The sequence below is a fragment of the Coffea eugenioides genome, chromosome 3, assembly GCF_003713205.1.
Source record: "Coffea eugenioides isolate CCC68of chromosome 3, Ceug_1.0, whole genome shotgun sequence".
In the NCBI taxonomy this organism is placed as follows: Eukaryota; Viridiplantae; Streptophyta; class Magnoliopsida; order Gentianales; family Rubiaceae; genus Coffea; species Coffea eugenioides.
The window spans coordinates 9895437-10039615 of NC_040037.1; the positions used below are offsets into that span (position 1 = coordinate 9895437).

Here is a 144179-nt window from a genome sequence, read left to right on the forward strand (position 1 = left end):
CGCTAGGCACTTCAATCCACTTAATTTCTTGGTATTTTTGTTTCAACGTTGCCCTTAATGATTTTCCCCGAGAGGCCTTTAGCAGCCGCTCTCCAAACAAGGCTCATGTTTAGGCAGATCCAAAGCCCCACATGTTAATTGCAGACTTGATTGTTAGAGAAATGATCAAAAGCCCCCAAAAAACCTCCCATAAAATCCAGACAAGGGAGAACGAGAAATATTGTCAAAAAAAAAAATGAATTGCGACTATAAATGACGAGATCCTTGGCACACCAGTTTGACTCTTATGAATTTTCTAATTTAATGAACCGAGCCTGCAAATATAAAATGCCTATGAACTCAATATTACTATTACAGTCTGGTTAGGCTGTACCCTAATAAGTTCAATTTTAAAGTCATATTTGATGCTAAATAGTTCCTAATATACTACATCACTTACTAGTTACACATGGAAAATGAAAAAAAGAATAAAGGATCAAGTTTTGGCATTTGAACATTAATAATTTTAACGTTGTAGACCCTCCAAAAGTTTCGTGCAAATTGAATGGTATAACATTATTGAATTGATTTGATTTTTAAATATATTAATCTATTGATCAAGATACAGAGTAATGATATAATTGGACAACTATTAGAAATTTTAGTTCTTTCAATATAATCTGATGAATAATTGACAAACAAAAATGAATAAATTATTGCAATAAAAATTAGGTGAGGTTTAAAAAAGGTAGTCAAGAGGGACTAAATCCACAACTCTCCATCCTAAATCTACTCCTTATACCATTTTATTGTGAATTTAGAATAGAAAGGTATGAATTTACTACCTTTCTATTAAATAAGGATCAAGTAAAAATGATTTTTGGATACGACAATTGTGATTGTTTTCAAATAAATTTGTTGATGGACCTTGTTGGCAAGAATAGGGGCGCAAATGGTTGCAACTGAATAATTGTTGTACAGTTTTGTCCATTTCAAACCAATTGCGAGTCTTTTATTTGAAAACGATCTAAAGTTAACATACATAAAAAATGACCGAGTCTTACATTTTTTTTTTAGACTAAGCCGGCCCCTCAACCTTCAAGAATGGTATCATTCCTTCCCTTAATTCTTCTTGACAAAGGTCTAAAGGACTTCCAAGTCAAGATGAGGATATACTGCCTACCCTGTTTTTTAAGGAAAATGATGTTGTTCCCTACCCTACTCTTTTAGGAATAAGGATGTGTTGCTTGTCTTTCTTTCTTTCTTTTTTTTCTTATCAACATATCCTCAACGTGGGAAATTGGAGGTGGGGGGGGGGGGGGTGACCAATCACCAAGATCTTGAAGACGTTAAAACATTATTGTTTTTCAAGTGGATCCTTAGCAAATTAGTGTTTGCCACCTAACAACATGTTTGAAATTAAATTTAGCCCTCTCTAGTCTTGTACATAGCTAAGTATTGTCAATTCTCCACCCTCTTGTTCCCAGTCTTGTACATATTTAAGATTGCTAATGCTTCCCCTTCTCTATTCTCTCCTTTTTGTCCTCCATCAATAATTTTCAAATAGTCTGGCATTGACTCTATTATGATGACTTTAATCAATGGTGACCACTTTTATAAGCCTTCCAAAATTAAAAAAAAAATGTGATAACTATAAGAGGGGTAAGATGGTCAAGTGATTTTGACTTTGGAATTTTTCTCACTAATGCTTTAGGATACTCATTAAAACACACAGTAAGATAACTACACATATACTTGATATTTACATTCTTACTTTCACAATTTAATTTTATTTTTTGGTAGACAGTTAATGCTTCGGGTCTTGATTAATGAATCGCGAAACAAATCCTCTATGTACAATTTCTACTCATCGGAGGTAATTTTACCTATTGCGATATATTTTAGGAGGTTTTTACTAGTTCGATTTTCTTATCTTTAAGATACTAATGTGTACATTTGTTTGAGGTTAATTGATATATTTTCTTATCTTTAAGATACTATTTATCAGGAGACAAATAGTTGTTGCTTGTAAAGCATTTTTGTTTTGTTTTGTTTTCCTACTTGGAATACTAATTGCCTTGATTATTTTGTATTAGCGCTGATTGCGTGTATATTTGAGTGCAACTTGTGAGAAAATCTAAAATCCTAAAATACCATATCATTGATTTAACATAACGATAACGTTGGTTTGATATTTACAAAATCATTAGTACTCTAACAACTTGTACCCAACTAGCTATAGAGTCTCACCTAACTTGTATACATAAAAGGTCATTGTTTTTTTTTTTTTTTTGATAAAAAGCAAACCACAAAAAAAAAAGAAGGTCATTCGTTTAACATAACTAAGCTTTCACAAAACTGCATTTTGTCAAAATCTTGAACCTCTAAATCCAAATTCATTGGTTTAACATAACTAAACTTTTGCAAGGTGGTCTAAAGGACTTTTAAGTCAATATGTATTTTCAAACAAATTTAGTGCTGGGATCTTGCACGTAAAGGTCCAACCGTCAAGATCAAATTAGTTGTGGTTGGTTTCAAACATGTTGAATTATGGGCCCTTGTGCCCAAAGTAGGAGTGCAATCAAGTCAAGCCGCTCGCGAGTAGCTTGCGAGCGGCTTGGTAAAAAGCTTGGGACCGAGCTCGAGCTACTCGTTACATTCAACGAGTCGAGTTCGAGTTCCAAAAATAAATACTCGAGTACTCGACGAGCTTAATCGAGTTTTCATATTATATTTATATTATATATTTTGAGAAAAAAATTATATGTTTATTTCAAAACTTGAGCTCGAGCTCGAGTAGATCGGGCTTGATATTTACTTGAACTTAATCGAGCTCAAATGAGTCGAGCTCGAGTTTTATTTTATTTTATCGAGTCGAGCTCGATTCCAAATTTATTAACTCGTTCGAGCTCGAGCTCGAACTCGAGTAGCACTGATTCTGATCGAGTTCGAGCTCGAGTATGGTGCTACTCGAGCTCGACTCGGCTCGATAGTACCTCTAACCCGAAGGTCCAACATTTAGGGTTAATCACATTTTATCCCCTTAAAGAATACCCTATTTCTCAGTTTACCCCTAACCTTTAATTTTGCTCACTTAACCCCCTTTAGGGCAAAATTGCCCTTGCATTATTTTGACTTTTATTTACCTTATTTTTCTTTCTTTTATTTCTTTCTCTGTTTCTTTTTTATTTAATTCTTCCTCTTTCTCACAAAAATCTTCACCTTTATGATTAAAATTAAAAAAGAGGAATTGCAGAGATCTATCTTCTCCTTAAATGATTAAAAAAATATTCAAATCATTTTCCTAAAATACAATTTTTTTAGCCTTTCAATTCTTTTAATTTTGGATTTTCCTCTTTCCTTTCTAGTTTCTCATTTTATTCTCAAAAAAATATCATAAGATGAAATTGTTTTCCTTTCTTTTATTTCTTTTTCTCTTTCTCCTCTCTTTCATCCTTCCCAATAGAAATTCCATTTCAACGACATTTTTTGTTTTGAGTTTGTAATTGCGTATTTCCAGGTGAAGCTTTAAAAGGCATAAAAAACTAATTTTGATTTTTTGTATGATGCCACGTGTCACAAATTTCAATTGATGATTATTAATCAGGTCACAATTTCATCTTAACATATTTTCTTGGGAATAAAATGAGAAACTAGAAAGCAAAGAGGAAAACCTAAAATTAAAAGAATTGAAAGGCTAAAAAAATTGTATTTTAGGGAAATGATTTGAATATTTTTTTAATCATTTCTTTTTTAGTTTCAATCATTAAGGTGAAGATTTTTGTGGGAAAGAGGAAGATTTAAATAAAGAAGAAAGAGAAAAAGAAATAAAAGAAAGGAAAACATGTTAAATGAAAAGTCAAAATAATGCAAGGGCAATTTTGTCCTAAAAGGGATTAAGTGAGCAAAATTAAAGGTTAGGGGATAAACTGAAAAATGAGATATTTTTTAAGGAGATAAAATGTGATTAACCCCAACATTTATGATCAGCTTGACGTAATATTGGACGTAATATTGGGGGTACAGTTGTATATCAAGGTATCCGCTGGGAAACCAAAGAGACAGGGAGGTATACTCTTAACACGGATGGATGTGCTAAGGGTAATCCAGGAATAGGTGGAGGTGGGGGCATACTCCGGGATTCCACTGGATTACCAATGATTGGTTTTTCGGCATATCTGGGAGAAACTACATGTCTCCGTGTAGAGGCTTGTGCCCTTCTTATTGGTCTTCAGATCTGTATACATAACGGTTTTGGAAACATATGTGTACAATCAGATTCATTGGTTTTAATTGGGATCATTCAACGTCGTACTCAATGTTCGTGGAAAATTCGAAGATACGTCAACCAGATTTGGCAGTTATTAGATGATCCACCTAGATTCACGCACTGCTATCGGGAGGCTAACACAATTGCTGATGCTTTATCTAATGTGGGTATATCTCATCCAGATAAACAAATTGAGATTTATGACACCTTCAGTACATTCCCAAGGTTGGCTCGTGGGGCAATCCGTTTGGACAGAATAGGGATACCTTCAATTAGAAAAATGAGGATTATGTAAGAGGAATATTTTGTTATATTTTCCATGAATAAAAAAAAACAATAAAAAAAAAATTTTAATGGCAAGCAATTGTTGGTAAAGGTCAGATACTCGAGGTTGATTTTTATAATTTAAAATGTTAGGCCTTGTATTGGCAAAGGTCTAAAAGACTTGGTCCTGATGATGATGTGTAGCTACCCAAGTCTTTAAGTTACAAGGACGTATTGCCACAAGTCACAATATATTTTCGAGATCATAAGTCGTTGTTTACAGAGGTTCGTATACGTTGCTTACTAATATAGTTTTCAAATCTATAACAAGATTCAAATGCACAATTTTTTGTGAGAAAATGATCCGTTCTTAACAATTGAACCAATTTAAATTATATATACTTAGATGTAAGAACTAAAACAATAATTGCAGGCATTAAGACAGTAACAAACAAAAATATAATAAATTTTTAGGGCCATCATTTGCATAATGCCATTGCTCTCATAATTGCCAAGAATTTTAGCCCATGGGAAATGGGTGTGGTAGCCCCAAGATTTTGAAATTCCTATTTCCTTGATGTCGAAGTATTATTTCTTTTTAAATAAATCCATTTAGCACTAGTTTTCGCCACCTTAAAATATGTTATAAATTGAACTAACCCTCCCTAGTCTTTGTTGATATTTACCCTTCCCCAACATTTCCATCCGCATTGCCAATTCTTCATCTCCTTATCTCCTTTCCACATTTTGTCCTCTATCAACATCAAACAGTCTTTAATCAGATACAAACATGACATTTCTAAAATCAAGAACGTGGGGTTGTCTTTGAATTTATTTTTGTCGCTAAGTCATATTGTCGCTTTCCCTTTAGAATAATATCATTGGTTTAACATAACCATACTGTTGGTTGATATTTATAAATATACTCCCCTGAGAGCTTATATCTAACGAAGGATATGGTACCAGGACCAGAATATCTCTCCGAACTTGTATACACGATCAAAATGTTTAAAGTAATTAGCTAAATAGTACAAAATGCATCTTAGTCACAGATTTTGTTCAAACATGAACTTAAATAGTACAAAAGCGCATATAGGAAATGGGAAGCTGTGGCTTTGCCCATGTTTAAGATATGGTGATAAATGGTGACGAAATTTTGGTGATATATATCAGCCCCCTTAAATAAATTCTTTTTGTCAATAGCTGCTATAAAAAAGTAGTAATCAATTAGCGGACAAAAATAGGAGATTACTTGGAGGAAAAGTCTTCGTTATTGACTAGTTGAACTATGAAGTTTGGTTTTGAATGGGATAATGAAAGAAGATCACGCACTAGCAAAACTGAAGAGTTTTAGAAGTTTAAATTACAAATGAGTTCAAGATATTGTATCCTACACATTCCCAAAGTTTCTACTTGTTCATCATACTGTTTTTATATTTTTTTCGTATCAATTCACCCACTGAATTACTAGCTATGAATAGAGTATTTTTACAATAACTACAAACTCTGAACATTTCAAGACTTCTATACTGGCAGTAGCCCATTGTACTACACCTCTATATAAATACATAGCCAGCAGCCACAACTTTTTTTTTTTTTCGCAGAATCTCGTGCCGCTAAAAACTCTGCCATATTCATCATCATGTCATCTTGTGCTGTTGCTTGATAGTGCTATGTAAGAAAACGAAAAATTGTGAGACACAGCAGCTGACAGGAGGCAATGTAGGCACCAAACCAAAAAAAAAAAAAAAAGTTATCAGATTCTGCATATCTGTTATATCTATTTACTTAACAAAACAAAACAAAAAAAGGGGAAAAATGATTTATATGGCCACGATTACTCACAGAGTGTTACACAGACGATGGACCTGTTGATAACAACCTGGAAATAAAGAGCATCGTTGGCCTAGATTGTGGATCAACATGCAGACATGCTCTGGCTAGTTTAAGAACGGATGCCAGAATGTTTTCAATTTCTTCATTGGGATACCGAAGTCTTTGATCGAGCAAGTCTTTCAGTTCTATCTCTTCATGGCTTGAAGACATTAGATAAGCAATCAAGTCACCGGGATGCTTTCCTTTCATCACTTCCATTGTCAGGACCCCAAAGCTATAAACGTCACACTTTTCAGTTACTTTCACTGTGTAGGCATATTCTGCAAGGAATTTTGGAAAATAATGTTGTGATAACATGTGATCATACTTGAATTTAGTAGTTAGCAAATCGATGAAAAAAAAAAACCTTTATTACCTGGTGCAACATATCCATATGTGCCTGCAAGAGAACTCCAATTAGATGAATCATTTTTCAGAAACTTAGAAGTGCCAAAATCTGAAATGTGAGCCTCATATTCTGGATCAAGCAAAATGTTGTTGCTTGATATGTCCCGATGTACAATGGCTGGCGAACAATCATGATGCATGTAAGATAAAGCATGAGCAATGCCTTTGATGATTTTTAATCTCTTTCGCCAGTCTAGTTCCTTAGCTTCTTCTTCTATGCTAAAGATTTTGGCCAAGCTCCCTCTTTCAAGGTACTCATATACCAAAAATGAATGCTGAGAATTTGAGCAGAACGCAAAGAGTTTCACAATGTTTCGATGCTTGATTTCTGTCAAGGCCCTTATCTCATTCAAAAAATTTTTATGACTTGCCATCTCAGGCATGTTGTGAAGTCTCTTTACAGCCACTACATCACCTGATGGAAGCTGTGCTTTGTAAGCACTTCCATAACCTCCATTACCAATGCACAATATGTCACTGAACTCTTCTGTAGCCATTACTATTTCCTTATACAATGCTTTGCCATCAAAAGTACATATGGAAAATAAGTTTACTTTGTTCATATCAATATCTTCCGTTCCTGAACTTTTTTTCCATTGCTTATGCAATCTGAGACCACCAAAGAATGCACAAAGAAGTACGAAAGATCCCAGAAGAGGACTTAAAATTGTGAGAACAAGTTTTTTCTTCCCCTTATTCTTGACATGCTTTTTAATCAACGGGGAACTTTCACAAGCCGGTAACCCTGAAATATTCCCGCACAAACCTTTATTTCCTTGTACTTCCTCTATGGTTAAATTCATAAAGGCTCTACCACTCGGAATTGGACCCTCTAAATTATTGAATGAAATATTAATGTGCAATGGACCAGGCAATTTTGCTAAAGCCTCTGGGATTAAACCAGAGAGGTTATTGTGTGAGAGATCCAATGTTCCCAGGCTCTGCAAACTTTGGAACTCAGATGGTATTTCTCCTGTGAAGAAATTTCGACTCAAATCCAGTTCAGAAAGTTGAGTTAACTTCCCAACCTGGATTTGAATCTTTTGGCTGAAAAAGTTGTTGCTCAAGTTCATGTGATACAAGTGCTTCAAATCTTCCCAATGTTCTGGAATAGATCCATTCAACTTATTTGTGGACAGGTCTAGATAAAGAAGTTCTGTTAGCATTCCCAACTCCTGAGGTATACCGCCAGTGAGTTGGTTGTCATGCAAATATAGGTTAAGCATAGAAGCCACCTTCCCAACTACTCTTGGTATCTGCCCAGATAAATAATTTGAAGAAAGATCAAGTGCATGTAATTGAGTTAAAGTTCCAATTTCTGGAGGTATACCACCTGTGATGTTGTTCTTTCCAACCTTCAGGGTTGTCAAGCTTTTGCATTTTCTCCAGCTGCTGGAGAGTTCACCATGGAATTCGTTGTTGCTGAGATCTATGAAATCCAGGAAGGGATAGATGCCAAACATTTCTGACAAGTTACCGTGGAAATGGTTCCCGTTGAAGCGGGCCCTAATTAAGCTTGAGCAATATTTCAAGCTTCGAGGGATTGGACCTGTAAGCTTGTTCTCAGATACAGTTATGCTTTGGAGGGTTCCATTTTGGCATAGCAGTTCCGGCAATGGACCAGATAACTGATTTTGATCCAATTCCAAAACTACTAACTTTTGCAGTTTTCCAAGCTCTTCTGGAATGGTACCAGAAAATTGGCTCGCTCGGAGATACAGTTTGTTTAAGTTACTCAAATTACCAATTGAAACAGGAATAGAACCATTAAATTGATTCTCACTTATTGCCATTTCAATAAGGAATTTGAGATCACCCAAATCTTGTGGAATTGGACCTGAAAGTTGATTCTCATAGAGATACAGATGAATTAAATTAGTCAAATTGCCTAGTGACTTTGGGATTGCACCAACAAGATTATTTTGAGACAAGATAAGAAGTTGGAGTGAGATCAGATTTCCTATCGTGTGGGGGATAGGACCATATAGGTGATTTCGGAAAAGGTGTAACTTTACTGGCCTGTTGAGGTTGCCAAAAGTGGATGGAATTGAACCTGTTAAATTGTTGTCCTCCAGACCAAGTGCAACAAGATTATGCAGAGTTCCTATTCCAGATGGAATTGGACCTGAAAGTTGATTACTACCAAGAGCTAAACGAGTCAAGTTTCTCAAGTTGCAAATTTCAGGTGGGATTTCTTTTGACAACTCATTAACTGAGAAATCAAGATAAATGAGCTTCGACAAGTTACCTATGACTCAGGCCATCCTACCTTCAACGCCGAGAAAGATCATGGAGACAAGTAAGTGATTCCTCTTCATAGTTCTAAGATTTCATATTTGTGGATTATTGATAATCATGGTTAAAAATAGTAAAAGAAAAAGATTACTGGTTTGCACTCATCATACTGGAGTCTTTGTTTTGTGCTGCATGCTAGCTCTGTCTTGACATATGACTCACGAATGGAAGGATGGATTAGGGCCTCACAAGTTAAAATTTGTCGGAGTTTAAATTGGTTAGTATAATTCTTATAACTTTTGGTGTAAAATCATATAATCTGGATGTAAACTTGCACTTGTAAACTTATATAACTAACTTGACAATTATACTAAAAGTATACAAGTTTACACCAGATGCAATAATAATTACATAAACCGATTTGAGCTGAAACTATTTCAATTTGTAAGGCCATGATCCTGGGTCTTTCAACCAACGTGGATGGCTGGCTTTTTGACCAGATTTTAAATGTTTCTGGTGGCATATGCATATTCCCATACAGAAATATTATTCATATATAGGTACTTAGCATGTAATTCTTTGAGCTATTTAAATTTTAACATATCTAGAAAAGTTTTCCTTGCAACTTTAATTTATTAATTTTTAATAACTCAATAAATTACATGTGACCACCTGTGATTTCGTCTATTGCCTAACGTTTCAAAATATCTACTTCCTTCTATGGTTTTGTATAATGTGGAAACTTAAAGAAAAATAGCCTATATAATATCATTAATTGAAATACTAATAGTACCCTTACTTAAATGCTAAATTAATTGATGGCTCAACTACCTTGTATAAAAGTATAAGGGAATTATATGGATAAAAGCAAAAATCACAAGAGAGTTAAGTGAATATTTATACAAACCCTAAAAGGGTTACATGGAGATTAAAATTTTATCAGACACGCTTTTAGAGCGTGTTTGGTATAAAGGCCATCACTGATTGTGCATTTCATTTATTTTCCACTTTATATAAAATTATAGGGATTATGTAGCGATTTTGAAACCTTAGGGAGTCATCTGACATTATGTAAAATAATAGGACGTTATAAGTAATTTAACCTTAATAATTTCAATTTGCTCATTGAACCTTTTTTTCTTCAACAGTTATCTTAAAATGAAGTGCACTATTTTCCCAAAAAGAATAATAATATAAAATAAAAAGAGAACAAGATTTCACTATTCTGTATAACTGCCTTAGCTACTCTGTTTGGGTTGTCGAGGCAAATTAACAAAATGAATAAAATAGAGCACTTCTACAAATTTAAAAGGTGAATTGGCAGACAAAGAACTCAATAAGCAAATGAAACTTTTGAATAATCAGCTTAATGCTGGTCCATTTTAAATGAAAAACAAAATTAAGCCCACGTAAGTGGATTTTTAATGTCCTTAAATTGTCCTTTTCACTACGAATCCAAAATACCGGTAATTTTCCTTTACGGCTTCCCGTTCAGATATCTCTTTCCATTTCTAGGCACCAAAAAAAGGGTAAATATCGTCGCCGGTCAAAACCCCAACTTTTCGTATATATATATATATATGTATATATATATATATGTGATTTTGAGAAGAGTATGAAAATTTACTGTCAAAATTTCATGTATTATTGCACCAAGCACCGTTGGACCGTTTTCATATATTGCCACCCCAATTTTTAATGTTCATTTCATGTTCTACAAGCAACGCCGCCGCAATTACAAGAAGCCAAAAATCATTGGGTTACCGGTCAGTTAACTGCTAGTATCTATCCCTTTGCTGTATCCACTTACGTGCGGTTTAGATAATATTATTTAGATGCAAAACTTTTTTTTTTTAGCCAATGAGCAATTCTTCACTAGACTACACCTGTTAAAGACTACAATCTGCATCTTATACTATGTCTAGAAACCAACTAGCCCGAAGATGGGCAACAAACAATCACATTCTTTTCTTTAGGCACAAGATAAGCATAACAAAAACAGGATGCACCCACCATAGCATTATCCCCACCCTTTCTATGTCACTACTTTTGCACGATATTTTTAAACTTTTGATAAAAAAAAAAAAAAGTCTACTGGCCCGTTTCATCCTTCCTCAGGGCACATTTTGTACTGTCCGGCGTCCGCTCTTAGTGCAGACTCATCATTAGTTCATCACTATTATTCTTAGCTTTTTTTTGTCGAAAAAAGAAAAAGAATTGGAGTCACTTTCATATTCTTCTACTTTTCTAAATTGCAGATGGATTTAGGAGTAATGACAAAATATATGCGGAAAAAGAAATAGGGACGGACCGCAGAATCTTTTTATAAATTTGGAGTGTGGAATAGGCGGCAGAAGGGTCCTGAAATATGAAATTAAATAGTGAAACCAATTCATAGAAGAGATGTAGCATTTACCGAATGAAATTAAATAACTATTTCAAGGTATCATTTTGATTATAAATTTCTCATTACGTTGACATGTCTCTAATTATGTTCAACATGGTCTGATCGAAGTATGAACTAATCAAGAGCTGGAAATGGTCGAATTAATTAGAGCTGCCAAACCGAACTTAATCAATTGGCAAGCTTGCATAGTTGAACACTACTAAAAAAAGTAATTTTTGTGACGCGTAAATAGTAGTCATAAAAGGGTTTAAATAGTCACAAAAGCTTTTTGTGACCACATTGTGACATGTATGTAAGAGTCCCGGATTTAGTAGTCACAAAATTTAGACAAATTAAAGATAAATTGAAAATTTGTTATTGTGTGAGTGCATCTCTTTGTGGATTGAAATGTTGTAGAGGAGAAGGAAGATAGATTAAGAGTGGTCATAGTTGTCCTCTCAACTGATAAGATAAATGCTTGAAATGTACAAGGTCCTGAAATATGGAGTGTGGACACGAGATAATTTTCAAAATTTAGACAAACTAAAGAACGTATTTTATGAATGTAACTTTTGAGAAGGAAGATAGATTGAGAAGGGGCCATATCTGTGAAATTGAGTTCCATGGGTCCATAAATTGGAAATTTGCTATTCCATAAACGAATCTATTTTTTGATTGAAAGGTTGTATAGAAGAAGAAAGATGGATCAAGACCGGTCGTGTTTGTTCTCACAATTGATAAAACACATGCTCGGAACGTAAGAGTTCAAATATAGAGTGTGGACATGAGAAAATTTTTAAAACTTAGATAAATTACAGAACATATTTTATGAATGTAACTTTTTAGTAGAAAAGATGAATTAAGAAGAGTTGTTCCACAAATTGAAAATTTGCTATTCTGTAAGTGAATCTCTTTATGGATTGAAAGGTTGTATAAAAGAAGGAAGATGGATTAAGCAGTATCATATTTATCCTCTTAATTGATAAGACACGTTCGAAATGTACAGGAAATTTTCCCAAACTTAGACAAAGTAAAGATTAACGTATTTTATGGATGCAACTTTTGGGAAGGAAGATGGATTAAAAAGGATCGTATTTGTGATATTGAGTTTCATGGGTCTACGGATTGAAAATTTGCTACTTAATTTGTTAGTGAATCTCTTCATGGATTGAAATGTTGTACAGGAAAAGGAAGATGGAATAAGAAGGGACATATATTCTTTCAATTGCTAAGACGCATGTTTAGAACGCACGAGGTCAATATATGAAGTGTGGACAAGAGGAAATTTTCAAAACTTAGACAATTTAAAGAACGTATATTATGAATGAAAGTTTTGAAAAACATTTGCATTCAGGGTTTGTTTGATTCAATGTAAAATATTTTCAACGGAAAATGTCTTCCATGGAAAATTTTATTGAGGAAAATAATTACCTTCTCCAAGTTTTTTCTGGTGTTTGGAAGGAGATGGAGACTATAAATCTTTAGTGGGCTATTGCACAAGTGGTGGGTTTTGTTCTGGATCTTAAGGCTGATGGGGGAGCATGAATGGATAGTCTTACGACATACGAGGCGGACATAGAAAATAACTTCAGTTCATTTATATGGGAAGTCATTTTACACCATCTGATTTAATATATTTTCGGCAGGAAAACATTTTCTGAAAAATATTTTCCTTCCAAATAAACAGACCCTCAGTGGATGTATTTTTCACCTTTTGAGAAGAAGTTTTAAAAAACCATCATCATTTTGGAATATTTTATAAACTCTGAGAAATTACTAGTGTGGACACCATACCACTAAGAGGGGTAAGAGGGAGGGTTAGAAAAGAAGGACAGGGAGTGTAAATCCACCTTCACGTTATCAAAAAATTCCAAACAAAAGAACACTAGTTTTTACCCAAAAAGAAGTGGCAAGGCAAACAAATACTAATTGTCTTATGTTTTCATCCATTAATATCCTTGTCCTTCTCTCAACCTCCTTAACAAAAGACACGAGTCTCCAATTCGATGATGCCTTTATTTCTCTGTGCGTGAATCTCGTATAGAATTATTCTAATTATGGGTCTCAAGGTCCTTGTCCAATTAGCGATTGCAATTACTGAGAGTAGTTTACGTTCGAATTCGAGGCTTTTCCAGTTGAGGTACCATCCAATGCCGTCTAATTGAATAAACTGGCACAATTTTGGTGTACACTAATAGATTTTTAGTATAATCGTGAGTTTTGCATCAATTCAATTATAAATTATGTTTATATCAAAATTTTATTAGTTTACACAATTGGAGAGAATTGGAACTAGAAAGGCTCCATATCTTTCGCGTCCCATATTAGATGTCAGCATGACCCAATTCGAGCCACTCAATTTAATTGAAGTTTCAAGTTGACCCCTCTAATAGGACCATGTCAGTTCAGCCCATTTGGACTGCTAACCTAAGACGGCAATTGTCAATGTAATTGTTGAGAAACTTGGTCCGGTCGTAAACGACTATAAAAGTATGATTCATTACATGCAACTATCACTAGTCAAACACGCGTTAGGTTTAGGCGGTAAGAATGGATTATTTCTTTATAAAAAGTCATATATTCAAAGTCAATTGTCGATGTAAAGACTATATTAATGAATAATTTATAAGAATCCCTATACCAATCCATGGTCCCAATAGCATGTTTTGACTTGCGACAATAATCAAAATTGTACCCAACCAATTTTTTTTTTGAAAAAAAATCAAGAAAGGATAATAGAATAGAACCAATATTAAGTTCTTATAACCCTCTCTATAAAAAACAATGGCTACCAACAGCAAGGCTCTCGTCGCTATATTTTTCTTTCTCTTCTTGATCTCAACTCAATCAATCGCACCATCAATCCTTGGAACAAGTCCGTCCCACTTCACAGTTCTAAAAGTCCATCTTTCATTTTTATGGATTATTGATATTCATGATTGAAAAAAAAAAAAGAAAAAAAGATTACTGGCATATATGTACTCATCACCTAAGAGTCTTTATCTTTGTGATGGCATATTATTTCATGTCTACAACTTCCACCCATGAGAATGGAGTAGATATGGTTGTGTTTGTGTAGATGTTGAATATTTATCGTCTTTTTTACATGATTTGATGCATAATTATATTACTTTATTATATATGCGGATTTTGCTCATGTATAAAAAATATTATAAGAAATGCAACCATACGTGCATATATATACCAAATTTTATAAGAATCACAGGAATCGAAAACAATTGAACAAAGTCAAAACCCTAATTGCCTAGATTATTTTGTATTAGCGCTGATTGTGTGTATATTTGAGTGCAACTTGTGAGAAATTCTAAAATCCTAAAATACCATACAATTGGTTTAACATAACGATAACTTTGGTTTGATATTTACAAAATCATTAGTACTCTAACAACTTCTACCCAACTAGCTGTATGGGACGCTAGTCTAACAGCTACATAGTCTCACCTAACTTGTATACATAAAAGGTCATTGCTTTTTCTTTTTTTTTTTTGATAAAAAGCAAACCGTTTTAACCACAAAAAAAGAAAAGAAAAAAGTAGGTCAGTCGTTTAACATAACTAAACTTTCACAAAAATGCATTTTGTCAAAATGTTGAACCTCTAAATACAGGATCATTGACGTAATATTGGCGGGCGGTTGTTAGTAAAGGTCAGATACTCGTAGTTGATTTTAAATGCTCGGCCCTGTATTGGCAAAGGTCCAGACGATGATGTGCAGCTACCCAAGTCTTCAAGTTACAAGGACGTATTGCCTCCGACCGCATCAATTCTTCTTCTTCTTCGTCTTCGTTTTGGGTGAGAGAAACACCGTCGGAGAGTGCTATAAAAGTACGGTTCGGTGTATACAATCATCAGGAAAGGAATATAATTGTAGAACCAATAATCTTAGGTTCTTACAAACCTCTCCATAACAAACAATGGCTAGCAACAGCAAGGCTCTGATGACAATACTTTTCTTTCTCTTCTTGCTTTCAACTCAATCCATCCTACCTTCAACAGCGAGAAGGATTCTGGGGACAAGTAAGTCCCACTTCCTAGTTTTAAAGATCCATCTTTCATATCCATAGATTGGTGTCATTCACGGTTAAACAAATATTACACGTCTGCAATCACCATGCTGGAGTCTTTATTTTTTTGTGCTGCATGCTTGCTAGTTCGGTTTTTTTTTTTTTTTTTAATTTATCCTTCATGTATAAACCTTCCCACGCATATGGACTACCGGTTTTTTTTTTGTGAAACGTCTCTGGTGGCATATGTACTCTTTTTTTTTTTTTATTGAATAGAAGATTATTTGAAATATTATTTAAAATAATTATTATAGTACTTTTTGCGATGTGATATATATGAGATAAAAATATGATTGAAAAGATAAAAATGTGTTTTTGATATAAACAAATAATATTTTGACAATTAATTCCTACCTAAACACACCTCCATGCAGAAATTATTATTTATACAGGTTGTTAGGATGTGATTTCGTAAGCTATTCTGAATATATCCAGGAAAGTTTTCTTGCACATTTAATGGATTGGTGGTGAACAAGTAGCTCAGGTTTTTATGGTTGACAAATTAATTTATCATATGATCGATCAAAGGCTAAAGTATATTAGACTTGACAAAATTATTTGAAGTTTTTGGCTGAATTGACATGATGAAGATGTCAATAAATGTTGGATGGACTTTCCCTCACACTTATAATCTAACACTCTATTCCATCCACAACCGATGAGGGCTGATCCCAATAATCTCTCAAATGATTTAGTTACTCGTGCTACATTTTTTTTTTTGGTTAAAATAGAAAAAGCTAGGAATCTTCCTGAATCTAGCATAGTGTAATAGAAATTGGGATCATTTATCCTTAATATTTTGTTATTGCAGATCAAAATGGGAGTGGTGACACAACATCTGCGGCAGAAAAAGTGCAATCTGCCGATTATGAACCCAGCTATGCGGGCGAGCCCGGTCATGGACCTCAAGGTTGATTTGACCATTCATACTTGCGTCTTCTAAAGCAAGTTGATTTTAATGTATGAATAAATTAAAATCGCTTGTGCTACAACTGTAATATAAGGTTACTTTTAATGTGCTAAAGATCTCTAATTCCATATATGTTCTTCGTCTTTTGATCTTGAGATGTGGCTCTTGAAAAAATATAAAACAACTTTTTTTTTTATATTTGCCCTTCACAATAATTACGCTATGCACTAAAAGAAAATGTTATATCCTAATCTATAAAAACTAGCATTTTGACCTGCTGTGCAAGGGCTCATATTTCAAGTCAAAATATATTAACTAAAAAATTTAGGTGAAAAGAAAAAGCCAAAAAAATTCACAAGTGTATCATTTTAGTGTCAATTTCTATCAAAATGTATTATCTTCATCGGACTAGAGTAGGGTAAAGTACACCAACAGTCACCAAACATTTTCAAAATTTCATGTAATCTGCTATACTATTTTTTGTATCAAATGACTCAATAAATTCTTAGAAGTGTTCAATTGGGCCATAGCATCGATTTTATTAGTTAAAAGTGACAGAAAATTGTGGCAAACAGTGGTTCACTATATTTGCAAGGGATTCGTAGACGAAAAATAGTTTTGTGATTGAATGAAATTTTAGAGAACTTTACTGACCATTGGCATGCTTTTCTAGAAAACTTTTTTGAATCTAAAAAAGAATAAAAGGATTAAAAAAATTTCAAAGGGATCGCGACATTGATCTTAAAGCTTTTGGAAAAATAATAGAAGTATTTTAGCAAGAAAATAACTTAACTACGAAGCCCAAAAAAATTTACAGACCTTTAAGGAAATATTTCCTTTTCTAATCATACATATTTTCTAGTTCTTGTTTATCCATTAAAAAACACAACATTTCCTTAAAAGTTTTGTCATGTTTCTTTCTGAATTTTTTTCTTTTTTTTTTTTAAAACGTAAATCCAATTATTGTGAGGCTAAAATAGTTCTATGACTTTTCCAAAAAGTTTGTGAATGCAATGATGACTTGTGTTGTAAATCTTTTTTCTAAGAAAAATTATTTTTCCATTTATTATCTTTAATTTTAAAAATCCAAAAAAATACTAATAGTCACGAGACATTTCTTTTGTCTCGTTTAACTGAAAAATAGATGGAATAGCCAAATGAACACTTTTAATAATTTAGTAGATCAATTCATGCCAAGAAAAATGGTATAGCTACCTAAATGAGATTTTAAAAAAGTTCAGTAACCAGTGGTGCATTTTACTTAGAGAAAATTTCCTCATTCATCAACTTAAGAAAAGTATGGTAACAAATTTTGTACTTTGCTCTAATGCAGATCAACATAATGTGTTCAACTGTTAGATGTTCTTGCAATTGCCTATCATTTCTTTCCGTTCTAGAAAACTTCCTCTCTTTCAACATAATGATTCAGGGATTTGTACCCCCTAAAAATTCAAAATGTAGTAAGCTACCTCTAAACAACAAATGAAAGTTCAATTATTTTAAACAAAAAAGAAGCGATCAAAGAGACAGAGAAAACAATAACTGATATCTTTGATTTGAAATACGTGGCACAGTAAAACATTTACAATTTGCTTTTAAATGCTCATCCATATTGATAATATTCTTAGGTTTAATTCCACTTTACACCCTTCAACTATATCTAAATTCTCACTTTAGTCCTTAAACTTAAAAATGAGACACTTTAGATCTTAAACAATAAATTTGCCCCACTTAGGTAACATCATTAAGAAAGTGAGAATGATTTAATGTCTAAGTGGGTGTACTTTAAGGACTAAATTGGACAATGTTAGATACTACTTTGTAGCTGTCTTTATGATCTATTATCAAGACCTCTCCAACAAAAAATCCGTTTTAAGGTCAAACTTAGTCCTTCCTATTCTTGCACATCTCTAAGATTTTCCCCTTCACCTAATCCCTTCTCAATTTTTTTTTTATTGCCCATGCTTTAATTCTTTTCTTGTGTCTTTTCCCTTTTCTTCTCTTATTGTCAATCCTTCCTTCTTGTCTCTGTTTTTCTCTCTTCCATCAATATCTTTTGAGTGGTCTTTGATGCCATAATGACAACATTATCCATAGTAACTATTTTTATAAGCTTTACAAAATATAGAAATCTATGGCTTAAGCGACAATAAATAGACTAATAAATAATCCACTTCTTCGATTTTAGGATGCCCATAATCGTGTCTATCATTTAAAAATATCATGGATTTAGAGTGACTTTCTATAAGTGAACTCTATATCTTTACTAAAAAATAGGTGTAAATACTAGGACAAAAATTTAACAAATTTTGACACATATTGAACGTAGTTGATTATAATCAATACCTCCATCCAAATTCGATTTAAACTTATCTGGGCCATCAATTACATTATGCAGTTTCTCTAACAAGTGTAACGAACTCCAAACACATGGGAAAATAGAGATCCAAGGCCTTTTTGCAGTGCCAATTGTTCAATGACATATATACTATACTACCATAAATATCGACACTTACATTTTAAAAAGAAAAGGGCACTAAGACAACAAAGTATCAAAACAGAACTTTTCAAACATATTGTAACACAGTTTTCGCTTGTTGATATTTGAATGTATACATCTTCTACTTATTACCTAGAGTTATTATCATTTTACCCTCTTAACGTCACTATCAATTTTTGCCTTAACATTACTTTTTAGTCACTTTACCTCCAAGATTAATGGTCAAAGTTAACAGAGTTTGTTAACTAAAATGAAAAGACATGTGTAGCCCTTATAATTATTTTACCCCCATAAACTATAGTCTCATTATCAATTTACTTCCTAGAATTATTTTTGTTAGCAATTTATTCTACCCATAAACAAATTTAACAAGTTAAAAAACTTTAAAAGAAAGTACCCTCCTCTTTGTATAATAAAAATAACGAAAAAATTTAGAGTGGCTCTTCTCCTTTTTAGCATCAAGAAAAAAAAGTCAAAATATTAATCTCGTTTTTCTTGGCAATCTTATTAATATTGAAAAAAAATAGAAAGATTGGGAGGGAGAGAGGGAGAGATGGAGAGAGAGAGAGAGAGAGAGAGAGAGAGCTCAATTATTTTTTAAAAATACAAATGAGAAAGAATTAAATATTTTTTGTTATTATAAAATTATTTTATCTTTTTGTTTACCACCAAATTCTAATTATAATCTCGACAACCTTAAAATAATATGATAATGTTAGATTCTTCTTTATTTTCTTTCTTTGTAAAATCTAATTTTCTATCTCCTTCTCTCCTATCTCTTTTTCTTTTTCTAGTATTAATAAGTGTCAAAAAAGAAATTTGAGAAAATTCTTTTATTTTTATGTTTTGGATCTCTTATAGTGAAAACAAAAGGAAGAATAACCATTCTATTTTTTTATTTTTAATTATATATAACAAAGGTAAATACATTTAAAAAAATTTTACCATACTGGTTAGATTAACGATGAAATAAAATGCCAAGAAAATAATGTTAGGAATTAAAACGATTGTATTACTATAATTATAGGGATAGAATGAGAATAACAGTGTAGTAATGCTATATAATAAAAGGGTACTTTTGTCCAAAAATTTTTAACATGTTGAATTGAATTACCTATGGAGGTGAAGTGACTAAAAGATAACGTTAAGGGGTAAACTAATAGTAGTGATATAGTTTAAGGGGGTAAAGTGATAATAACCCTATTATCTATGTCTGTTGCACTAGTTCCTACATTTGTATGGTGCAATTTAAATTGACCATTGTAGAAAATCCCAACTCTGGAAAGTGGGAACAGCGGGTTGGGGCTGTCGACCGCCCAAGATTTTTTTTTTCTTTTGTACATCCGAGTATCATTTGTTTTTAAAGAAATCCATAGTTGAACTAGTTTTTGCCACATTAAAACATGTTTTAAAATTAAACTTAGCCTTCCTACGGTAAATTTTCCCGCTTTCCCTTTATTCACATCCTCATTGCTAATTCTTCCCCTTCTTCTCTCCTTCTTTCCTTCTCCCATTTTGTCCTCCATCAATATCTTTTATGCCCCTTCCCTCTCATTCACATCCTCATTGCCAATTCTTCTGGTTCTTCTCTCTTTTTCCGTTGTCCTCCATCACTATCTTTCAAATAGTTTACAACTGACTCCATTATCATGACTTTAAAATCAGTAATAACAAATTTTATAAGCCTTCTGAAATATAGAAATCTAAAATAAAAAAGACAGAGGGCGAAGTCAAGGGTTTTGTCTATTGCCTTTACTCACAGATGCTCCCACGCACTCAATGATACACACACCCCTTTCTTATAATTTCTAATAACCGGAGGCAATTTAATACTAGCTATTTTAGGGCTACAGATATATAATTTGTAAAGCTTTTACTAGTTTCTTGGTTTTCTTATCATTAACATCCATATTTATGCGTAATTGTAATACAGGTTTACACGAGAAGATGGATAATTGTTTTGAAATGTTTTTCATTTAGTTTTCCTACTTGGAATAGTAATCCCGTGGATAGTTTTTGCTAGAGGTGAAACTGACAGAAAATTTCATTTTAGTTTTGATTGTTCATTATTTAAGTGCCACTCGTAAGGAATTCTAAAGTTCATAATGAATACCATATAATTGGTTTAACATAACCATGACGCGGCTTTGCTCAAGTTTACAGCTGCAATTTGGTGATGAAATTTCGATTATGCATATAAGCTCAAAAGATAGCAATCAATTGGTAGACAAATAAAGGTATTTACTGGGGAAAAAAGCCCAAGCTGTGGATGGTTGAAGTATGAACAAAGATTTTCAAAGAGACAATGAATGAAGATCAAAAACTAATAAAACGGAAGACTCTAAATCGGCAAGCAGTTTGAATTCCAAATGAGTGTACATAAGATTTACTCTAAAATTATCACTTTGGGTAAAGTGTGCTGCTTCTCTCTACACCATGAAAAGCCCCAATAAAATTGCTAATAGTATAACACGCTAATATGACTTAGGTCCTGTTTGATAATTCGATAGTTAAATTTAATGGATTCAATTCATAACATCTTAAGGTGCGTTTGATAACAAAAAAATATAACATTTAAAAAATTAATTTAATTTTTCTAGGCAAAACTTGTTTAAAAAATAAGTGATAAGCAATTCAATTAGCACTTAATGTGATATAAATTCTAATACACAATTCAGTAATTTAATGAAATCAGAATTTAAATTTCAAATTTTAGTTTTTAGATTTTAATTTTATTAAACACGCCGTTTCTCCCTTACTTTGGTCTGCCAATTTTTATTTTTTTTTAAAAAAAGCATACATTGATAATTTTCGCTTTTCATCTTTGCATGCATTGGAGTCCTTTGAGTCCATGTTGAAGAAAGTGGGAAAAGCAATAACCCTTGGAAAAGGGGCGGACATCTTTGAAGAAACATTGCATAAAGGAAAAAAAAGAGTGGAGAATAATTCGCACCAAGCAAAATTTGGAGAGTCCAAAACGAAACAAATATCATCAAAGCCGTACCAGAGCCAGAGGAGGAAAAGACACCTCTTCACTCTAGACAACCACTCACTAGTGGCATTACTAGCAACCACTCACTAGATCTGATCACTATACCATATTTGGCATCAATTTTCCCCTAACAAAACTCCTGAAAGTCTATTGGCTATGATGGTTTATTTTCTCACACAATACATACTCAGCAGCTCACTTTCCACTACACAGCTGCCACAACAACCTTTTTATTTTTTCCTCCTTTTTGAAGCTGCCACGACAACTTGGTTTACGCAGAAACTTGATCCTCTAACTAAGCTGCCATATTCATCGTATTATCTTCTGCTGATGCCTGATAGTACTATCCTGTAGGAAAAGGAGGCACTGCAGTGTGCATTTAACAGGAGGCAAGAATAATGCAACATCACTCAGATTCTACATATCTGCTGCATCTATTAATTTAACAGAAAAGGAAAAATGAAAAAAAAAAGATTCATATGGCCACGTTTACTCACAAAGATCTTACTCATATGATGCACCAGTTGATAACAACCTGGTAATAAAGAGCATTGTTGGCCTAAATTGAGGATCAACATGTAGACAAGCTCTTACTAGTTTGAGAACAGATTTCAGACTCCTTTCAATTTCTTGACTGGGGTACAGAAGTCTTTGGTCGAGCAAGTCTTTCAGTTCTATGTTTTCAGGCTTTGAAGACATTAGATAAGCAATCAAGTCACCAGGATGCTTTCCTTTGATTACTTCCATTGTCAGGACCCCAAAGCTATAAACATCACACTTTTCAGTTACTTTCATTGTGTAGGCAAATTCTGCAAGGTACAAATGGAAAATCATGTTGTGACAACATGTGATCATACCTGAATTTAATAGCTAAAAAAATTGATGCAAGAAAGAAACATTTATTACCTGGTGCAACATATCCATATGTTCCTACAAGAGAACTCCAATTGGACGAGTCTTCTTTCAGAAACTTAGAAGTGCCGAAATCAGAAATGTGAGCCTCATATTCTGGATCAAGCAAAATGTTGTTGCTTGATAAGTCTCGATGTACAATTGCTGGTGAACAATCATGATGCATGTAGGATAAAGCATGAGCGATGCCTTTGATGATTTTCAACCTCTTCTGCCAGTCTAACTCCATAGCTTCTTCTTCCATGCTCAAAATTTTTGCCAAGCTTCCTCTTTCAAGGTACTCATAAACCAAAAATGAGTGCCGAGAATTTGAGCAGAAGCCAAAGAGTTTCACAATGTTTCGATGCTTGATTTCTGTCAAGGCCTTTATCTCATTCAAGAAACTTCTATGCATCGCCATCACAGGCACATGGTGAAGCTTCTTTACGGCTATCACATCGCCTGATGGAAGCTCTGCTCTATAAACACTTCCATAACCCCCTTTCCCAATGCAAAATATGTCATTGAACTCTTCTGTAGCCATTACTATTTCTTTATATAATGCTTTCCCGTCATAAGAACATACAGAAAAAATATTGCCCTTCTTCATATCCATATCTTCTGTTCCTGAACTTTTTCTCCATTGATCATGCAATCTGAGACCACCATAGAATGCACAAAGAAGTAGGAATGATCCCAGAAGAGGACATAAAATTGTGACAAGAAGTTTCTTCTGCTTATCCTTGACATGCTTTTTAATCAACGGGGAACTTCCACAAGCTGGTAACCCTGTAATATTGCCGCATAGACCTTTATTTCCCTGTACTTCCTCTATGGTTAAATTCATAAAGGCTCTACCACTCGGAATTGGACCCTCTAAATTATTGAATGAAATATTAATGTGCAATAAACCAGGCAATTTTACTAAAGCCTTTGGGATTACACCAGAGAGGTTATTGTGTGAGAGATCCAATGTTCCCAGATTTTGCAAGCTTTGGAACTCAGATGGTATCTCTCCTGTGAAGAAATTTCGACTCAAATCCAGTTCAGAAAGTTGGGTCAACTTCCCAATTTGGAATGGAATCTTTTGGGTGAAAATGTTGTTGCTCAAGTTCATGTGAAACAAGTACCTGAAATCTCCCAAATGTTCTGGAATAGATCCATTCAAGGAGTTTGTGGACAGGTCTAGATAAAGAAGTTTTGTTAGCATTCCCAACTCCTGAGGTATACTGCCAGTGAGTTGGTTGTCATGCAAATATAGATTAAGCATAGACGCCAACTTCCCAACTCCTCTTGGTATCTCCCCAGATAAATAATTTGAAGAAAGATCAAGTGCTTGTAATTGAGTTAAAGTTCCAATTTCTGGAGGTATACCACCTGTGATGTTGTTCTTTGCAACCATCAGGGTCGTCAAGATTTTGCATTTTCCCCAGTTGCCAGAGAGTTCCCCGTAGAATGCGTTGTTGCTGAGATCTATGAAGTCCAGGAATGGATAGATGCCAAACATTTCTGACAAGTTTCCATGGAAATGGTTCCCATTGAAGCGGGCCCTAATTAAGCTTGAGCAATTTTTCAAGCTTCTAGGGATTGGACCTGTAAGCATGTTCTCAGATACAGTAATGTTTTGGAGGGTTCCATTTTGACATAGTAGATCTGGCAATGGACCAGATAATTGATTTTGATCCATTTCCAAAACTACCAACTTTTTCAGGTTTCCAAGCTCTTCTGGTATGGTACCAGAAAATTGGTTCGCTTGGAGATACAGTTTGTTTAAGTTACTCAAATTACCAATTGAAACAGGAATAGAACCATTAAGTTGGTTCCCACCTATTTCCATTTCGGTAAGGAATTTGAGGCCACCCAAATCTTTTGGAATTGGACTTGAGAGTTGATTCTCATAGAGATACAGATGTGTTAAATTGGTCAAATTACCCAGTGACTTTGGGATTGCACCAGTAAGATTATTTCGATACAACATAAGAAACTGGAGTGAGATCAAATATCCCATCGCCTTGGGAATGGGACCATATAGGTGATTTTGGAAAAGATATAACTTCACTAGCTTGGTGAGGTTGCCAAAAGTGGATGGAATTGGACCTATCAAAGTGTTGTTGTTCAGATAAAGTTCAATCAGATTATGCAGAGTTCCAATTCCGTCAGGAATTGTACCTGAAAGTTGATTTCTTCCTAGAGCTAAATGAGTCAAGTTTCTCAAGTTGCCAATTTCAGGTGGGATTTCATGTGACAAATCATTAACTGAGAAATCAAGATAAATGAGCTTGGACAAGTTACCTATTTCACGAGGTATGCTGCCAAAGATCTGATTCAGGCTAAGATCAAGATATTCCAGATTTGGGAGGGTTGAAAATGGGAAGTCATAAAGGCTACCTTTTATGCTGTACTCTGACAGATTCAACTTGCTGACACTTCCATTAATGCATGAAATGCCAGCCCAAGTGCATGGAAGGTTGGAAGAATTCTTGCCGCTGATGGATTGGACGCTCCACGAGGCTAGCAAGCTATTGTTCTTGTTTTGAAAGCTGCCTTTCCATTTCAAAAGACCAGCCGCCTCACTAGCAGAATCTGAAGCGACACCTTTGGCTTTGGGATGAGATGATGGGAAAAGTAGGACCACAATGAATATAGAGATTAATTCAAAAGAACCCATGACTACTTTCGAGTTCAACTCAAGTTTGCGCAGGTTGATATGTGTACCGCAAATGAAGCCAGTATTTATCCTGTCTTCCCAGCTGTACAAGGAAGACTTCCGAGGTCTTCTTGTTCTGTCCTTTTCTTCCTAATTTTCCATTTTTGTTTTCTTTCTTTTGGAGATTGAAACAATTAAGATGTCTGATTCGAAGGCCCAAGAAATTTAATGCAATGAAATGTCTTGATGAGATTGAACATTTTGATATTCTGTCACTGATTTAGAAAATATAAGGATGACTTTCCTACTAAATCTGCAGAAGAAGGTGACTCGGTGTGCCAGATTCGTAAAAATGACGATCAACTTACAGGCTAAGCTCTTTATGGTATAGATCTGGATCAACTTACGCCTAATGATTTGGTTGTAGATTTCAAGAAATAGAAGTGAGAAATTGCCAAAGATGAATTTTTTTTTTCCAAATTTTCATTGGCAGATTTAATTGGTCATAGTACATTTGTCCTTGCCCAAATAGAATTTAGTGGGCATTGATATCAAAACTTCAAAGTTTGTTATGTTTGATTTCGAGTATTTTTTGCATTCGCACTTTACTTATGATCTCCTGTTAGCTAACGGCATAGACACAAGTTGACACGAAATGAGATAAATTTGGCCAGAACTAATTATAGTTTGGTACTAATTATATTGACTTCAAAAGGTTTTTTTTTTTTTTGTTTTAGACCAAAAAGTTCAAGAATGTTCAAGAGACCTTAAGCAGATGAAAACTCAAACACAAAATTTGGGAACACATACAATGAAAGACACCAGTTTTGTTTCAAGCAATTACAAGTAAGGATGACGAAGAAAGAAAGAAGTCGTGCATCACATACACCCGGGTTTTGCATGTGACTGGGCTTTCTTTCATTTGGATATTCCTCCTTCTAAAAAGACAAGTCAAAATTAAAGATGGAATTCATGGGTTAGGAATACCTTGAGCAATTACAAATTAAACCCACGAAATAAGCATAAAGTCAAAACATGGGTATGTGGAAGACGGAAGAACTTAAAAATCTATAACCCAAACTGACGCGTTACATGTTTTTTTAAGTACAAAAGAAAAAACATGATGGGTCTTGTTATTTATTTGTTTGTTTTTCGTGTCAAAGTTGATCTCCATTTGCGCAGAACCGTGCCGTGTCCGACGAGAAGAAGGCGGTCCCTTCGGGGATGGGACATCCGATGAAATTGGAACGGAAAGAAGGCAATTCCCAATTTCATAAGGACAAAATTTGGGTATATGTGATTTTTAAAGGCTTAATGATCCAAATCGTGTCACATCATTGAGATAATGCAGTACAATTTGAATTATTGAATTTTCAAAGATCGAGTAATATAGTACAATTTGAATTATTGAATTTTCGAAGATCGAGTCTGTTCAATAGCAAGTCATTCCATGATAAGACTAATATTTTGTCTCATTTGTTGATAAGTATTTGATAACCACAAAAAAAGGAAAAAAAACTGAAAAAGATGGTCAGCTTTGACATAAGCCTGGAAATCATCCTTACTTTTTACTGTCGTCAGCTCGACCTCGAGCTCGACTCGGCCTAATTTGAGGTCGAGCTCAAATTCGAACTTTATATTGAGAGTTTGTCAAGTTCGAATTTGGTAAAATTGAGTCCAAACTCAATTCAATTAAATCAAAACTTGACTCGAATCAACTTGTTTGCAGCCTTACATCAGCCAAAAAAAAAAAAATTTACTCCCAAAAATTTTGTACATTTAAAACACAGTCGGATGAACTCAATATGTTAAAGAAGGAAAGTAGAAATCCAAAGGAGTAATTTTCTACCAATTCTATGGGCAGAATTAGTTGGCCGTAGTACTGGCTCAAAACAGAATTTAATTGATATCGGAATCTAAACTTCTATTTCTGTCCGTTTGAATTCCAGTATTTTCTGCTTCAGGTTAATATACCCTTCTCTTTTCCTGTTAGTTAAAGGGCTGCAAATGTGTAAATTAAACTTGGCCTCCCTAGTCTTGTAGATATCTAAGTTTTGCCCAACACTTCCCCTTCTTCTCTCCTTTCCCCTTCCTGAACTCCCATCAATACGTTGTGGTTGATTCAGGATCATGACTTTAATCAAATGGTAATAGCTTTTATAAGTCTTCCAGAATGATGGAAAAAGTAGGACGAAATTGAATATGGAAATTATTTGGAAAGAACCCACCATTACACTTAAGTTCAACTCGAGTTGCCAAAGATCGTTACTTTGTACCACAAACGAAACTAGTACTTATCCCAACTTTACAATACGGGGAAGACTTCGGAAGTATTCTGCTTTGGTCCCTCTCTCCTTCCCTTTCTTCTTCATTTTTATTTTTTGAGAGTTAAACATATAAGATGTCTATTCCAATGGGCCAAGAAATTTAATGCAATATTGAAATGTTCAATGAAATTGACCATTTTTTGTCTTCTATGACTAGTTCTCCCTATTGAATGGCTTGAATAGGAAATGCATTTCCAATTTGTCCACTTCATTTTAGTGTTTAATATGGCTCATTTAAGCAAGAAAACCCTTTATCTCTAGGATACTCATTCCAAATTTTTTAAATTCCACTAATTGGACTACTACATTTTGGAAGCTATTGTTCACAAAAAGAATTCGTTTAAGAGCAATGATGGCTACCGAGTCTTTTCCTTGAAGTAATTCCAATAATTGATTACTACTTTTTGAAAGCAGTTGTTGAGGTTGATGAAATGAGTTTTATTTTTGAGAGCGTTGATGTATCATCTTGACTAAAAAAGTCTTTTGGAATAGAGTAAAAAAATCTTTTTCATTTTAGAGAACTGATATATATCAACTTGACATTTTAATGGACAAGTTTACTTAAACTTAGAAATCTTTCAAAAAATAATAATCAATTAGTAGACACTAAGTTCTTTTTTGCCCTTAGAATACTCATTCAAACTTTTTCCTGAAACCCATTCCTCATAAAAACATAGTAAAAGATCTTTCCACATTCATTCTAGATGCCTATATAGTAGGATGTCAAATTTTTATTCTTCATCATGATATCTTAGACTACTTGTAAGTTCAATTAATATTTAAATGTAATTTTTCATAATAATTAATTGTCTTTTGTATTTAAAATAATTTTTTTCTTATATACAAGGAAACAAATGTTTTAAGATATTTTAAATAAACTTTATTTATAAATTTTATATATTACCAAGTATTTATAAATATTCTTTTATTGGGCCATTGGTTGAAGCAGTGAACCATCCAAAGTTTAATAAATATGATTAAATATGACTTTTTAGAAGATGGTAGTCCTGTTTTTCTACAAATTTAATTTGATGCTAACGTTTACTGTCAAAGGCCTAATAGACTTTAATGGTCAATTTATATTTTCAAACAAATTTGATGTTGGGCCCTTGTTCGTAAAGGTCTGGCCAACGGTCAAGATCAATCCAATAGCGCTCGGCTTCATGCTATTATAAAATTGGGTCCTTGTGTGCGAAGGTCCAACATATCAAACAAATTTTTGGATGGAAACAGCTGATGTTTTCAAACAAATTTAGTGGTGGGCAGTTGTTAGTAAAAGTCCCATGGGCATGGTTGATTTTAAACATATTTAATGTTGGGCCTTAATGGCAAAGGTCCAAAAGACTTTTCAGTCAACATGAGGTTGGCTGTCCAAGTCTTTTCCTCCAAGTAATTCTCTACTAATTAATTACTACATTTTGAAAGCAGTTGTTAACGAAAAGATTTTATTTAAGAGCTCGAATATATTTATCATCTTGACTAAAGAAAGTCTTTTGGGATACAATAAAAAAGTCTTTTTTTATTTAAGAGCACTGATACATATATCATCTAATCGAGGAGTTTACTTAGACTTTTCAATTCTTTAAAAAGTAGTAATCAATTAGTGGACGCTAAAAAGACATTAGTTGGAGGAAAAGTCTTTAAGGGGATAATGATAGAAGATCAAAGACTAAAACTAAGGAGTGCCAAAATCTTAAACGTGACCCGACGTCAAAGGCGGATTTAAGGGGGGGGGGCACGGGCCCCCACTGCCCCCCTTAAATTCCTATAATACTCCTATAATTTTGACATAATTTTAATGGTGCCCCCAGAATTTTTTTTTAAAAAAATATGAAAGAATGAGTCACAAAATTTATATCATTCACTTTCCTCCTCTAAGGACCAAATATCAATTATATCAATCATTACTTTTAGTCCCCACTCCCCAAGTTCCCTTTACTCCTGTGGTCCCCCATTTCACTTCACAACCCACGATTCCTCTTCTTCCACACCCAACTAACTACTCTTTCTTTTTATTACTTCATCCAATCATCATTAATCGTTTACTTCCTTTGTCCCCATTCCCCAATTTTCCTTTCCTCTTCTGGCTTTTGGTTGTCCCCACTGAAAATGGTCTCTCCCATCAAATAGTCCAATCCTAGTTTTCCTGTCATGAAAATGGTGTTGTTGACTTCTTCAAGCAATGTTCCATTAAACTATTAAAGGAGTAGGCTTTTTGAAAACCAGGACCTGCTTTCTTCAGTTCAACCGCAAGAAAACAGTCCTTGAAGCTGACTTCTTTCCAATTAAATAACATGATACGGCGCACAAAGGAAGTAAAGGGACCTGGTCCGCCACTGATTTGCAACTCTTTTCACCAATTTTGGGAGACCATCAAAATCAGATTCTAAACAATTACTTATTATTATTATTATTTTAAATTTGTTTGCAAATATATTTCTAGAGCATGAGATTATTACTGTTTTAGAGAAATTTGAAAATTGATTAGTTAATGTAATAACTAATAAATGGGTTATTTGATATTTGATAAATATTTTAACTTGTGAAATGGTGATTTTATAGATTTATAATTTATTTTTTGTTTTCCTTGATTAGTTTCTTATTTGGAGTTAATGTAATGATGAATAGAAGGCCATTGACATATATTTTAACTTTTAAATTATTCTTGTATGGATCCTTTTGTCTAATTAACTTGATTAGGTTCATATATTGTGATTAATGATTTGATATAGTGATGAATAAATAAGTTGTGATTTGATATAGTAATGATATGTTGTGATTAATGATTTAATAAATAACTTTAACTTGTAAAATAGTTCTTGGATAGATTATTAGATTTTATTGTACATTTAATATTTTAATTGGATTAGTATCTTATATATTGATTTTAATTGGATTAGTATCTTATAAATAGTTTAGTTTTTTTTGAAATAAAATTCTTATTATATTAATATTTTGAGTTTGTCTTTTTATGTTTTTCATGGAATATACATATCATTTGCACTTGTTAGTGAATTTATTTATTTTTTGCTCAAAAAATTAAAAAAAGAGTAGATAAAAAATTTTAGTGTTATTTTTGCCCCCACTAAGATTTTTTTCTGGCTCCGCCACTGCCCGACGTACAATTGCTTGATATGTCCCGACGTACAATTACTGGTGAACAATCATGATGCATGTAAAATAGAGCATGAACGATGCCTTGGATGGTTTTCAACTTCTTCTGCCGGTCTTGTTCTTTGGCTTCTTCTTTGACGCTCAAAATTTTGGACAAGCTTCCTCTTTCAAGGTACTAATAGACCAAAAATGAGTGTTGAGCATGAGCTTGAGCAGTTTCTCAAGCTTCTAGGTATTGGACCTACACAGAAATGTTTTGGAGTGTGCCATTTTGACAAAGTAGTTCTGGCAATAGACTGGATAATTGATTTTAATCCAATTCCAAGACTACCAACTATTTTAGGTTTCCAAGCTGTTGTGGGATGGTACCAGAATATGGCTTTTTTAGGAGATACTCTGTTTTTCTAAGTTACTCGAGTTATCAATTACAATAGGATTGGAACCATATTAAGTTGGTTCTTACCTAATTCCATATCTAAAAGGAATTTTAGATCACCCAAATTCTTTGGAATTGAACCAAAGTGTTGTTGTCAAAGAGATATAAATGCATCAAATTGGTTAAAATTGCCTAGCAACTTAGGGATTGAACAAATATGATAATTTTGAGACAAGATAAGAAACTGAAGTGAGATTAAATTTCCGATCGCATGAGGAATGGAACCTAATAGGTAATATTTGAAGTGAGATTCAAATAGGCTTTCAAGTTCGACTCAAGTTGGCTTGTTACTTTGTATAACAAATGATGCTAGTATTTAATTATCCCAACAAAACATGAAAAATTTCAGAGGTCTTCTTGTTCTATCCCTTTCTCCTTTCCCTTCTTCTTTGGTTTTACTTTTTTGAGATTTAAACACGCATAAAATGTCTATTTCGATATCTAAGAAATTTAAAGCAATGAAACGATTTAATGAGATTGACCGCTTTTATCTTCCATGACTAATTTTTCCCACTGAATCCACAGAAATAGGTGATTCGAGTAGCTTTTGGAGAAATATCTAAACCATGATCAGTCCATAGGCTAAGCCATTTATGTTGTAGTTCTAAACAAAATATTGGAAGTTTAAAGATGCATTTTGTTTTCTTTTTAATGTAAGTTGTAAATATAACTACTTTATTGATTTCAAGAAATTTAAAAAGAAAAAAAGATCTTCAAGAAATTCGTACACCTTGGTGAGAGAACAAAAAAAATTCCCTAATAAAAATATAAAAGCTATACACAATACTATTTATGCCATCTATACAAGATCAATCAATGTAACAGCTTTGATCAAAATCCCATGAGACGGGCACTTTCCAATTTTCCTTACTTTTGCTGACCTTTCTCTATAGAAACGGCAACAGGACGGATCGGGCTGAAGAGCCCTTCCTCGTCCGCGGCAGTCCGCCCCAGCTTCCAAAAGCGCCCTCTAGTCCCCAGTCCCCACCTCAGCCCTCACAATCCCACTCCCACCCTGCTCCGCTGTTAGGACTGTCAATGGGATTGGGTCAGTCCGAGCTCGGTTCGTTTGACCCAATAAAAAGTCTAATGAGTTCGACCTTTTAGTGAGCCATTCCGAGGTTGAACCTAAAAATTAAGTCCAAATTAAATATAAGCCGAGTTTGGGCATTATTAGTTTCAAATCCGATATAGGTCCGGCCCTTTAATTACCTATATATATAATATTTTTATTTTGATATTATATATAATTATATATCCAAATATAGTATTACTAAATACTAAATATATAAAAATTACAAAACACAAAAATACATCTGAAAACTCTTCTATGAGTTTTCTTGAAAGCCAATATTAGTAATGCATAATTGAATCTCTAATTTTTCTTATTAGTTGAATAAATTTTTATGTTGGCATAAGATTAGTTGATTTCTTTTTGGTCTAGAAACACAAATCATCAAGCATGTTTGGATTCAAATCACAAGACTATAAAAAAGTTTCAACTTTTAAAGATGTATTACCGTATGACCGTATGTTTTATTACTATTTTTTTATGTATTTTGAATAAATTAAATATAAATATTGCTGAAAATTTTTTGGTTTATATACTTTTTAAGAACTATTAGTTATTCATGTTTAGTTTTAATATTGTAATCTTGTAAATGTTAAATTAGTTTTACAACTTAATAGTTATAGTAATTATATTAAGAAAATTAAGGAGTAATAAGTGAATTTGGACTAAACTCAAACAAGACTCAAAACCCGAATATTATGTGAGTTGAGTATTAGTTTCACATTTATTAACCCGAAACTCATAGTCCGAAACTCGAAAATATTACAAATTAAATGAACTGAACTCGAGCTTATGAAAGCCCGGCTCATTAAGCCCGATTGACAGGCCTACCCGCTACTCCCTGTAGTGCCCCATGGGTGGCCACAATCATGTTTAGTTTTATAGGGATAATTTATTTTGATATATACAAAACACTAGTAATAAATTTAGTAATCATTGTTTTTGAACTTTTCACTGTGAAATAAAATATAAGATGTATTTTGAAATAAGATATAGTTTTTGATAATTTTTTTCATTTTTCTTTTATGAGATCTAAATTTTTTCAAATTTTAATTATCAGATTTGGAATTTTTGGATCTATTTGGTAGATGTCACTATAATATTTGGATTTGAAGTAATTAATCAGCATATCTTGAGATTGGAAGTATGCACAGATGTCCGTGGAACTAAAATTATTTTATCTCATTTTTTAAATTTGAAGATTTATAATGTATTTTTTTTATTGTTCTTCAGATTTGGAGTATCTTTTCTTCATATTTGTGCTTTGATATCTGTGTATGTTTGATGATGTAATTTTTACTATTAGTGCAGATTTTAATGAAATTACGATATTTTATCAAAAAAAAAATCAAAACGTATTCATTTACTGTTTTTTTAATCACTCTTATCCTTTGTCTCTATATCATTCGAATCGTTGTACACATTGGAAGAATGTTGTAAGGTACTGCTATAGACATTTTTAGACGCTCAAATTTTGACGCTAGGCACTCCAATCCACTTTCTTGGTATTTTTGTTTCAACATTGCCCTTAGTGATTTTCCCCGAGAGGCCTTTAGCATCCACTCTCCAAACAAAACTCACGTTTAGGCAGATCCAAAACCCCCACCATCCGAGCCCCACATGTTAATTGCAAACTTGATTAGCTATTTTTTCTGGAGTAATTTTGGTGCAAGTGATGTTATTGAGTTCCATGTGTTTCCCAAAGAAATTTGTTGTTTTGTGAGTGAATCTCTTTGTGGATTGAAAGGTTGCATAGGAGAAGGAAGATGGATAAAGAAGGGTTGTATTTGTCCTTCCAATTAATGAGATACATACTTGGAATGCACGAGGCCAAATATGGAGTGCGGACACAAGGAAATTTACTAATGGTGCTGGTTTTTGGAACGAGTTTATGTAGTACAAATTTTAAATTAACAGTGAATGTATATTTTTAGAAAAAAAAACTCAGACAAATTAAAGGATGCTATTTATGCTTACAACCTTTGAGAAATATTGCATTCAACCATTGTGTTTTTCACCTTTTAGAAAAAAATTTAGAAAAATTATCATCCTTTGAGAATATTTTAAGGAATTTACTCGTGTGAACACCCACACTACTGGCCTTTTCAAAAAGTTGTTATTTGGAGAGGGGGAAAAAGAGGGGAAAGAAACGGATAAGGAGCCTAAACCTACCTTCACATTATTAAAAAAAAATCACGGTACCATTGCTTGCAAACAAGAGAACCACCGGCTTCATATCTAGTGGCCAACAGGAGGTGGCATGCCAGACATATATACTAATTATCGCAAGTTTGTATCAACTAATTTTTTTTTTCAATTATAAGTAGAAAGTTTCAAATTCGAAACCTCAATATCCTTTCCCTCAACATCAGCTAATATCCTTGTCCTTCCCTCAGCCATGCTCACCAAAGGCCTTAAAAGTCTTTGTCCAATTGGTATGATGCCTTCGTTTCTCTGCTCAAGAATCTGGCTCAGATTACCCTGCTTATGAGTCTCCAGGTCCTTGTCCAGTTAGCGATTGCAATTAGTGAGAGGGTGGGAGAAAGGTTCATGTCCCACATTAGACGTCAGCTTGACCCAATTAGAGCCACTCGTTGCAATTCAAGTTGACCACTCCAAGAGAATCACATAAGCTCAGCCCATTTGGACCGCCAACCTTTGTTTTTTTTTTTTTGTCAATCGGCAACTACTATATTAATTTTACTCGAACCTATCTAAAAGAGGGCCATGGGTCCAGGGGAGTTAGAAGGAGTGATTCCCCGCTCTAAACTAAATTGATGCACTACTGCACACCCTTTATGAGTGTAACTCGGACCGCGGATCTATCTCGACAAATGTAATTGGTGAGAAACTGGGTCCGGTAGGAAACTGCTATAAAAGGATATGGCTCATTGCATACAATCATCGTCAAGAAAGGAATTATAGAATAGAACCAATCTTAAGTTCTCATAACCCTTTGTAGTCAACAAACAATGGCTAGTGAAGAGGTGATTTCTGTCCTGCTGGGGCGAACCTTCTGAAATCAAGGAGTGTTCTATCTTGGGGACACCACTAGGACTAGGTCACCTGCTTAGGTTACAGGAGGGGCTGAATCCCCCGGTATAACTCCGAAACTTAAGTCAGTTCGGTCTTAGAGAAATAATAAAGTAGTAAACAAAATCAGTATGGCTTTACCAGAAATTGGTCATCCCCCTCCTTAGTAGATACGTTGGGTATTTATAGGGGATTGGTCGGGATGAGGGATTGCTGGCACAGGTCCCTAAAGATTTGAGATGGTCAGCGCATCTGGTGGATTTGACTGGTCTCTATGAAAAGGTGCGACGGGACATCTGTCAGGTTCAGGCGGCATGTGTCAGAGCAGCTGTCCGTCAGACGTAAGGTGTGTCAGGTGTCAGAGGTCACATCATCTCTCCACGGTTGTCAAGCCACTTAGTCATCACCTCGGCTCATGTTCTGAAGATATCTGCCGAGGTGATAAACGGGTCAAGACCACCTCGCTAAATGGAGGGCAGAGGTGGCGCTCCAGTAGTCTCAGTGCGGGTGAGTCCCCAGACTATCCGGACTGAGACGACCATCCTCACTAAGCCTCCCAAGCTTCGAGAAGAGCGAGGTCGTGGTTTCCCGAGGTCGTCACTTCCCGAGGCTAACGAGCGTGTAGAACACGGAACACAGCTACGACACGTCACGACTGTGTAGATGGGACCGGGAGAGAGGCGAAACGATGGCTGTCAGCTTTAACGTCGGATCAATAAGATCAACTGTCAGATGAACAGCATCTTCATTAATGAGGAGAGAGAGTGGGCGCTCTAGGGAATCCCAAAGGTGCCGTCTCTTCGGTCTTCCCCCGCTGCCTATAAATAGGAGTCCTTTTTTACCGTTTCATTCCTCATCAAAAATCTTGAATCACCTTAGAACTCTGTTCCTGCGCTTTTTCACTTCGGCAATTTCCTAAACAGCCTCTTCAGAGTAAGTTCACTTCTTTCTCTTCTGTAATAATGGCTAGAACGGCTCGCACATACAAAGGGACGGTGAGACCTGACTTCACCGAGGCAGAGAGGCCTGACCCCTCCGAGGAGAGGACAGCTTCCGACGTCGGGGAAGGAGATGCTGAAGCGTCTCACCGAGCCGGGACATCTGCAGGGCAACATGAGGAGATCGAGGTCGAGGCCGAGATCCTTTACAATGACGACCTCGGGAATGAGGTCCCTAGGGACGAGGGCGTACAAGAGCCTTCCTCTCCTCCGAACGTGGCCACGCTTGACTACGGCCAGATGCCGACCTTCACCAGTGTTATGGGACAAGCCTCCGTAGCCGAGGTGGTCCACAAGTATCCATGGAGGAGGGACTATAGCATCTACCTGGCCCAGCCACATCAGTTTGCTGCGCTGCCATCGAAGGGTAGGGTGGCTATCTACGTGGACCAACTGGAGGCCGGACTCAGAGTACCTACAACAAGGTTTCTCCGGGACTGCTTGAGGTATTGGGGGGTGAGAATCACCCAACTCACCCCTAATGCAATTGGTGTTCTCGTCGATTTCCAACTGCTCTGCCGACATCAAGAGATAGAGCCCACTGTCAACCTCTTCCGCCGCTATTACTCGCTTAAAAACAGCGGGAGTGAGAAGGGTTGGTTTTACTTCGGGAACAAAGTTTCGAAGTTGGTGGTAGACGCCCCGAGCTCAATAAAGGAATGGAAAAGAAACTTCTTCTTCGTCCCCGCAGAAGACTTTCCTCGGGGATTCTGGTGGAGGCCTCCCACCTCGGTTAAAGAGACGTCCCCGGGCAAGTTAGAGGAGCGCAACTTCCAGAAGTTAAAGGGGTTAGGCCTCAGAATTAACTGCTAAAATTTTCCTGAAGCGGTGCTCTTAGAAGGCGGGATCAGTCGAGCCCTGATCAGCTCGGATCACCCCGTCCTCTTCTCTTCTAGGATTAAAAAACCTTGTACTTTTCCATTTCCCTTTTTTATTCATTCTTCTTGAATTTTAACTAACTCTTTTTCACATGCAGTGGTGAAAGTTTCCAACCTGATAATCTCGGAAAACGTCGAGGTGGTGAAGAGACCACCCAAGAAGCGAAAGGATGCTGCTGAGCCTTCCATTAGGCCGGCCAAGAAGACCACCGCGGCGACGAGCGACCGCGAGCCTGCCGTGGTGATCGTGGGCGAAGGCTCACACACTTCGGGCACGCCTGGGAAGTCCAGGGCCTCTGCCATCTCGGTGGGGGTTCCTTTCCGTGGGGTCACAATAGCCTCCCCACCTCGGGGTCAAGGTGTGACCGTGATCCCGGATAATCCTGTCACGGGATCCTCACTGTTCAACCTCCACCATGTGCCTTCCAAAGCGGCCGGAGAGGATAAGAGGCACTCCGGAGCACATTGGTGTCCAGAGTGGGAGGTCAATGTCAATGACTGCTGCAAGGACCCCCTAGTCACTCATGAGCTTCTAGTGCACTCAGTGTTGCCGCGGGACAGCACTTACGCTAGAAAGCTCAGCCCTGCCGAGCTGATGCAGAGCGCTTCGGTCTCCTAGGCCTCCACCACGGCCTTCTTTGGTGAGATGCTCCAACGCTACGGTCATTTCATGGAAACCTACGAACCCCCTGTCGAGCTCCAAAAGAAGATTGCCGCTCTGGAAGAGAAGTTGAGGGCAACCGAACTGGAGCGAGACAAAGCCGAGGCGGCGAGGAAGAAGGCCGAGGTCGCGAACAACTCCCTGATAACTGCCCTTGACGAGAAAAGGGGAAGAAGGGACCAAGAAGAGCAGTCGACCAAGGAGGCCATAGAGAAAGCCGGGGTCACTGCCGTGGAGGTCTTCCGGAAGTCGGAGTCTTTCACCTATGACCTCGGCGAGCTCACCCGGCCGAGTTTCGTGTTCGGCTATACGTCGGCTATTAACGATGCGGCGTCCTTTCTTTCTTCTGAGCAGTTGGAGTCCCTTCAAAGCGCTCCACACTACAATGAGGATGCCAAGGAACTGTGCGACCGGATGGCTGAGGGTATCCAAGCTGGAAAAGACCCAGCCGAGATCCGTGCTAAATTCAACAAATGGCTCCAAGAGTTTGAATTGAATGGTGAAGGCACCGAAGGGGACCAGGTCGGCGGAAGAGCTGAAGAACAACAGGACGCCGAAGCGGGGGGTGAGACTATGGGGGAGCAAGGCTCCGGGGCAGGGAATGCTTAGAAGCATCCCTCTTTTGTACTTGAGGGCCGAGGTCATGGATGCTTAGAGGCACCTCGGACCTCGGCCTTCTACTCTTTTGTTTGCAATGTAACCGACTTCTGACTTCATATTTTTGTACTTTTTAATTGAGTTCGATTTTCTTCTCTTTACTGCTTTGTCCCCTTATTTTTCACTTGTGATGGAATGAGAATAAGTGAGAAATAACTCAAACTTAAAATTGAAAGCACGTACCCTTCACGGGTAATACAGTTTAAGATTTTCAGCATGCCAAGTTCGGGGCACCCGAGAGCCATCTCGATACGCCAATTTACAATATCCATTTTGGCTGGATTCAACAACACGGTATGGTCCCTCCCACTTGAGATTTAATTTTTCCTGAGATTCAGCTCGGCTAACCGAGTTCTTCCGGAGCACAAGATCTCCCGGATTGAACCGCAAGTGTTTGATCCGAGTATTGTAGTAGCCAACTAGAATATTTTTATAGATAGCAACTTTGGCCGCGGTCATATCACGCTTCTCCTCGGCGAGGTCGAGATCAACTCGCCGTTCTTCTTCGTTGACTTCGGCGGCATATACTGCCATTCGTGGACTCGGAGTGATAAATTCGGCTGGAAAGACAGATTCGGACCCATAAGTAAGAGAAAACGGGGTCTCTTGGGTTGCTGACCTCGGGGTGGTCCGGTAGGACCATAACACGCTGGGGAGTTCTTCCATCCAGGATGATCCAACCCGGTGTAACCTGGTCTTGAGACCATGAAGAAGAGTACGGTTGAAGTTTTCGGCCTGTCCATTGGCCTGAGGGTATCCAACCGAAGTGAAATGCTGCTTGATCCATAGGTTTTCGCACCACGCTTTGAAAGGACTATCCGCGAACTGCTTGCCATTATCCGAGATGACCACCCGGGGTAGGCCGAAGCGACAGACCACGTTCTTCCAAAAGAATTTTTGAACAGCAGCCCCAGTGATACTTCTCAGAGGCTCGGCCTCAACCCATTTGGTGAATTAGTCCACTGCCACCACTACGTAGGCGTAATTGTCTGGAGCCCTGGGAAATGGACCAATTATATCAGTTCCCCATTGCTCGAATGGCCATGGCGAGGTGATGGGGATCATGAGATTGGTCGGCTGGTGGTGCTCAGGGGCGTGGTGCTGGCAAGAGGGGCAACTAAGGACCATGATCTGGGCATCTACCCTCATAGTGGGCCAAAAATACCTGAGCAATAGAGCTTTTTTGACGAGCATCCTGTAGCCGACATGAGCACCACAAAGTCCTTCTTGTATGTCTTGCAGGATTCTCTCGCCTTCTTCGGGCGTAATACATCGCAGCCATGGGCCGAGGTACGACCTCTTGTATAAGAGGTTTTGTCAGAAAGTGTACCGAGTTGCTTTACGTTGAAGTTTTCTTGATTCAACTCGGTCCTCGGGGAGCTCCCCCTGGCTGAGAAATCGAATCAAGGGTCCCATCCAGGTGTCCCCGGGATAAACGGGACACACGACCTCTTCTATGTACTCCGGCTCGGCTAGGACTTCGACAAGGACCGTCTTGTTCAAGTCAGAGAACGTGGTGGAGGCGAGTCGGGAGAGAGCGTCAGCTCGTTTGTTTTGAGACCGCGGTATCCTTTGAATTTCAAAAGACTCGAAATGTGCGATTAACTGGTGGACCTTGGAGAGGTAGCGATGCATCACCTCTTCCCTGGCCTCATATTCGTCAAGTATTTGGCACACAACGAGTTGGGAGTCGCTATAGACCAAGATATGCGCGGCCCCGAACTTGCGAGCTAGCTGCAGGCCGGCGATGACTGCTTCGTATTCGGTTTCATTGTTAAAAACGTTAAAATCAAATCTCAAAGCATATGAGCATATTTCTCCTTGGGGGTTTTCGAGGAGCAAGCCTGCCCCACTACCCTCACTATTGGACGAACCGTCCACATGCAAAACCCACCGTTGTGGCTCGGGGTTAGCCGAAGCGGTATCCTGGGTGGTCTTATTCACCTCACCGAAAGTGAGATCGGTTAGGAAATCCGCGAGGGCCTGTGCCTTGATTGCGGTACGAGGCTCGTAAGACAGGTCGTACTCCCCCAACTCGATGGCCCATTGGTAAGGCGTCCGGAAGCCTCTGGGCGTGATAAGACTTGTCTAAGGGGCTGGTCAGTTCTCAAACAGATGTGGTGAGCTAAGAAGTAAGGCTTGAACCTGCGGGCAGCGTGGATCAAGGCCAACACAAGTTTCTTCGCCTGACTGTATCGAGTCTCCGGATCTCGGAGGAGTCGGTTGACGTAGTAGACTGGCATCTGAACACCTTCCTCCCTTATCAACGCGGCACTTACGGTTTCAACCGCGGCAGAGAGGTACAGGAATAACTTGTCCCCTGGCCGAGGCGAGGTGAGTTTTGGGAGGTGGTGAAGGTATTCCTTCAATTGGTCGAAGGTCTGCTGACATTTTTCGATCCAGAAGAAACTATCGGCCTTCTTTAAAACCTTGAAAAAGGGCAACGCCTTGCAAGCTGACTGCGACAAGAACCGGTTCAGGGCTGCCAACCGTCCTGTGAGTCTCTGCACGTCGCGGATGCACCGAGGTGGAGACATCTCTTGGATCTCTCTCACATTATCCGGATTCGCTTCGATGCCCCGCCTAGAGACGAGGTAGCCCAAAAATTTTTCCGAAGTGACCCCAAACATACATTTCTTGGGATTTAGCATCATTCGCGTCTCCCGAATGACCTCAAGGACCTCTTTCAGATCGGAAAGGAATGTGGAGGTCGTCTGGCTTTTGAGAAGAATATCATCTACGTAGGCCTCGACATTTTGGCCGATCTGAGATTTGAAGGCTTGGTTAACCAGGCGTTGATATGTGGCTCCGGCATTCTTTAACCCGAAAGGCATGGTGGTATAACAGTATATGCCCTGGTTAGTGTAGAAGGCCGTCTTCTCTTGGTTTTCTTGACTCATGCCTATCTGGTGATACCCCTTGAAGGCGTCAAGAAAACAGAGGATCTCATAACCCATTGTCGAGTCCACCAAGGTGTCGACCTTGGGTAATGGGTAGCAATCCTTGGGACAAACTTTATAGAGGTCGGTAAAGTTGACGCACATCCTCCAAGCCCCCGTGTCTTTCTTGACCATGACCGGGTTAGATAACCAGGTCGGATATTGGACTTCTCGGATTATCTTTGCAGGCAGGAGCTTATCCACTTCTTCACCGACAGCTCGGCTTCGCTCAGGGCCGAGGTGCCTTCTTTTTCGTTTAACCGAGCGGACTTGGGGATCAACGTTCAGCTCATGTATTATGAGGTGATGCGAGATTCCTTGGACCTCATCTGCGGCCCAAGCGAAAACGTCCCGGTATTCTCTGAGGAGGTCCACCATACCTCTTTTAATCGGGCCAGGCAGTCGAGTGCCGACGCTGACCGTCCGATCAGGCTTCGTAGGATCTAGAAAAATCTCCTCTACCTCATCCCCCGTCTCCAGCCTCGGGATCTTATCAGCTTGCTGAGGATCAATATAGTCTATTGAGAGGATATTTGACCTCTTCTCGGACCTCGCGCCAGAGGTCGATGGGGAGGCTGCTTGTAGAGTGGCGAGGTAGCACTCCCGAGCAGCGCAGACGTCGCTGCTGACCTCGGCAACCCCCGCAGGAGTAGAAAACTTGAAGCTCAGGTGGTAGGTGGAGTATACCGCCCGCAAAGCGTTAAGCGTGGGGCGACCTAGGAGCAAGTTGTACGGAGAGTCAGCTCTCACCACTATGAAATTGACAGGAATGGTTCGGCACCGGGGGTGATGCCCCACAGTTACTGTCAAGGTCACCATCCCCTCGGGATGCACGACATGTCCCTCAAATCCTACAAGAGACGTTCGCACAGGGGTCATGTGTTCCCTAGCCAACTTGAGGCTCTCAAAAGTGCGGAGGTACATGATATCTACCGAGCTTCCCAAGTCGATGTAAACTTTCTTGACGATATAATTGTTGGTGAGCACTTCGATTATCAAATCCTCATGGCTACTCGAGGCAGTTGGGATAGGGTCGCTGGGCCCGTAAGTGATCACCTCGGATAGGCGAGAACTTGACTCGGCCTGATCCGGATTAGCCTGTCTATAGGTCCTCTTCCGGGAATTCTGGCTGTCCCCTTTCCGTCGGACCTCCGGCAATAGTGTTGAAGACTCTTGCGATGTTTGGCTCATATCCTAGCCCCTGGCCTGAAGATTCGTCTCGGGGAGGCCTTTTGGTCTCCCTAGGATCCTCAGGGGGTCTGCAACTGCTTCTTGACGTCCGCCTTTCGTCTCGGCGTTGGTCACCTCGTTTGTCACGTCGGTTCTCATCACGCTGATGATTTCCATCTCGACGGATGAACTGCTTTAGGTGTCCTTGCCTGATGAGATTCTCGATCTCCCTTTTAAGATCGTTACAGTTCTCGGTCTCATGCCCTATGTTTCGGTGATATAAACAGTAGAGGTTCGAGTTCCTCTTATCTCTGCTGCCGTACATCTTGGGGGTGCCTTCCCGAGATTGTTCTGTTTCATTACGGACAACACCCGAGATCGGGTGGTGTTCAAGAGAGTCAGCTCGGAATCAGGAATGGATGGCTTCCCCTTGGAAATCCTGTCGAACACGCTGCGGCGGTCTCGACTAGGACTTTGGAAGCCACTTCCTGTCCCTGCTTCACTTCGACCGAGCTCTTTTCCCCTTCGGAGATCAGCCCTTGGGCGGGCAGCTTGGATCTCTTTCTTCATTCGATTGAGGTCTTCGGCCTGTATGCCCTTCTCGACCTTCAACCATAGTTTATGGAGTGTGCGGGGATACTTCTTGTGGATCCCCGTGTTGAATACCCCGGCTACGAGCCTATGGGTAAAAGCAGCAATGGTGACCTGCTCATTAGGGTCAGGTATTTGTTCGCTTTTCTCGTGGAACCTCTGGACGTACGACCGAAGTGACTCTCCCGAGTTCTACTGCATATTCAGCAAATAAGCCGAGATCCTGGTCGTAGGTCGGGAGGATATAAACCGATGGAGAAATCTCTCCACTAATTTCTCCAGGGTTGAAATGCTCCTAGGTTCTAAGCCCCAAAACCATTTTCGAGTTGTCCCCTGGAGAAACACTGGAAAAGCCCGGCAAATGACGGGGTCAGGAATGCAATATAAACGGAAGGCCGAGATGAAGGCGTGGATGTGATTCTCGGAATCACCTCGGCCGTCATAGGATTGTATGGAGGGGAGCTTGAAGTTGGGAGGAAGCCTTTCCTCGTTGATGTCGTCGGTAAAAGGTGGAGTTCTCATGTAATCCACCTCGGGCCTTCCCAACAATCGAGGTTCTTCCTCAGGTCGTCGTCCTAAAAGTCCTCGGGAGAATGCCTTGGTCAGGGAGGTTACCTTAGAAGTGGCCTTAGAGAATGCCCGCTTCGAAGCACTCCGGTTTAGGCGCCTCCCATCAGATTCTTCTTCAGATGAACCTTCAGGGGATCCATCTGACTTCCTTTTGGAGGACTCAGCTTTCTGCTTGCCTTGCCTCTTTATGTACCTTCCCAACTCCTCAAAAATGTTGGGATTCTCGATTACAAACTCGGCCATACGAGTTATGACTTCTTCGTTTGCGGGCTGAGTCTTTGGGGACTCCTGCCCTTCAGAAATATCTTCCTGTTGAGCTGCATTGCTTTGCTCAACCCCAATAGTGAGAGCTTTCCTGCTCTTAGAACGCGTAGGCTTCATATTCTGATGTCTTAACGTTCCCACAGACGGCGCCAATTGAAGAGGTGATTTTTGTCCTGTTGGGGCGAACCTTCTGAAATCAAGGAGTGTTCTATCCTGGGGACACCACTAGGATGAGGTCACCTGCTTAGGTTACAGGAGGGGCTGAATCCTCCGTGTAACTCCGAAACTTAAGTCAGTTCGATCTTAGAGAAATAATAAAGTAGTAGACAAAATCAGTATGGCTTTACCAGAAATTGGTCATCCCCCTCCTTAGTAGATACGTTGGGTATTTATAAGGGATTGGTCGGGATAAGGGATTGCTGGCACAAGTCCCTAAAGATCTGAGATGGTCAGCGCATCTGGTGGATTTGACTGATCTCTATGAAAAGGTGCGACGGGACATCTGTCAGGTTCAGGCGACGTGTGTCAGAGCAGCTGTCCGTCAGACGTAAGGTGTGTCAGGTGTCAGAGGTCACATCATCTTTCCACGGTTGTCAAGCCACTTAGTCATCACCTCGGCTCATGCTCTGAAGATATCTGCCGAGGTGATAAACGGGTCAAGACCACCTCGCTAAATGGAAGGCAGAGGTGGCGCTCCAGTAGTCTCAGTCCGGGTGAGTCCCCAGACTATCCGGACTGAGACGACCATCCTCAGCTAGCAACAACAAAGCTCTTATCAGTGTACTTTTCTTTCTCTTCTTACTCTCAACTCAATCCATTGTACCTGGAACAGCGAGAAAGATCCTAGGAACAAGTAAGTCGCTTTGTAGTTCCAATATTCTGTCTTTCATTTTTTTTGGATTATTGATATTCATTATTGGAAAACAGAAAAAAAGAAAAAAGATTCCTTGTATATATGTACTCATCGTCTAAGAGCCTATACCTTTGTGATGCCTTTCTTGACATATTATTCATGTTTACATCTTCCACCCATGAGAATGAAGTAGGTAAGGTTGTGTTCTTTTTTTTTTTTTTGCCTGAAACGATAGATCCTACATTTTTTATTGTATTCTACTCTATACTACGGGGGAGAGGGGACCCGAGGAGGTCAGAGAGAACCGGAGAGGACTGAACCACTTACTGGTCCAGACGACTGCACTACATACTCATCCGGTAAGGTTGTGTTCATGTGCGGTGGTGTGTTTTATTGTCTTCTGTATATGATTTGTTGTATATTTATATTATTTTAGAAATAGAAGCAAATTAAATTTGAATCAAGAATAAACAAGTCCTAGCTGATCCTTTGCAACTCGGGCTTAGTAGGTTTTTCATGGCGGCTCTCCAGCATGGGGAGGCGCCGCCCCTTTTTCGGCCTACGAAGACGTTCGCCTCCATTCTTTCTCAACCTCCTTCTTCTTCGTCCTCTGGCATTGGCCATCTCAGTACATACAAGGGTGAGCCATCGTTGGTGATATCCCGTCAAGATATGATACAGATAGCAGCACCTTACTCTAACGCACTGGTTGGCAGATTTGCAGTAGGCCGCCCTTCCATGGAGATTATTCGCAAATTTATCATTTTTTTGGGGCTGAGGGGTGAGTGTCCGATAAGCTTATTAGATTCCAAGCACATTCTTTTACGTCCATCCGTGGTGGAAGATTACACCAGGCTTTGGTGTCGCAAGTCTTGGTACATTGGCAAGTTTCATATGTCCCTGTCGAAATGGACAATCGATTTTAAACCAGGAGCAGAGTCATCAATTGCACCAGTTTGGGTCAATTTTCCGGGTCTTCCATTGCCGTTTTTCGAAAAGCAATTTCTGCTTAAGCTGGGTAACTTACTTGGCCGACCCTTAAAAGTGGATGAAGCTACGGCTTCACTGAAACGTCCTTCTGTAGCCCGTATATTGTTGGAGGTCGATGTATTGCATTCTCCCAAATCCAGGATTTGGATTGGAGATGATCAGTGGGTTTTTTGGCAGAAAATTGAGTATGAAGAATATCCTTCTTATTGTGCTTTTTGCTCGTTGATTGGTCATACAGAAAATATCTGTCATACAAAACATCCGGAATTGCGGCCTGTGCGCCGTTCTAGACCATCAACTAAGCCTCACGTCAGACAAGTCTTTCAACCAAAGGGGGTAACTGCTGTTGATGAATCTCTTCCTGTTGTGGATTCTGGGATTGTAATAGTCCCGAGAGTAAAAGAGCATGAAAACAGTACTTCTGCAACAGATGTTTCTACTTCTGTTATTCCATCATCGTCTTCTAACCCTATTAGGGGTAATTCTCCTCAAGCTAATGTACCTGTTCATGATCCTGTTCTCCCAAATACAACTCTGGGGGTTGATGCAGATACGCAGAATGTTATCTCTGTAGTCACCCTTGTTCCCCCAGATTCTTCTTCTCCGATTAAAGCTTTATCGGACACAATCCCTACCTCTGCCCGGGATGACAATCTGTTGCCTATTCCGTCTGCGTCTTTAGTACCGCACCATGAGCGGAATTATTCTTCTCTCTCTCCTCGACGGCACCACGGTCATGTTCGACTGGTGCGGTCTAATTCCGATGGCCAATCAGGGGTGCAAGGTCTTTCCTTGGTTGATTTAAAAAATTTTCATGATCGGCTGCCCAGCAGAATCATAGCATCTAAGCTTTGCTGCGATCCGTTTGTTACTGGAGTATCTCTGGATGATACCGACACTCAATTACTGCAAAATTTGATCCAAGGCCGCAAGGGTCGTAGTAGACAGGCCAGGAAACGAGAAGGTATGACTTCATCTGCTCATTATAATCTTCGGTCTAATAATGTTAAATCCGATTAAGTTTATAGTGTGGAACATTCGTGGTGCTTCGAACAAGGAGTCATTACGGCATATTCGTCGCACTTGTAGATCAAACGATATTTGTTTACTGATTCTATTGGAGCCATTAGCCAATGTCTCTCATTTGGAGAGTGTGCAGCTGTTCTTGGGTTTTGATTTTGCTCGGTCCTTCGTGCACAACAAAATTTGGATATTCTGGTGTTCAGATGCTCGATATTCTTTTGTAGAAGCCTCGGATCAATTAGTTCATATACATTTGTCTTTCCCTTCTGGTTCTTCCATTATTATTTTGGTTGTCTATGCGAAGTGTAACAGAATTGGTAGGAGACGGTTATGGGAGGCTCTGGAGCAATTTTCCACATCTATTACTCTTCCATGGATTGCCGTAGGGGACTACAACGTTATTTCTTCTGCGGAGGAAAGGATTGGAGGATCAGCCCCGAATATTCGTGATTTGGAAGAATTCAACTCTGCTTTAAATCGGAGTGGTCTATTTCCAGTTCAGTTCGATGGGTCTGCTTACACATGGACAAATGGTCGCATGTGGCAGCGACTTGATCGAGCGGTCGTTAATAGCGTTTGGCTGTCTGATATTGAGATGACTCGAGTTGCTTATCTTCAGAGAGGGTGGTCTGACCATTGTCCGTTGCTGGTCAGGGGAGGAAGTACGGCAACACGACGGTCTTCCTTTCGATTTCTTAATGTCTGGCGAGGTCATTCCAGTTTTTAACAAACAGTAAGGTCTGCTTGGGCTCAGCCTGTTTCTGGAGTTGGAATGCAGAAATTCTTTAATAAATTGCAGGTGGTTAAAAGAGTTTTATCTAGATGGAATGTGGATGTATTTGGGAATGTCTCTCAAAGGGTCAAAGTGGCAGCGGATAATTTATTGGCCAAGGAAATTTTGTATGATCAAAATAGAGACACGTTGTCTAGGACGGCAGTTCATGAGGCAAGGGCAGTTCATTCTCGGGAGCTAGCGTTGGAATGTGAATTCTGGAGACAAAAGGCAGCGATCAAATGGATCAAAGAGGGCGACGCTAATACCTCTTTTTTTCATGCAGCAGTTAAGCAGAAACGTAGCTCTAATTTTATTGCATGAATTAGGGGCAACGGGGACAGTTGGTTTGATAGTGTCGAGGATATTAAGCTGTCGGCGAGTGATTTTTTCTCCTCTTTGTTCACAGCAGACCGCGCTGTTTGCTCGGGCAGCAGACCGTCACTTGATCTGCCCAAGCTTACGCAAGAGGAAAACGACATGCTGCTGAAAACACCATCGGTAGAAGAAGTTTATACGGTAATATGTTCGTTTGACCCTCAGAGTTCTGCGGGGCCTGATGGTTTTGGAGGGGGTTTTTATCAAAGTTGTTGGGAGTGTATAAGGGACGACTTCATGGACGCGGTGAAGGATTTTTTCGCTGGTGCCACAATGCCCCGCGGATTTTCAAGTACAACGATCACATTACTGCCCAAAAAGGAAGGTGCATATGAGTGGAAAGATTTCCGACCAATAAGCTTATCTAACGTTAGTTCAAAGATCATTTCTAAGATTTTGTCTACTCGCATTAATCAACTCCTTCCTAAGTAGATTTTAGAGTTTCAGACTGGCTTTATCCCGGGCAGGGGAATACAAGATAATGTTCTGCTAGCTCAGGAATTAATTATGGATTTGGACAAGAAACTGCGTCACCCTAACGTAATATTGAAATTGGATATGGAGAAGGCCTATGACAGGGTGGACTGGGGGTTTTTATTATACATGCTTCGTGAATTTGGCTTTAAAGAAGGTGTGGTAGATCTGATTTTTCGATTAATATCCAACGTTTGGTTTTTTGTCCTGGTTAATGGGGAGCTCACGAGCTTTTTCAAGTCGACTAGAGGGGTTCGTCAGGGGGATCCTTTATCTTCCACTCTTTTCCTTTTTGTCTCGAAATTTCTTGGAAGGGGCCTTCAGCAGCTGTTTACTAGCAATCCAGGTTTTAAATTTTTGACTAAGGGAGGGTTGGTCCCGTTTCTTGCTTTTGCCGATGACGTGATTATTTTCACGCGGGCATCGTCTGAATGACTGCAGGCTGTGTCGTCCTTTCTACGAGAATATCAAACTCTTTCTGGCCAAAAAATTAATCTCTCCAAGAGTCGTTTCCTTTGTTCGTCAAAGCTTCATTCGGATGTTATCAACTTAATTCAGCAAGTAACGGGATTTCAAGGGCAGTCTTGGCCTGTCAAATATTTGGGAGTTCCACTTTCTCTTGGCCGTAGTAAAAGTGTCTTATTTGATGGAGTTATTGCTTCCGTTAGAGCAAAGCTTCATCATTGGAGTTCCCGGTTTCTTTCTGCTGGGGGAAGCTCATCTTGCTTCGTCATGTGTTGAATTCAATGCCTCTTTACCTCTTGCAGGTTATTAAACCACCTAAGGGGATTTTTCTTAGATTGGGCAAGCTGTTTAATGCATTCTTGTGGGATGGCAAGGATGGTAGACGGATTCATTGGTCTTCCTGGGAGAAATTATGCTTTCCAGTCGAAGAAGGGGGGTTGGGATTTCGATCACTGTTGGACTTAGAGAAGGCTTTTGCAATGAAATTATGGTGGAGAATATGTCAAAAGAGTTCTCCTTGGGCCAGATTTATGCACCGTAAGTACATTGGCGAACAGCACCCATTCTTGGCTGCGGCTGCTGTTGGGTCGGCAACATGGAAGCGGGTCTGTTTGGTTCGGGCTATAACTGAAGACAATATTCGTTGGCGGCTTGGTGAGGGATTCATCGATTTGTGGCATGATCGATGGCTATTCGACGAACCTCTTAGCAGACAGTTTGCTGGTGTGCCTCCTCATTTTTTAGTAGCTGAGTTTTATACTTCTACGGGGTGGAATACTGAACGTCTCCTCCAAGTTCTTCCTCGATCTGTTGTTAATGTTATTTCACAAATACTTGTTGATCCGACCCTTAAGGATGAATTGGTTTGGGCTCCTTCAGCGGATGGTACATTCACTGTGTCGTCAGCCTGGGATTTAGTTAGACAGCGGCGTAACCTGTCATTGGTTTGGCGTGGAATTTGGTGTCCTTTGCTGCCTTTAAAAATGTCATACTTAGTTTGGAGGGTATTGGCTGATTTTCTTCCTCTGGACGACAAGCTCCGTTCTAGAGGAATTTCCATGGTTTCCAAATGTGATTGCTGTGGTAATGCAGTGGAGTCTTTGAATCATATTTTTTTGCATGGCAGGTTAGCAAGTGCTGTTTGGCAGCACTTCTTTCTGGCTTGCGGAATTTCGTGGGGGTCATTCTCATGTGTTTCTTCGCTGCTAGTGGTGTGGTTTCAATCTTCTGGGAATGGGCGATTGGATCATGTTCGGTGTGTTATATCAGTTGTAGTGTTATGGTTTCTGTGGCGTAGTAGAAACGATGCTCGGTTTGGAAATATCCCCCCTGTATATTCTAAAGTTATTTTCGATATCAATGGGTGGTTGGTTGCTACGGGGGCTGCACGCATGCTGAACAGATTTCAGTTGGAGGGGGATACGGATACGTATTTTGCACGTTACTTTCGGATCAAACCAGCTAAATCCTTATGTCTGAAGGCTATATCATGGATGAAGCCTCCTAGAGGGTCAATCAAACTTAACACCGATGCAAGTGTGTCAAATGGTTTGTCTAAAGGCGGTGGAGTGATACGAGATTTTGAAGGGAAGATGCTTGGTGCTTTTTATAAGGAATTCAGGGAATATGAGGTGGTACATGCGGAGGGCTTAGCATTGTTAACTGGTCTACAGTGGTGTGTTGGAACAGGGTTGTCAGATATTTTGGTGGAAGTGGATTCACTAGCGTTGGTACGGTTGGTTACTAGTCAATCTGTTGGTAAGTGGCCGTTGTGTAGCGTCTTAAGTCAAATTCGATTGTTACTATGCAAGGTGAAGGGGACCATTACACATATTTATCGTGAGGCGAATGCCGTGACAGACAACTTAGCTGCTTTATCTCTGGAGAGTCCATATGTTACTTTCCAATCTCATCAGCAACTTCCAAGTAGAGCTCGGTCGTTGATTAATTTGGATGCAATAGGTTATCCATATATTCGCAACTTTAATGTTTAGGAATAGTACTCCTAGTTCTCTGGCATGTATTGAAGGTTGGGACTTTTCCCTCCTTCGTATTTTTAGCGTTTGCAATTAATAAAAGTTGGGGAGTTTTCCCCTTTTGGAAAAAAAATATTATTTTATTATATATGTGGATTTTGTTTTATGTGTATAAAATCTTTTAAGGTATACAACCATATGTGCATGTATGTACCAAATTTTACAAGAATCACAATAACAGAAAATAATTGAACATAGTCAAAACTGTTACTGCCCAAATTCCCAACCCATATGGATGGCAGGTTTTGTAACCAAAGTTTAAACGAGTCTGGTCGCATATGCATATTTCCCATGTAGAAACTTTAGATATATAAAGTTCTTAGCATGTGTGGTTTGAGCTACTTAATAACATGCCTTGGAAAATTTTTACTTGCACATTTAATGGATTGGGTAATAGATTAGATTCCCATGGTTGTTAAATCAGTTTATTAATTAATGGATCAAAGGATAAAGTGTATTAGACTTGACAAAATTATACTTTTGAAATTGCAGATGAATTTGGGAGTAATGACAACGTACAAGCGTCAAGGAAATTAGAAGGCACCTATGTGCCCACCTGGACTCCTGGTAGTAGCCCATATCCCACAGATGGTTCAGCTGTTCCCGATTTGAGACCGTGAAACCATTTCATTGAAGTTGATTGAAATCTCCTAAAGCTGATGGGCTCTGATACCTGAATAAATTACATTGCATATTACGTGGAAAAGACCTTTTATTCTGTTTATCAGCAAAAGAGAGGTGCTATGTATTGAAGACTTGCGAAATAAAATGAATATTTCAAGGTATCAATTTGAAAAAAAATATTTTTTCTCATTATCTTGACACTTTTCAAATTATGTTCAACACGGTCTGATGAAACCTAATAAGGGATGCAAAACATTCAAGGTTAGTCGAGATACATGTGAGCTTGTGCAATCGAAAGTTAGCCGAGAGTTTCTATACTTTTCTCTTCTCCAACCAAAGATTGTTAAGGAAATGACCAAAACCCCTCAGAAAAAACTTCCATAAATACAGCCAAGGGAGAATGAAAATTTTCATGCTCAGCCAAACCATTTTTTTAAAGGTTAGTTTTGTCACATTATTGAGTTTTAAACTGATTAGGTTGGGTGGTAAGGTAAAAGGAATTATAAGCAATAGGTCTTGAACCAAGAATTCTCACTTGCAAATAATAATAATAATAATAAATAATGATTGGTTTAGTTATAGTATTTAAAAAAAATACACAAATTGCGACTATAAATCACAGATCCTTAACGTACCTATTTGACTCTTACGTATTTTCTAATTTAGTGAACCGAATCTGGATATATAATATAGAACGTCTATGAACTGAACATGGCGAGTGGTAATGCCGCGGAAATTATATTTTATTTCCATAGCCATTTATCCTTAAAATGCTCGTGTGTTACCCTCACAAAAGTTCACAACAAATTCCCACATCATTTGATTCATGGTACCCTAAACATTCTCAAATCCTTCATTTGCACCTTAAGATTGTGAAGTTACTCAAGCACATCTTCTTTGATAAAATTACCACTTCAATCCTAGATTCCACTCAAAAAGTGACCAAAAACTCCTAAAATGACCACAAAATATAGTGTGTAATAATGCTTATCAATTAAGTATGTAAATTGCAATGCCTGCATATTTCATTTTCACAAATTTACAATCTTAACAGATTTCAGGGTGGAATATTCAATGATATCGGCTTCTTATACTAATATCTGCCATTTGATTATATGTAAGTATTAAATATAGTTCAATAAAGTAAAGGCAATAGGCCATAAAAGGAAAGCGGAAAAAATTGGAGCAAGTTCAAGAAACTAAATTTTGTAATGAAATACTAGGGAGGGAGAGTCCGCGCGACGCGGGAATTTGGTACTTGTGATTGAAGATAATTAATACTTATTATTTAATATTTTGTAGTATAAGAACTGAAGTATGATGATTTTATCATGTGATTTTTAAAATTACATAGTGAGTCAATAAAATAATGTGCAATGAAATATTCTTATCCTTATACTATATTAGAATCAGTTGTGATCAAAGGTTATGTTTGAATTTCGACCACAAAAATAAGGGTAGTTTGGAAATGTAAAAATGTTTGAAGTGCAATTGAAAAGTATCCAAAAGTTTTTTCTAAAACTTATCCAAGATGATAAAACATTTAAAAGTATCAATTGGACCCCTCATCTCCCAAATCTATATATATTCGTGAAAGATCCCTCAAGCAATGCTTTTGATTTCTCCCTCGACTTAAACTCAAATTGAATTATCAAGTCAAGTTTATCAATGAATCACTTTGCGTCCAATCTAATCTAAAATAATTTTATTTTAGACTAACTATTTATATAATTTGGTGGGCATAATACGACTTAATTACATGTTTCTTATAAAGATAATAATGCCCAAAAATGATAGATAGATAAGAAACTTAAGTGGTCTCTTCAAAGTTTTGTAGAAACGATAGATAAGAAACTTAAGTGGTCTCTTCAAAGTTTTGTAGAAACGAGTCAGATTTGGTGTTTTTTGCTAGGGACATTTCTTCATAATCTCATAAATAAGTTCAAATCTGCATAATTGTTAAAAATCTGATTTGAAATTACCTTCATTATAAAAAATTGGTGCAAATAATATTTTCTGAATTTGAAATTGTAGGAAATGGTAACTAAAATAAGAAGAAATTGCTCATATGAATTCGAATTGCAAGCTATGGTAGAAACTGCTTAATGATATTTTCCAATATTTACTTGTATAAGTATCCAATATAGCAACTCTACTTAATTGACTCGTTTGAATTATGAATAATAGTTGTTTCAATCAAATCAAGAAACATTATTTATCATTGTACGGTATACAATTATGAGTAAATGAATTAATACAATGCAATCAAAATAGTGTTGTAGCTGAAGCATTTAAACTCATCAAGTTCCATTACAAATTCTTTTAGATAGCATGTTAAATAATATCACAAAATATTACCATAAATCGTCATGCAGACAACTCAATGACTCACTCTAAAGACATAAAATCAAACACAATCGCTGTCAGTCTCAGTTGATAGTTACACATACCAGTACCAAAAAATTAGATCAATTTAACAGAGAAATGTAATTAAAAAATAGGGGGAGAGAGAGAAGAACAGAAAAATGTAAAGCATTATTAAATATCAACCACAAGAATACTTTGATATCGAGCATCTCTATTTTACATTTAAGCACAAAAATCAGTAAAAAATTGGCAAACAGCAACAAGGTTTTTGAAAAGTCATAGATAAACATGGCAGCAGAAGATTGTACGATCACCTCAGCAATTGAAGCCCACCTCTAAAACTCGCTTTCCAGCAAGTGACAACTTCCCATCTTGCATCTCTGATTGAAGAGTTTTCACTAAATCCACCGAACCTTCCCATAATTTCAACCCTCCTACAGAATAAATTACACTAATCAGTAACAAGACTCTAGGAAGAAAAAAAGGAGCCAAGAAACAGAAAATTGCAAACCGTGTATGTGAGAGTCTGTTACAAACTTACAATGGCAGGCTCTTGCTAGTGTGACAGTAAAACCAGAAAACCATAACAACCCCCCTAAAAAAAAAGAAAAGAAAAAGATGCAGCAAACCTTCATATTTCCCTGGCACTAAATCCAAATTGGAAAAGGCGAAAACCTCCTTACTGTTCACCCTTCCCTGCAAGCAATGGACGCAAAATTAAAGCCATTCACATTCCTACTGATAAGCAACAATCAACATATTTGAACCAATGCTTCATTTCGCTTATAGTACAACACACACAGACGCCAATCAGATACACACATGCACACTCAACACTCATCCAAAATTTCACACTTTTAGTACTATGTAAAGTTCCAAAAACGATATTATTACCTTAATCAGTGTAATCCCATCAATATCTACACTTTCCACCGTATACTTCACATTTGATGATACCTACTCCAGATGAAAACATCCCACAAAAATAAATTGATAAATAGACTATAGAGGTATAAGGACTCATATACAAGCTCTCAATAAGGAAGTAAACATCAGTTTCCTTAGACCAAAAAGAATCAAGAAATAAAAAGTACCTGAGAGGGGAGGACTTCAAAGCAAGGAGGTAGAGCGGGAAAGGGTTTTTCCGGAGATTCAAGAAAATTTAAACCAAACCCAGGTTGGGGATTGCCATCAAAAAGGCGAAACGTTTCCATTTTTGAAGAATTGGACGGCTGTTGCTCCATTGCAGAGGACACTCAGCAGCTGCAGTGAGTTTCTTGACTTCAGTGGGAAAAAAGAAGACGCACGCAAGACTTAAGAGGGAATAAATTTTGTTGGGCTGAACTATGAGCCAATTATGTTTATTTTTTCATCTGAAGTTGGGCTTTAGCCCAATAGTTAAGATATAATTCAACTGCATTACATTGTCTTTGGGTACTTAATTGTGTTTTAGCAGTTTTAAGGATATCTGGTTAATTAGCAGAGGAGTTGGACACCCAATAGGATTTTGCCACAAAAATATTAATTAATTCCTACAACTTTTTCTTCATATCCTTCCTCCACCCTCGCGCAAATATCCATCTTGCAATTTTTTTTTTAATTTTCTAAAAGAGAGGAGATGAGATTTAAGAAATAAAGAAGGGAACAAAAAGATTTGAACCCGAATTCTCTAATTTCTTGGCCTCTAAGCTCAATTTTAATAATACTCGTATGTAAAATTTATAATATTTCTTTTATAATAATAGATTGAAGCCGTGATATGAATTGCTGAATGTCAACTCGTATCAAGAAATTATGTTCAACACGGGAAAAGGGTAAATAATTTAACTGCTATGTAGATTATAATTTTTGCCCATGTCTAAATATGGATATCGCCCAAAATATGAAGGTCGCTTGAGTGTTAGAATTTTGCAGCTGTCTTGCTTTTTTGTATTTTTTTTTATTGCAGCCCCATAGTTTTTGAGGAAGAATTTTTTTTGGTGTTTTACTTTGAGAAATTTGTACAACTTTTTTCTACAAACAACTTCCATATTCATTGCTTCTTAAAAGGAGATTCAAAATTTGTTGTATAAGAAGAACCATATATGTTTTATAACTTGTGAGTTTTGGGCATTTAATGGTGATAGAAAAACAGAAGGGGAATTACATACATTGCCATCCGTGGTATTATTCATGCTGTTGTGGTATTACTTTATTGGGCGCCTAAGTACTCCACTAACTAGGATCAACTGGTTACGTATTAAACTTTATTTTTTATGGTGTAAATGGAAGGATTCCAGTGATCTCATATTTACACTGCCATCAAAACCACTCGATCTTTCCCTCCCTCAATTATGTATTAAACTCTTTCTTCAGTTTGCAAAAATTTCATTTGCGTCTACTTCATATCCTATGGCTGGAAAGGGGGTAAAAATGTAGACCTTCTTTCGTTTAAGTAATTTTTTCTCCTCTTTCATTTTGTTAAAATCCTTTGTGGTTTAGAAATTCAGAATTCTCCCTCGTCACTTAAAAATATTTAGAGAAACCCTAGTGCTTTAAACCGTAGTGGAAAATAGACGAGATTTGTCTACATTTACAGAAAGATTTGAAAATACCGTACTATCCCTTCATAAATAGCAAAACTCTTTTCTATTTTTTAGTTGTTTTTACTTAACTTTGCCTTCTATTTTTCATTATTTTCTTCCTTACATAAACACTAGCAAAGCAACAAGCCCACCATCATACCCCATTGAAGAGGTACTTGATCGCCCAGACTTGTTAGCGAGCACTATTCTCCATCGGAATGGCAATGGGGTTGCAAGTTAAACATGGGGGAACAGGGAGTAAAGGGTGAGATCGACTTAACCCCCACGCCCCCCCTTTTGCGGGGGCCGCCACCACCATAAGTGACAAGCTGGAAAAGCCTTAATGTGTATGTGTGTGTACATAAATCAAGTTTGAACTTGTAAAAATCCAATTCAGAGGTCTCGATGAACAGTCCTACATATACATATACATATACATATATATATGTATATGTATATGTATATGTAGGACTGTTCATCGAGACCTCTGAATTGGATTTTTACAAGTTCAAACTTGATTTATGAACTAAAAGACCTTTTACATTTTCGGACTTTCAAGCTCAAGTCCAATTAAAAAGCTCAAACTCAGTTCACAATTCTAGATGAGTTTTGGGTTCAATTCGAGCTCATAATTAAATACATATCTATACATAATATATATTTAATAATTATGAATTACTATAAATTTATATATAAGTTATTAATATTCGATGCTATAATATATAATTATATTATATATTTTTATGTATATAATAATATTTATACACCAGTCGGGCATTAATTGAGCCTAAATCTAGCAAAGTCCAAACCCAACTCGTTTTTAATTTGGGCCTGATATTCAAGTCTAATCTCTATTTAGCCCAATTAAACATTAGGCTTAGCAAGCCTTTTTTTATTTAGCCTGACTCGAGCTGTCTTAACCCCATTGACATTATGCATATCAAGCCTCTAAATTGCCTCTTATCTTTTTCTTTTATTTATTTTAACCGAAACGTTAATTTAAATTTCTCTTCTCTCTCTGTGTTTTTTTCTTTTTGAATGAATAGAGTTTTCTCATTGTAATTAATAGTAACTCCCACTAGATATATGTTAATTTGAAGTACTTTTTTCTGTCCTGTTGAAATTTTATGTTTCTTAGTTTTACAAGTTGTAAAATTTTTTTATCTCCAAAGGTCAAAACGTATTCATCTACTTTTTCCCCCGCTCTTATTCATTGTCTCCATATCATGTGAATTTCAATTTTATAGGATAAAATTGGAAGAATGCCATGAGTATTGCTTTAGACACTTCTATTTTTATAAAAGGAGATTATATTCATGTTCCATATTTGATGCAAAGCCCTTCAATCCACTTGGTTCATATTTTTGTTAACACCATTGCCATAATGAAAGAACCAAGCCTACATCGTTTTTCCCCTATAGGCCTTTGGCAACCATTCTCCAAACAAAAGCTCACCACCTTTTGGTTGATCCAAAACCCTCACCAACCAAGTTTCATTTGGTAGACTTGACTAAAGTTTTAGGATTGATTTTGCTGGAGGTGATATTGAGTTCCACATACATTAATTCTAGACTTGACTAAATTTTTTGTATTGATTTTGGCACAGTTGATATTGAGTTCCACGAGTCCATAAAATTAGAAATTCACTATTCTATGAGTGAATATCTTTGTGGATTGAAAGGTTGTTAGGAGAAGGAAGATAGATTAAGAACAGTCGTATTTGTCCTCTTCATTGATAAGACGCATGCTTGGAATGTACAATAAATGTCAAATATGGAGTGCGGACACGAGAAAATTTTCAAAACTTAGACAAAGTAAAGAAGTACATATTTTATGAATGTAACTTTTGATAAGGAATATGGATTAAGAATGGTCGTATTTGTGATATTGAGTTCCATGGTCCACAAATTGGAAATTTGCTATTTTGTGACTGATATTGAGTTCCATGGTCCACAAATCTCTTTGTGGATTGAAATGTTGTATAGGAGAAGGAAGATGGAATAAGAATGATCGTATTTGTCCTCTTGATTGATAAGACATATGCTTGGAATATACGAAGTCAAATATGGAGTGTGGATACGAGAAAATTTCCAAAATTTAGACAAATTAAAGATGAAATGAAAATTTGCTATTGTGTGAGTGCATCTCTTTGTGGATTGAAATGTTGTAGAGGAGAAGGAAGATAGATTAAGAGTGGTCGTAGTTGTCCTCTCAACTGATAAGATAAATGCTTGAAATGTACAAGGTCTTGGAATATACGAGATCAAATATGGAGTGTGGACACCAGATAATTTTCAAAATTTAGACAAACTAAAGAACGTATTTTATGAATGTAACTTCTGAGAAGGAAGATAGATTAAGAAGGGCCATATCTGTGAAATTGAGTTCCATGGGTCCATAAATTGGAAATTTGCTATTCCATAAACGAATCTATTTGTTGATTGAAAGGCTGTATAGAAGAAGAAAGATGGATCAAGAACGGTCGTATTTGTTCTCACAATTGATAAAACACATGCTCGGAACGTAAGAGTTCAAATATAGAGTGTGGACACGGGAAAATTTTTAAAACTTAGATAAAATTTTTGCTGCTTAATTTGTGAGTGAACCTCTTTATGGATTGAAACGTTGTATTTTTCACCTTTTGAGAAGAAGTTTTAAAGAACCATCATCATTTGGAATATTTTATAAACTCACACTCTTTGAGAATTTACTAGTGTGGGCATCATACCACTAAGCTTTTCAAAAAGTTAGGGTTCTCGAAAGGGGTAAGAGGGAGGGTTAGAAAAGACGGATAGGGAGTGTAAACCCACCTTCACGTTATCAAAAAATTACAATACCAGTGCTTCCCAACAAAAGAACACCAGTTCTTACCTAACAAGAAGTGGCAAGGCAAACAAGTACTAATTATCCTAACGTTTGCATCCGTTAATATCCTTGTCCTTCCCTCAACCTCCTTAACAAAAGACACGAGTCTCCAATTCGATGATTCATTTATTTCTCTGTGCATGAATTTCCTATAGAATTATTCCAGTTGAGGTACGATCGAATGCCGTCTAATTGAATAAACTGGCACAATTTTGGTGTACACTAATAGATTTTTGGTATAATTGTGAGTTTTGCACCAATTCAATTATAAATTATATTTATATCAAAATTTTATTAGTTTACACAATTGGAGAGAATTGGAACTAGAAAGGCTCCATATCCTTCACGTCCCATATTAGATGTCAGCATGACCCAATTCGAGCCACTCAATTTAACTGAAGTTTCAAGTTGACCCCTCTAATAGGACCATGTTAGCTCAGCCCATTTGGACTGCTAACCTAAGACAGAAATTGTCAATGTAATTGTTGAGAAACTCGGTCCGGTCTTAAACGACTATAAAAGTATGATTCATTCCATGCAACTATCACTAGTCAAACGCGAGTTAGGTATAGTATGTAAGAATGGATCATTTCCTTGTAAAAAGTCATATATTCGGATTCAATTGCCGATGCGAGGACTATGTTAATGGATAATCTGTAAAAATTTCTATACCAATTCATGGTCCCAAAAGCATGTTCTGACTTGTGGTGATAATCGAAATTGTACCCACCCAATTTTTTTTTTAATGAAAAAAAATCAAGAAAGGATAATAGAATAGAACCAATATTAAGTTCTTATAACCCTCTCCATAAAAAACAATGGCTACTAACAGCAAGGCTCTCGTCGCTATATTTTTCTTTCTGTTCTTGATCTCAACTCAAACAATCGCTCCTTCAACAGCTAGAAAGATCCTTGGAACAAGTCCGTCCCACTTCATAGTTCTAAAAGTCCATCTTTCATTTTTATGGATTATTGATATTCATGATTGAAAAAGAAAAAAGAAAAAAGATTACTGGCACATATGTACTCATCACCTAAGAGTCTTTATCTTTGTGATGGCATATTATTTCATGTCTTCAACTTCCATGAGAATGGAGTAGATATGGTTGTGTTTGTGTACGGTAGTGAATATTTAACGTCTTTTTTTACATGATTTGATGCATAATTATATTACTTTATTATATATGTGGATTTTGCTCATGTATAAAAAATATTATAAGAAATGCAACCATACGTGCATATATATACCAAATTTTATAAGAATCACAGGAATCGAAAACAATTGAACAAAGTCAAAACCCTAGCTGCCCTGATCTCCAACCCATATGGATGGGGCAGGTTTTGTAACCAAAGTTTAAATGAGTCTAGTCGCATATTCATATTTTCCATGTAGAAACTTTAGATGTATAAGTTCTTAGCATGCGTGGTTTGAGCTATTTAACTTGCATCGGAATGTTTTTCCTTTCACATTGAATGACTTGGGCAAAAGATAAGGTTCCCATGGTTGACATTCAGGTTATTAGACTTGACAAAATTATTCAAAACTTTTAATTTGCTTATTGAAGATATTTTGTTATTATTTTCTTTTTGATAGCTATCTCAGATTGAAGTGCACCATTTTCCAAAAAAAAAAAAAAAAAAAAAAAAAAAAAAAAAAAAAAAAATGAGAAGAAGAAGAAAAGAAGAAGTGCACTATTACTATTAATTTGCCTTAGTTAATCTCTTTGAGCTAGTTAAGGCAAATTAACAGAATGGCTAAAATAGAGCAGCTTTAAAATTTTAAAGAATTGAATAAGCAAATAAAAATTTAATCAATTAGATTACTATTAAAGCACTTTGAAATCAATTAGTTTACATCGTCAGATTCTTTAAATTGATAGTGATGACGTGCCTAGCATCTATATAATGTGTCGTAGATTCCATTCTAATGTGAGAGACGCTGGGATCGTGTTTTTTTATCATTTACTTCTGAAAATTGCTGATGAATTTGAGAGTCATGAAAAAGTATATCATATATGCGGCAAAGAAATTTGAAACTGGTTATTTTCACACCAAATTATGAGCTCTATCGGCGAACGGAGGGAATCCCAAATGCTTTAGATGGTCCTTAATTTGAGAGTGTGAAACCAATTCACAGAATTTATTGATATCTACTGATCAACTATTATTATGACAAATAAACCATGTCTAAAAATTTTTTTACTAGAGGTCTTGGATTCAAATCCCCCTACCCCCTTCTCGTTTCTTAAATCCCACACCTCATTTGCTGGAAAAAATTATTAAAAATCAATTGTGAAAGTTTTTATTTAAATATTCAATATTTTTGTATAGAGTCAAGATTTTAGTACTTGTCTACAGTAGTGTCTTTTTCAATAAGTCGGCTAAGTTACAATTATGCTATTAATTGGAGCTTTTTTTATTTTATTTTAAGGAGAGCCTATAAGGTTTTTCTTTATTATGGTGTGACTCATCTTTCCATTGTTTTAAATATCAATCATATTGTAAGTTATTCATTTTCTTCTCTCTCACATGTATTTTGAATTATTGTTTTATCCCTTTAATCTATAACCTTACACATGTAATTATTATTAGGACAATAAATTTGGATTCTACACTAAAAAAGACCTTTTATTCTATTTACCAACAAAAGAGAGCTGCTATGTACTGAATCCTTATGAAATAAAATAAATATATAAAGGTATCATTTTGAAAATAAATTTCTCATCATTTTGGCACGTCTCAAATTATGTTCAACTAAAAAAGGGATGCAAAACTTCAACTTTAATCGAGCTACATGCGAGTTTGCATTGAAATGTAGGTTTCGAGCATATATTTGTTTTTCTCCAACCAAGAGATGACCAAAAGTCCCAAAAAAACCTCCCCTAAATTACAGACAAGGGAGAACGAGAAATTTTTAGGTCAGTTTTGTAACGTTATTGAGTTGTAAACTGATTGGGTTAGTAGTAATATTGTCCAAAAAAAAAATGAATTGTGACTATAAATGACGGGATCCTTGGCATACCAGTTTGACTCTTATGAATTTTCTAATTTAATGAACCGACCCTGCAAATATAAAATGCCTATGAACTCAATATTACTATTACAGTCTGGTTAGGCTGTACCCTAATAAGTTCAATTTTAAAGTCATATTTGATGCTAAATAGTTCCCAATATACTACATCACTTACTAGTTATACATGGAAAATGTAAAAAAGAATAAAGGATCAAGTTTTCGCATTTGAACGTTAATAATTTTATCATTGTAGGCCCTCCAAAAGTTTCGTGCAAGTTGAATGATATAACGTTATTGAATTGAATTGACTTTTAAATATATTAATCTAATGACAAAGATAAAGAGTAATGATATAATTGGACAACTATTAGAAATTTTAGTTCTTTCAATATAATCTGATGAATAATACACAAACAAAGATGAATAAATTGCAATAAAAATTAGGTGATGTTTAAAAAAGGTAGTCAAGAGGGACTAAATCCACAACTCTCCATCCTAATTCTACACCTTATACCATTTTATTGTGAATTTAGAATAGAAAGGTATGAATTTACTACCTTCCTATTAAATAAGGATCAAGTAAAAATGATTTTTGGATACGACAATTGTGATTGTTTTCAAATAAATTTGTTGATGGACCTTGTTGGCAAGAATAGGGGCTCAAATGGTTGCAACTAAATAATTGTTATACAATTTTGTCCATTTCAAACCATTGCGAGTCTTTTATTTGAACACGATCTAAAGTTAACATACATAAAAAATGACTGGGTCTTACATTTTTTTTTTTTGACTAAGCCTGCCCTTCAACCTTCAAGAATGGTATCATTCCTACCCTTAATTCTTCTTGACAAAGGTCTAGAGGAATTCCAAGTCAAGATGAGGATACATTGCCTACCCTGTTTTTTAAGGATAATGATGTTGTTCCCTACCCTACTGTTTAAGGAATAAGGATGTGTTGCTAGTCTTTCTTTATTTTCTTTTTTTTTTTTTAATCAACATATCCTCAACGTGGGAAATGGGAGGTGGGGGGGGGGGGTGACCAATCACCAAGATCTTGAAATTTCTACTTCTTGACATTAAAACATTATTGTTTTTCAAGTGGATCCTTAGCAAATTAGTGTTTGCCACCTAACAACGTGTTTGAAATTAAATTTATCCCTCTCCAGTCTTGTACATAGCTAAGTATTGTCAATTCTCCACCCTCTTGTTCCCAGTCTTGTACATAGCTAAGTATTGCTAATGCTTCCCCTTCTCTATTCTCTCCTTTTTGTCCTCCATCAATAATTTTCAAATAGTCTGGCATTGACTCTATCATGATGACTTTAATCAATGGTGACCACTTTTATAAGCCTTCCAAAATATACAAATGTGATAACTATAAGAAGGGTAAGATGGTCAAGTGATTTTGACTTTGGAATTTTTCTCACCGATGCTTTAGGGCACTCATTAAAACACACAGTAAGATACCTACGCATATACTTGATATTTACTTTCTTACTTTCACAATTTAATTTTATTTTTTGGTAGACAGTTAATGCTTCGGGTCTTGATTAATGAATCGCGAAACAAATCCTCTATGTACAATTTCTACTCATCGGAGGTAATTAATTTTACCTATTGCGATGTATTTTAGGAGGTTTTTACTAGTTCAATTTTCTTATCTTTAAGATACTAATGCGTACATGTGTTTCTTATCTTCGGGTCTTGCAAAGCATTTTTGTTTTGTTTTCCTACTTGGAATACTTATTGCCTAGATTATTTTGTATTAGCGCTGATTGTATGTATATTTGTGTGCAACTTGTGAGAAAATCTAAAATCCTAAAATACAATATCATTGGTTTAACATAACGATAACTTTGGTGTGATATTTACAAATTCATTAGTACTCTAACAACTTCTACCCAACTAGCTGTATGGTACTGTATTGGCAAAGGTCCAAAAGACTTGCTCCAGATGATGATGTGGAGCTACCCAAGTCTTCAAGTTACAAGGACGTATTGCCTCGGCCCGGTATTGGGAAAGGTCCAAAAGACTTGCTCCAGATGATGATGTGCAGCTACCCAAGTCTTTAAGTTACAAGGACGTATTGCCTCCGACCGCATCAATTGTCACCGGCATTTACGCTATCCAGTGCACCTGCTCTTCTTCGTCTTCGAGTGCCATAAAAGTACGGTTCGTTGTGTACAATCATCAGGAAAGGAATATAATTATAGAACCAACAATCTTAGGTTCTTACATAACAAACAATGGCTAGCAACAGCAAGGCTCTGATCACAGTACTTTTCTTTCTCTTCTTGCTTTCAACTCAATCCATCCTACCTTCAACAGCGAGAAAGATTCTGGGGACAAGTAAGTTCCACTTCCTAGTTTTAAAGATCCATCTTTCATATCCATAGATTGGTGTCATTCACGGTTAGACAAATATCACGGATTGGAGCCTTTATTTATTTATTTATTTTATGGAGTCTTTATTTTTTTTGTGCTGCATGCTTGCTAGTTCTGCTTTTTTTTTTTATGTATCCTTCATGTATAGACCTTGCAACGCATATGATTTAGTTACTCATGCTACATTTTTTTTTTAAAAAAAATAGAACCACTGAAATAAAAAAAAATAAGCACATCTTTAGATTCTTTGGATGAATAATAAGAAAAAGCTCGGAATCTTCTTGAATCTAGCATCATGTAATAGAGATTGGGATCATTTATCCTTAATATTTTGTTATTGCAGGTCAAAATGGGAGTGGTGACACAACATCTGCGGCAGAAAAAGTGCAACCTGCCGATGATGACCCGAAGAGGGTCACGGGGAGTATGGTCGCTGAATGGAGGATGATTCATACTTCCGTCTTCTAAAGCGAGTTGATTTTAATGTATGAATTTATTAAAATCGCTTGTGCTACAATTGTAATATAAGGTTACTTTTAATGTGCTAAAGACCTCTAATTCCATATATGTTCTTCGTCTTTTGATCTTAAGATGTGGGCTCTTGAAAAATATAAAACAGCATTTTTTCAAAAAAAAAAATTTTTGCCCTTCACAATAATTACGCTATGCACTAAAAGAAAATGTTATATCCTAATCTATAAAAACTAGCATTTTGACATGCTATGCAAGGGCTTATATTTCAAGTCAAAATATATTAACTAAAAAATTTACGTGAAAAGAAAAAGCCAAAAAATTCAAAAGTGTATCATTTTAGTTTCAATTTCTATCAAAGTGTATTATCTTCATCGGACCAAAGGAGGGTAAAGTACACCAGCAGTCAAAATTTCATGTAATCTACTGTACTATTTTTTTGTGTCAAATGACTCACTAAATTCTTAGAAGTGTTCAATTGGGCCATAGCATCGATTTTATTAGTTAATAGTGACAGAAAATTGTGGCAAAGAGTGGTTCACTATATCCGCAAGGGATTCGTATTGCAAGGTATCATGACATTGGTCTTAAAGCTTTTGGAAAAATAATAGAAGTATTTTAGCAAGAAAATAACTTAACTACGAAACCCAAAAAAAAAAAAAATTACAGACGTTTAAGGAAATATTTCCCTTTCTAATCATAAATATTTTCTAGTTCTTGTAAAATAAAAAACACAATATTTCCTTAAAAGTTTTGTCATGTTTCTTTCTGAACTTTTTCTTTTTTTTTTTTAATGTAAATCCATTTATTTTCAGGCTAACATAGTTCTATGATTTTTCCAAAAAGTTTGTGAATGCAATGATGACTTGTGTTGTAAATCTTTTTTCAAAGAAAAATTATTTTCCATTTATTATCTTTAATTTTAAAAAATTCAAAAAAAAAAAACACTAATAGTCACGAAACGTTTCTTTTGTCTCGTTTAACTGAAAAATAGATGTAATACCCAAATGAACACTTAATAATTTAGTAGATCAATTCATGACAAGAAAAATGGTATAGCTACCTAAATGAGATTTTAAAAAAGTTCAGTAACCAGTGGTGCATTTTACTTAGAGAAAATTTCCTACATTCATCAACTTAAGAAAGTATGGTAACAAATTTTGTACTTTGCTCTAATGCAAATCAACATAATGTGTTCAACTGTTATAGATTCTTGCAATTGCCTATCCTTTTTTTTTCCGTTCTAGAAAACTTCCTTTCTTTCCTCATAGTGTACCCCCTAAAAATTCAAAATGCAGTAAACTACCTCTAAACAACAAATGAAAGTTCAATTATTTTAAACAAAAAAGAAGCAATCAAAGGAGACAGAGAAAACAATAACTGATATCTTTTATTTGAAATACATGGCACAGTAAAACATTTACAATTTGCTTTTAAATGCTCATCCATATTGATAATATTCTTTGGTTTAATTCCAATTTACACCCTTCAACTATATCTAAATTCTCACTTTAGTCCTTAAACTTAAAAATGAGACACTTTAGATCTTAAACTATAAATTTGCCCCACTTAAGTAACATCATTAAAAAAGTGAGAATGATTTTATGTCTAAGTGGGAGTACTTTAAGGACTAAATTGGATAATGTTAGATACTACTTTGTAGCTGTCTTTATGATCTATTATCAAGACCTCTCCAACGAAAAATCCATTTTAAGGTTAAACTTTGTCCTTCCTATTCTTGCACATCTCCAAGATTTTCCCCTTCACCTAATCCCCTCTCAATTTTTTTATTGCCCATGCTTTAATTCTTTTCTTGTGTCTTTTCCCTTTTCTTCTCTTATTGTCAATCCTTCCTTTTTGTCTCTGTTTTTCTCTCTTCCATCAATATTTTTTGAGTAGTCTTTGATGCCATAATGACAACATTATCCATAGAAACTATTTTTATAAGCCTTACAAAATATAGAAATCTATGGCTTAAGCGACAAGAAAAGACTAATAGATAATCCACTTCTTTGATTTTAGAATTCCCATATTTGTGTCTATTATTTAAGGGTTAAAAACAAAAAAACCTCTGTGGTATATCTAATACACAGAAAAGCCCCCGTAGTTTCAAAACATACAAAACGACACCTCATGTTTTGAACTAAATTGTAAACTAACAGAATTCGTTAAACTTAACGAAAATGACGGTTTCAGCTGTTAAACTTACCAGATTTCGTTAAGTTTACCGTTATGTTTACTGAATTCCGTTAAATTTAACGAATTCTATAAGTTTAAAATTTAGTTCAAAACAATTGGTAGACAAATAAAGGAATTTACTTGGGAAAAAAGTCCAAGTTGTGGATAGTTGAACAGAGATTTTCAATGAGACAATGAACGAAGATCAAAAACTAGTAAAACGGAAGACTCTAATTCGGCATACAGTTTGAATTCCAAATAAGTGTATCACTTTGGATAACATTTGCTCTAAAATAAGTGTATCACTTTGAATTGCAAATAAGTGTACATAAGATTTACTCTAAAATTATCACTTTGGATAAAGTGTGCTGCTGGTTGCTATACTTTATCAAAACCTAGATCTGATCACTATACCGTATTTGGTATCCATTTTCCCCTAAAAAACCTCCCGAAGTCTGTTGGCTATGGATGGTTTATTTTCACACACAATACATACTCAGCAGCTCACTTTCCAATACACAGCTGCCACGGCAACCTTTTTATTTTTTTCCTCCTTTTTTAAGCTGCCACGACAACTTGGTTTACGCAGAAACTTGATCCTCTAACTAAGCTGCCATATTCATCATATTATCTTCTGCTGATGCCTGATAGTACTATATTGTAGGAAAAGGAGACACTGCAGTCTGCAGTTAACAGGAGGCAAGAATAATGTAACATCACTCAGAGTCTACATATCTGCTGCATCTATTAATTTAACAGAAAAGGAGAAGGAAAAAAAAAAGATTCATATGGCCACGTTTACTCACAAAGATCTTACTCATATGATGCACCAGTTGATAACAACCTGGTAATAAAGAGCATTGTTGGCCTAAATTGAGGATCAACATGTAGACAAGTTCTTACTAGTTTGAGAACGGATTTCAGACTCCTTTCAATTTCTTGACTGGGGTACAGAAGTCTTTGATCGAGCAAGTCTTTCAGTTCTATGTTTTCAGGCTTCGAAGACATTAGATAAGCAATCAAGTCACCAGAATGCTTTCCTTTGATTACTTCCATTGTCAGGAGCCCAAAGCTATAAACATCACACGTTTCAGTTACTTTCATTGTGTAGGCAAATTCTGCAAGGTACAAATGGAAAACCATGTTGTGACAACATGTGATCATACCTGAATTTAATAGCTAAAAAAATTGATGCAAGAAAGAAACATTTATTACCTAGTGCAACATATCCATATGTGCCTGCAAGAGAACTCCAATTAGATGAATCTATTTTCAGAAACTTAGAAGTACCAAAATCAGAAATGTGAGCCTCATATTCTGGATCAAGCAAAATGTTGTTGCTTGATAAGTCTCGATGTACAATTGCTGGTGAACAATCATGATGCATGTAAGATAAAGCATGAGCGATGCCTTTGATGATTTTCAACCTCTTCTGCCAGTCTAACTCCATAGCTTCTTCTTCCATGCTCAAAATTTTTGCCAAGCTTCCTCTTTCATGGTACTCATAAACCAAAAATGAGTGCCGAGAATTTGAGCAGAAGCCAAAGAGTTTCACAATGTTTCGATGCTTGATTTCTGTCAAGGCCTTTATCTCATTCAAGAAACTTCTATGCATCGCCATCTCAGGCACATGGTAAAGCTTCTTTACGGCTATCACATCGCCTGATGGAAGCTCTGCTCTATAAACACTTCCATAATCCCCTTTCCCAATGCAAAATATGTCATTGAACTCTTCTGTAGCCATTACTATTTCTTTATACAATGCTTTCCCGTCATAAGAACATACAGAAAAAAATTGCCCTTCTTCATATCCATATCTTCTGTTCCTGAACTTTTTCTCCATTGATCATGCAATCTGAGACCACCATAGAATGCACAAAGAAGTAGGAATGATCCCAGAAGAGGACATAAAATTGTGACAAGAAGTTTCTTCTGCTTATCCTTGACATGCTTTTTAATCAACGGGGAACTTCCACAAGCTGGTAACCCTGTAATATTGCCGCATAGACCTTTATTTCCCTGTACTTCCTCTATGGTTAAATTCATAAAGGCTCTACCACTCGGAATTGGACCCTCTAAATTATTGAATGAACTATTAATGTGCAATAAACCAGGCAATTTTACTAAAGCCTTTGGGATTACACCAGAGAGGTTATTGTGTGAGAGATCCAATGTTCCCAGATTTTGCAAACTTAGGAACTCAAATGGTATCTCTCCTGTGAAGAAATTTCGACTCAAATCCAGTTTAGAAAGTTGGGTCAACTTCCCAATTTGGAATGGAATCTTTTGGGTGAAAATGTTGTTGCTCAAGTTCATGTGAAACAAGTACCTCAAATCTCCCAAATGTTCTAGAATAGGTCCATTAAAGGAGTTTGTGGATAGGTCTAGATAAAGAAGTTTTGTTAGCATTCCCAACTCCTGAGGTATACTGCCAGTGAGTTGGTTGTCATGCAAATATAGATTAAGCATAGAAGCCAACTTCCCAACTCCTCTTGGTATCTCCCCAGACAAATAATTTGAAGAAAGATAAAGTGCATGTAATTGAGTTAAAGTTCCAATTTCTGGAGGTATACCACCTGTGATGTTGTTCTTTCCAACCTTCAGGGTTGTCAAGCTTTTGCATTTTCCCCAGCTGCTGGAGAATTCCCCATGGAATTCGTTGTTGCTGAGATCTATGAAATCCAGGAAGGGATAGATGCCAAACATTTCCGACAAGTTACCATAGGAATGGTTCCCATTGAAGCGGGCCCTAATTAAGCTTGAGCAATTTTTCAAGCTTCTAGGGATTGGACCTGTGAGCATGTTCTCAGATACAGTAATGTTTTGGAGGGTTCCATTTTGACATAGTAGATCTGGCAATGGAGCAGAAAATCGATTTTGATCCAAATCCAAAACTACCAACTTTTTCAGGTTTCCAAGCTCTTCGGGAATTATAACTGAAAATTGGTTCTCTCGGAGTGACAGGTGCCGAACCTGTGCAATAATAAATACCTGCTCAAACAAAATATAATTTCTGTAGATAGTGATAAGTAGGGTCGAATCCACAGGAACTGGGGATATTTGTCTCCTTTAGAGTTCAAATTAACAATGGGGGATTTTTGGAAAATATAAAATTACTAATTAACTAACTAATGAAACAACTAATAGAAATAAACAAGAATTAATCAATAACCAATATGACTCTAGCCAAAGGTGCAACTTTTCAGACACGGTCCATTCAACTGATCATCGATGCAAAGATAATTCAATTAGTCATTACTAGATTAGTTATAGTTGTCATACACGCGATGAACAACCATCCTTTCCTTAATTTCTCGATAGTTAAGGTACGACCGTTAACTATTTCTCAAACCAAGAAATAACCTGATAGGGTATAATTTGTTAGTATTTTTATTATTAATTTTCCCTTCTATCCCTGACAAATATTGTGTTAATTGCTGATATTTACTCATATTTGGTATTTGGAATCAATTTCAGAAATGAAGCAGAAAACTACAAAAAATGAGGGACTTTGTGAAAAATATGGAGACTTCTAAGGGCTTCAATCCTTGGGCCCTTGAATTGGTGGGGGACCACAAAGCTATAAGTCATTTGGGCTCTTCAGAGAAAGCTATGTAAAGAGACTTGGAACAAGAAGTATTTTGGGAGGCTTTTTCCACATGTGTGGGGACCACCTAGATAGCCTTTAGTCATCTTTCTTTTGGCTCTTTAAAAGGGGACAACGTACAGAAGCAAAGGACATCTCTAGTTTTAGTTTAGTTTTAGTTTCTTTTCTTTCTTTCCTTAGACTGGCCTCTGACACACGCCAGGTGTTCGACAATATTCCCCAACGGGGAGATTTTCTCATGAGGCGTGGTTAAGCTTTTCTAGTCAAGGGGACAACTAAAGATTTGGTTCAACAATTACTGTGAGATCTAATTTATTTTAATTGCTTCCTTAATTTATTGGTATTTATATGTTTCCTGCTTTTAATTGCTATAGCTCGTGTGAGTGATTGAATAGATGCGCAATATTTAATTATTCATATAGGCTATTTTGCTAAATAGGGGTAATTGAATCCGTAATTGTTCGTTATCCCTATCTCAGTAGCAACTGGCGTAATTGGGTTTATGACAGGGGAACATACGATCTAACTTAAACAAACCCTCGTAGCGTGTTTGTTAGTTAGGATTGGGCCTTTCTAATTATTAATGCAAATCTAGAAATTAAATCCTACGGTCGTACCTAGGGTTGTTTCCTGATTAGAGAAATAGTCAACGGTCGTACCTTGGCTATCGACAAATTAAGGAAGGGTTGGTTGTTTATCGCGTGCATGACAACTATAACTAATCTATTAATAAATGTGGAATTATCTGTGAATCAATGATCAGTGCCTGAACCATTTCTGAAGTGTACCCTTGGCTAGAGTTTCTCCAATAATTATTCCTTTTATTTATTTTCTGCATTTAATTTATTTAGTTAGCATTTAATCCAAAACCCCCCATACCTTGGACTCTAGAAGAAACGAATTATCCCCAGTCCCTGTGGATTCGACCCTACTCACCGCTATATACAAAATCTGTATTTTTCTCGAGTAGGTACTTATTATTGCACAGGTTCGGCACCTGTCAATTTTTGGCGCCGTTGCCGGGGACTGGTGTCAGATTAATTTGTTTCTTTTTGAGTTCATCTTGTTTTCATTTTTAATTTATTTTTCTCTTATTTTTTTTATTTTTTTTTTATATAGTTTATGGCTTCTAACACTCCGTATTTTGGTGATATAATGGATTTTGTTTTCGGGAAGGCGATGAGACTAGTTTCTTTTCTAAGTTTGCATATTCAGAGGCACTGAACTCTATTAGAGAAAGAATGGCTGCTGCAACCTGTAAAATTTGTTATGCCAGGGATCATTCAACCGGTATGTGCCCCGAATATCAAGATAATCTGAGTGTCCCCCTCAATAATTATGGAGATTTTTCACCCTGGTCTCAAACGTGGTATAACCCTAATCCAAACGGGTATGATCAAGAATGGTGGGATAACTCCGATTATAATTATACAACGGGGCCAATGAATTTTCAGCAGTATGAGTCTCCAGAATCATCATCTATGTCAGGTATGTCTCTTGAAGAAATAGTTGAATCATTAGCTACTAATACATATCAATTCCAACAGGAGACACGAATGAGAAATGAGATGATGAAGGATGCAATGAGTAATCTGGAAGATCAAATATGTCTATTGACATCCAGAATAAATCGATTGGTGGCTTCTCAAATTGAAGAATTGCCCTCGAAAACCATTGTTGATTTTGAAGAAAATAAGAGTGCAATTTGCTTGACTAGTGATGAGGAGATGCAAGAGTGTCAAAATGAGAGATCTACAGATGCAGTTGAAAAAGAAGCCGAAAATGAAGAAATGGAACCCCAACCGCAACTCATCCAAGTGAATGAATCCAGTGGACAATCTCCAAATGCGGTGACATCTTCTCCACTCCTTAATCAATATTTTCCTGACTCCTATTCTTCAACTCCTGTTACTGAAATTGATTTTATTATACCAGAAAATTTAAAATTTCATGACAGGAATAAGTTAAGAGTGGAGATGGCAAAATATCTTGAACCAATGAATGCGTGTGATGGAGGAGTGAGTGGAGAATGCAGATCATTGTTGACTTATTTGGTGCCCTCAACTAGTCCATGGAAGACCGTAACTCGTGTGCTCAAAGATTACTCCATCTATGAAGGTTACCAGGATCGCATTGAAGATGAAACATTGAAACGAGCTACAAGATTTTATCCTCCGTGAACAAGCATAGCATGTCTAGCTAAAGACATTAAAGAAAGGCGCTCGTTTGGGAGGCAACCCGAATATTGATTTTATTGGTTTTAGTTGTTTATTTCTTTCGTTTTGTCGTTTCTCCATTGGGTAGTATCAAGGCTAATATCTCCTCCACTGTGACCAGGAAGTGAAATCTTGGCGTGCCCGCGCGGTGTTTGTGTTTTCTGAGACCAGAGGACGAAGACCAATCTTGGCGTGCCCGCGCGGTATTGGACGACCCAAACCATGTTTTTTATAAAAAAAAAAAAATTATTATTATTATTATTATTGTTTATTATTATTACTTTCAAAAAAAAAATAATTTCAGATTTCAGATCTACGTTCGGATAGTTTTTGAAAAAAAAAAAAATTTTCCATTTTTTTTCTTCCTTTCATTTTTTTTTCTTTCTTCTTTTTCTTTCTTTCTTTTTTTTTTTCTTCTTTCTTTCTCTTTTATTCCTCTTCTTCGCCGCTTCCTTCTTCTTCTCCTTTTCTTTTCTTCTTTGACCGAGACCCAATCCGCAGCGCGCCGCACGCCGCCTGAGCCCAACGCCGTCGCGCCCTCGTGCGCAGCCTCCCCTGCGCGACCTCCACCAGCTCCACTCTCTTGACCACCTCCACCTCAGCTCAATCTCTTCCATCACCAAATCCACGCCGCACGCCGCCCGTGAGCCAAGCCGACAGCGAGCAGCCCAGCCCGCGCCGCTGCTACTCTCCACCAGCTTGCCGCCGCCTCTCCCTCAGCTCAGTCCGCCGCTAACAGCCTCCATCAGCTCGCGACCGCCGCTGCACCGCCACCCTCCACCACGAGCAGCTTCACCTCGCGGCCAGGAGCTGCCGCGAGCCCTACAGCGCCGTGCCAGCTTGCAGCTCGGCCCACGTCAATCGTCCGCCCCCGCTGCCGCTGCCTCTACATCAGCACCACCACCTAAGCCGCACGCGACTCCTGCTTCTGCCGGCCTCTCCTGCAACCGCGCACATCTCCTCCATTGCCGCGCGTCACCACCTACCCAAAATTGGCAGGTGGAGGTATTCGAATTTTCACCTTGATTTGTATTTCTCTAGTCCTTAAATTGCTGGAATTTGCGTTTTAGTTTCTTGGGCTTCTTGTTGGAAAACAGCAGGCAGTGATTTTAGACATTTTCTGGGGCTAATTGTGGGTAGAGTTGAGTTAAACTGCTGCGATATTTGGGGGTACTTTGGGAGTAAGTTGCCAATTGCTTCTGGCTTTAATTTCAGCTCATCTTTGGCACTACTTGGGTGTTCGAATCTATTTCGTTCACTAGGTTGGTTATTTGCTTTAATTTCTCCCTATACACTCACCAGTGGTACTGGTGATGGTAGTTGTTTAACATCTGATAATCTGTGTTCTGGATTGCCTAATTAAGCGAGTTGTGATTACTGGGCATTTGTGATTGAGTCCACCCTGTGATTGAGTGTTTGGATAAAGCAGGGGGTGCTTTAGGCATTTTCTGGGGGAACTTTTGGGATAGATTTGGGTTTAATTGCTGCCAAAGTGGGGGTATTTTCTGCTATTTGTTGAAAAGCTAGCCTTTTGATTACTTTTTCCCTGCGACTCACCAGTGGTACTGGTTGAGATCTTTTGCCTATCGTTGTGGCTTATATTTGAAGATATTTGCTTATTTTGAAGTTAAGGTTCTTGCATTTGAATTGCTGCTATTGAATTTAATTCTTTCCTGTCTGTGCACCAGTGGTACTGGTTGCAGGGTTGCTTTCCATTTCTTAATCATCTGTGCTGGACTGCCTATTTGATTCCATTGGTTGTTGCCATTGCCTTTTGCTTGGCCCAATTGTTAGTTTTGATCGTTGAATTGGGTACTTGGCTGCCAATTTGAAACCAGTTGTTGAGATCTTGGCTGGATTTGTGTCCAATTGTTGTGATTTGTTGTTTTGAGTAGAAACCGGCATCACTCTGAGTTTGTTTGAATAGTTATTTTGGTGCATTAGTGGGATTGTGTCCGAGTATTGTGGGTACTTTTCTGCGTTCATTAGTTGAATTGGAAGGCTACTGTGTCCCTTCTTTTGCTTATTGCTGATCGATTAAGTCTAATTGACTTGCTGGGAGTACTCTCTCTATTGATTTCAATTGCTAAATCTTTGGAGCATTTGTTGCGCTTTTGGCCTGCATTGTTCCTGCATTTGACCCAATTGGGGCCACCAATGAGTATTGATTGAAATTGCTGTATTGTTGGGATATTTGTATAGTCTCTAGGTGCATGGGTTGTGCATTTTGTTGATTGGGTTGTCTACGAGGGAAGCACCGGTGGCTATTAAATTGTTATTGTTTTGAATTTGCTAAGTGGCCTCTCCCACCGATGACCTCTGATGCCAGGTGGCGCCAATCCCGAAGAACCTGGCCGCGTACTTCCACCATGTCTGCTTCACCCCCCCCCCGTTCCCGCCTATCCCGTGGCCACTTGAGAGGGAAGTTTCGATTTTCTCTTCACTTTAATTGCTATATTACCTCCATTGAGGGCAATGTCGGACTTAGGTGTGGGGGGGACAGCTGTGGTACAGCTAGTATTTCTAATTTTTAGTTTTTACATGTTTTCCTTTATTTTTGTTATTTGTTCTATTTTTTGTTTATTTTATTTTCTTTTTCTTTCTAGTGGTCAGTCCTTAAATGAATACCAAGTTTTGATACCGGATTGTTGTCTCTAATTCTGCTATTGCCAAGTGTTATTAATAAAAGGGTATCAAGTTGATGTGGTTGAGTTCAGAAACATCTCTTTGGTGAATATCAATAATTGCTTAACTTTTTCAATTTTTGGTTAACTTTTCTAGGCATAGGGAATGATTGTTGGCATTTTTCATGTGAATTGGTCCAATTATTAATTTTAGTTCTCCATGTTTGAAAATTTGAGGCTGGCTGCTGTTATTTTTGTGATATTTTCTAGTTATTGTGGTATGTTATCATAAATAAGAGGTGACTGTACTCTACTAGTTGTTACTACTGAGTAACCGGGGATTTTCACCTAAAGTGTTGATTTTCGCGTCAAAAGGTAGTAGTTGCTATGAGTGCGTGGTCCCGTAGCAATTAGAGTTGAATAACCGGGCTCCTCCATCTATCAAATGTTGGAGTTCGCGTCAAAAGGCTCTAAGGGCTATAGACTAAGTCTTTTGTTATTTAAAAAAAAAAAGAGAAAAAGAAACAAAAAAAAAACAAAAAGAAAAAAATAATAAAATAAAGATTGTGTTAGTATGTGAATAAGTCAGCTTGCCAGTTTGTGATCTCAATGTCGAGATTTTGGTTAATAGTTGGACCATTTGCTGATAAATGTGAGCAACCATTCCTTTTTCTTAGATTAGTTTGCTTTAAATTGGAGGAGTTGGTGGTTGGGAAGCTAACCGGGGTGGTCTTTCTTGGATCTTAACTGTGATGCGTGATATATATTTTTCTAGATATCTTGGCAATACGGTAGTTAGAGCGATAGCCATTGTCAAAATTTTGGTGTTCAATTGCTGCTCCCATGCTTGAGGGCAAGCATGATTCAGGTGTGGGGAGAATTGATAGGGTATAATTTGTTAGTATTTTTATTATTAATTTTCCCTTCTATCCCTGACAAATATTGTGTTAATTGCTGATATTTACTCATATTTGGTATTTGGAATCAATTTCAGAAATGAAGCAGAAAACTACAAAAAATGAGGGACTTTGTGAAAAATATGGAGACTTCTAAGGGCTTCAATCCTTGGGCCCTTGAATTGGTGGGGGACCACAAAGCTATAAGTCATTTGGGCTCTTCAGAGAAAGCTATGTAAAGAGACTTGGAACAAGAAGTATTTTGGGAGGCTTTTTCCACATGTGTGGGGACCACCTAGATAGCCTTTAGTCATCTTTCTTTTGGCTCTTTAAAAGGGGACAACGTACAGAAGCAAAGGACATCTCTAGTTTTAGTTTAGTTTTAGTTTCTTTTCTTTCTTTCCTTAGACTGGCCTCTGACACACGCCAGGTGTTCGACAATATTCCCCAACGGGGAGATTTTCTCATGAGGCGTGGTTAAGCTTTTCTAGTCAAGGGGACAACTAAAGATTTGGTTCAACAATTACTGTGAGATCTAATTTATTTTAATTGCTTCCTTAATTTATTGGTATTTATATGTTTCCTGCTTTTAATTGCTATAGCTCGTGTGAGTGATTGAATATATGCGCAATATTTAATTATTCATATAGGCTATTTTGCTAAATAGGGGTAATTGAATCCGTAATTGTTTGTTATCCCTATCTCGGTAGCAACTGGCGTAATTGGGTTTATGACAGGGGAACATACGATCTAACTTAAACAAACCCTCGTAGCGTGTTTGTTAGTTAGGATTGGGCCTTTCTAATTATTAATGCAAATCTAGAAATTAAATCCTACGGTCGTACCTAGGGTTGTTTTCTGATTAGAGAAATAGTCAACGGTCGTACCTTGGCTATCGACAAATTAAGGAAGGGTTGGTTGTTTATCGCGTGCATGACAACTATAACTAATCTATTAATAAATGTGGAATTATCTGTGATCAATGATCAGTGCCTGAACCATTTCTGAAGTGTACCCTTGGCTAGAGTTTCTCCAATAATTATTCCTTTTATTTATTTTCTGCATTTAATTTATTTAGTTAGCATTTAATCCAAAACCCCCCATACCTTGGACTCTAGAAGAAACGAATTATCCTCAATCCCTGTGGATTCGACCCTACTCACCGCTATATACAAAATCTGTATTTTTCTCGAGTAGGTACTTATTATTGCATAGGTTCGGCACCTGTCATAACCCTAGGTAAAATCGTAGGATTTAATTACTCGGTTGCATTAATAATTAGAAAAGTCCAACTCTAACCAACAAACACGCTACGAGGGTTTGTTTAAATTAGATCATACGATTCCCTAACATGAAACCAATCACGCTAGTCGCCACTGGTATTAATCGATTGAACAATTAAGGATTCAATCAATCAATTTGGCATTAGATCGTTAAGTTAATTCGAATATCGGACCCTTGACATTCAAATAACATAACAAGCATAAGCAATTAAATCAGGAAACGCACAAATATCAATAAATAAAAGAAATAAGTAAAATAATTAGATCTCACAGATGTTCGGAACCGAGTCCTCAAATTGACTTTCGACTAGAAAAAATGAATTAGTTCATCTTCATGGAGGAAATCCCATGCAAAATTGCAGAAGTAATTGCAGCCATTGTCCCCGAAATTGAGATAAGGAAAAACGGTAAAGTAAGAATAATGGGAAAAACTCCCAATTCCTAAAGATAAAGCAGCGGCCCCTGAATAATTGCCCGACCAAAGGAAAAGAATTGTTTCCTAATCTAAAACAAATTACCTCACTTCTCTCCGTGGTCCCGCCGGATATGGAACAAGCAACTGCCAAAGCTTCCTACGTTTCTTTCCTTCCAAAGCTAAAAATGACTCAATGCTTTCCTGTGGTCCCCGCCGCAGATTCAAAATCAAAGTACAAAAGGCAAGGCCTCTTGATGTTTCCACCTCTTTTTCGTCTTTCATTGCTCTTAGGACTCTTAAGTACTCAAGACACTCCCAATTAGCCAAAAGAAATGCAATCATCCATATCACCATGTGGGCCAAGTTTGTGGCTTGTTTGAAGTTCCCAGAAAGTCTCTCATTTTTTTGTAGTTTTCTGTTCCACTCCCTGAAATTGACTCCAAATACCAAATATAAGTAAATATTACTAATTAAAACAATATTTGGCAAGAACAAAAGGAAAATTAATAATAAAATTGCTAACAAATAATACCCTATCAATTCCCCCCACACCTAAATCATGCTTGCCCTCAAGCATGAGAACAGCGTTTGAACACCAAAATTTTACAATGGCTATTGCTCCAACTACCGTATTGCCAAGATACCCAGAAAAACATATATCAAGCATCACAAGTTAACATCTAAGAAAAACCACCCCGGTTAGCTTCCCAACCACCAACTCCTCCAATTTAAAGCAAACTAATCTAAGAAAAAGGAATGGTTGCTCACATTTATCAGCAAATTGTCCAATTATTAACCAAAATCTCGACATTAAGATCACAAACCGGCAAGCTGACTTATTCGCATACTAACACAATCTTTACTTTACTTTTTTTTGTTTTTATTTTTGAGTAACAAAAGACTTAGTCTATAGCCCTTGGAATCTTTTGACGCGAACTCCAACATTTGTCAGATGGAGGAACCTGGTTACTCAGCTCCAATCGCTACGAGACCACGCACTCATAGTAACTACTACCTTTTGACGCGAGAATCAACACTTTAGGTGAAGATCCCCGGTTACTCGGTACTAATCACTAGCGGAGTACAGTCAACTCTTATTTACAACCATATAGCACAATAACTAAAAATAATACAAAAATAACAGCAGCCAGCCTCAAATTTCCAAACATGGAGAACTAAAATTAATAACTGGACCAATTCACATGAAAAATGCCAACAATCATTCCCTATGCCTAGAAAAGTTAACCGAAAATTGGAAAAGTTAAGCAATTATTGATATTCACCAAAGAGATGTTCCTGAACTCAACCACATCAACATGATACCTTTTTATTAATAAACTTGGCAATAGCAGAATTAGAGACAACAATCCAGTATCAAACTTGGTATTCATATGAAGACTGACCACTAGAAAAAAAAGAAAAGAAAATAAACGAAAAAGGAGATAAATATCAAACTAAAACAAAGGAAAAACCTCTAGAACCTAAAAACTAAAAATACTAGCACCCAAACTGATCCCCCCTCACACCTAATTCACACATTGCCCTCAATGTAATAAACTAACAGCAAAAGGAAGGAGAAGGGCAACGATACTTCCCTGAAGTTGTCAAAACAGGGGCGATTCAGGTGGAAATTGTGGATCAAGGCCTGCATGGTGCATAAATGCCACCAAATTCTGCGCCATGTTATGCAGGTTGACGTCAAAGTGGGTCATCCGAGTCTCTAGTTTCTCAACTCACATCTGGAGTTGTTGCCAGTCGTCGGCCCCTGGGCGGTCCCCTACTTAGCCAAATGCAATAACAATGCACCCAAAAATCGCAGCAGGTGCTCCAATGAATTTAGCAATTGAAATGAAAAGGACAAAATACTCCCACACAAGGCAAATAAAAGCAACCTACTTCAACAAGCAAATGCAAACAGTCTCCAAGCAAGTCAATTAGGCACAATCGATCAGCAATAAGCAAAGGAAGGGACACAGTAGCCTTCCAATTCAACAAACAGACGCAGAAAGTACCCCACAATACCAGAGCACAGCTCCCAACAATGCACCAAAACAACAAGTCGAACAAACTAAGAGCGGTGCTAGTGCTAGTCAAAATAACAAATTTCAATAATTGGACACAATTTCACCCACAACCTCAACAACTGTCTCCAATTGGACAGTCAAATACCCAACTCAACCTACCAAAATCAGCAAATTACCCAAGAAAAAGGAAATTCCAGCAACAGTAGTTCGGAGACTAACAGGAGCAACACTTTCAGCACAAAAGCCTAACAGTCAATGGTGCATAACAAAAAATTAAAGCAGAGCAAAATTAAAGCAACCACAAGAATCTCTTACAAATTGCAACCAATGGTACACAGAAGCGGCACCTAAATGCCCAACCCAAAATCACAACGAACGCCCCACAAAAGCAGAAAACCCCCAAAATCAACTCCCAATATCTTCCAAATAAAATAGCTATCAGAGGGTCTAGAAAATATCAATCTCAAGAATTCAGTAAAATAATTTAACAGGGACCTGTAAACCAAAATTCAACATAGTACCCAGAGTCTCTGCCCAATTCAATCTAGAAATCTATTCCAGGAATAGTACTCCAAAAATAAGTAATTTACCCTAGAAAGTTAGCCAATAAATTGGGAAAAACAAATACCTCCGCCTCATATCAGAGGTACCAAGCAGATGATGGTTGCACGATGGAGGGGCAGCGACCTTGGGTGGTGGAGCTGTGGAGCAGTGGAGCAGCGGCGGCTGGCGTCAGGAGGCGATGGCTAGTGGAGGTCCGTGGTGGAGGTAGAAGCTGCGATGAGCTGGTGGAGGTGCACCAGTGAGGTGGAGAGGGCGACTGCAGTTGGCGGCAAGCTGGGGTGGAGCTTGCGATGGTGGTGGGACGCGAGGTGAGAGAGAGAGAGAGAGATGGAGGGTTGGCGGCGCGCAGCTGGAGGCAGATGTAGGCGGCGGCGTGGGTTGGAGCTGGTGGCGCGCGAGGTTGCAGCCGCTGGTGGAGGGTGGCCATTCAGCGGCGGTTGCGGGCTGGTAGTGGTTCGCACAGGTAGAGCTCGCGCAAGGAGAAGGTCGCACGATGGAGCTGCTGGCGGCGTGCGACCTTAGGAGAGCTGGTGATGGCCGCGAGGTGAAGCTGGAGCTGGAGGGAAGCTCGGCGAGCTGGAGGAGAGTTGGTGGTGGTTGCTGGAAGTACGCTGGCGGCCCGCGAGGAGGAGAGGAGGAGCGTGGGCGGCGGCGTGCGAAAGGAAAGAAAGAAAGGGGGAAAAACAGGGGAAGCGGTGGACAAGAAGAAAAAAAGGAAAGGGAAGAAAGAAAAGAAAGAAAGAAAGAAAAAAGAAGAAAGAAAGAAAGAGAAAGAAAAGAGAAAAAGAAAGGAGAAAAATAATAATAATAATTATTATTATAGCTATTGGTCTATTTTTTCTCTTTTTTTGTAAATTTTTTTTTTGAATTTAATTTTCAAAATTTGAATTTTTGAAGAAAACACAAAACTGAAGGTTTAAAAGGAAAATAAATTTTTTTTTTTGAATTCATGTTTTGGGTCGTCAAACACCGTGTGGGCACGCTAAGATTGTAAAACGTCCACTAATCTCAAGAGACACAAACACCGTGTGGTCACGCCAAGATTATAAAACGTCCACTGACCTCAGGGATCACTAACATGGCGTGGGCACGTCAAGATTGCACTTCCTGCCACAGTGGAAAAAAATATGAAGACCGATTACTACTCAACTGAGAAACGAAAAATGAAAGAAATGAACAACGAAAAATAATAAAATCAATATTTGGGTTGCCTCCCAAAAAACGCCTTTCTTTAATGTCTTTGGCTAGACATTGCCATATTTATTCAGGGAGGATAAAATCTTGTGGCTCGTTTCAGTACTTCATTCTCTATATAATCCTGATAGCCCTCGTAAATAGAGTAATTCTTGAGCTTCCGTGAACTAGTAGATGGTGCCAAACCGGTCAACACTAATCTAGATTCTTCACTCACTCCTCCACCACGCGCATTTATTGGCCCAAAATATTTTGCCATCGCTGCTCTTAACTTATTCCTGTCATGAAATTCAAAATTTTCTAGTATAATAAAGTCCATCTCACTAACAAGAATTGAAGAATAAGAGGTAGGAGAATCTTGATTAAGGAATGGAGGAGATGTCACCGCATTTGGAGTTTGTTTACTGGATTCATTCACTTGAACGAGTTGATGTTGAGGCCTCATTTCTTGCACTTCAACTTTCTTTTCAATTGCATCTTTAGATCCATTTTCTTGAAACTCTTGCAATTCCATGTCATTTGTTCGGGTAAATACATCCTCATCTTTCTTAACGTCGACGATGGTCTGTGAGGGCAATTCTTCATAATTTGAAAGTCTTCCTTGGACTTGGGATTCTAAGCGGTTAAGTGCTATCATCAATTGATTTACTTGAGTTTGCAATGATTGCACTTGTCTCCATTGATTCCGCATGCTTTGTAGGTCAGAATTCGTCTTTTGTTGATTAGCAATTAACTGCTTCATCATTTCTTCTAGAGATGGACCTGGCATGGATGATGGTGGTTGAAACTCTTGTTGTTGAAAATCCATCGGCCACATTTGATATTGAGATGAAAAATCTCCAAAAGTATCGATTGGAGCACTTAGGCCATCTTGAAATGTGGGGCATGTGTCGGTTGAATAACTTGAGGCAAAATAAGTTCCACAATTTGCACCTGCCCATTGATCATTAGGAAAAATATGAGTCTCATAACCCCATTCAGGAATAAACTCCAGTCTATTATCAAAATACGGAATGTTAGCAGTCATAAACTAGGAAAAAAATAAGAGAAAAATAAGTAAAAAGATGAAAACAAGATGAACTCAAAAAGAAACAAATTAATCTGGCACTAGTCCCCGGCAACGGCGCCAAAAATTGACAGGTGCCGAACCTGTGCAATAATAAATATCTGCTCAAACAAAATATAATTTCTGTAGATAGTGATAAGTAGGATCGAATCAACAGGGATTGGGGATATTTGTCTCCTTTAGAGTTCAAATTAACAATGGGGGATTTTTGAAAAATATAAAATTACTAATTAACTAACTAATGAAACAACTAATAGAAATAAACAAGAATTAATCAATAATCAATATGACTCTAGTCAAAGGTGCAACTTTTCAGACACGGTCCATTCAACTGATCATCGATGCAAAGATAATTCAATTACTCATTACTATATTAGTTATAGTTGTCATACACGCGATGAACAACCATCCTTTCCTTAATTTCTCGATAGTTAAGGCACGACCGTTAACTATTTCTCTAACCAAGAAATAATCCTAGGTACGACCGTAGGATTTAATTACTCGGTTGCATTAATAATTAGAAAATCCCAATTCTAACCAACAAACACGCTACGAGGGTTTGTTTAAATTAGGTCATACGATTCTCTAACATGAAACCAATTACGCTAGTCGCCACTGGTATTAATCGATTGAACAATTACGGATTCAATCAATCAATTTGGCATTAGATCATTAAGTTAATTCGAATATCGGACCATTGACATTCAAATAACATAACAAGTATAAGCAATTAAATCAGGAAACGCACAAATACCAATAAATAAAAGAAATAAGTAAAATAATTAGATCTCACAGATGTTCGGAACCGAGTTCTCAAATTGACCTTCGACTAGAAAAAATGAATTAGTTCATCTTCATGGAGGAAATCCCATGCAAAATTGCAGAAGTAATTGCAGCCATTGTCCCCGAAATTGAGATAAGGAAAAACGGTAAAGTAAGAATAATGGGAAAAACTCCCAATTCCCAAAGATAAAGCAGCGGCCCCTGAATAATTGCCCGACCAAAGGAAAAGAATTGTTTCCTAATCTAAAACAAATTTCCTCACTTCTCTCCGTGGTCCCGCCGGATAAGGAACAAGCAACTGCCAAAGCTTCCTACGTTTCTTTCCTTCCAAAGCTAAAAATGACTCAATGCTTTCCTGTGGTTCCCGCCGCAGATTCAAAATCAAACTACAAAAGGCAAGGCCTCTTGATGTTTCCTCCTCTTTTTCGTCTTTCATTGCTCTTAGGACTCTTAAGTACTCAAGACACTCCCAATTAGCCAAAAGAAATGCAATCCTCCGTATCACCATGTGGGCCAAGTTTGTGGCTTGTTTGAAGTTCCCAGAAAGTCCCTCCTTTTTTGTAGTCTTCTGTTCCACTCCCTGAAATTGACTCCAAATACCAAATATAAGTAAATATTACTAATTAAAACAATATTTGGCAAGAACAAAGGGGAAATTAATAATAAAATTGCTAACAAATAATACCCTATCACGGAGACGCAATTTATTTAAGTTACTCAAATTACCAATTGAAATAGGAATAGAACCATTAAGTTGGTTTTCACCTATTTGCATTTTGGTAAGGAATTTGAGACCACCCAAATCTTTTGGAATTGGACTTGAAAGTTGATTCTCATAGAGATACGGATGAGTTAAATTGGTCAAATTACCCAGTGACTTTGGGATTGCACCAGTAAGATTATTTTGATACAACATAAAAAACTGGAGTGAGATCAAATATCCCATCGCCGGGGGAATGGGACCATATAAGTAATTTTGGAAAAGATATAACTTCACTAGCTTGGTGAGGTTGCCAAAAGTGGATGGAATTGAACCTGGTAAATTGTTGTCCTCCAGAAAAAGTTTAATCAAATTATGCAGAGTTCCTATTCCTGATGGAATTGGACCTGAAAGTTGATTACTATCGAGATCTAAATGAGTTAAATTTCTCAAGTTGCAATTTCAGGTGGGATTTCTTCTGACAACTCATTAACTGAGAAATCAAGATGAATGAGCTTGGTCAGGTTACCTATTTCACGAGGTATGTTGCCAAAGATCTGATTCTTGCGAAGATTAAGATATTCAAGATTTGGGAGGGTTGAAAATGGGAAGTTATAAAGGCTACCTTTTATGCTGTATTCTGAGAGATTCAACTTGCTGACACTTCCATTAATGCATGAAATGCCAGCCCAAGTGCATGGAAGGTTGGAAGAATTCTTGCCGCTGATGGATTGGAGGTTCCACGAGGCTAGCAAGCTATTGTTCTTGTTTTGAAAGCTGCCTTTCCATTTCAAAAGACCAACCGCCTCACTAGCAGAATCTGAAGCATCACCTTTGGCTTTGGGATGAGATGATGGGAAAAGTAGGACCATAATGAATATAGAGATAAATTCAAAAGAACCCATGACTACTTTCGAGTTCAACTCAAGTTTGCGCAGGTTGATATGTGTACCGCAAATGAAGCCAGTATTTATCTTGTCTTCCCAGCTGTAAAAGGAAGACTTCCGAGGTCTTCTTGTTCTGTCCTTTTCTTCTTAATTTTCCATTTTTTTTCTTTCTTTTGGAGATTGAAACAATTAAGATGTCTGATTCGAGGGCCCAAGAAATTTAATGCAATGAAATGTCTTGATGAGATTGAACATTTTGATATTCTGTCACAGATTTAGAAAATATAAGGATGACTTTCCTACTATATCTGCAGAAGAAGGCGACTCGAAGTGACATCTATAGATCTGTATTTTCTCGAGAGGGATTACGCCTAATTTGGTTGTAGATTTCATGAAATAGGAGTGAGAAATTGCCAAAAGATGAAATTTTTTTTCCCAAATTTTCATAGGCAGATTTAATTGGTCATAGTACATTTGTCCTTGCCCAAACGGAATTTAGTGGGCATTGATATCAAAACTTCAAAGTTTGCATTCGTACTTTACTTCTGATCTCCTGTTAGCTAATGGCATAGACACAAGTGACATGAAATGAGATTAATTTGGCAAGAACTAGGAGAAGCATTTGATTACATTCAAAATAGTTTGGGACTAATTATATTGACTTCAAAAGGTTTTTTTTTTAGACCAAAAAGTTCAAGAATGTTCAAGATACCTTAAGCAGATAAAAACTCAAACACAAAATTTGGGAACACATACAATGAAAGGCACCAGTTTTGTTTCAAGCAATTACAAGCATCTTCTACCCGAAATATGTTGGGCGATAAAAATTTTTTAGCACAATCTTTTTTCCAATGCTTTTACCCGCTTGATGAGCTATGTCAATCAGCTACTTGACGTTAGAGCTTTTAACGAGTAGAATCAAATCAAGTACTTAACATTTAAACTCTATTCACATATTATATGAATACAATTGGAATTCGATTGTATATTAAACGAGTTATAAATGCTACTCAATTCGATTCATTAATTGGTATAGATATTCAATTTCAAATTTGAGTTCGACTCATTAAATTAAACCAGATGACTTTGAGCTTGGGTTCAATTTCAAATTTGAGTTTGAAAATGATTTAGTTACTTTTTTTTTAAAGTAATACATGGTTTTATAATAAATTTGAGCTTGGCTGCACTATAACGATTGATGGCAAGTGGACGACAATGTCTATCACTTTTCCTATTTACGAAGCATTATTTCATTTTCTAGCGCACATCATGACTTCACTAGTGAACAATTTTTTTTACACGTTAAGGACCAAGACTTAAAAGAAAGGTTATAGCGGTGCCCGACTCTGGAGAAATTTTTGCCGCCACTACAACAAAAATGACCTTTAACGACATTTAAAGGTGTTAGTATAGATAATCTAACCTGACACTTTACCTTTTCTCACACCTCAGACGAGTGTTGTCCCTTCCAATATGGGGATAGGCTTATATATTCAAATGTGTCAGGAAAACTATGCTGTTATAACATCCCATCTGCTAACAAAAATCCCTTTTCTTGATAATTGAAAGTGTCAGGATAGCTATAGTACAACATTACGATAACGAATTTTATGCTGACACTTTTAATTGCCAGGAGTTTTTTTTTTTTTTTATATAGAAACAACCTGCAGGTAGTGCTCCCTGCTATACATTCCGTCAATTAGAAACCCAAAAGATTTGTAAAATTATCCCAAAGAACAGAATGCATATAAGAAAATATGCTATGATGCAAAAATCTAGAAACATCAAACTTGAGCAGCACCGTGATTATGAGAACTGAAAATGCCAACTCCCATAAGCAAGAGGAGATTTGTCATCATATTTCATACATCAAAAGATTCATAGGAATGATTCATATATAACAGATGAGCGCATGACTAGTAAGGTTAATGGCCACAAGGAGTCCGTATAGATGTCCAGACATGCCTGACAAATGGTAAGCTAATGAGAAGGAGCTAAAAGCGTAACTAGCGTTCATTTACACGACATGAATTACACATCAAGACAGTCAATCGACTCTCAACAGCTCACTTGTATCTTGTAGGCTGAAAGTTCTTCTATCAAATGCTACTGCAAAACAGAGGAAGAACAAGATATAAACATGATTTTGACAACACAAGACTGCAGGACCAAGGAAATGGAAAGATAAAGGAGTATATACGTAACAATCAATAATGTTTTCATGGTTTTTAATGCAAATGAGTCTCAAAGACCCTATCAGGAAAGAAATTTTTCTTCTAACAATCTACTGTCATCTACACAAATGTTGAGCACTAGCAAGAAAACACAAACCAGAATGCTTATCCAGAACCAAGGAAGTACATTATTGTAGAATCAGTTATGAATCTGTCACAAGAAAGAGAAGTATCACGATTTTAGAAACTGATAGACAGACTGTGAGCGGCCTAGTAACTATCAACATAAGTTCATAAGGCATAGTGATTTTTACCCATTACATGCTATTTACTGATAAGAAGATTAATTGCATAAGGCATAACAGCAATAGGCATTATAGTAAGACTTACATTTAGCAAGTGGCTATGTAACCATTTTCTGGTCCTCATGTGTTGCAACCTAATGATGGTACCACCTTTGATTGTATCCCCTTATTGGGCACTGGTATCTGATATAGGTCTAACAATCTGTAAGCCAAGCTTAATCATACCTAACCTTAGAAAATTATGATGATCTAGAAAAAAATAGATACTAGAAAAAGAAACATACCCAATAGCTGTTTGAGTCATCAACGTTGGGAAAACCAGTGACGGACTGCTGCCCCACCAGAACCATATGGTACATCATGCGAATGCAGCCTAAACTTTGTTCTCTCATGCATCAACTTGATCACTAACCCATAAGTAATCTACCAAAATCACATATGCCGAACAAAATAAGAATGACTTAGCACAAAGCCCCATTATACAACTATTAGAACTCAAAGCATCATACACCATTTTTTATTTTCGCCACACAACAGAAACCTCAAACTATAAAACAGGAAAAAAAATCAAATTTAATTCATAAATCAGCTCTTTAAAAAATCCAAATTGCAATTTTTAACTGACACCCAACTAGATTTTTAATAAAGATTATCGAGGCATTTCATCAAACATGTCGAAGGCTATTACTAATTCTACACAAACAACTCCATTTCCTCTTTCCCTGTCCTCTTTTAGCTTAGAAACCTCTGAAATGCTAGAATTTATAACCATCACATGCCTATAATAGCACAAACTTGGTCAAAATTTTGAACAAAAAAATAACTATAAAACAACTTTCTGGGTACAGTTTCAACAAATAGGGGAAAAAGCACACACACAAAAATGCACCGCATATCTGTGCAACTACAGGAACACAAAAACCATGAATTTGAAGTAGTAAATGGGCTTTCGATTTACCTGGACGCCTTCGGAAGCGGCAGAGACGAGGGAAGAGGTGAAATCGGAGTCAAGGGTAAGAAAAAGGAAAATGGCGAGACCGAAATACGAGATTGCCATTAGTAAAAGTAAGCCAATGAACCAGGTAGTTTGCCAAAAGATCAAATTGAGATCGGACTTGGAAGACAAATCTCGATAAACTATTCGAGTCAGGGGAGAAATTTATTGAGCCGAATTCGAAGAAGAAGATGATGATGACCCGGAAGTGGGTTTCCTTCGAGAGAGATTTTGTTGCTGATGCTGCTATTGGCTGCCTGAGGGAGCCACGGTTGAAGCTTTATGGAAATTGGAGCTCCAATCACAGGCTCCGATGCTTGGAAGATCCTAATGATGAAGATGAAGATGGGGCTAATCGTAATCGGAATCGTGTGGGGACGGGTATGGATGTCAAAGATGAAGGGCTTCTGGAGCCAGGGGATGAGGAAGTGAGTACCCTATCCAATGGTGTCATCGATGACACCGTGGAACCGGTCGAAGAGGACAGCCCGCTGCCCTCCGTCGACAATGTAGAGGGAGGAGTTGAGGACGGTGGCGCCGATACCCAAACCAACTACGTCGGAACGAAACTGCTGCCTGGCTGCTACCCATTTTTCCCACCAACTATGTCGGAATCTGACAACAGAGACAGAGAGAGGGGGAGGGGGGCTGGAAATGGTGGAGCAGGAAAATGAAAATTTTGAGCAAGTGTTTTGACTAAGTGTTTTGGCCGGCAGAATGAAAATTTTGAGTATTTTAAGCAAATGAATCTTCCTCCAAAATCAAACGATGTCGTTTTGTGTCTTTCTTTTCTTTTTTTTTTGTATATCTCACATTTTCTCAAGTATCATGTTAGGTAGTCTTAAGGCACATTATTATTTTTATATCTGATAAAATAAAAAAAAATTAGAGTATATATTATTGAATTGGTAATAAGTATGATGATAGGAGTGCTATAATGACACAAACCAGCAAGTGTCCTTATAGAAATGTGAGGAAAGGCCATTTTTGTTGTAGTGCGCTGAATTTAAATGGAGCTAGAGGCAGGAAGAATACTCCACCTATCATATATATATTTGTGTGTGTAATCATTTCTTTTGAGTAGACAGACAAAAAAATATAATCAACTTATGATGGCTCCAATTGTTCTTGACTTAATTAGGCTTGAATAAGTAACAAACATCACGGACAAGCCAGTTTTCCAAAACGTGTTTTACAAAGCTCCACCATTCGAACAGCCCCAATTTTGAAAGTACAACCATGTAAATGGAAGATTTATTTTTTGAAAGCATCTGCTATAAATATTTTCTAAAAACACCCAAGACAAAACTGATCCAGCTTTTATTATTTGTTAATTACTGTTTTATTCATTTTTTTAAAAAAATAATTATTTTTTATTTTTTAAACTCGAGTAAGCTCAATTCGGTCTAATTTGAGGTCGAGTTCAAATTCGAACTTTATATTGAGAGTTCGTCGAGGTCAAATTTGATAAAATTGAGTCCAAACTCAATTCAATTGAATCAAAACTTGACTCGAATCAACTTGTTTGCAACTCTACACCAGCAAAAAAAAAAAAAAAAATTACTCCCAAATATTTTGTAAACTTAAAACACAGTCGGATGAACTCAATGTGTTAAAAAAGGAAAGTAGAAATGCAAAGGAGTAATTTTCTACCAATTCTATGGGCAGAATTAGTTGGCCGTAGTACTGGCTCAAAACAGAATTTAATTGATATCGGAATCTAAACTTCTATTTCTGTCCGTTTGAATTCCAGTATTGTCTGCTTCAGGTTAATATACCCTTCTCTTTTCCTGTTAGTTAAAGGGCTGCAAATGTTTAAATTAAACTTGGCCTCCCTAGTCTTGTAGGTATCTAAGTTTTGCCCAACACTTCCCCTTCTTCTCTCCTTTCCCCTTCCTGAACTCCCATCAATACGTTGTGGTTGACTCGGGATCATGACTTTAATCAAATGGTAATAGCTTTTATAAGTCTTCCAGAATGATGGAAAAAGTAGGACGAAATTGAATATGGAAATTATTTGGAAAGAACCCACAATTACACTTAAGTTCAAATCGAGTTGCCAAAGATCGTTACTTTGTACCACAAACGAAACTAGTACTTATCCCAACTTTACAATACAGGGAAGACTTCGGAAGTATTCTGCTTTGGTCCCTCTCTCCTTCCCTTTCTTCTTCATTTTTATTTTTTGAGAGTGAAACATATAAGATGTCTATTCCAATGGGCCAAGAAATTTAATGCAATATTGAAATGTTCAATGAAATTGACCATTTTTTGTCTTCTATGACCAGTTCTCCCTACTGAATGGCTTGAATAGGAAAGGCATTTCCAATTTATCTATTTCATTTTAGTGTTTAATATGGCTCATTTAAGCGAGAAAGCCCTTTATCTCTACTCTCTAGGATACTCATTCCAAATTTTTTAAATTCCACTAATTGACTACTACATTTTGGAAGCTATTGTTGACAAAAAGAAATTCGTTTAAGAGCGATGATGGCTACCCGAGTCTTTTCCTTGAAGTAATTCCACTAATTGATTACTACTTTTGAAAGCAATTGTTGAGGTTGATGAAATGAGTTTATTTTTGAGAGCGTTGATGTATCATCTTGACTAAAAAAGTCTTTTGGAATAGAGTAAAAAAGTCTTTTTCATTTTACAGAACTGATATATATCATCTTGGCATTTTAATCGAGAAGTTTACTTAAACTTAAAAGTCTTTCAAAAATTAATAATCAATTAGTAGACACTAAGTTCTCGTTTGCCTTTAGAATACTCATTCAAACCTTTTCCTGAAATCTCATTCCTCATAAAAACATAGGAAAAGTTCTTTCCACATTCATTCTAGATGCCTATATAGTAGGATGTCAAATCTTTATACTGCATCATGATATCTTAGACTATTTGTAAGTTCAATTAATATTTAAATGTAATTTTCCATAATAATTAATTGTCTTTTGTATTTAAAATAATTTTTTTCTTATATACAAGGAAACAAATGTTTTAAGATATTTTAAATAAACTTTATTTATAAATTTTTTATATTACCAAGTATTTATAAATATTCTTTTATTAGGCCATTGGTTGAAGCAGTGAACCATCCATGTCGTCTGTCTGTCGACTTCCTTGTCGGGCGAGTTTAATAAATATGATTAAATATAATTTTTTAGAAGATGGTAGTCCTGTTTTTCTACAAATTTAATTTGATGCTAACGTTTACTGTCAAAGGCCTAACAGACTTTCACAGTCAATATATATTTTCAAACAAATTTGATGTTGGGCCCTTGTTCGTAAAGGTCCGGCCAATCGTCAAGATGAATCCAGTAGCGGTCGGCTTCCTGCAATTGTAACATTGGGTCCTTATGTGCGAAGGTCCAACATATAGGATCAACTTGACGAAAATTGGATGGAAACAGCTGATGTTTTCAAATAAATTGAGTGGTGGGCAGTTGTTGGTAAAAGTCCCAAAGGCATGGTTGATTTGAAACATATTTAATGTTGGGCCTTAATGGCAAAGGTCCAAAAGACTTTTCAGTCCAGATGAGGTTGGCTGTCCAAGTCTTTTCCTCCAAGTAATTCTCTACTAATTAATTACTACATTTTGAAAGCAGTTGTTAACGAAAAGAATTTATTTAAGAGCTCGAATATATTTATCATCTTGACTAAAGAAAGTCTTTTGGGATACAATAAAAAAGTATTTTTTTCATTTAAGAGCGCTGATACATATATCATCTAATCGAGGAGTTTACTTAGACTTTTTAAGTTCTTTAAAAAGTAGTAATCAATTAGTGGACGCTAAAAAGACATTAGTTGGAGGAAAAGTCTTTAAGGGGATAATGACAAAAGATCAAAGACTAAAACTAAGGAGTGCCAAAATCTTAAACGTGACCCGACGTACAATTGCTTGATATGTCCCGACGTACAATTGCTGGTGAACAATCATGATGCATGTAAAATAAAGCATGAGCGATGCCTTGGATGGTTTTCAACTTCTTTTGCCAGTCTTGTTCCTTGGCTTCTTCTTTGACGCTCAAAATTTTTGACAAGCTTCCTCTTTCAAGGTACTAATAGACCAAAAATGAGTGCTGAGCATGAGCTTGAGCAGCTTCTCAAGCTTCTAGGTATTGGACCTGTAAGCATGTTCTTAGACACAGAAATGTTTTGGAGTGTGCCATTTTGACAAAGTAGTTCTGGCAATGGACTAGATAATTGATTTTAATCCAATTCCAAGACTACCAACTATTTTAGGTTTCCAAGCTCTTGTGGGATGGTATCAGAATATGGCTTTTTAGGAGATACTATTTTTCTAAGTTTCTCAAGTTACCAATTAAAATAGGGTTGGAACCATATTAAGTTGGTTCTTACCTAATTCATATCTAAAAGGAATTTTTGATCACCCAAACTCTTTGGAATTGAACCAGAATGTTGTTGTCAAAGAGATACAAATGCATCAAATTGGTTAAAATTGCCTAGCAACTTAGGGATTAAACCAATAAGATAATTTTGAGACAAGACAAGAAACTAAAGTGAGATTAAATTTCCGATCGCATGAGAAATGGAACCAAATAGGTGATTTTTGAATAGATATAAGTTGACTAGCCTATCGTGGTTCAAATAGGCTTTCAAGTTTGACTCAAGTTGGCTTGTTACTTTGTATAACAAATGATGCTAGTATTTAATTATGAGTAAATCTTTCCTATACTGACGGTGTATACACAATCATCATTGGATTCATGACATGTGTGCAAAAGTTGAATTTTAAATTTAAATTTTACATAGTTGTCATTCATCCACTGTCAATATAGGAAAGATTAATCTTTTAATTATCCCAACAAAACATGAAAAACTTCATAGGTCTTCTTGTTCTATCCCTTTCTCCTTTCCTTTCTTCTTTGGTTTTACTTTTTTTGAGATTTAAACACCCAAAAAATGTCTATTTCGATATCTAAGAAATTTAAAGCAATGAAATGTTTTAATGAGATTGACCCTTTTTATCTTCCATGACTAATTTTTCCTACTGAATCCACAGAAAAAGGTGATTCGAGTAGCTTTTGAAGAAATATCTAAACCATGATCAGTCCATAGGCTAAGCCATTTATGTTGTAGTTCTATAATTTCTGGTGACAGATTATGCTAGAAAATTCGATAGTATTTTCAAGACAAATTATGCTATTTATGTTGTAGTTCTATATTTTCTAGAGACATATTATACTAAATAATTCGTGAAATTCAAGAAAGTCAGAATAAATTGGCTAAAGCTAAATTTTTATCAATTCCAGGCAGATTTAGTTGGTCGTAGTACTTGTCCAACTAGAATTTAGTTGGCATCCGTATCAAAACTTATAAATTTTTCTATTTATTTTTTAGTTTTTTTGGCTTCAGGTAAATATACTCTTTTCTTTTCTTTTTAGTTAATAGGCCAGAGCTAGGAGAAGCATTTGATTAGAAGGACAATTTGATTAAATTCAGATCTGAAAGTTTAGGACTATTTATGCTGATGGATTCCAAAAATTTTATATTGCAACTAAAATCTCCGCCAAAAAGTTCAAGAATGTCCAACACAACATACATATAAACATGAAACACAACATTGTTCGGAATTTTTTTTTTTTTTTTGTGAAGAGTGTTTTTCTGTTGTACAACTTTGATCATTTTATGTCCTTTGATAACGCCAGAAAGAATTGTTTACGCTCTATAGAATTTCTTTATTACGCAAACAAAATATTGGAAGTTTAAAGATGCATTTTGTTTTCTTTTTAATGCAAGTTGTAAATATAATTACTTTATTGATCTTCAAGAAATTTAAAAAGAAAAAAAGATCTTCAAGAAATTCGTACACCTTGGTGAGAGAACAAAAAAAAATCATTACTATCAAAAAAATATTCGTACTCCTAATATTAATATAAGGGTATTTTAGGAACATATTATGCTAGATTTACCTTTCTAACAAAGTTAACTAATTTTCCTTAAATTGTATGAGAACAAAAAATCAATACTATCAAAGTGAAACGAAAGTACTAACATCCAAATAAACTTGATTTATAAATATTCTTTTACTGTGCCATTGGTTCAATCACCTACTCAGTAGTCTCTCTATCGACTTCCTTGTCGGGTGAGTTTAATAAATATGATTAAATATAATTTTTAGAAGATAGTAGTCATGTTTTTCTACAAATTTAATTTGATGCTAATGCTTACTTGCAAAGGCCTAAAAGACTTTCAAGTCCATTTATATTTTCAAACAAATTTGTTGTTGGGCCCTTGTTCGTAAAGATCCGGCCAACCGTCAAGATCAATCCAGTAGCGGTTGGCATCACACAATTATAACATTGGGTCCTTGTGTGCGAAGGTCCAACATGTTAGGATCAACTTGAAGAAATTTTGGATGGAAACAGTCGATGTCTTCAAACAAATTTAGTGGTGGGCACTTGTGAGAAAAAGTCCGGTAGTCATGGTTGAATTTAAACAAATTTAGTGCTGGGCCTTATTGGCGAAGGTCCAAAAGACTTTTCAGTCAAGATGAGGTTGGCTGTCCAAGTCTTTTACTCCAAGTAACTGTCTACTAATTAATTACTACAATTTGAACAAGAATTTGTTTAAGAGTTTGAATATATTTATCATCTTGACTGAAAAAGTCTTTGGAATGCAATAAAAAAGTCTTTTTTCATTTAAGAGCGTTGATACATATCATCTGGTCGAGGAGTTTACTTAGACTTTTTAAGTCTTTTAAAAAAGTAGTAATCAATTAGTGGACGCTAAAAGGACATTACTTAGAGGAAAAGTCTTTAAGAGATAATGACAGAAGATCAAAGACTAAAACTAAGGAGTGTCAAAATCTTAAACGTGACCCGACGTACAATTGCCTGATATGTCCCGACGTACAATTGCTGGTGAACAATCAACGTGGGAAACGGGAGGTGGGTGGGTGACCAATCACTAGCAAATTAGTGTTTGAATTTAAATTCAGCCCTCTCTAGTCTTGTACATAGCTAAGTATTGTCAATTCTCCATCCTCTTCTTCCTAGTCTTGTACACATCTAAGTATTGCTAATGCTTCCCCTTCTCTATTCTCTCCTTTTTGTCCTCTATCCATAACTTTCAAATAGTCTGGGATTGACTCTATTATGATGACTTTAATCAATGGCAACCACTTTTATAAGCCTTCCAAAATATAGAAATCTAATAACCATAAGAGGGAGAAAGATGGTCAAGCGATTTTGTCACTGACGCTTTGGTGCGCTCATTAAAACACGCAATAAGATATCAACACACATGCTTGATATTTACTTTACTACTTTAGCAACTTTCGCAATTTAATTTTATTTTTTGGTAGACAGTTAATGCTTCGGGTCTTAATTAATGAATCCCAAAACAAATCTTCTATTTACAATTTCTACTCATCAGGGGCAATTTTACGTTATTACGATACATTTTAGAAGGTTTTTACTAGTTCGATTTTCTTATCTTTAAGATACTAATGTGTACATTTGTTTGAGATTAATTGTTATATGTGTTTATCATGAGACAAATAGTTGTTGCTTGTAAAGGATTTTTGTTTCAAGAACTTTAAAAGCTTTGACCACTAATTATCATAACAACTTTTCCATGATTCTCATTCTATAGTCAAAAGTGCTTACGTGGAAATAACACCAAGACTTAGCGTCTAGGGAACAACTAAGACAATAGTAGTGTTTTAGACTTAATTCTTCCTTCCATTTGAGAAGTAGACTTAGAAAGCCTGTAAATAATGGATTTAATTTTGACTGGGTGAATATTTATTTTTCTCCGTGCTGTTTCTCATTGGTCTCATAATTGCCAAGAACTTTAACTCATGTGGGAATGGGTGTGGTAGCCCCAAGATTTTGAAATTCCTATTTCCTTGATGTCGAAGTAGTATTTCTTTTTAAATAAATCCATTTAGCACTAGTTTTCGCCACCTTAAAATATGTTATAAATTGAACTAACCCTCCCTAGTCTTTCGCCACCATAACTAAGCTTTCACAAAAATGCATTTTGTCAAAATCTTGAACCTCTAAATACCAGATCATTGGTTTAACGTAACTAAACTTTTGCAAGGTGGTCTAAAGGACTTTTAAGTCAATATGTATTTTCAAACAAATTTAGTGCTGGGCTCTTGCTCGTAAAGGTCCAACCGTCAAGATCAATTTAGTTGTGGTTGGTTTCAAACAAGTTGAATTCTGGGCCCTTGTGCCCGAAGGTCCGACATTCATGATCAGCTTGACGTAATATGCATTTATGATCAACATTTTGTTGTTTTCAAACAATTTTTTATGGCGGCCAATTGTTAGTAAAGGTCAGAAACTCGTGGTTGATTTTTTAAAAACTTGACATGTTAGGCCTTGCATTGGCAAAAGTCCAAAAGACTTTACTCCAGATGATGATGATGTGTAGCCACCCAAGTCTTTAAGTTACAAGGACGGATTGCCACGAGTCACAATATATTTTTGGGATCATAAAGTCCTTGTTAAAATATAAATTGCCCACTAATATTAGTTTTAACTCCGCAATAGAATTCAAATACACAATTTTTTATGAAATGCATGTAAACACATTTGTAGTCTTCCTTTAGTCACTTTCACATTTAATTTCACTCTTCATTGGAAACCCGACAGCCCACCAAAAAAAAAAAAGAAAAAACTATTGGAGACTTGACTAACGAATGCCTCGAGCCACTTGTTAGACAAATCCTTGTTTATGATTCTAATCAATTGAAGCTAGCTATTTTAGGGCTATAAACATATAGTATTTACGAAGTAAGATACTAATATCTGCATTTATGTAATTGAAATAAATGTTGACCGCGAAAAGAAAGATAAATTTTTTTTTGAAAGGTTTCTACTTGAAATAACAATGTCATAGATAGCTAATACTTTCTAGATGAAAAATTCACAGATTATTTCATTCTAGTCTTGACTGTTTATTATTTATGTGCAAGTCGTGAGATATTTTACGATTCTTTTAGAATGAGTCTACCTGCTAAAAAACGATTGAAAATTACGACATTATTAAATGACAGATACAAACACGAAATTTCTAAAATCAAGGACGTGGGCTTGTCTTTTAATTTATTTTTGTCGCTGAGTCATATTGTCGCTTTCCCTTTAGAATAATATCATTGGTTTAACATAACCATACTGTTGATTGATATTATAAATATACTCCCCTGAGAGCTTATATCTAACGAAGGATATGGTACCAGGACCAGAATATCTCTCCCGAACTTGTATACACGGTCAAAATGTTCAAAGTAATTAGCTAAATAAGTACAACATGCACTTTAGGCACAGATTTTGTTCAAACATAAACATAAATAGTACAAAAGCGCATATAGGAAGTTAACGTAATATTTTAAGTAATAGGAAATGGGAAGCCGTGGCTTTGCTCATGTTTAAGATATGGTGCAAATATTTGGACATCCATGTCAACGGAGATAATTGGTGATGAAATTTTGGTGATATATCAGCTCTCTTAAATAAATTCTTTTTGTCAATAGCTGCTATCGAAAAGTACTAATCAATTAGTGGACCAAAAAAGGGAGTTTACTTGGAGGAAAAGTCTAAGTTATGGACTAGTTGTAAACTATGGAGTTTGGTTTTGAAGGGGATAATGAAAGAAGACCACACACTAGCAAAACTGAAGAGTTTTAGGAGTTTAAATTACAAATAAGTTCAAGATACTGTATCCTACACTTTCCCAAAGTTTCTACTTGTTCATCCATTCACTGTTTTTATATTTTTTTCGTATCAATTCACCCACTGAATTACTAGCTACGAATAGATTATTTTTCCAATAAATACAAACTCAGCACATTTCAAGACTTCTACACTGGCAGTAGCCCATTGTACTGCACCTCTATATAAATGCATAGCCAGTAGCCACAACATTTTTTTTTTCCCAAAATCTTGTGCCGCTAAATACTCTGCCATATTCATCATCATGTCATCTTGTGCTGTTGCTTGATAGTGCTATGTAAGAAAACAAAAAAATTGTGAGACACAGCAACTGATTCTGCATATCTGTTATATCTATTTACTTAACAAAACAAAACAAAAAAAAGGTGAAAAAAAGATTTATATGGCCACGATTACTCACAAAGTGTTACACAGACGATGCACCAGTTGATAACAGCCTGGAAATAAAGAGCATCGTTGGCCTAGATTGTGGATCAACGTGTAGACATGCTCTTGCTAGTTTAAGAACGGATGCCAGAATGTTTTCAATTTCTTCATTGGGATACAGAAGCCTTTGATCGAGCAAGTCTTTCAGTTCTATCTCTTCAGGGCTTGAAGACATTAGATAAGCAATCAAGTCACCGGGATGCTTTCCTTTCATCACTTCCATTGTCAGGACCCCAAAGCTATAAACGTCACACTTTTCAGTTACTTTCATTGTGTAGGCATATTCTGCACGGAATTTTGGAAAATAATGTTGTGATAACATGTGATCATACTTGAATTTAGTAGTTAGCAAATCGATGAAAGAAAAAACCTGTATTACCTGGTGCAACATATCCATATGTGCCTGCAAGAGAACTCCAATTAGATGAATCATTTTTCAGAAACTTAGAAGTGCCAAAATCTGAAATGTGAGACTCATATTCTGGATCAAGCAAAATGTTGTTGCTTGATATGTCCCGATGTACAATTGCTGGTGAACAATCATGATGCATGTAAGATAAAGCTTGAGCAATGCCTTTGATGATTTTTAATCTCTTTCGCCAGTCTAGTTCCTTAGCTTCTTCTTCTATGCTAAAGATTTTGGCCAAGCTCCCTCTTTCAAGGTACTCACATACCAAAAATGAATGCTGAGCATTTGAGCAGAAGCCAAAGAGTTTCACAATGTTTCGATGCTTGATTTCTGTCAAGGCCCGTATCTCATTCAAGAAATTTCTATGACTTGCCATCTCAGGCATGTTGTGAAGTCTCTTTACAGCTACTACATCGCCTGATGAAAGCTGTGCTCTGTAAACACTTCCATAACTTCCTTTACCAATGCAGAGTATGTCACTGAACTCTTCTGTAGCCATTAGTATTTCTTTATACAATGCTTTGCCATCAAAAGTACATATGGAAAATAAATCGCCTTTCTTCATATCCTTATCTTCCATTCCTGAACTTTTTCTCCATTGCTCATGCAATCTGAGTCCCCCAAAGAATGCACATAGAAGTATAAATGATCCCAGAAGAGGACATAATATTGTGACAAGAAGTTTCTTCCCCTTATTCTTGACATGCTTTTTAATCAACGGAGAACTTTCACAAGCCGGTAACCCTGAAATATTCCCGCACAAACCTGTATTTCCTTGTACTTCCTCTATGGTTAAATTCACAAAGGCTCTACCACTCGGAATTGGACCCTCTAAATTATTGAATGAAATATTGATGTGCAATGAACCCGGCAATTTGGTTAAAGCCTTTGGGATTAAACCAGAGAGGTTATTGTGTGAGAGATCCAATGTTCCTAGGCTCTGCAAACTTTGGAACTCAGATGGTATCTCTCCTGTGAAGAAATTTCGACTCAAATCCAATTCAGAAAGTTGGGTCAACTTCCCAATCTGGAATGGAATCTTTTGGCTTAATACGTTGTTGCTCAAGTTCATGAGAAACAAGTGCCTCAAATCTCCCAAATGTTCTGGAAAAGATCCATTTAAGGAGTTTGTGGACAGGTCTAGATAAAGAAGTCCTGTCAGTGCTCCCAATTCCTGAGGTATACTGCCAGTGAGTTGGTTGTCATGTAAATCTAGTTCAAGCATAGAGGCCAACTTCCCCACTACCCTTGGTATCTCCCCAGATAAAAAGTTTGAAGAAAGATCAAGTGTATGTAGTTGAGTTAAATTTCCAAGTTCTGGAGGTACACCACCTGTGATATTGCTATTTGCAACCATCAGGGTTCTCAAGATTTTGCATTTTCCCCAGCTGCTGGAGAGTTCCCCATAGAATTCGTTGTTGCTGAGGTCTATGAAATCCAAAAAGGGATAGATGCCAAACATTTCTGACAAGTTACCGTGGAAATGGTTCCCATTGAAACGGGTCCTAATCAAGCTTGAGCAATTTTTCAAGCTTCCGGGGATTGGACCTGTAAGCATGTTCTCAGACACAGTAATGTTTTGGAGGGTTCCATTTTGACATAGTAGTTCTGGCAATGGACCAGATAACTGATTTTGATCCAATTCCAAAACTAACAACTTTTTCAGGTTTCCAAGCTCTTGTGGGATGGTACCAGAAAATTGGTTTTTTAGAAGATATAATCTTTCCAAGTTACTCAAGTTACCAATTGAAACAGGAATGGAACCATTAAGTTGGTTCTCACCTAATTCCATAAGCGTCAGGAATTTTAGATCACCTAAATTCTTTGGAATTGAACCAGAAAGTCGGTTATCAAAGAGATACAAATGAATCAAATTGGTTAAATTGCCTAGTGACTCGGGGATTGAACCGGTAAGATAATTTTGAGACAAGTCAAGAAACTGAAGTGAAATCAAGTTTCCAATGGCACGAGGAATAGGACCAGATAGGTGATTATGGAAAAGGTATAAGTTAACTAGCCTATTGAGGTTGCCAAAAGAGGCTGGAATTGAACCTGTTAAATTGTTAAACTCCAAATAAATGTCAACAATATTATACATAGTTCCTATTTCTGGAGGAATTGGACCTGAAAGTTGATTACGCACAAGAGCTAAATAAATCAAGTTTCTTAGGTTGCAAATTTCAGGTGGGATTTCTTGTGACAGCTCATTAACTGAGAAATCAAGATAAATGAGCTTCGACAGGTTACCTATTTGACGAGGTATGCTGCCAAAGAACTGGTTCAGGCTGAGATCAAGATATTCAAGATTTGGGAGGGACAAAAGAGGGAAGTCATAAAGGCTACCTTTAATACCCCATGCTGAGAGATTCAACCTGTTAACACTTCCATTAATGCAAGAAATACCAGCCCAAGTGCATGGAAGGTTGGAAGAGTTGCTAGCATTCATGGATTGAAGGTTCCATGAGGTTAGCAAGCCATTGTTCTGGTTCTGAAATCTGGCTTTCCATTTCAGAAGTGCAGCAGCCTCTTCAGCAGAAGCTGAAGCTCCACCTTTGGGGTGAAATGATGGGAAAAGTAGGACAATAAGGAAAATGGAGATTATTTCGAAAGAACCCATGATTACTCTCAAGTTTCAACCTCAACTCAAAGTGGGCTAAGGTTGTTACGCTGCACTGCAGGTGAAGCTACTACTTATCCCAACTTTATAACATAGGGAAGACTTCAGAGGTCTTCTTGGTCTGTCCCGTCTTCTTTACTTTTTTCTGTTTGAGATTGAAATACATAGAATGTCTATTCGAATGGGGCCGAGAAATTTAAAGCAATGAATTGTCTCAGCGAGATTGACAATTTTTATCTTCTATGACTAAGTTTTCCTACTGAATCTACAGAGAAAGGTGACTTGATAATAAGTGAGAAATCACTATTCATCCTCTGAAGAGAGAGAGAGGTGACTGGGGTACCTCTTGGAGAAGGGGCCGAGCAAACTATGTCATAGTTCTATATATTCTCGAGACGGATCATGCAAAGCTTTTTGATAGTATATTTCATGAAATGCATGGGAAGACACAAAATGCTGAAAGCTAAATCCTACTTTTTTTTTTTTTTTGCCGTAATTTACAGTGGCCACATTACTTTATATGAATCGCTCTTCACAGTACCCTCTTCTTTTATAACAATCGCATAAATCTGGACAAAGTCATCAACTCATCATCTAATTGTCCAATTCAAAATCCAAACCTGAGGGTGGTTCACGTTCCGTATTAGACGTCAGCTTGACCCGATTCAGAGCCACTCGATCGATTCAATTCAAAGTTCTAAGTTGACTATTCAATAGAACGAACCAAATTAGCTTAGCCCATTTGGACCGCCAACCTATCCTGGGTATTTGTCAATATGGTGGGCAAACTGGGTCCGATCATAAACGGCTATAAAAGAGCATATGGTCCGTTACATTGATACAATCATCAAGAAAGGAATATTAGAATAGGACTGATCCTACAGTTCTCATAACTCTCTCTATAATATACAATGGCTAGCAGCATCAAGGCACTGATCACTGTCCTTTTCTTTCTCTTCTTACTCTCAACTCAACCCGTCGTACCTTCAACGACAAGAAAGATCCTGGCCACAGGTAAGTCCAACTTCTTAGCTCTAAAAATTCCACCTATCATGTTTAAAGATTACTGATATTTATTGTTAAAAAGAAAAGGGCAGAAGATTACTAAATGCACTCACATTTAATGGATTGTGTTACACGAAGAGCGGCTAAGCTTTCCAAGGTTGAAAAATTAATTTATTAGTGTAAAGGAGTTAACTAAATTATTTAAAAATTTTAGCTTGCTCATTCAATTTTTTCCAACAATTATCTCAGATTGAAATGTACTATTTTCCAAAAAAAAAAAAAGAAAAAGAAAATTAAGTGCAGCGATCTCTTTGAGCTAGTTCTAGTAAAATAATAGAATGACTAAAACAGAGCACTTTTTTAGAAACTTATTGATACTTTTTTTTATTATTACTTAAAGGAGACTCCAAGCCTTACAAAGCGCAGATGAAAAGGAGAGGACTTAAGCATATCGGGTGTCTAAATTACACAGTGGATTATGGACCCATTGATGGAGGTGAAGGTGGTTGCTGATTGCACTGTGTCTAAATTACACAGTAAATTACACTGTGTCTAAATTACACAGTGGTTGCTGATTGCAATTTCCATCTGCCGCCCTGATTTGTGACCGTCAAACCATTTCATAGAAGTTGTTGATTCACATTTCCTTCTTATAAAGCAACTCGGTTTTGATACCTGAACAAGTTAAAACGGATTATGCTACAATTATTATAACATAATGTTACTTTTCATGTGGAGAAGACTTCTTACTCCATAGATGTTTACCAGCAAAAGAGACGTGTTATGTACTGAATAGTAGTCAAACTGGAAACCAATTTATCAAAATACAATTTAGCGTATTAAATTTCTATTTTGTTGATCATAATATTAATAAAAATTATTAACTTTTCACGCTGAACACCTTTTTTTCTTCCACCAGTTTTCTCAGATCGGGGTCACTATTTAGTAAAAACAGAAAAGAAGAAGAAGAAAAAGAGGTGTTACTGTTCTATTAAATTAATTTGCCTTAGTTAATCTGTTTTTGGAGTAATCATTTCACCTAATTTTAGATTTTGATTTTAAAAAATTGAATTTTTTATGTTCTTATTCACTTTTGTGTTTAGGTTTTAGATATTTCCATAGGCCAAAAAAACTTACAATCTATCCGGCCAATAATAGCTTTTCTTGATTCTGATTAATTAAGTTTGTGATACATCCAATTATTTATTTGCCGACAAATGGTGTTATTTTGCACTAATAGAATGTTTATCATATTAAATGAAAAGTGAATAGTTCATCACTTATTTTTTGAAGCAAATTTTACCTAGAAAATTCAGCGTCATTTAATTAATTCAAATGTTCAATTTTTTTTATTATCAAATGCATCTGAACATGTTAAGATCTGAATTCATTAAGTTTAAGTGTTGAGTTGAGTTATTAAACACAACTAGGTTTTCAATTATGTACAAAAATTAGAAAAAAAAAACTGCGTTATAGTTTCCTTTTATGACTTTTGGGTATCCGGCTATATATACATATACACACACACACACATATATATATATATATATATTAACCTTGTGCTCTAATGTTAAAACTAGTGAATTCGTAGATTTGAATGAAGATGTTTTATACATGATCATATCGAGTATTCGATATAGCTGTAGAAACTTATATACTTGATCAGTTTTTCGTTTAAAAGAGAAATACATGAGTTGATTGGTTAGAAACATTATGTTGCTTCTTTTTTCTTTTTCTTTTTTTATATCATGCATTCAGTAACCAAAAAAAAGGGTTAACTGCCCTAATAAATGTACGTAAATCTTACTTCGCCTCAGATGTCAAATGCACGTAAATCTTACTTCGCCTCAAAAAAAAGGGCTAACTGCCCCAATAAATGCACGTAAATCTCACTTCGCTTCCCAAATTATCAAATGATATTAATCCTCTCCTTAGTCTTTTATAATTTTCCCAGTGTGATACAATCAACCAATACAACCTTACATTTAACACAATTTCATCATATGTGATCATATGTTACAAGGAAAAGATATAACCTCCATAAGATCAATGACTTGGGAAAATAAGACGACTTGGTCATCATGATGCCTCCCATTATATCCCACTTTTGACCAAAACACATGGGAGGCAACGGAACAAAGGAAAAAAGGAGGCTACAAAAATTGCAAAAAGGAGTCCCTGGCTTTGAGGCTCGGAACGGACAAAAAACAGAAAGGAAGAAAAAAAAAATGGGAGACTCTCTCAACTCTCTCTGAATTCTTTCGGCTGGTTCCAGGGACAAAGAAAAATAAAAGAGAAAAAAAGGCAAGCCTCCACTCTTCCTCCGTGAAGACTCACTCTCGAATTTTTATTGAGGGCGCAGAAGAGGAAGAAATAAAATCCTCTGGCTACTACACTTCTCTTAGTAGATTACCGTAGGAAATAGGGCATGTTATGTAATTTTCTGCATATTTAGGAAGCAAGTTGAATAATTCCTTATTTATGATCACGTGTCGGAGCAAGTTTAGCAGAGGCAAGATCACATGGACTAGTTAGTTAGTAGTTGTAAACTAATTCCAGTAATCAATACGGTGACAGTCCATCAAGTCGTGGAAGGCCGCGAAGATAAAAGGCCAGAGGGAAAGAGAGAAAGATTCATTCATTCTTCGAAATAGCTTGATTCTTTCCAGCACTCTTGTACTTCCTCTGGGTTAATAAGCAACCACTCTACTATCTCGAGAATGTTCTTACGTTCATATACATTTCTCCTGGTATGTAAGAAGTTTGATCTTTTTTGCCTTCTGTATCAGTGGTATCAGAGTTAGGTTTTTCCTAGCTCAGCGTGGGAGAACGAAACAATGGCGGAAGGCACTAGAGGTCAGGAAAGCAGGAAGTTTGAAGAAACTATTAGGAATTTGCTAAAGGAACAGAAGGATCAGTTTGAGAGGGAGATAGGAGCTCTCAAGAACTTGGTTCTAGAAGTTTGCAATCAACGGAGTCAAGGGCAGCAAGGATCCCCACGGTCATCGGAGATTGGCCAACGCAGCAGCTATGGGGGAAGCTATCAGGTTCCTACCAGGTTTTCTCGTGTCGAATTTCCCCCCACGGTCATCGGAGACTGGCCAATGCAGCAGCTATGGGGGAAGCTATCAGGTTCCTACCAGGTTTTCTCGTGTCGAATTTCCCAAATTTGATGGGGAAGGATTCAAGAGCTAGTTGTACAAATGTGACCAGTTTTTTGAAGTGGATGAGACGCCGTCCGAAGCTAAGGTCAAGGTTGCCGCCATGCACCTGAGGTAAGAGCTCTTTCAATGCAGCCAAGTCTTATATGAAGCGAGAGATCCAGGGATTCGCCAGCTTGGGAAGAGTATGTGAAGGCCTTGGGGACCAGGTTTGGGGATTGCCTGTATGATGATCCCATGGGAGACTTGAAGGGACTGAGACAGATCAGGTCAGTAAGGGAATACCAAGAGGCGTTCGAAGAATTGCTAAACAGATTTGATCTCCCTGAACCATATGCAGTGAGCTGTTTTATAAGAGGATTAAAGGAGGAAATTCAGCTAGCTGTGAGGATGTTTATGCCGCGTGACTTACAGCATGCAGTTAGATAAGCGAAGATGGAGGAGGCTAAAATTCAGAACTCGCTAAGGCAGGGGAGATACAGTGGACCGTCAAGGTTTACAAGTTCCTACACTAAAGGTGTGAGTGGCAACTCCAGTCATCCAGCTAGCCTTAGTGCCAATGACGGTCTATTGCTACCAAGACTTGGTGGGAAGAAGAAAGAGCTCAAGAAGTCGGGCCGATTCTTCAGTACGTCAGAAATGGATGCGAAACGGGCCAAAGGACTATGTTATTGGTGTGATGAGAAGTATGGACCCAACCATCAATGTAGGAGGAGGCAGCTATACAAGATTGGGTACGTGGAAGAGCCTAAGGAGTCTTGGAAGGATGTCGATCAAGAAGAAGAGGAAGAGGAGACTGTGGCCGAAAGGGAGCTAGCACAAATATCCGCGAATGCCATGAGTAGCTTGAAGGTCCCCAATTTCAGCACTATGAGAGTGCAGGGCAGTATTGGCAAGAAGACCTTTAGCATTCTTGACAGGGTGTCGAAACCTGTGCAATAATAAAACCTGCTCAAACTAAAGTTAATTTCTGTAGATAGTGGTGAGCAGGGTCGAATCCACAGGGACTGGGAGTAATTGTTTCTTTTTAAATTCACAGTGACAAGGGGGGTGTTTTTATGCAGAAGGTGACAATCAAAGAAATCCAAATAAAATTTAAGAAACTACTAAAAATTAAATAACAAATTACTAAAATCAAATGAGTGATAATTAAGGATCTAGCCAAGAAATAACTTCAGCAATGGTTCACCTAGTTGATCATTGAAGCAAAGGCAATTCCAGTTATTCATCAATAAATAGGTTATAACTACCAAACAAGCCGATGGAGTCAACCCCTTCCTTACTGTGTCGGTGATCAAAGTACGCCCCGTTAATCACTGCTCTAATTGAGAAATAATTCTAGGTACGCCCATAGAATTTAATTCCCCAATTGCCTTACGTATTAGAGGAGCCCTATTCTAACCAAATAACGCACTACCAGGGTTATTTTAGATTAGCCCGCGTATTCCCCTGACACAAGCCCAATCATGCCAGTTATCACTATTTTGAGACAATTAAACAATTACGGATTTAATACCTCAATTGACAATAGATTATCAAATCAATTAATTATCCGGATCCAAGAAAATCAATTAATTAAACAACCATAAGCACTGCAACCAGAGAATATGCAAATACCAATAAATAAAAGAAAAAGATAAAATTAAATCGATCTCACAGTTTTAGGCGATCCAAAGCATCCGTTGTCCCTTGACTAGACAAAGGGAATTAGTTCATTTTCGGTGAACAAATCCCACGCAAAATTGAAGAGAAAGCCGCAACCATCAATTGGGAAATGCACAAATTCAATTCGGTCAAAGTTATAAAGCAAAGCAAAGTTGCAGAGTGTGATACAATAATGTCTTCCTAATTGCTCCTGCCATCCGCAGGAGAACTCCACTTGCAAGAAACTAAGGAAAAGTCAACAATTCAAAAAGCTAAGCTAGTGCTCATCTCCATACGTAAGAGGAGCTATTCCTAAACTAACAAAAGAAAAGGCAGAGAGCAAAAGCTCTCCCCCGATCGTCCTCCTCCCCAATTCTTATTCTATCTAAATACTAACTAAGATCCCTGTGCGGCGGCTCCTACCAGCAAGAAGAAGCCCTCCAGCCGTCCTAGCCTTTGCGGTAATTACCAAAATGGGCTCAGGTGTTCCTTTGCCAATAATGCCCCTGGGATAAGCTCTGTCATTTGGGCTCTTTTCTTGTTAAATTGGCACTTATTATCATATTTTCATTCTACTCCATGAAATAAATGTAAAATATCAAAAGTGAATAGAATCTAGCGATTAATCCACATTAGGTCAGATAATAGGGGAAATTAATAATAAAATAAATGATAAAATTGCAACCTATCAATTCCCCCCACACCTAAACCATGCTTGCCCTCAAGCATAAGAAAAGTGCACAGACACCAAAATTTGATAATGGTTACTGCTCTATCCACCAAATTGCCAAGATACCAAGAAAAATAATAATCAAGCATCAATGGTCAAGTCCAAGAAACATCACTCCTGGTTAGCTTCTAAACCATAAACTCTTCCAATTTCAGGTTAACGAATCTAAGAAAAAGGAATAATGTACAACATTTATCAGCAAATGGTCCAATTATTAACCAAAATCTCAACATTAAATCCATAATTCGGCAAGCTGATTTTTATTACACACTAACACAACCTTCACTTTTTTTCACATTTTTTTTCCTACTTTTCTCTTTTTTTTTTCAATAGTAACAAAAGACTTAGTCGCTAGCCATTAGAGCCTTTTGACGCGAACTCCAACATTGGCAAGATGAAGGAGCCCGGTTACTCAGCTTCTATCGCCACGTGACCACGTACTCATAGGAATTACTACCTTTTGACGCGAGAATCAACACTTTTAGGTGCAGATCCCCGGTTACTCAGTAGTAACTAATAGCGGAGTACAGTCAAGTTTATTCATAGCTAAAAATCACAAAAACTCAATATAACACAAGAACCAAAAGAAAACTTGCATCAGCTAACCTCATTTTCAAACATGGAGAACTAAAGTTAATAACCGGACCAATTCACATGAAAATGCCAATAATCATTCCCTATGCCTAGGAAAGTTAACCAAAAATTATAAGAGTAAAACAATCATTGATATTCACCAAAGAGATGTTTTTGGATTCAACCACATTAACTTGGTACCCTTTTATTATTAAAACTTGGCAAAAGTAGAAATAGAGGCAATAATCCAACATCAAACCTTGGCATGCACTTACGAGCCAATCACTAAAAAGAAGAAAAAATGAACGAGAGGTGGACAAATAACAAACTAAAAATAAAGAACTAGTATAGCTGTCCCCCCCACACCTAGATCCTACATTGTCCTCAATGGAGGGAATAAAGCAATTAAAGTGAAAAGGACAACGAAACTTCCCTCTCGAGTGGCTAAGGGGTCGGCGGGAACAGCGGAGGGGCACCGATGTGGTGAGACATCAAGTCAACTAGCAAATGCCAAACTCTGTTCACCCAAAATCTCAACAAAGTCTCCAATAATGTGTTAAATCCAGCAATATCAGTTCAGGACTTTAGTAATAGCAGCGCAGTCACAAGCCCTTGGCGGTCAATCAGATCTCTAACCAAATAGAGTTAACAAGTACTCGCACCCTTACCATTGGTGCAAATCGCAATTCAAAATCAATGAGATTGCTATAGCAAAGCAGATCAGTAGTAAAGCAATAGCCCCAAGTATTAATCTAGTCACAAGAAAGATTTTAAACCTCTAAAGAAGAGCAATAGGCGACTAGAATTCTAATAAATAGAGCAAGTAGAGAAACCGTAGGTGGGAACCCAGTCCACCGAAGTCAATAAACAAACCCAGGAAACAAATAAGTCCGCAAATGAGTCAACAAATTGCACAAATGATCAGACCAAAATCACAGACACTGTTCCTCCAAATCAGCAATATAAACCAACATCCAAAATGTCCTCAAAAACTCGATTAAAAACTACTAATGCCAACAAGGAATGCAGTTGCCGAATTAAATCAACCAAAATTTCAACAAGCACAACACTGGCCGAGATTCTTCCCAAAATATCACAGACAATTGTTAAAATTCCAGCCCACCCAAGAACTTCAACAATTGCACCCAAAAGCTCAACAATTGCCCCCAGCAGTCAACAAGTCAACAAGTCAGGCAACAGTAGTGCAGTGATTCGGCAATAACGACTCAATATATACCCTCAACTGGCAATCAGGCATCTACCCACAAAAGCAAGTGAAATTATCTCAACGACCTAATGGTTCACCACACAGAATTCACTTCCACCCAACGAAATAGTTGAAGTCACTAAGATGAACACGTTAGTTAACCGTCACAGAAAATTCTAACAAGCAAACCAGCTTCTAACAGGGCAAATTAAGCAGCACAAGCTCCTGATTCAATAGGCAATATTAGAAATAACTCAACCAGAATCCCAAAAGAAACCTCAACGAACTTAGTAGTTGAAAGCAATGGTCAGAATATTTCTTAGCAATTCAATTAGATGCACCCAACTGGAGGAAGCAATGTAAATAGCATAGAAACTTCCCAATTTAACAAACAAGTGCAATATTTCAGCTTACCCAAAATTTCAACAAATGGCTCCAGTCGGCCGGTCAAAAATCTTAATTCAAAATCAGAGGCATTTCAAATGAAAACGGCTTAGATATTGGAGCACTACACAACGCAGCCAACGCAGATAGAGGTACGCAAATTAAGGTCTAGTTAACTCCACCAGTACGCAACAGGTATACGGCAAATAGCACAATAATACGAAGGAAAATAGGCACAATTGCTAGACTGGTGCACCGCACAGTTAAGGCAGAAAACCCAATTGCCACTCCAATCTACTGACAAACGCCCCAAGTGATAATCCAATACATACCAAAAATTGGGGATTTAGTCCGCAAATACCTCTCCCCAGTGGCCGAATGAACGAAACTGGGGCAAGTAGTGGCTGAAGAAAAAGAGGCGCGGCAGTGGACGGAGAGCTGGTGGAGCGGGCGCGCGGGGTCGCAGCTGAAGGGAAAGCTGCGGGGTGGCCTGCGCGTGGTTGGTGAGCAGCGGCGGCGCACGAGCTGGTCGTCGCTGGCGGAGGCGCGAGGTGGGTGCTGCCTCTGGTGCTGCTGGCGGTAGCTCGTGGTGGAGGCATTGAGCAGCGGCGGCGTCGATGCTCCTCGTGGCCACGATGGATCGACGGCGAAGAGAAAGCTGGTGAGGGGAGAGCTAAGACAGAGGTGGTGACGCGCTGGGCGGCGGGTGGCAGCAGAGGAGATGCGGCGGACAGAGGTTCTGCGTCGAGCAAGAGGAAGAAACAAGGGTGAAGAGAGAAAGGAGAAAGAAAAAGAAAGAAGAAGAAAGAAAGAAAGAAAAAGAAAGAAAAAGAAAAAGAAAGAGAAATTGTTTTTTTTTTTATACTTTGAAAATCTAAGCTACGGTGAAACAAAAATTAAATTTTTTTTAAATTTTTTAATTTTTTTTTAATTTTAAAAAAAATATATATTTTTTTTTTTGAAATTTTTTTTTTCATTGGCAAATTTCATTTTCGAGATTCAAAAGCAGAGATAACCAACAATCAACAACCGTTCTTGAATTTTTTTAAATACTTATCTCTCCCGCGAACGTGACGTGGGCACGCCATGAAGGCACGGAATCTGGAACTCTCCATATGACATGACGCGGGCACGTCATGAGGGCAGGAGAGCTCTCTGACCGTGAGCTTTCTGTTCATCATGGCGCGGGCGCGCCGAGTCAGATAGACACCTACAACTCACCAAAAACGAAAATTTCAAATCTGAAACCAATCAAACTCAAGGAAAACATATTTAAACTATCACACGAAATCAAAACAAACAATCAAAAGAAATAATTGGGTTGCCTCCCAATGAGCGCCTTTCTTTAATGTCTTTGGCTAGACATTATCACGTTTTGTTCATGGAGGATAAAATCTTGTGGCTCGTCTTAATGCTTCATCCTCTATATAGTCCTGATAGCCCTCGTAAATAGAGTAATCCTTGAGCTCACGGGCTATGGTCTTCCCTGGACTAGTAAATGGCACCAAACAAGTCGATGATAATTTGCATTCTCCATTCACTCCTCCCTCACTTGCATTTATTGGTACAAGATATCTTGCCATCGTCACTCTTAATTTATTCCTGTCATGAAATTCAAAATTGTCTGGTATAATAAAGTCAATTTCATTAACAGGAATTGAAGAGTAAGAGTCAGGAGAATAGTGATGAAGGAGTGGAGGGGATGTCACCGCATTTGGAGATTGTTCACTGGATTCATTCACTTGAATGAGTTGATCCTGGAGTCTCATTTTTTGCACTTCAACTTCCTTTTCAACTGCATCTTTAAATCCGTTTCCTTGAAACTCTTGCAGTTCCATGTCATTTGGCCGGATAATTGCACTCTCATCTCCTTCAAGATTGATATTGGTTTGTGAGGGCAATTCTTCAAGGTGAGAAGCTAATCGCTCTATCCTGGATGTCAATTGACGCATTTGATCCGCCAGGTCGCGAAGGCTCGCTTGTGTCTCCTGATGAAATCGATTTAGGCTCGCTTGTGTCTCCTGATGAAATCGATTTGTATTAGCAATTAGTAATTCCATCATTTCTTCAAGAGACATACCTGACACGGAGGATGATTGCTGAGACTCTTGCTGTTGAAAATCCATTGGCCCCGTCGCATAATTAAAATTGGAATTATCCCACCATCCTTGATCATACCTGTTTGGATAAGGGTCATACCACGTTTGAAATCGAGATGAAAAATCTCCAAAAGTATCAATCAGAGCACTTAGATTATCTTGAAATGCGGGGCATGTGTCGGTTGAATAATTTGAGGCAAAATAAGTTTCACAATTTGCAACAGCCCATTGATCATTAGGAAAAACACGAGTCTCATAACCCCATTCAGGAATAAAGTCCAGTCTATCATCAAAATACGGAATGTTAGCAGCCATAAAAAAATAAAAAAAATAAGAGAAAAATAAATTTTAAAAAAATGAAAACAAGATAAACTCAAAAAGAAACAAATTAATCTGGCACCAGTCCCCGGCAACGGCGCCAAAAATTGACAGGGTGTCGAAACCTGTGCAATAATAAAACCTGCTCAAACTAAAGTTAATTTCTGTAGATAGTGGTGAGCAGGGTCGAATCCACAGGGACTGGGAGTAATTGTTTCTTTTTAAATTCACAGTGACAAGGGGGGTGTTTTTATGCAGAAGGTGACAATCAAAGAAATCCAAATAAAATTTAAGAAACTACTAAAAATTAAATAACAAATTACTAAAATCAAATGAGTGATAATTAAGGATCTAGCCAAGAAATAACTTCAGCAATGGTTCACCTAGTTGATCATTGAAGCAAAGGCAATTCTAGTTATTCATCAATAAATAGGTTATAACTACCAAACAAGCGATGGCAGTCAACCCTTCCTTACTGTGTCGGTGATCAAGGTACGCCCGTTAATCACTGCTCTAATTGAGAAATAATTCTATGTATGCCCATAGAATTTAATTCCCCAATTGCCTTACGTATTAGAGGAGCCCTATTCTAACCAAATAACGCACCGTATTCCCCTGACACAAACCCAATCATGCCAGTTATCACTATTTTGAGACAATTAAACAATTACGGATTTAATGTCCCAATTGACAGTAGATTATCAAATTAACTAATTATCCGGATCCAAGACAATCAATTAATTAAACAATCATAAGCACTGTAACCAGGGAATATGCGAATACCAATAAATAAAAGCAAAAGATAAAATTAAATCGATCTCACAATTTTAGGTAACCCAAAGCATCCGTTGTCCCTTGACTAGACAAAGGGAATTAGTTCATTTTTGGTGAACAAATCCCACGCAAAATTGGAACAAGAGTTGTCTGCTCATGCGAAGGAAGAAAACGAAACTGCTACAAGCTGAAAGGTAGAAAAGCTAACAGGAAAAAGTCAAGTACTAAAGCTAAGCTATCCTGCCATGCATAAGAAAAGTAAAAAGCAAAGCTCAAGGAAAAGTCAACAAGAAGCTCCTAAGCTACAGACGAAAGACTAAGCAAAGCCAGCCTTCCTTTCCTCTGCTGCCGTTCTCTTTCTTTTCTTTTTTTTCTTGTGTGCGGCGGCTCTCCTTGCGGAGGGCACTCCGGAGGAAGAAGAAGCTCTTTCAACCCTTCGTTCCTTTCCTCCTTTTATTCTATCTTCCGCAAATTACCAAAAAGGACTTGTGTCTCCTTGTTCCAAAAATACCCTGAATGCCTGCTACTTGAACTCTTTCCTGATAACTGTCAAATTGGCACTTATTATGGTATTTTCGTTCTACTCCCTGAAATATATGTAAATTACGAAAAATGAGTAGAATCTAATAATTAATTCACATCAGGTCAGGTAATAGGGAAAATTAATAATAAAATAAATGATAAAATTGCAACCTATCAATTCTCATTGACTGTGGGAGCCCTCACAACTTTTTGCACCCTGAGGTGGTGAAAAAGTTTGGTCTTAAGACAGTACAGGTGGATCCGGTGAAGGTAGTAGTAGCTGATGGAAACGCTCTCACGACTACTAGTATCTGTCTGAAATTCCGGTGGAAAATGCAGAGGCAAGATTTTGAAGGAGACGTATTAATTTTGCCTGTTGGTGGCTGCGAAGTGGTATTGGGAATGCAATTGCTCTCCACGATAGGAGATGTCAAATGGAACTTTGCGGAGCTAAAAATGGAATTTATGCATAGGGGCAACAGGGTCGCATTACGGGGGTCCAAGCAGCAAGCTACCCAACTAATTCCAAAGAAGCAGATGTAAAGACTTTTGAGTAAACCTGAGCAGATTGAATCAGCCCAGCTATGCTTTATTTCGGTACAGCAGTTGGGGAACACGGAGGTGAAGCCGCCGAGCTACTTGTCTATGGAAAAGGACACAAAGGTAACTCATTTCCAGTCTCAGCTTGACTCAATGTTGCGTAAATATCAGGAGGTGTTTGAAGAGCCTAATGACTTACCCCCTGTTAGAGCACGTGATCATAGAATTTTCCTTAAAGAAGGGGCACAACCCATCAATGTCAGACCCTATCGCTACCCCACATTTCAGAAGGGAGAGATTGAGAAGTTGGTGAGAGAGATGTTGAGTAGCGGCATTATAAGGCCTAGCAATAGCCCTTTTTCATCCCCAGTAGTCTTAGTCAAAAAAAAGGACGGCACATGGAGAATGTGTGTGGACTATAGGTGTCGCGCCCCATTTTTTACAAGAAAAATAAATAAATGGTTTGAAAGTGAATTTTTGATTTGAAAAATGAATTTTGATTTATAAAGAAATTGGGTCTAAAATGGGACATGAAAATGCGACGGTTTAACCCAAAAATATAGTTTAAAAAGGGTTTATCGAATGAAAAATGGAGTCGCCACTTGGTATAGAGTTGAGGTGTACCAAGTCACCTAAAAATGAATTTTTTTTTTTAAAGGAAAAGTTAGAAAGAAACCCCTTTTAAACGACTCCTAGTCTACATAAACCAACGAAAAAGGTTCGGGAGTCACATTTGACGAAGGGGAAGGCAAGGATAAAAATCCAAGGCACCCCTTCGACCTAGCCAAGGCTAGTTGCGCGATTTAGTCAAAGATTTTCTTGTTTTAACCAAAGCATTTATCACATTTGGATGCACTATATGAATGCAAGACCTAGACCTAGGGGGACATCGGGGGGCAAAATTTCTCTTCAAAGCTTGAATGGTGCCAATCACATTAATTGTGATGCCCAATAATGACTCTTTGGAGAGGTCACGAATGATGCACAAATATGAGACTCTAAGAAAAGGAAAAGAATAAAATAATTATAGAAATATACATGTCTTAAAGGAATGCATCATGTCGGGTACGGGGGACTAATGTTCGTGACTCAATTTTCCCTTTTAATAGAGGGAATACGAGCGTGCTAAGGCTAGAAAGCCAAACTCGTCAGTATCCCATATCTATGGGTTTCCCTAATCTAATCAAGCAAATGCACTACCCTAATCCTAAATCTAAAAATGAAATGCAAGTCTAATGTTATGTAACATACAAAGGGGCATATATAGATAGGGAAATTAGGGAATAGGGGATATAAATAGAAAGGAATATGGGACAAAGGACGTACATATATAAGAAAGTGTCATGCAACATGGTTACGCCCTAAAAAGTGAAAACATGCATGAGATGGAGTGATTTTATCATGCAATCATGATCTAACGCGCGAAGGGCTCCTAAGGATCTAGCATTGGACTAGCCCACATCTACGCTCTCTCGCAAGCATTGGACTTGCAAGAGCTCGAGTGGACAACCATGACTAGCATTGGACTAGCCACGGTTACGTGCATTTGCATCCATCATACACACATATAAGTAATGTGCATAATTAAAGCAAGTAGACATGTGAGCACGTAATTCACATAACACATAAGCATGCATATCTAGATGCCAAAACCTAAGAAAACGGTTAAATACATGGCACCTAAGCATGCACGACATATAAGGCAATTAAGGCCCTAACTATTACATTTTTAGGGGGGAAGGCCTACTACAATCTAAGAGGGGAAACGAAAAATAAATGAAATAAACCTAACTATTACAACTTGGCATTCAAGTGCCTCCCAAATGATAAAATTTGAACTAAAATTAAAGCAAAAACTAAGCAATTAAGAAATTAATAAAGTGAAATGAAATAAAACACTTAAAGTCATGCAATTGCTCACGTAAGACACACATACGCACGTAGGGTCAAATAGAGTCAAAAAATAAAGGATAGAGTGTACCTCCCTCGCAATGGTAAACAAATGAAGGAAAAACGGCTTCAAAACAATAAAAAAGGTCAAGGTACCACTTTAATTAAGAAAAATTAAAAGAAATGTGCAAAACAAAGCTCACTTGATCATAAAGCCCCTAAAGTCATGACTTAAGTGCAATTGAAATAAAGCATAGTAATTAATTGAAACAAACAAACAATGAAGTTGTAAAATTAAAACTACCAAGGGCCAAATTGAGGAGATTATTCAATTGATTGGGTCATAGCAGCATGAGTTAGAAGCCAAGGGGTCAAAGTGCAATTTTGGGAATTTTTTTTCATGCAACCCATGCAATCCACGAAGAAAAAAAAACAAACTTCTGCAACACTTTGCTCTTAAGTTTTCAGCAGCCAAAACGAAATCTGAACGTAGCTTGCTTTCAAATTCAGATTTCAAACCCAAACACATAGCTTTAAACTAGACACAAGCTACATACTCTCCATTATCCAAATAGGCAGCAAATCTTAGGAAGATTTCATGTAAAATTCTGGAAAAACATGCAAAACATTGGAAGAAACAAAAACTGCTGCAACTATTTCATCAACCCGGACAGGCTGCTGGGAATTTTCCTACACCTCTCTTTGCTACTCTCTGCAATCTGCTGCGCTTTGTTACCAACCAACAAACATCAACTTCGAATCAACAAACCACAAGATACAAACACCCCACTTATCAGGCAAACCAAACTACTCCACCTTTAACGCAGAATCAAAGCAGAAAAACTGGGATGATAGCTGTCGGGGATACCAGAAATAAAAGCAAAAGAAAGAAACAAAAGTGCAGCAAGCAATCTGTAACTTTACAGCTTATTAACAACCCAAAGAGCTTTGCTTTAGACTCCAGAAAAACATGATAAAACACTGGATTGAACAAGCAAACAAATAACCCATTCAAAGCTCATTCTAAGCTACATTCGTTTCAGTTCTCCTTCTCAATTTTAGTTATTTTTTCCGCCACTTCATCATCCAGCTAGGATGTCTGTGTGAAAATAAGTCGAGCCAAACCTACTGATTCCCTTAACCAAACCAAATGCTATAACCCCCGAAGCCACATTGTTAATCTTAACTAAGATACAATTTGTCCATTCCCAGCAGATTCAATGGTGCAACTGAAACATGAAAACGCAGCAGAGATCGAAAGAAAGAATCTTGCGCTAGCCATGTACATGGAAAACCAGTCAAACAACAAACAAGTCTCGAACTTCAAACAACCCAAGAGCTGAAGCAACCAAGAAAAATAACTTTATGTTCGTTCAACGGATTTTCAACAAAACATCCAACCCATTGGGCTGCCGTAAGCAGTAAAACAGCGAAGTATATTTATGAATAGAACGTAGCAAAAATCTTTGGCAGATTCGATGAAGATCTGGGTGTGTGCGGGAAGTAAAAGACGAAAAGAAATTACCTTTGATGTCTTTCAGAATCTACTGAACGAAGAACGGCTGACAAGAGTGCATTCGGATGAAGCTTTGCTGGCGGTCATGGCAGATTCCAACGACGTGATGGCGGATGCGATTCCTTTCCTCCTCTGCTTTTCATTTCCGCCAAACCTTCCTATTTTCCATTGCTGTTCCTTCTTGTTTTGCAGCTCACGGCCTCCCTTCTTGCTCTCTTTTCTGCTCAGCCGAGAGCTCTCTCTCTCTTGGTACCGTAGCTTCTTCTTCCTTTTCTTTCCTTAGCCTAAGCTCTCTCTCTCTTTCACACCCCCTTTCTCTCTAGTTCCCCTAGAAATCTATCTTTTTGCCCTTAGCCGTCAGCCCTCAGATTTCTTACCTCCTCCTCTCACTCAGCCGCCATTCGTTCCTCAGTTGTTACCCCAGACTTCCGCTCGGTCCTCAGCAGTCACTCACCTCCTTCACTCTTTAACCCTAGCTGCCAGTTTTTCTTTTCTTTTCCTCGGCTCTTTCCTCCTCTTTTTCACTCACCCCAAGCTCTCTCTCTTCCCTTTTTCTCCCGTTTCTTTCCGGTGTCTCCCTTACGTTCCAACCCTCGGCCCCCTTTTTTTCTTTCTTTTGGTTGCGGCTCTATCTCAGCCTTTTATATCAAGTAGGAAAAACCCTAAACCCTCATTTCAATGGTCACAAGCAAACCTCAGCTCCAACCTTCTCCTTGGCCATCCGATTGAACTCTTGCATAAAACAACTTTTTTTTCTTTTTTTCAGTTAATCACTAATAAGTAAAATCGAATAAAAGGAGCAAAACTAGGCACAAAATAAAATGCTAAACTTTTCTTCTTTTTTCTTTTTTTTTAATTTATATTATTTTTTATTAAATAAAACTTAATTAATAATGATGAACCAAATAAATAAAGAAAAATAACAATTTAAATAAAATCAGATAAAATGAACAAAACTATGAATAAAAGATAAAAACAAAATGCTAATAATTTTTCTTCTCTTCTTTTTTTCCGAAAAATTCTATGCTAAAATGACTTAAAACAAAAATAAAAGACTAAAAATAAATAAAAACTAACATGAAAAATAAAAATAATAGTAAATAAAAATACACTAAAAATTTGGTGTCTACAATAGGGAATTGAATAAGGCAACTATAAAGGATAAATTCCCCATACCGCTTATTGAAGAGTTGTTGAATGAGTTGTTTGGAGCTGTTATTTTTACCAATTTAGACTTACGATCAGGCTACCATCAAATCCGAATACATTCGGATGACATTTCTAAAACTGCGTTTCGAACCCATAATAGTCATTACGAATTCATGGTAATGCCGTTTGGGTTAACCAACGCCCCGTCAACCTTTCAAAGCCTTATGAACGATATTTTTAGACCATTCCTGAGGAAGTTTCTATTGGTATTTTTCGATGACATCTTAATCTATAGCACGTCTGGGAGTGAGCATTTGCGGCATTTGGGCTTGGTATTTGACACTTTGGTCCAATACCAGTTTAAGGTGAAGAGAAGTAAATGGTCGTTTGCCTCTCCCCAAATCGAATATTTGGGACACCTGATTTCGGTTACCGGAGTGAGTGCAGACCCACAGAAGATCGCTTGTATTCAGCAATGGCCTACGCCTGTAACTATCAAGGAGTTACGAGGATTTTTGGGGTTAACGGGCTACTATCGCAGATTTGTTCGAGAATATGGTAAATTGGCACGTCCCTTGACTGACCTCCTGAAGAAGAATGCTTTCTGTTGGCACGAGGGAGCAACTAAAACTTTCAACCAGTTAAAGGCAGCGATGTCGTCACCACCTGTGTTGGCTCTTCCAGATTTCTCAAGGTAATTTGTAGTAGAAACGAATGCTTCTAACACTGAAATTGGCGCGGTTCTGCTACAACAGGGCAAACCCATAGCATTTTTTAGCAAGGCACTAGCGGTTCGACATCAAGGGCTGTCGGTGTATGAGAAGGAGGTGTTGGCTGTGGTGAATGCCGTGCAAAAATGGCGACCATATCTGCTATGGGGCATTCCATCATCAAGACAGATCATCAAAGTCTCAAGTACCTGATGGATCAAAAGATTTCTACGCCTAGCCAACAGAAGTGGGTGTCCAAACTTATGGGATACGACTACAAGGTGCAATATAAGAAAGGTAGCGAGAATGTCACCGCAGATGCGTTGTCCAGATAACCACACTTGTCCGCGACCTGTCACTCCATTAGTGGGATCTCCATCGCCCTTATGACTTGGATAGAGCAATCCTGGAAGGATGACCCCAAGCTTCAGGATATTATCCAACAGCTTTCTTCGGGGAATGTCTCGAAATACAAACACTACAGTTGGGATCAGCAGCAGCTACGAAGAAAAGGGAGGCTGGTCGTAGGAGCTGAAACGCCACTAAAAAAGGAGTTGGTCGAACTATGGCACTCCAGTCCCTTTGGAGGCCATTCTGGTATCCTAGTTACGTACCAAAAGTTGAAGGGCACCTTCTACTGGAAGCATATGTACGAGGATGTCTATGATTTTTTCACAACTTGCGACACTTGCCAGCGCCATAAATCTAACCTCTCGACATATCCGGGTTTACTACAACCCCTGCCTGTGCCTGAGCATGTTTGGTTTGACATCTCAATGGATTTCATTGAGGGTCTCCTGAAGTCCCATGGCAAGCAGGTCATATTGGTGGTGGTGGACAGATTGAGCAAATACGCTCATTTCTGTGGGTTATCACATCCCTACACTGCCTTGGATGTTGCCCAATCATTTCTAGATCATATCTTCAAGTTACATGGCCTGCCGCATACTATCGTAAGTGACAGAGACTCCATTTTTCTCAGTCAATTCTGGAGGGAGTTGTTCAAACTCCTAAAGGTTCAGTTGCAATTTTCGAGTTCTTATCATCCGCAGACGGATGGACAAACTGAGGTGGTGAACAGGTGTTTAGAGAGTTATCTCCGCTGCATGACAAGTGACTATCCCAAGGCTTGGTACTCCTGGTTGCCTTTGGCGGAGTACTGGTACAATACTAATTTTCATTCGGCCATCAAGACAACCCCATTTCAGGTGGTTTATGGTCAAGCACCACCTGTGCATACCCCCTACTTGCCTGGTTCAGCTACAGTGGATGCGGTGGACAGGAACCTAGCTGCTAGGGAGAGGGCATTGCACACACTCAAGCATCACCTCAAGACTACTCAGCACCGAATGAAACACCTGGCGGATAAACACAGGTCGGATAGGGAATTTCAGGTCGGTGACTTGGTGTATGTGAAGCTACAACCGTACAGATAGCATTCTCTCAAGCCTTCCAGCTGCCAAAACCTCCCGATACTTTGGTCCTTTTCCGGTTGTGGAAAGAATAGGGAAGGTGGCGTATAGATTGCAGCTACCTACTCATGCCAAGATTCATTCGACGTTTCATGTCTCATTGCTCAAGAAGAAAGTAGGCCCGCAACCTGTCACACCCCATTTACCCGAGAATACCATGGATCAGGGCCACTTACTGTTGGAGCCAGTTGCTATTTTGGACAGAAGGTTGGTTAAACGTGGGAATCAGGCGGCTACTCAGGTCTTAGTACAGTGGAGCAACTCTTTCCCTGAAGACGCGACATGGGAGTTTTGGTATGATTTGCACCAGCGGATTCCTGCTTTCAGTCCTTGAGGACAAGGACTTTTTCGAGGGGAAGCATCTGATACATAGGAATAGGCATGCAAATGTCTGTTACGTAGGAATAGGCATGCAAATGTAATTTCTGCATTCTAGGAGGAGCAATGTTGTAATTCCCATATTACGATCACTTGTGGAGCAAGTTTAGCAGAGGCAGTCACATGGACTAGTTAGTTAGTCAATTGTAACTAATTCCATGTAATGAAGTCGGTGAAGGCCGCAAGAATAAAAGGGCCAGAGGGAAAGAGAGAAAGCATTCATTCATTCTGTGAAACATCTTGATTCTTTCCAACTCTCTTGTACTTTCTCTGGGTTAATAAAAGCAACACTTTACTATCTCCGAGAAATGTTCTTCGTTCTATATCATTTCTCCTGCTGTAGAGTTTGATCTTTTCTGTCTTCTGTATCACTAGCTCAGAAGAAAAACACAGAAGAAAGAAAAAAAAATCCGAGGCTCCATTGAGGTATTTCCTTTTCCTTTTTATTTTTAGTTTTTTTTCTTAATTAGTTATATTGAATTGTATATGTGGTTGCTTTGTTTGTATTTTCATTTTTGCTGGTTTTATGGGTTGTTGGATTACTGAATTTTTGGATAGGTCATGAACAAAACTAGTAAAAGAAGAATGATTTTTATATATGCATGCTACATGTTTGATAAAAGGCCAAAATAAAAAATATGAAATTTAGGGGACTGTTTTGATTTATTTTAGCCCTTTTATGTTGTTTTCTTGTCAAATTAAAATCATAGTTGTATTGTAGAGGTTGTAAAGAGTGTTGTAATATATTTTTAGTGAAAGATAGGGTGATTTAAAAAAAATAAAAAATCGCGGCTGTTTTGGCATTTTGGCCACCTTGGGATCATTTTTGGCAAAAACTAATTCCGGAAATGGAATCTAGGCGGAAAATAGAGTGAGGGGGTGTATTTTGAGAATTCTTGACAATAGGAAAATTTGTCGGTGGTCGGCGGCGGTTGCCATGGCCACCAGCTGAAGCAAGCTTCAGCCAGTTGAAGAAGAGGAGAAGGAAACAGATGAGAAACAAAAGAAAAGAAAAGAAAAGAAAAGAAAAAAAATAAAATAATGGGCTAATTTTTTTTTTTTATCGTGGTAGGTTGGTGATTATTTTTGATTGAGTTTTGGGTATAGATTTTGGTTGTTTGTTTTGGATTTTTTTGGCTTGGGATAAGAGATCAAAGCTCATCAGTTTTATTGGTTAATTTTTGGGTCGAAATAATAGATTGGTCTGCTCATTTCCTTTGGATTTCGGCTGGGCTTAGGTAGTATTCGGCCCACTGAAATAAAAATGATGGCCCAATGGCCTTTTGCTTGCCCAAGTCAGAAACGAATTTTATACATTAGCCCCTGGTCTTTGGAGTAATTTCACTGTGGCCCCGAACATTTTAGGTCTTTTTTGATTAGGTCCTTAAAATAATTGCATTTTGGTCCCTGAATTTTATCTTTTTAATTTTGACCCCTAAACTTTGGAAAAATTATATTTTTTACCTCAAAAGTTTTCAAAATTTGCAATTCAATCCCTAATGAATTTTGACTCTCTTTATCATGATTGTTTTTTTTTTCTCTAATAGCTGATTATGTTATTTCTGAATATATTTAATTTGTAATTTTTAGATGTTCCTAAATTTCTTTGCATTTGACATATTAGGATGAATTTATTATTATTATTATTATTATTTTCAATTAAATTGGTGCCATGATCCCTTTGTTCATTTTTGAGTATAAATAGAGTCATGTAACTCCATTAGGATACCAATTCAAGGGAGGTACACTCTTTCCCTTATTTTGATTTTTACTTGACCTTATATGCCCCTATGTGAACTTATGTGTGAAATCGCATTTTATTTATTTATTTATTCATTTAGTTACTTTATTTGTTTTAATTTTATATATTTATTTTAATTTAATTTGTAATTATTTGGGAAGGCATTTAAATGCCAAAATTGTAATAGCTAGGTATTTATTTTAATTATTTATTTTATTTCCCCTTTTAGATTGTAGTAGGCCACCCCTCAAATGTAATAGTGAGGATTTTATATTTGTTTTGTGTGTTTTTGCATGTTTATGTGCTATGTGTTACCGCTTTCTTAGGGTTTTGCATCTAAATATCATGATTATGTGTTATGTGTATATGTGATTCATGTGTTACTTGCTTTTATTATGTTTTATATGATTTATTTGATTATAATAAATGTATGACGTCACCACACTAGTCCAACGCTAATTGTGGCTTTTCCCTCCGTTTACTTGCTAGTCCAACGCTAGTAAAGATTTTTAGAAATGGACTAGTCTAATGTTAGACTCTTAGATTGTCCATACATTAGATTCATTTTTGTATGATATTCATTACATTTTCATGCATATTTTATTTTTTAGAATCTTTTTCCATTTGCATGATATTCCTTATTATCTATTATCCCCTTATCATCTATATGTGTTAATCATAACATTTAGAAATTACATCTCATTTAAGCTAGTTCATTTGATTGTTCATATTAGGAGAATTATTCTTTGAACATGGATATGGGTGATTATAACTCTTTAGTTTAAATACTCCATTAATCTTTGTGTAAGAAAATTATGTCATGAGTTTTCGTCTCCTGTACCCATTATGTTGCATTCCTTTTTCTTTGATCACTTATACCTTATGTATATAATTTAATTTTCTTTTCTTTTCTTTTGATTTCATCATTTGCATATTCGTGACCCCTTCAAAGAATTATTTTGGCCTTCGCAATTAATGCGATTGGTATCAATTAAACTCTTGAATGGATATTATTTTGTTCTTGTCGATATTTTTATTTGCATCCATATAGGAAGCATCCAGATGTGATAAATTTAAGGGTTAGATTAAGAAAATTTTGACTAAACCACGCAACTAGCTTAGACTAGGCTGAAAGGGTGCCTTAGATTTGAGTCAATTGAACCTTTGTCTTCCCTTTCTTCAACCGTGACTCCCGAACTCATTTTCTCTTGTTTTCAAAAAGCTGGAGTTGTCTAAAAGGATTTTATTTTATTTTATTTTATTAAAAATATTTTTGGGTGACTTGGTACACCAAAACTCAATACCAAGTGGCGACTCTTATTTTTTCTTAAAAACCCTTTTTTAGACTAAATTTTGGACCCAAATTGTCACATTTTTTAAAGTCCCATTTTAGGTCCTTTTTCACTTATTTTAAAATAATATCTTTTATAAATACATTATTTTTTTCCCATCGCGGAAAAATGGGGCGCGACAACTTGGCGACTCCATTGGGAGGTTAGAGAGTTCAAGCAGTTGGTTTAGTTGTCTTTTCTCTTTTTAACCTTTTTTTTTATCATATTTGGATGTTTTAGGTTGCATTTTTCTTTTTAGGATGTTTTGCATTTCACACTCGTATTCGTTCCTCGTCTTTCGTGTATGTGATGAATGGTTTATTTATTTACTTTTGTGTATTTACTTAATCGTATCGCGCTTTGCATTTGGGGTGGGGAATATTACCTTAGTGCCTTCACGTGCATTTAATGTTAATCCCGCCCCTCCAAATGGAACACTTTCATACGTGCATATGCTTTACTTTAAACCTTCATTTATTTTTCTTTTAGTGGCTTGTCACGCCACTCCACTCTAGTAGGATTAGGTGATCTACTTGGACATGTGATTGTGACACGATGTGTGCGTAGTATGATCTGAGGGGTCACTCAATTTTTCGCTTTAAACTTTGGGTTAATAGCCTTCTGCTTATGGTCGAAAGTTGAGGATTATTTGATAGATTCACTCAAACACGTAGCCGTGACACGATGTGTGCGTAGCGGTGTTTGGGGAATCACTCGAGCCACCGACAAAGGGTCTCGGAATTGACGACCCTTGGCCATGAGTCTGAAGGTTTGGGGACCTGAGGTTATCAAGTCTAGATGCATTAGTGAGCCAATGCCTCATGCATCCATAGTAGTTTACCTAAGATAGAGTCTGCCTTATCCAATTAGGGACACGATTTACGAGGGGAGGGATCCCACCTCTTTTTCATTATTTGTTTAATGTTTTGTATTGCTTTTATGTGTTATGTGTTGAACTAACATTTCTTTGTTTCTCATCTTTTGCATTCACAAATGTTAGGAATAAAAGATCTGGCATGATCCTCTTTATAGAGCCTACCTTCTTAGATAGGCTATCGCACGTTTAAAGATTTCGATATTGCATTTATAGATTAGTAGATGCATATCATTTTAGGCCTATCCTGGCATAAAGGGTTCCTTAGGTCACGTTTCATTTCAAATTGCATATTTAATTGTTTTAATAAATTGGCATCATGCACAAGCTTTAGAGGGAATGTCATTTAGGGGATACCACGATAGGAATAGACCACCTTGCGTCTCGGATAAGTAATCCAATGAGACTTGCACGTCTATATTTCTTGTATCATCCAAAGGGGTAGTGCACAAGATAAGGTAGGATTCGATCCCTTCCGCAATAACGACACGGAGAATGATGGGACAATTTTGCGCATTAGAAGATGAGCATCTAGCAATCATTTTTTGGCCATTTTAACATGGTTGGTAAAAATTTCTTGCGTAAAGGACATTAATTTGAAGGAATTCATAAATAAATTCTTTATTGTTGAGATGGTAAATATATTGAAGCCAAATCTTGATTTTAAAAGGCTCATAGACTGATGTATTGCAATGAATATTTTGAAATCATCAATGGGTAGACAATTCAATCGATTTTTGAATAAACCATCAATTCCATTTAATCTATTTGATCAATTTATTTATCAATTTCATCCAATTCATTTTATCAATTCATTCATTTTTAGGATAATTTAGTCATTTTCAAATAAATCATCAATTCAATCCATTCATTCATTTTTAGGACAATCCATTCAATTTTGAATAAATTATCAATTTTATTCAATTCATTTGACCATTTTACCCTTTTTTTAAGGTGATCTAGTTAATTTTGAATAAATCATCAATTTCATCCAATCCATTTGACCAATTAGGATTTCAATGTCAAATTGTAAAATTGGAAAACCTAGTTGATTTTGAGAAAATCATCCATTGTATCCAGCCATTTGATCTATCGGGACTTCGATCCATGCTTCATGAGTAATTTTGTCAATAAATTTCAATCTCTCCGATAGAAAGCTCTTTAAGGTCAAATCGGTGTGTTTTTACAAATTCTTGTATCGATCAAAGTAACCAACCCATTCGGACTTTGTCCTCATGTTGTTAGGACAAATGTCTGTTGACACTCCAATTGACCAAATTTTTTTTAAATTATTTTTCACTCAAATGTCAATAAGTTGATCGGATTCAGCAGGTATTGTATAGTGCCTATTTTAGAGGATTGCATTCTTATTTTAGACCTACCCTTGGCACAAAAAGGGCTCCCCAATAGGACATGCATCCGAATTACCTCAATATATACTAATTCATGTTTTTTTTTCTCTTTTTTCTTTGTCCTTTTCTTTCTTTTTAACAGTAGTTAAGCAAAAAGGGAATCTAAATAGGATTTTTCCTAAATTTTCAGGTAATTGTGAATATAGCTATAAGAAAAGCCCCATCGTTACACGATCTCGCAACCAAGTTTTGAGAAACCGTGTAAACATGAGTGCACATCCGGAATCATCTGACAGATCACCTACAGCCGATACTGCAAATTTGGGAGTTCAATTGAGTGGGATGTTGAGCAAATTCAATGAATTGAGCGAAGAAATGGCAACCTAAAAGCGCATGATTGACCAAATGGTTGCTAGCAGTGGCGGCATCCAACACAATCCCATGTCTATCAACCAACCTGAAATAGAACACCAAACACCTCTTCTGTCCCATACCCAAGTTAATTTTGCACCGTTCTTGGCAGACATACCTGAAGAGACTCTCACCCACCCCACTCCTAATTTTTCACGTGCTTACCCCCGTAACATCCAAGTCAACTCGGCCAGTATTCAAATACCTCAGAATTGCCCAGACTCTCAAGTAGACATTCTTGTTGGATGCTGTTATGCAAAGGAGAAAAAGAAAAATAGAAATAGGAAGAGTTTTGGTGAAAATTTTTTTTTACCCTTCCTAGCACACGACGTGGGCACTTCATGATGATAGGAACCCTTTTGATTATAACTCATTGAATTGAAAGTTACCACATGCCTTGTTAATGCGGGCACGTCATGTCGGCCAGTCTGCTCCAAAATTGAAATTGGAGCTCTCCAGACGAGTTGACGTGGGCACATCAAGATAGTAGGAACTCTTCTGATGAAGAACATGAGAATGTGCACATTACTATGTGCCATGTTGACGCGGGTATGTCATATCGGGAGGACGTCTACTAATCATCAAAGATAGAAAATTAAGCCACCAATGTGAAAAATCTAAGGGAAATTTATTGAAACGCATAATAAAAATTAACAAACAACTAAAAAAATGAATTGGGTTGTCTCCTAATAAGCACCTTTCTTTAACGTCTTTAGCTAGACATTAAGCATCACTTTTCAATCTGGATGTAATTCAAATTTTCTTTCAATTGGTGACATTCCTCAAGGATCCAAATAGCTATTGAGTGCAACCATCTTCTTTAATTTTCTACTCATAATTTTCACCTCATAAATTGCTTTCATCCCATGATACTTGTTCGCAATAAATTTGAATTTACCCCTACAATCAAATTCAGAAAATTCTTGCATAGAGGGATTAGTAGCATGATTGGCAAACATAGAATGAGAGTTAATAGGATATTTCATTGTATCAAATATATTAAAATGGACTATTTCTCTATCAAATTCCATTGTAAAAGTATCCTTACTAACATCAATCTTAGTTTGGATAGTACTTAAGAAGGGCCTTCCTAATATAATAGGTGATGGATTTGGAGCACTTCTATCATCCATGTAAAGCACACAAAAATCAGCAGGAAAAATTAATCCATCTACTTGCACTAAAATGTCTTCAACTACCCCATTCGGATAAGCAAATATACGATCAACCAATTAAATTATTATTCCTGTTTCTTTCAAAGGTCCTAAATTTAGGAAATCAAAAGTTGATTTAGGCATTACGTTAATAGAATCCCCTAAATCTAGTATGGTATTTTTAATCTTAGAATGTCCAATCTTACAGGAGATAGTAAACATACCTTGATCCCCACATTTAGGTGGTAGTTTTCTTTGTAAAATCGTTAAGACGTTCTCACTGGCCATAATTTGTTCATTCCCTCTCAATTTCTTCTTGTTGACGCACAAGTTTTTCAAGAATTTAGTGTATTTTAGCACTTGCTTGATCGCGTCCAACAAAGGGATATTGATTGCCATATTTTGAAACATCTCTAGAATCTCCTTTTTCTTATCTTGCTTCTTGGGTTTCTCTAACCTGCTCGAAAAAGGCGATAGGTTAGTTCCAACTTTAATTATAGAATTAGAAATTACCTTTGGATTCATGCTTCTCATTCCTTCCTCCTCAAGTTCTTTTTCAATTCGATATTCATTTTTATCCTTCGGAGTCACGAGTTCAGATTCCTTAACTTCTCTTCCACTCCTCAAAGTCATGGTGCTTACATACTTTGGGTTCATTTCGGGTTGAGATGACAATTTTCTTTGACCTTGGGATTCTAGATGGTTAATTGATATCACTATCTGACTTATTTGATTTCGTATCTCCTGTATGTCAGAGTCTATTTTTTACTGATGCTGACCAGCACTTGCAGCTAATTGTTTTACCAGCTCTTGCAAAGAAGGACCCGAATCGAAAGAGAAAGATTGTGGTCGGGATTGGTACTGTTGTTGGTACCCTTGCTGTCTATTTGGTATGAAATTTGATTATCTATTTCCTCCATAGTTCAGGTTCGGATGATCCCTCCAACCTGGGTTATATGTGTGAGAATATTGATCATACTGCTCTCTTGGCGCGAGCACGTGACTAACCATATTTACCTGTTTTACTCCTTCATCTTGTAACACTGGGCACGAATATGTGGGATGACTCGTATCCTTACAAATACCACATGTTTTGGCCTGTTGCAAACTGCCTACAGCCAACTATCGAATAACAGAAGTTAATTCAGATAATTGTTGTTGAATTGATGAGATATTTACCTCATTTACTCGATGAGTATAGACATCCTCTCTTGTGCCAAATTGTTGAGAATTTTTTGCCATCCTTTCTATAAATTTCCAAGCTTCTTAGGGGGTCTTATTCACCAAAGCACCTCTACTAGCAACATCTATAAATTTCTATCTGTATATAGCAAACCTTCATAGAAATATTGAATCAGGAGGTACTCGCTAATCTGGTGTTAGGGGAATCTAGTATACAATTTCTTGAATCTATCCCAGTAGTCATAGAGAGACACTTCCAGATGCTATGTAATGCCATATATTTCCTTCCTCAAACTGGAGACTTTAGATGCAGGGAAATATTTTTCCAAAAATTTCTTCTCCCAGGTTGTTATACTACCTGGTGATAGATAATACAACTAATCTTTTGTTGTATCCTTGAGGGAAAAGGAAAATGCTCGTATTTTTATCTGCTCCTCAGTAATCCCTGTGGGGTTTCATACTTCTGCACACTACATCAAATTCTTGCAAGTGTTTGTAGGGCTCCTCACCTGAAAAACCATGAAAAAAAGGTAAAAGGTGAATTAAACCAGACTTTAATTCAAAAGAGGTATTATCATCTAAATTTGGAAAGGTAATGCATAATGGTTGCTGATTTAAGTTTGGAGCAGCCAACTCCCTTAAAGTTTGAGCACTAGCCATTTCGACATTTTCTTGATTAGAATCACTCGAGGCGGCACTATGCACAGTCTTTTCTATCTCAAGATCGAAAATTAATTCACCTGTACAAGAGGAACGGGGCATAAAATTGAAAAAATTACCAAAAATTTGAAAATAAAGTGAACTCAAAAAGAAATAAATTAACTAACACCAATCCCCGACAACGGCACCAAAAATTGACAGCTTGTCGAACCTATACAATAATAAAAACCTATTCAAATAAAGTATGAATTTTGTATACAATGGTAAGCATGGTCGAATCTATAGGAATTAGGAAAATTCTTTCTATTTGAGTTCAAAGTATAGGGGGATTTTTATAAAAATATGAATATTAAAAAAATCAAATAAAAAGGCCTAACTAATAATTTACTAGAAATTAAACAATAATAAATAAACTTTAGCCAAGAAATAACTTCGAAAATGGTTCACTCCATTGATCATAGATGCAATAATAATTTACTGATAAACAAGTTATAACTACCAAACAAGCGATAATAATCAATTTCTTCTTACTATATCGGTGATTAATGTACGACCGTTAATCACTTCCCTAATCAAGAAATAACCCTAGGTACGACCATAGAATTTAATTTTCTAATTGCCTTAAGAATTAGAGAAACCCTGTTCTAACTAAATAACACTCTACAAGAGTTATTTTAAGTTAGCTCATACGCTCCCCTAGCATAAATCCAATCATGCTAGTCACCACTAATTTAAAGCAATTAAACAATTACGGATTTAACTGCTCTAACTAGTTTTAGATTATTAGATTAATTAAATATCGAGCGCCCTTGATATTCAAACAAAATAATAACCATAAGAAATAAAATCAGAGAACATACGAATACTAGTAAATAAAAGAAATAAAAATAATCAATTTGATCCTACAATTTTAGATGAACCAAATCCTCCGTTGTTCCTTGACTAGAAAAGAAAACTAGTTGTACATCATTGAGAAGAAACCGCGCGAGTTCATTGAGAACCTTCGCATAAGCGTTCGATAAAGAAAACTAACTAAGAAGAAAAGACAGCCAAGCGGCTGCTGTTTCCCTGCAAAGAGTCACGGTCCTCTACCCCCTAGATTGTTCCCTGGCCGAGGTATTAATCAAAATAGGAATCTGGCTTTCTTTATCGTTTCTTAATCGAGTCTAATACTTTGGTCGTCCATTGGCCAACCAAAAATAGAATTCTAATTGCAAAAGGAAATTTCTCCAACTAATGCAAATTGTTCCCTAATAAAATGTCTAAGAAACATGGTAATTTCCTAATCTTCCGCCAATAATCCACATAGACTCCATTTTGAATTGGAAAACTCTTGAAAAATCACCTCTATTAACACTTTTTGCTCCACCTTCCTACAATTAACACTAAATACCAAATATAAGTAGAATCCATTAATTAACACAATATTTGGTAAAATAAAGGAGCCAAATAACCATAAAATTAATGACAAAAATACAACATATAAAAAATATACAAAAGCCCCCTGTGGTTAAGCTAACTTGTGAAAAAATCCGTTATTGTTTCAAATCATATAGTTCAGCCCCTTGTGGTTTAAACTAATTTGAAATAGTAATGGAAATCATCAAAACTAATGGAGGTGAACAAAATGACACAATTACCTTAATATATATAAGCTAAAAATGACTTTCCAACAACTATCATAATTAAGCAAATTCACGAAAAAACCTCTTGTGAGTTAACCAACCTATGGAAAGACCCCATTATAGTTACCTATTACTGCCATCACCATTCTCCACCTTATACCACTACCCCCTCCTCCATCACAACCCCTGTCTCTCTCCTTTGTTCTCCTCTCCCTTCCCCTTCTCCTCTTCCTTCTCCTTTCTATCCCATGTATCTCTCTTCCCACCATTTCTTGCCTTTTTCTCGCACCTCCTCACCTTCTTCTTGGTGACAAGATCTGTTGTATGAGGAAGGGGAGAGGGAGCGGGGAAAATGGTGATTTGGTTGTGACCCCATCCCCTTACTCCCTTCCCTTTCTTCCATGACCAGCCATGGTCGTTAGAAAGAGAAAGGGTGCGGGAAAGTGGTGTGATGGGAGGAGAAGGAGGTGGATGTAGGGGAGGGGAGAGGTGGGGTGGGAGGGAAGTGCAAGGAGGAAGAAGGAGAGGGCAATGTTGTTACACCCAAACTAGACCGACCGGTTCGATTGTGGACCGGTCTTTCTTCTGAACTGGTTTGTAGTATAAAATTGTTTTGATAAAAAAATCAGTCAAAACCATCAAAAACTAGCTAAAGTAGTAACTCAATTCGATTGGTTGATTCGGTTCACAAACCTTTCTTTTTTCTCTTCCCCAAACATAATTTGAGTTACCTAAATTGTAACGCTTTCACTCATTTAGTGTAAATATCAAAATTACTCACTTTCCTAAATGATCTCTAAATCAAGATGTTTTCATCCCTACGGTCTCATTAATTTAGCATCAGTGATTTTAACTTGAATTAATTTGTTCTAATTTAGTTTTTCAAATAGTTTTGGAGAATGGACATATTTTAACCATGAATTTACATTTTTATATATAATTATTAGGTGTATATTTGATTGCAAGTCTAATATTTTTGAAACATTTTTTTAGATTGGCCAAATATAACCAAGAACTTGATTTCAATATTTATGAAACTTATAAAAATATAAAATAATTATAACATCATGCTGACATCAGCGAATTTTTGAAAACGGTCCGACTGATCCGACCAGTTGACCCCTGACCCAGTAATTTAGTTGAGTTGCTATCTGGTCCGAATTTAACAACATTGGGGAAAGAGAGAGAGAGATGGCAATGGAGGGGAGGGTGCTCCTGGAAGGTAGAGAGTGGTGGTGGCAAGAGGTAGGGGTGGTGGCCGAGAAAGAGATAAAGGCGGTATTTTATGTTTATTCATTTATTTTGTGCATTGAAATAAGGTGAGTTTATTTGAGAGTTTTTATTTATTTATTTGTGTATAGAAATAATGTGAATTGTATTTGGGAGTTTTGGTTCATTTATTTTCTGTATAGAAATAAGGTAAGTTGTATATGGAAGTTTTGGATTATTTTTGAGAATTTTATGAGTTGCAACGGGTTTAACAAATATCAACAAAAAATTTGATTTAAAAATTATTTTCCAGGTCAAGCACTTGCAATATAGGCACATTTATCTCAAACTACGAGATATCGGATATGATTTGAAACCATAAAATGATTTTTTTGTTGGTTTGCTTAATCACAGGGGAGTTTTTTTCATTTTACTCTTTTATTAAACTTCAAGGGTATAATAAATATATCAACTGAAATTTATTTGTTTCCAATGCAAATACTTGTAAAAGGGACGCGTGGATCTCAAACCCATTAATTCAAACGATTCCTGTCTTTTTTTTTTAATTAGTTCAAATCACGAGATATTGGGATGTATGTTTTGAAACTATGAGGGGCTTTTCTGTAAGTTCACTTAATCACAGGTGTTTTTCTATATTTTACCCTTTGTTTTAATAATACAATTGCAGTTTTATATATGGCAGTGATAATGTGCTGTAATGCATGATCCCTTCATATGTGTTTTCTCTTCTCAACTTTTCTAGTTAAAGAATCTACAAGGAGGATTATTGAAAAGAAAATACCAAGAGTTTAGAGGTTGCAAGTTCCTATATGAGTGAACACTTTAAGAAGGATCACAATTCACAACTAGAACTCCACCCGCACTGCTAGCACTACAACAAAAATGACCTTTCCTGACATGCCTATAAGGACACTTGCTGGTTTGTGCCATTATAGTAAACATATCATGACACTTATTAATAAATTCAATAATATGTACTATAATTTTTTTATTTTATCATGATATACAAATAATAATGTGTCTTTAGGCTAACTATGATGACACTCTGGAAACTGTGAGATGAACCAAAAAAGAAAATCGAAAAAACACAGAAAACGACATCGTTTTATTTTGGCTCCAAAACACTTGCTGAAGTACTGTGAAGATTCATTTTCCCGGCAAAAGGACTTGGTGAAAATTTTCTTCTTCTCATCTCTCTCACCTCTCAGCATACAAGCTATCTCGGCCAGTCCAGAATGTTGGTAGCAATCGAAGCTATCTCCGCAAACAACCATCTTCATCTTTTCTAACCTCAACTTTAAATCCCTCGGCTAAGACATCTGGAAGGACAGGCAGGAAGTAAAAGCTGAAGAACGGAGCTCTACATTGGGAAAGCGGGAAGATACTTCAGGTGCGCATATCTTGTTCCAAAATTGAAGTGGTAAACACAATGAAGCTGTTGCCCATAACCTGTTCGATAAAATGTCAATTCCCCCCTGTTTTTCATTTCTTTCTGTGAATCTCTTTTAATGTTAATATATGAAACTTAGTTGTAATTGAAGCTCTGTTTAGACTATGAATAGAAATCGACTTGGAAGCTCTTTGATGAAGATCAAAATAGCAATGGGGTGACTGGAATGACCTTTTTGCAAGACAAGTGCAAAAGTTTAAGAAATAGGTTGATGAAAATTAATATTTAAAGACTTAATTAATGGACTTCTTGTTGAACTGCACATTGGTCATAGATGACATAGCACCCTTACTAATTTGGCCAAAATGTGGTATACCCAGCTAGTAAAACTAAAGTTTGAAAGATGGATTGAAGGAAATACTCGAAAGATTGAATCAAGAAGAAACTTTTGGAGAAGAATGAAACTTTGGATGCTTTGGAAAGGTAGGGAAAGAGAGGGATTTACAGGGGAAAAGGAGGTGAAGGAGTGCAACTACCCCAACGAACTTTTAATTGTGATGGCGCGTAGGCATTGAATTTGCCAGACAAGAAAATAGCAGGATTTCGTGTAAAACTGTATTGTATTTTTTAGTCTTTTTTCTTTTTTTTTCTTCCCCTATCCATTTTCTTGTCGAACTTCCACCCCTCCCAGTTCAGGTTGACATAGCACCCTTACGGGTTCTGTTTTTTTTCTCAATTTAGTCCTGTTTCTAGATCAATTAGCTGAACAGTCATAGCAACTTAAAAGAATCCTGGGACCAAAAAAAGATTATGAGTATAAAATAAAAAGCTAGATAGATTCTCTTCTTTCTTTCACATTTCACTGTCTCTCTGTGGTGAATGCTTTTTCTTCATAAATATCTGCTGGTCTAACCGTGTCATAAACCTGTGCTTTTTCTATCAATCATTTTTTCCAATTACCTATGCCGTAAGTTGCATGCCTTTCTAAAGAGAGAACTTATAAAATTAATCACTACACACCAGAGATGTATCTATACTTTGATGGAAATTTAGTAAGATTCTTGAATTTCACCTTTAGTCTTCATGCTCATGTGTTTGTTTAACCTTTGACATTTCAGATTGAAGTTAGGAATTTTCCGAAGACGCGAGTGCAGGAGTTGGTACGAAGGGCTTTGTTCTGGTATTAGGTAAATAAAATTTCTATCCGCTTGCTTGCAAATTCTGTTTTTACAGATTGTTGAGAAATTTTGCATTTTGTTGATTTCCTTTATTTGCTGGGCTGCTTTATTTAGTAGACTGTAAATTCTTGAACTTGAAATTAGGGACTTGTAAGCCATGGCTTGAGTTTAAAAAATCAGGGCGCTTCTTATTCTCAATGATTTTATGGGATTTGTCTAGTTTTCTAAGTACTAATGTGTAGTTGTTGTTTTCATGCTCTTGGAAGCTTGTTGGAGGACATTTATTTATATTCAAAGTATGGATAAAAGTTGGATGGATTTTCCAAGAACAAGTGAAAAGTATGAGGCAGGACTTCAAATGTTTCTAAACTTTGCATTTTCTAGATCAAGTTGTGACGGACTGATTTTGTGTCCTTGCAAAGATTGCGGCATGGGTGTTTGTGTGACTAAAATGGAAGCATATGATCATTTGAAAGTGGTAGGCTTTATCAAGGGTTATAATAATTGGATAGCACATGGAGAGCTTTCTAACTACTATGAAGCCACATCTAATTCTGAAAATACATCAATTGGGGTTTCAAATGGGACTAATGACATGCAAGACTTGGTCCATGATGTATTTGGGATACCACATGGAACAAATGAATTGAATAGAGAAGGGGACTTTCCTGTTTCAGAGGCTGAAAAATTTTACAAATTGATTGATGATTCTCAACAGGATTTGTACAGTGGTTGCAAAAATTTCTCGAAGTTGTCTTTCATTATTCGTTTGCTTCACCTAAAATGCCTTGGTAAGATGAGTAACAAGATTTTTAATATGCTTGTTGAGTTGTTGAGAGAAGCATTTTCGGAGGCCATGACTAATTTGCCTTCTTCTTACTATGAGGCTGAGAAATTGATGAATACATTGGGGCTGGGTTATGAAAAGATCGATGCATGTCCTAATGATTGTTCTCTTTATTGGGGTAGTGCTGAAAAAAGAACTTCATGCGAAACATGTAACGAGCTTAGGTGGGTTGCTTCAGAAAATGATCCAACTAGTGAAAAAAGAAAAATCCCTCAAAAAGTATTGTGGCATTTTCCTTTAAAATCTAGATTACAAAGACTATTTATGTCTTCTAAAATTGCATCTCAAATGAGATGGCATGAGGAAAAACGTACAAAAGATGGTTGTATGAGACATCCAGCTGATTCTCCAGCTTGGCAAACTTTTGACCATCTACATCCAGAATTTGCTAAGGATTGTCGAAATGTTAGATTGGGGTTGGCATCTGACGGGTTTAATCCATTCAACAACATGAGTTCTACACACAGTACTTGGCCTGTAGTTTTAATACCATATAACTTACCTCCGTGGATGTGTATGAAGCAACCGTACTTCATGTTGTCCTTGTTAATACCCGGACCATCCTCTCCTGGGAATAATATTGATGTTTATCTACAGCCTCTAGTTAAAGAATTGACCGAATTGTGGGATTTTGGCATTCAAACTTATGATGCATCCCAAAAAGAAAATTTTCAATTGCATGCAGCTCTGTTGTGGACCATTAGTGATTTCCCTGGATATGCAATGTTATCTGGCTGGAGCACTAAAGGTGAATATGCTTGTCCTGTTTGTCACAAGTTCACTCATGCACGACGGTTGACTCATAGTTTCAAATATTGCTATATGGTCATCGGAGATTCTTAGATAGTAAGCATAAATTTAGAAAGCAAGCCCAATTCTTTGATGGCACCGAAGAACATGGAAAGCGACCACCATTGCAAACCGGGGATATGATTGTGAGTGAATTGGGAGACTTGCAAATTAAATTTGGAAAACTTGTGAAAGGTAATCCGAAGCTGCCTTTCAATTGGAAAAAGAGGAGTATTTTCTTTGACTTGCCATATTGGAAAGATAATGTCTTAAGACACAATCTTGACTTCATGCACATTGAGAAGAATGTTTGTGAAAATATTTGGGGGACATTGCTGGATATTGAGGATAAAGCAAAGGACCATTATAATTCCCGCCGTGATTTGAGAGAAATGGGAATAAGAAAAGAGCTGCATCCCATTGAGACAGAACCTGGAAAGGTTTACTTACCTCCATCTTCCTTTGCAATGGATAAAAAACAGAAAACTATGTTTTGCAATGTGCTAAAAAAAGTGAAAGTTCCAGATGGTTATGCAGCTAACATCTCAAGATGCGTTCGAGTAAAGCCACCAAGAATTTCGGGGCTTAAAAGTCATGATAATCATATTCTAATGCAGCAATTGATGCCTATAGCTTTGAGAAAGACTTTGCCAAAATCAGTGCGCTATCCTTTGATTTGATTGAGTAGATACTTCAGGCAGCTTTGTTCTAAAGTTATTTGTCCTCAAGATGTGGTTCGTTTGGAAAGTGAAATTGCCGTTATACTCTGCGATCTTGAGAAATGCTTTCCACCAACATTCTTCGATGTCATGGTGCATTTAACTATTCATTTGGCAACTGAAGTGAAATTAGGTGGCCTGGTGTATTATCGTTGGATGTATCCTGTAGAGAGGTACTGCTTGTAATTCTAATTATGCCTTAAATGTTTATTACTTTTTTTCTTTCTTTGATTTGTGGAACTAAACAGAGAGTTTGGAATGATGATACTTTAGGTACCTAGGAACATTAAAATCTTATGTTCGAAATAAAAGTAGGCCTGAAGGTTCGATTGCTCAAGGCTACTTGGCAGAAGAATGCATAAACTTTTGCTTGTTGTATCTTGCGGACTATGTTGAGACAAAATTCAATCGTCCAAGCAGAAATGAAGAAGTACATAAGGAAATTGAAGAGGGTTTAGATATATTCTCTAAATCAGGACATCCTTTGGGGAGGGGCAAGGCAACAGTTTTTGATGCTCATATCTTGAGTAAAGCACATCAGTATATTTTATTTAACTGTGATGCTGTCACACCTTACATAGAGTAAGTTCAACTACAACTTGATGCATTAAAATTTTATTGTAGAATTCAATGTATGATTACAATTTTGACTCATGTACTTCTAGGCAGCATCGTAGATTGATAGAAGAATGGCATCCTCAAGTTCCACAGCATCTAAAAGAGCGCTTGCACAGCGAAAATTTTGCTTGTTGGTTTGCTGAACATGTACGTAAAATTCTGAATATTAAGTACAATTTGAATTGTAGGACTTCAAATATAGTTTTATCATCTTTTTTTTTTTTTACAGATTGACAAGTTAGAACTTCCTCAAAATGTTTCGGTGTTGAGAGACTTGAGGTTCCTTGCTAAAGGTCCAGATGTTGTTGGAATCCAACATGACAAGTATGTTGTTAATGGATTTCGGTTTCACACCAATGAAGTTGAGAAGAAAAGAAAAACGCAGAATAGTGGTGTTACAGTCAATGCAACAACATCCAGTTTTGCAAGTATAAGGGATCAAAATCCAGTTTTGAGTGAACTAGTCTACTTCGGCGTCTTGAAAAATGTTGTTGAATTAATTTATGGAGGTCATCGGGTGGTGTTATTCAAATGTGATTGGATATCAAATGGTTCGAGAATGAAACAAGATGCTGATGGGTTTACTGTAGTCAATTTTGCAAATGTGAGGCCTCATGTTGAGCCATTTATACTCGCTTCACAAGCATCACAGGTTTTTTATGTGGAAGATCCAACTGATAAGGATTGGCAAGTTGTTATCTCTACCACTGCAAGAGGTGGATATAACATGGGCACAACCATGGATGTTGAGACATATTTGCAAAGTGATGTTGGCAATCCTGTTGTTGAGAATGAAAATGAGGAAATTAGTTGGGTTCGTGAGGATGGACTTGGGATTGAAGTTGATTTGTCCCAATATAATCTGATTTAGTATCTTTTATAGTTGCTAAGCTTGTTGGCCCAGAATTATTTGTTATATGTTTCAATTGCTAAGGCTCTACTACTGGCTGCAATTACTTGTCTACATTTCGTTGGTCTAAAATTACTTGAAGGTTGTGAGTTTTGGTTCGTTTGATTATTGTATACATCAAACTAAATTTGAAGGGACAAATATGGTTTCAAATTTGCGGAATTGCAGATCATGGTGTTTATTCAAGCACCTGCCCGTACACCATACATGGTCTCAATTGAAATGTTCTGTGCAATCTCTAAATGCCTTTGTGTTATGGGAAATTGCTATCCATCAAATTCACTTTCAAGTTTGATTATGATTCGTTAAATGTTTTAACAAAATTGTTATTATTATTTTTGATAATTACAATAATCATTTCTTTGTTTTGTTTTTTAAACTTTTGAGTGTAAGATATAATGCAATTTTTGCAAATCAATTCAGACCAACATCCAATTTTTGATTTCCAATCACCCCTCTCTAATTTTTGATCAATAGAAATAATTTGAAACTTTAATCGCTAAATTTCTTAAATAATTTTTTAATACAATGGAAAAATTATTTTTTAAATAAATAACAATTCAAAAAGTGAAATTCTCTAAATTTCCGGTCGAACTGATGTTTGATCGAATTTAATCGGTTTAGTCAAAATTTTGGATTAACCATTAAAGTGACTGGAGACACGATCGAACCGGTCAAGCACGATCGAATAGATCAAACCGATCATACTGATCAAACATTGTTATTGCATATTCTGTATATATACTCCATAACTAATCTTTGATTGAAGGTTGTTCGGTTTAATTGAATTTTTGGATTAACCATTGAACAAGACTGGAGACACAATTGAACCGGTCGAATCGACCGAACCGATCATTCCGGACTTGGATTGTTATTGCATATATGTCCACTCCATAACTGATCTTTGGGAGAGTTTAATCGATTTTGTCGAAATTTTGGATTGACCATCAAACTTTCCACTAATTTAACGTTTATTAGTGGAAAGTTCAAATTTAAGATCTTGTAAGTGTTTAATAGCTTCTAATTAACACAAAGTTGAACGGCAATTGCTTTGGAATTGAAAACATTGAATATTCTAAGTGTTTAATTGCTTCTAATTAATGCAAAGTTACACGGCAATTGCTTTGGAATTGAAAACATTGAATATTCTAAGTGTTTAATATAAAATTTATAATATAATATAATATAATATAAAATTTATAAACTCCATTACCGAATTCGAACCAAATTCGAAATATATGAATTCGACAACCCAAATTCTAGTTTAATTGCTTCTAATTAACACAAAGTTGAACGGCAATTGCTTTGGAATTGAAAACATTGAATATTCTAAGTGTTTAATTGCTTCTAATTAACGCAAAGTTACACGGCAATTGCTTTGGAATTGAAAACATTGAATATTCTAAGTGTTTAATATAAAATTTATTATATAATATAATATTATATAATATAAAATTTATAAACTCCATTACCGAATTCGAACCAAATTCGAAATATATGAATTCGGACAACCCGAATTCTAGTTTAATTGCTTCTAATTAACACAAAGTTGAACGGCAATTGCTTTGGAATTGAAAACATTGAATATTCTAAGTGTTTAATTGCTTCTAATTAACGCAAAGTTACACGGCAATTGCAGTGAAATGTTCAAATTTAAGATCTTCTAAGTGTTTAATAGCTTATAATAAACACAAAGTTGAACGACAATTGCTTTGGAATTGAAAATATTGAATATATATATGTTCAATCAATTCTAATCCTAACATTTATCAGTGGAAAGTTCATGTATTCACAAGTTTATTTTTATGTTCCATAAACTAATTCGATCCTTCTAACGGCTTGTTAGACTACAAGCCGTACATAATTGCTAGTAGCATAAAATAAATTGGGTACCGAAAACATTTTGATTAAATTCATGTTTTTTGTTAGCTTCACAAAATTTTTAATTTAAGATATTTTTAGTTGTTACACTATATTGTGTATAGCTTTAACAAAATTTTTACTTGTTATATAGCTTTAACAAAATTTTAAGTTGTTATTTTTGTAGTTGTTATATTATATTGTATATAGCTGTAATAACATTTTTAGTTGTTATGTAGCTTTAACAAAATCTTGCCCAAACACATAAAAATTAGCGCGGCAAATTGAAAAATTCAAGAGGCTTGACTAATTTACTTTGGCGTCATTAGTACCGCCTTTATTTCAGACATCTTCTCCCTCTCTCGTTGTCCCTTCCCTTTGCCCTCTCTCTCTGTTTCAAGCTCGCACCACCAATTTGGATAAACCCGTCCATGAACTCGAACCCATTTAGGTAACTTTGTTGAGCTTGCACCATGAAAATCCCTAATTCGGCTGTTGCATTGGCTTGGTGGCAAGGAATGAGAAATTAGGGCTTCAAAGCTTGGGTGAAAGCTGAAGTTCAGATCTTTAAGCTTGGGGAAACTAAGAAGTTAGGGATTCAAGCCATAGTTTGAGGTAATTTCAGTATTTTGTGTCTAATTTTGCATTGCATGGTAGACATCTGTCTAATTTAGGTTGTTCGATTCCCATTTCTGACAACCTCCTTCTTCGTTTCTGAGAAGCACATTTCTAGTTGCATAGGTCGAAAGCCTGGTAGAAATGCTATCTGTTCTTCTTTCTTGTCAGATTAGGACAATGTGGCTTGTGAGAGCTGTCGAATGCGACATAGTGTTGTGTATTGTCAGTTGCTTTCTGTTACAACTTTAAAGAGTAAATTTCCAAAGTTTTTTTCCTCATGAATCCTGGACTTCTAAATTGTTGGTGCTGATTGTTTATGAGGAAATTTGTAGTCACAAATGAAAATGATAGCTTTGGATTCTAGTATGATTGTTGAAAATTGTAAGTGTCTTTGCTAGTACTTGGTAGATATTGGGTTCTAAAATGCCTATTATGTTAGTTTTGTTTTTCACCAGCAAATGATTGTGTGCTGGACTGCTTGATTTGAGCAAGTAGGGGGTTTCCCCATGAATGATGGACTTCTTTTGGTTCTGCTCTGTTTTTACTTTCCATGGGAACTTTTTAGTAACCTCTCAAATGGAACTACATGACCTGAGCAGACCTTGTGACGTGAGAACATTTTGTTGATAGAGATGATAGTATTAGGATTTTGAGAATTGATTTGTGGGTTTCGTCAAATTTACCCAACTGTAATCTTCAAGTTCTTAAAGCTGTTTTCAAGTTCTGATTTATAAGCAAAAAGGTTTTTCAAATATAATTAGAAGCAAACTGCCCGAGTTTGATATACAATAGATTCAATAATATTCGTTGCAACTCAAAATTAGTTCAATAAAAGTATGCTTGAGCTCGGCTTGCAGTGTACGCTGTAGTCAAGATAACTTGTTCATTAATTTTAGTTTGTATACTTTATCCATTATCCCAGATTGATGCACTGCTATAGGTAGAGTGTCTGCTTCAATAAAGGCTACACATTTACATTTGTCCCTTTCTTCCCCCAAAAAAATATATATATGGTGGTGGACCTGGTATCAAATAAATGGTGAATTATGCAGGTATGGCCCGTGGAGGTCGAAAATGTAAGCGCACTGCCAATGGATTGAGAGATGAACCAATTGAGC

General features: G+C 36.9%; 11 protein-coding genes, 1 long non-coding RNA gene and 1 pseudogene across 13 annotated transcripts in view; 3 read left to right on the forward strand and 10 right to left on the reverse strand.

Annotated features, from left to right (window-relative positions):
- Window positions 1–6364: 6364 nt before the first annotated feature.
- Window positions 6365–9114, reverse strand: LOC113765992 (MDIS1-interacting receptor like kinase 2-like). The gene is made up of 3 exons (XM_027310225.1): window positions 9066–9114; window positions 6765–9008; window positions 6365–6669 (listed from the first exon to the last, which is right to left on the reverse strand). The coding sequence occupies exons 1-3, from the start codon at window positions 9112–9114 to the stop codon at window positions 6365–6367; spliced, it is 2598 nt and encodes an 865-aa protein (XP_027166026.1).
- A 6035-nt stretch (window positions 9115–15149) lies between these two features.
- Window positions 15150–16607, forward strand: LOC113767070. The gene is made up of 2 exons (XR_003467851.1): window positions 15150–15454; window positions 16313–16607. It is a non-coding gene; the product is annotated as an uncharacterized LOC113767070 (long non-coding RNA).
- Window positions 16608–21889: 5282 nt separating this feature from the next.
- On the reverse strand, window positions 21890–25411 carry LOC113765597 (MDIS1-interacting receptor like kinase 2-like). 2 transcript variants are annotated; one of them, XM_027309827.1, is made up of 3 exons: window positions 22810–25411; window positions 22401–22712; window positions 21890–22269 (listed from the first exon to the last, which is right to left on the reverse strand). In XM_027309827.1, the coding sequence occupies exons 1-2, from the start codon at window positions 24800–24802 to the stop codon at window positions 22408–22410; spliced, it is 2298 nt and encodes a 765-aa protein (XP_027165628.1). In that variant the 5' UTR covers window positions 24803–25411; the 3' UTR covers window positions 21890–22269; window positions 22401–22407. The 2 variants fall into 2 exon arrangements, with proteins under 2 accessions (XP_027165628.1, XP_027165627.1); XM_027309826.1 differs by having other exon boundaries at window positions 21890–22712.
- Window positions 25412–39571: 14160 nt separating this feature from the next.
- LOC113765993 lies at window positions 39572–42747 on the reverse strand. Its single transcript, XM_027310226.1, has 3 exons — window positions 40763–42747; window positions 39948–40685; window positions 39572–39812 (listed from the first exon to the last, which is right to left on the reverse strand). Exons 1-3 carry the CDS (start codon window positions 42745–42747, stop codon window positions 39572–39574), a joined length of 2964 nt encoding a protein of 987 aa, XP_027166027.1.
- Window positions 42748–54332: 11585 nt separating this feature from the next.
- Window positions 54333–55420, reverse strand: LOC113767074 (histidine protein methyltransferase 1 homolog). Its single transcript, XM_027311243.1, has 4 exons — window positions 55228–55420; window positions 55028–55090; window positions 54763–54829; window positions 54333–54567 (listed from the first exon to the last, which is right to left on the reverse strand). The coding sequence occupies exons 1-4, from the start codon at window positions 55375–55377 to the stop codon at window positions 54449–54451; spliced, it is 399 nt and encodes a 132-aa protein (XP_027167044.1). The 5' UTR covers window positions 55378–55420; the 3' UTR covers window positions 54333–54448.
- Window positions 55421–68422: 13002 nt separating this feature from the next.
- Window positions 68423–69452, reverse strand: LOC113765994 (MDIS1-interacting receptor like kinase 2-like). Its single transcript, XM_027310227.1, has 2 exons — window positions 68825–69452; window positions 68423–68727 (listed from the first exon to the last, which is right to left on the reverse strand). Exons 1-2 carry the CDS (start codon window positions 69450–69452, stop codon window positions 68423–68425), a joined length of 933 nt encoding a protein of 310 aa, XP_027166028.1.
- Window positions 69453–69455: 3 nt separating this feature from the next.
- LOC113765995 (MDIS1-interacting receptor like kinase 2-like) lies at window positions 69456–81665 on the reverse strand. The gene is made up of 6 exons (XM_027310228.1): window positions 81325–81665; window positions 81072–81169; window positions 80834–80919; window positions 80547–80630; window positions 69530–70582; window positions 69456–69464 (listed from the first exon to the last, which is right to left on the reverse strand). The coding sequence occupies exons 1-6, from the start codon at window positions 81663–81665 to the stop codon at window positions 69456–69458; spliced, it is 1671 nt and encodes a 556-aa protein (XP_027166029.1).
- Window positions 81666–85430: 3765 nt separating this feature from the next.
- LOC113765996 (MDIS1-interacting receptor like kinase 2-like) lies at window positions 85431–85886 on the reverse strand. Its single transcript, XM_027310229.1, has one exon. The coding sequence runs from the start codon at window positions 85884–85886 to the stop codon at window positions 85431–85433; it is 456 nt and encodes a 151-aa protein (XP_027166030.1).
- Window positions 85887–88366: 2480 nt separating this feature from the next.
- On the reverse strand, window positions 88367–89404 carry LOC113765997 (annotated as a pseudogene).
- A 9662-nt stretch (window positions 89405–99066) lies between these two features.
- On the reverse strand, window positions 99067–101145 carry LOC113767019 (MDIS1-interacting receptor like kinase 2-like). Its single transcript, XM_027311191.1, has 3 exons — window positions 99854–101145; window positions 99449–99759; window positions 99067–99321 (listed from the first exon to the last, which is right to left on the reverse strand). Exons 1-2 carry the CDS (start codon window positions 101106–101108, stop codon window positions 99455–99457), a joined length of 1560 nt encoding a protein of 519 aa, XP_027166992.1. The 5' UTR covers window positions 101109–101145; the 3' UTR covers window positions 99067–99321; window positions 99449–99454.
- An 81-nt stretch (window positions 101146–101226) lies between these two features.
- LOC113765998 (probable leucine-rich repeat receptor-like protein kinase At1g35710) lies at window positions 101227–102500 on the reverse strand. Its single transcript, XM_027310230.1, has 2 exons — window positions 101353–102500; window positions 101227–101311 (listed from the first exon to the last, which is right to left on the reverse strand). The coding sequence occupies exons 1-2, from the start codon at window positions 102498–102500 to the stop codon at window positions 101227–101229; spliced, it is 1233 nt and encodes a 410-aa protein (XP_027166031.1).
- Window positions 102501–137130: 34630 nt separating this feature from the next.
- On the forward strand, window positions 137131–139016 carry LOC113766000. Its single transcript, XM_027310231.1, has 2 exons — window positions 137131–138295; window positions 138391–139016. Exons 1-2 carry the CDS (start codon window positions 137131–137133, stop codon window positions 139014–139016), a joined length of 1791 nt encoding a protein of 596 aa, XP_027166032.1.
- A 5099-nt stretch (window positions 139017–144115) lies between these two features.
- Window positions 144116–144179, forward strand: part of LOC113766001 — a 2322-nt gene continuing 2258 nt past the window's right edge. The window contains exon 1 of the mRNA XM_027310232.1: window positions 144116–144179. This exon is cut by the window's right edge and continues 327 nt beyond it. Within this exon, the coding sequence (XP_027166033.1) occupies window positions 144116–144179 (64 nt within the window).

Coding starts and splice junctions, on each gene's coding strand:
- LOC113765996 (XM_027310229.1), bottom strand. CDS start 85,886: ATGGGTTCTTTTGAATTTATCTCTATATTCATTATGGTCCTACTTTTC.
- LOC113767019 (XM_027311191.1), bottom strand. CDS start 101,108: ATGCTTGAACTAGATTTACATGACAACCAACTCACTGGCAGTATACCT. Junction 99,760..99,853: donor ATATGGATATGTTGCACCAG/GTAATACAGGTT, acceptor AATTCCGTGCAG/AATATGCCTACACAATGAAA.
- LOC113765992 (XM_027310225.1), bottom strand. CDS start 9,114: ATGAAGAGGAATCACTTACTTGTCTCCATGATCTTTCTCGGCGTTGAA. Junction 9,009..9,065: donor GATCTTTCTCGGCGTTGAAG/GTAGGATGGCCT, acceptor TTGATTTCTCAG/TTAATGAGTTGTCAAAAGAA. Junction 6,670..6,764: donor ATATGGATATGTTGCACCAG/GTAATAAAGGTT, acceptor AATTCCTTGCAG/AATATGCCTACACAGTGAAA.
- LOC113765998 (XM_027310230.1), bottom strand. CDS start 102,500: ATGGGTTCTTTCGAAATAATCTCCATTTTCCTTATTGTCCTACTTTTC. Junction 101,312..101,352: donor AACCATTTCCACGGTAACTT/GTCAGAAATGTT, acceptor TGGATTTCATAG/ACCTCAGCAACAACGAATTC.
- LOC113766000 (XM_027310231.1), top strand. CDS start 137,131: ATGGGTGTTTGTGTGACTAAAATGGAAGCATATGATCATTTGAAAGTG. Junction 138,296..138,390: donor ATCTGGCTGGAGCACTAAAG/GTGAATATGCTT, acceptor GGAGATTCTTAG/ATAGTAAGCATAAATTTAGA.
- LOC113765994 (XM_027310227.1), bottom strand. CDS start 69,452: ATGGAGAAAAAGTTCAGGAACAGAAGATATGGATATGAAGAAGGGCAA. Junction 68,728..68,824: donor ATATGGATATGTTGCACTAG/GTAATAAATGTT, acceptor TGTACCTTGCAG/AATTTGCCTACACAATGAAA.
- LOC113765995 (XM_027310228.1), bottom strand. CDS start 81,665: ATGGCCACCCTCCACCAGCGGCTGCAACCTCGCGCGCCACCAGCTCCA. Junction 81,170..81,324: donor GTGCAACCATCATCTGCTTG/GTACCTCTGATA, acceptor TTTGGTTTACAG/GTCCCTGTTAAATTATTTTA. Junction 70,583..80,546: donor GTTTGCATTTGCTTGTTGAA/GTAGGTTGCTTT, acceptor ATTATTGCACAG/GTTCGGCACCTGTCACTCCG.
- LOC113765993 (XM_027310226.1), bottom strand. CDS start 42,747: ATGAGCCAAACATCGCAAGAGTCTTCAACACTATTGCCGGAGGTCCGA. Junction 40,686..40,762: donor TTGATCCACGCTGCCCGCAG/GTTCAAGCCTTA, acceptor TATCACGCCCAG/AGGCTTCCGGACGCCTTACC. Junction 39,813..39,947: donor CTTCAACGTAAAGCAACTCG/GTACACTTTCTG, acceptor TGTCGGCTACAG/GATGCTCGTCAAAAAAGCTC.
- LOC113767074 (XM_027311243.1), bottom strand. CDS start 55,377: ATGGAGCAACAGCCGTCCAATTCTTCAAAAATGGAAACGTTTCGCCTT. Junction 55,091..55,227: donor TTGAAGTCCTCCCCTCTCAG/GTACTTTTTATT, acceptor CATCTGGAGTAG/GTATCATCAAATGTGAAGTA. Junction 54,568..54,762: donor AGTGCCAGGGAAATATGAAG/GTTTGCTGCATC, acceptor TTTATTCTGTAG/GAGGGTTGAAATTATGGGAA.
- LOC113765597 (XM_027309827.1), bottom strand. CDS start 24,802: ATGGGATATTTGATCTCACTCCAGTTTCTTATGTTGTATCGAAATAAT. Junction 22,713..22,809: donor ATATGGATATGTTGCACCAG/GTAATAAATGTT, acceptor TGTACCTTGCAG/AATTTGCCTACACAATGAAA.